The following is a 144,179-nucleotide window of genomic DNA, read 5'->3' on the forward strand; positions in this document are numbered from 1 at the left end:
ACCTTATCAGTATCTCAAAGCTTCCTCTCTGGCATCCGTGACCCTCACCTCAGTCTGGATGGAGTCCCAGCATAGGGTCCCAGAGAAACGCTTGCAGAGTCTCAGCACAGGGAAATGTCTGTTCCGTTTCCTACCCCCTGAGCCTCAGGAAACTTAATGGGGTTCTTAAAAAAAAACCCACATGACAGCTCATATTACAGGAGGGTAAAGTGCCCAGAGAACTATGATCCAAGCAAGTAAACAAACTGTTCTGAATTATTTTAATAATTTCCCACAGAGAAGTCGACACATAATAGCTAATGAGCAGCCACGTCACTCTCGCAGGACCGAAAGCAATTGTACGTCTGGAGGGCTCTGAAATTCGGAGCAATCAAATCTCTTACCAGTGTCTCTTCTGAGGCGGGAAGATCTTGTGAGTCACGGGAACAGAATTCAAATACTGTGGGATGACAACACCAATACCTTAGGCTTGAATGTGGAAGCGTCAAGTATTTTGTGTTTGAGCTACTTTCCAAAATTCTCTGTACTTGTGAATACGTCAGCTTTGCATACACAACCATCCCATAGTGCTGTTTTGCAACCACAATATCTTTCCACATTAACAGAAGCTGGCTTTTGAGTGTCTGTTAGCATTCTATGAATTTATATACATCAAGGTCTGTGAAAATACGATCAAAGATTGATATGTATAACTTACAACACAGTAGAATGTACATCTCGGTAATTTCTTCCCAAATATTACTTTCAAAAATGTTGGAACAGTTATAGACATTTTCATCTCTTCTCCAAATTGTTCCACCACCCATCCAATACTCTACCTAATCCTATGAGTAACCACCATTTGAACCTCTGTTGCCATAAATTACTTTTGGGTGCATATGGTGATTTGAAAGAAAATGGCCTCCATAAGGAGTGGCACTATTAGAAGATGTGGCTTTGTTGGAGTAGGTGTGGCCTTGTTGGAGAAAGTGTGGCCCTCTAGGGGGTGGGCTCTGAGGTCTCCTATGCTCAAGCTACACTCAGTGGGGGCATATAGTTTACTTCCTGTTGCCTATGGATCAAGTTGTAGAACTCTCAGTGAGCTCCAGCATCATGTCAGCCTGTACACTAGCCTGCTTCCTACCATGATGATAACCTCTGAAATTGTAATCCACTCAATTAAATATTTTACTTTATAAGAGTAGCTGTGGTCATTGTGTGTCTTCATAGCAATAGAAACCCTAACTAAGACACTGTCCTTAGACTTTGTACAAAAGGATACATATAGTATGTACTCTGTTGTCCTCACTAAGACAGTGTCCTTGGACTTTGTACAAAAGGATACATATAGTATGTACTCCATTGTCCTCACTTCTTCTACACTGTTTACTGTTATCCATACAACACGAATTAAGCAGTTCAAACTTCTTTTTTTAACACTGTGTAATAAGTTAATTATATTTAGCAGTTCTCTTGCTGCTATGGGACAATGATCTTTTATCCTGTCACTTGTATTATTTTTAATAAAATGCTACTTGGCCAGTAGCCAGGCAGGAAGTATAGGCAGGGAGACCAGGCAGGAAGTAGAGGTGGGGCGATGAGAACAGGAGAATTCTGGAAAGAGGATAGATTCAGTCAGCAGTCGTCACCCAGCCACAGAGGAAGCAAGATGAGAATGACTCGCTGACAAAGGTGCCAAGCCATGTGGCTGACACAGACAAGAATAATGGGTTAATGTAAGATGTAAGAATTAGTTAACAAGAAGCCTAAGCTACTAGGCCAACCAGTTTATGATTAATGTAGTAGACCTCTATGTAGTTCTTTGGGACCAAACGGCTGCAGGACTGGACGGGACAGAAACCCCTGTCTACATCTTACTGGTGAAAATGTGTTGTTTCTAACTAGGACTCAGAATACAACAGCTACCAGTATTCTATCACAAATCTCTGTGAGCATGGGAACTCCCTTGACTTCATGCTTATGGATATAATGGTTGGATCCTAGTCAAAGATACTATCTTTACTGAAAACTGTAGAAATGTTTCTTTGCCCCTACAAGCTGTCAGTCCTTCTAGTGTTAGCTGCTCTGAGATGTATGCACTGCTATCTCACTGTGATTTAACCTGCCTTTCCTGGATGAATGGTAATACTGTCCAGAACCTTTTCTGAAAAATTTGCTTTGGGAGTGTGGATATATTATTTCATGGTGTAGCTGTTATTTTTCCTCATTTTTAATTCAAGATTTTGACTTTTTACCACTTCAAAGGTGTACATGACATAAAATAGCAGCCCTTTGTCAGATACGCCCCAGTACTGTTTTTTTTAAGGATTTAATTTTATTTTATGTGTATAGGTGTTTTGCGTACATGTGTGTCTGTGCACCACATGAGTGCAGTACTCAAGGAGATCAGCAGGGGGCATTCCATCCTGTAGATCTAGAGTTTCAGATGGCGGTGAGACACCATGTGGGTGTTAAGAACTGAACTTTGAGTCTTGTGGAAAAGCTGTCAATGCCTTTAACTACTGAGCCATCTCAATGGTGTCTTTTGATGAGACACTTGTTCAAATCCATTTATCTGTATTTTCTTTTAGAGTTAGTGCTTCCTGCCTGCCTCAGAAGCCAGGAGGTCTTTATACTCACTGCCAAATGCCTTCTAAGCTCGGCATTTGTGTTTAGGCCAAAGTGTCCTTCAGTTGTGTGTGGTGTGAAGACTCGAGCACAGATATTTACCCACACAAGTAACCATTCAGAATATACTTTGCAATAGAATAACTCTCATAATTCTCTTTAAGCACTTTTATTTCTTAGAACAGCTTAATTCCTTTATATCTAAATCTAAGTGGCAGCTTCTTAAATGCTACTTAGTCAGAATATTTTATTGTCTTAAGACTATGAGGCCAGACATATAGCTCAGCTGTAAAGGTGCTTGCTGCCGAGCCTAACAACCTGCGTGTCATCTCCAGGACACACAGGTGGAAGAAGAGAACCTATACTTAGAGACTTTCCTCTGACTGCTACATATGCACCATGACACACTCACATGCATGCATACAATAAATAAATAAATAAACACAGGAAAACTTTTCAAGAAAATTGTTAAGGGCTAGATAGGAAGTATTTCATTCTGGACAAATATATCGTGCTTCTAATTTCACCAAAAAGTAGTTAATTCATTAATTGATTTTTTTTTACAAAATTAATGTCTGGTGATTACAGAGAATTTATAAAAATTGTCTTTGAGATAGGGTATCACAATGTTGTCCAGGATGGCCTTGAACTCTTGATTTTCCTGCCTCAGTCCCCTAAGTCCTAGGGTTAAAAGCATTTTTCTACCACACCCAGCTTGGACATTTTTGCTATAATTTTAAAACAGTTTTACTGCAGTTGGGAAGTCTTTCATATGTACAACATATGACATTATAAAGGTAGAGTAAGTACATAATAAACATTTTGATTGGATAAATTTAGCACAAACCAATAATCACAATTAATACAGCAATTAATTTAGACAAAGCAGGGAAGGACGATGAAGCCAAAAGAGAAAATGATTTAGAAGAAGTTAATTCTTGTATTCTTAAAGAGGGACTCGGATCCCAATGGCTTGTTTAAATTCATGGTTTTGTGGATCCAAAATATCATAGAAAACTTGAGTTTTATTAAAATAGTCTCGAATATAAAGTAAATCTTCAGTGGAATAATTGTCATCTTTTCCAGTCCAAACAGTCAGGCTGTACCTGTATTAAAACAGAAGTGTACAGATAAAGTGGAAGATAAGAAACGGGTGAAAAATTTCCCCAGGTCTCCAACAGTCGAATCCCTGCCCAGCTTCATTCCCTCATCAGCATCAGAGCAGCCAGAGGCGGACAGACCCCCACTGCTCCGCATACATTATGCAGCTTCTGTGTTTCAATCACAAGACTGCACCGCCGTGGCTCAGAAACCACACAGCAGCACTGGAAATGAGCCACATTCTGTAAAAGGAGCTGATGAAAGACTCTGCTGCTGATCAAAGACTCTGCTTCTCAAACGAAATTACAACTGGATACCTGGGTCTGCTCAGCTGTCTGGCCATGAAATAGACAGCCCGATGGAAGAGACTGTGAAGTGATGAGTGTCACTGTCACCCCAACACTCAGCCACTAATGAGTGCCTCGGAGGTGACAGAATGCGGAGAGACGCTGTTAACAGAGCAAACAGGTGTGGGGAAGGCTCATGGGGGAAAGGCCTACTGCCAGCCGCTGACCTGAGCTCAACCCTGCAGACCCAGCTGGTGGAAGGCGAGGACTAGGTCCTGCAAATTGTCCCCTGACCTCCACATGCACACTGTGAGACACCTGTGTCCCTCATCACACATTAAATACATAAATAAAGTGAAAAAAAGAAATAACAATAATTTTTAAAATAAGAGCATATGTAAAATTATATATATGCAGGACATGTCAGAGTCTGGGTATTCTTTGCTCTGTTTTCCTTTTCTATTGATGCGGCTGCTGCGCCATGCCTTGGGACACCACACTTTTCAGTAGCCACATTCTCCTCCCCCCATCAAACTCATCGGAATCCATAGAGACCTCCAAAAGGCTCCTGCTACTACCAAAGACACAAGGTTAGTGAGGAGCACGCTTTTGCTAGGCTGCTGTCCTGATGAGAAATGACGGTAAAGAAACATAACAGCGGGAAACAGCTCAGATTCAGTTCCTAGAAGTGATATGTGCCACACTGAAAAGAATTCTGAACTTCAGTATAGGCCACAAAAAAGACAACAGTGAACATTAGCTTTTAACTCTATATATTCTTTCTGAGATGGAATCTATTAATTTATCTGAGAATCATGGCAACGGACCTTACAAGGAGACACAGATACGATCGTTTAGGTTAAGAAAAGAACTTTCTGCCTCATTAAATAGCTCTGCATTTTATTAAAACGGAAATGGGATAAATAAGACTGTTAAAGGGTATCTTAAATGGATTCACTTAAACCAATTCTCAGGATACATTTTTAAAAACATTCTTCTTGTGAAAAACCTTAAGATGGTATATAAATCACGAATGTACTTTAAACCAATCATTATGAAGCGAATGTCAGTGTAACCAGCACAAAGCAAGACACCGGGTGGGCGGTACCTCGGGGCCACCTGTGCATCCCTGCTCCATCACCTGTCCTCAGACCCTCCTCCCACCCAGATACACAAGGCAGACGCTCTGAGAGGAGGGAGAGGAAGAATGCATATTTATCTTTACTCATGTTTCCACACAGAAGCTGATAGCTGGCTAGTGAGACATTAGTGGTTGTGGTTAGGGAGGACTGTGTAGATGGGGGAGACATTAGGGAGGACTGTGAAGACGGGGAGACGTTGGTGATTATGGTTAGGGAGGATTGTGTAGATGGGTGGACTTTTCACAGTCACCCTTTGGTTCTGTCTAGTTTTTGAACTTATGCATTAATGATTGAGAAATTAAATTTAAAATCACCCAAGGGAAAACAGAAAGCAGGAGTTAAACACTACACGAGACTGCATGACAGACGGCGCTGGCTCTGTTTAACTTCCTATTTTTCTTATGTAACAAACCTCTTCATTCTGTCTACACAGTTACACAAACAAGAGCCACACTTCCCGGACTTCCCTGCTGCTGGGAGCAGGCGCAGACTGCCACAGTAGGTGACCACAAGGAAGACATGTGACTGCGACTCTGCCCAACAGTCCCCAGCCTTACCTGCCCATGGAAACCAAACCTCACCAAAGCAGATGGAGAAGACTTCTACATATCCACAAAGGAACAACTCACCGAGAGGGAGAAAATGATCGGAAGTGTCTATGCACTGAATTTAGGACTCCCAGTTTTATGTAACAAACACTAAAGGGCATGCAAGATCAGATCCACCCTGACCATTTTAGTGGGGGGGACTTCAGATCAGTGACAGCTGCAGAATATCTCAGCCAACTGGCAGGGAACAAATACTTCTTAGTGACAGATAAAATCTCTAAAATCAATTAAATTGCAGGCCACAAAACAAGCCTTAATAAAACTGAAATACTTCCTAATAATGTATCATATTACCTACACTGAACTAAAACTATAAGTCAACAGCAAGAGAAACCACAGAATTAAGCCAATATTCAGAGACTGAATGATGCACTTCTGTTACTTAATTGATTTATTTACTTCTGAGGAAGAAACCCAGGGTTTTGTGTGTAATAGTCCAGCACTCTACCAACATCCACAGCCCCTGATGAGCCACTGAATAAGGCAGAGAGGGGATTTTTAAAATTCTGGGAGTCAAATGCAAAGACAGAGTGAACACATAGCCCACGGGATGTGAGGAAGTCTGAGCCACCTGCATTTCAAAGCTAACATTTAAAATACAGAAAGAACCGCAAAAATAAATAAATAAACACCCAAGTCCTAAATCTTCCGATCAATAAATGGGCTAATGAATTCAATAGAGATTTCTCAAAAGACCATAAACAGCCAATACTATTTTTAAAACACTTCAACATTTTTAGTCACCAAAGAAATGCACATAAAATTTTTGAGGTTCCATCTTACCACAGAAAACAAATAACAAATTCTGAAGAGGATGTAAGAAAACATAAATCATTGGTGGGAATGTAAAACTGCACAGCCACTAAGGAAGCTAGTGTAGAGGCTGCTCACATGACTGAAGATAAAATTACCAGAACACCTAGTTATGATACTCCCGGGCATATGCCCAAAGAATTCCACGTCCTATCAGACAGATACCCGCACAAGCATGTTTACTACCACAATAGCAAGGCGTGGAATCATCCTAAATACATATTAACAGATGGCTAAAGAAAATGCGGTAATATACACAATGGGATTTTTTTATTCAGGCATAAACAAAAATAAAATCATACTAGTAGGAAAAAGGAGCTGAAAATTATTATAATAAATTATCTCATGGTCAGAAACATAATTTTCTCCGAATTGAAGCATTCCGTCTCCAAGGACAGCTTCTTAAGACCTAGGAAGTGACCAACAAAAGAATGCACAAAACATTATAACAAAATAAATCTATAACAATATATGCTAATTTAAACAAATAAAACAGTCAAAGCTTGCATTTCTTGAGCTTGGTTTTGTCTATGCAAATTATGTTTGCTCCCTCCTGAAGGAAAAAGGTTCTTTATTTTTTGATATTACAAGAGCACATAGTTGAGAGATTTTAAACTTTCTTAAGAGAAAATTTTGTAGATTTACAAAAAATTTTTAAAAACTAGATTTTTAAAAAAAAGAACAGCTTTGAAAATGTTTAAATTTATAAGGCTATGGGACATTTTAAGTTCACAAAATGTTTTATATTATTAATATGTAATCTTAAAAAAATAAATAAAAGGCTAAAGAGCTAGGGCCACAGCAATGAGTACCAAACGTGAAACACAAGAAACTGGGGTATTCCTATCTTATGACGTAGCAAGACAAAGACTTAAAGCAGACCAGCACACAGCTTGGTTGGAGCAGTGGTTCTCAACAATCAACAAGGCTGCAATCCTTTGGGGGTCAAAGACCCTTTCACAGGGGTAACCTAGGGCTGTCTGCAAGTAGATGTTTGTGTTACAATTCATAACAGTGACCAAATTACAGTTATGAAGTAGCAATGAAAGAATTTTATGGTTGGGGATCACCACAACCTGGGGAACTGTGATGAAGGACCACACAGCATTAGGAAGGTTGAGAACCACTGGCTTAGAGAATGTCTCCCCTCACCTAAAGTCTATTCAGGCTGAAGAATGCATGTCTAGCCTCCTTCTCTTGTGGTCACTGAGTCGAACAAGCAACTGTGATATTCTGTAGTGATGCATCGTGAACGGGGAAGGAAAGTAAAGCTGCCAGACTCTCTGTGGACTGTATTAATTATTTGAAGTTTTATCTTGATACTAAAAGCTTCAGTTCAGAAATTGTTACTTTTTGAGGACCAAACTTAACAGAGATAAAGCTGCAAATCCTAATCTTATAAAAACTACTAACGTTGCAAACTGGTAAAGATAATTAAGACAAGCAAGTTAATGGTCAGTCACCTCATACAGGATCAAATTCTTCAACAACTCAGAACTATACTTGTAGTTACGCTAAGCACGAACGTAATTAATGATAAAAGCATGAAGCTTCCTGGGGCTCCTTTTCTCTCGGAGCAGGACATCTGCATTCCCTTTGCCCCTTGCTCTTTTCACTGTACACTTGCAGAAGTGTTGTCAATAATAACCAAACCATAAATTCGACATTAGATAGTCTTGAAATTTCTTCCACTAAAGAAATTACTCCTTTATTTTTTAATTTAGCCTCAAGTAAGTTCTTACAGTGACAAAAGGCAACCGGAGTCTTTGCTAAAATATCCCAGGAATGATCTCAGTCCAAGCTGCTGTTAAAGTCCCTGCTTTCCTCTAAAACCTCTTGAACCAGGCACCCTTCACAGCCGCCCAGCTCCAGCATTGCTGGCTTTCAGGACCCTGCCAGGCTGGCCCGTCAGGCTCTGCTCTCAGCATTCAAACACTTTTCTAGTCCTAAATTCCAGAGTCTTCCATACTCCTTAGGGGAGGGAATGGTCAGGTTCTTCAGAGCAACAGTCCAGTTTGAGTACCTACTCATGAATTAGTTACTTTTATGATACTGTGATAAAATACCATGGCCAACAGTAATTTATGGAAAGTATGTTTATTTTGGCTTACAGTTCCAGAGGGACAAAAGTCCATGATGGGGAGGCATGGCAGCAAGGGGCAGGCATGGTGATAGAAACAGGAAGCTGAGAGTACTATCAATGCCCACCTCCAGAGACATACTCCCAGCAAGGCTGCACCACCTAAACCTCACCAAACAGCACCACCAACGGAAACCAAGTGTTCTAATACCTGAGCCTATGAGGGACATTCTCATTCAAACCACCATAACAAGAATGGGATTTTTTAAAATAGAAATCATATCCTGAAGTTGATATGGAACTACAGAAAATTTAAATATCTAAAGACTCTCGAGGAAGAAGAAAAATAATGGAAGTATCACATTTGTAAAGTCAAATTACAAAACCATAGTAATAAAAAACCACATGGTATTGGCTTAAAAACAGACACACAGAACCATGAAACAGAAAAGATCACCTAGAAATAAGTCAACAGATTTACCATCAAATGTTTTTCATTTATAAACCCACAAAGTAGAAATACAGTCATTATCCACTTACATATCAGTGAAGGCTGAAAATATTATTAAAGTCAAACTGGTTAAAAAAAACCCACCACTTGGATGGCTAACAGCTGCAGACTAGTTCAGATCAGCAGTGTCAGAAGCTCTGGAAGACTGACATACATTTCAAGCACAGGGCAGAGAAAAGGGGCAGTCTCCAACATCTATATTAATATAAGTAATTAATATAATTATATTATACTAATATATTATATTATCTATAATAATATAATTAATAAATTATACTAATTAATATAATATATTAATATAAGTAATTCAAAGCTATCTTAACAAATGCAAAGGTGAAAACCAGCAGTGAAGAATCCAACCAGAGCAATAAAAGGAAATCAATATTCTAAGGAAGAAAGGGAAGGAATCACTAAGTCATAATGTAGAAAAATAAATCCAACCCAAGAGCTTACTAAAGAATTATCATCTAGTCTAGAAGCAGGGAGATGGGCCTGTGGGTAATACTTTTTTTGTTTTGTTTTGTTTTGTTTTGTTTTTTGAGACAGGGTTTGTCTGTGTAATGGCTGTCCTGGAACTCAGACCTGAGTAGGGATGCCCAGGGCTCACATAGAAGGGTGTGATGGCATGAGCACACATCTGTACCCTCCACATGGGGTGGGGGGATAAAAACTATGGTGGCGTGAGCTGTGGGATAATACTTGCTTGCTTATTTATTACTTATTTATTTATTATGTATACAATATTTTGTCTGCATGCCAGAAGAGGGAACCCAATCAAATTATAGATGGTTGTGACCCACCATATAGTTGCTGGAAATTGAACTCAGGACCCCTGGAAGAGCAGCCAGTGCTCTTAACCTCTGAGCCATCTCTACAGCCCGGATAATGCTCTTATACTCTGTAAAGATTTGTCACTTTCATTTGTCTTATAAAACTATAATTGGCCAGTAGCCAGGCAGGAAGTATAGGTGGGGTGATCAGACTGGAAGAATTCTTGGAAGAGGAAAGGCTCAGTCTGTAGTTAGCAGTTAGATGCAGGGGAAGCAAGATGAGAATGCCTCAGTGATAAAAGGTACCAAACCACGTGGCTAAACATAGATAAGAATTATGGGTTAACTAAAGTTGTAAGAACTAGATAATAATAAGTCTGAGCTAATAGGCCAACAGTTTATAATTAATATAAGCCTATATGTATTTTATTGGGACTGAAGAGCTGTGGGGCTGGGCAGGATAGAAACTTCCATCGAAATGGTGCCCAAATTTGACATGAATTTTCACATAAAATCTAAGAAAGTTTTTTTTTTTAAAGAGGATTCTAGACAAAGAAAAGAACAGAGTCAAACGCAGCTTCTTGGTAGCAGCATTATCTCAGGTGGGCTCTGTTTGCTGGCAGCAAGCAGAGGCATAGTTCCTTTAAGAGAAGCTTCCTGATTTAGCATTAGCAGGAAAAACCATGTAGCTTTTTAAAAAAGAAATTATTTATTTATTATGTATACAGTATTCTTAGTACAGAAGAGGGCACCAGATCTCATTACAGATGGTTGTGAGCCACCATGTGGTTGCTGGGAATTAAACTCGGGACCTTTGGAAGTGCAGGCAATGCTCTTAACCGCTGAGCCATCTCTCCAGCCCCCATGCAGCTCTTTTAAGAGGCCCTGTCACTGAACACTTAAATGGTGTTTATGAGCAGTTAGCAGCATGCTTCTTGGTGGTGGCGTGGATCTAGAAACCCCACTGAATTGTGATAAAAAGCGTGGCTCACACCAGCACCTCCATCATGAAGCTAGACTCTCAGGAAGTCAAGGAGTGGCGTGGATCTAGAAACACCACTGAATTGTGATAAAAAGCGTGGCTCACACCAGCACCTCCATCATGAAGCTAGACTCTCAGGAAGTCAAGGAGTGGCGTGGATCTAGAAACACCACTGAATTGTGATAAAAAGCGTGGCTCACACCAGCACCTCCATCATGAAGCTAGACTCTCAGGAAGTCAAGGAGTGGCGTGGATGTAGCCACCAAAGCCACAGCTTTAATCCTAGCCATATCACTTAGCAAATTAAAGAATCGCGTGGTCAGAAAAAGAGAGAGATACAGTAAGACTGATTCAGATGGGAAAAAAAACCTATAAATGGTTTACAATGCTAAAAATATACATAGGTTAGGAGAGAAAAGAAAATAAATAGAGAATGTCCGAATATATATACACACACACAATCAGGTGTGGAGGCAGATGCCTTTAATTCCAGCACTTGGGAGACAGAGGCAGGTGAATCTCTCAGTTTCAGGCCAGCCTGGTCTACAGAGTGAGATCCAGGATAGCCAAAGAAAAGAGAAAAACCCTGTCTCAACAAACTGAAAATTAAAAATAAAAGAAATAGTTTTTTTTAAAAAAAAACATAAAGATAGAAAATACACAGAATCTGGATACTGTATGTTACTGTGTTGTCTTTGAATTGTTTGACTGCTGAGGAAGGAGCAACAGCTGCTAAAGGACATTTGATTATGAATGCTGCTGAATTAGTTCAACATATATATTTTAAAAATGTCTTGACTTCAAAATTTAAGTCAAAAGATATGTTACTTTGGAGAAGAGGTTTTGCTTTTGTTTCCACAAGAAACAAGAGGTTGTGGATTCATTCTGGGTTAAGAAAAATAAGGTTTGTTAGAGGAAGACCCCCCCCCCCCAAAAAAAATCTCTGATAGGAATGGATGGTCTTGATGATTCAATGTTTCAGAGACCTCTGTTGCAGTTTCCTCTGAGTTCCACATCCAGAACAGCTTTAAGACTGCTGGCTGAGATGATCCAGCTTCAATGAATACTTTTGTCAAAACTTGGCATAATCCTAAATTTTCTTTGGGTCCCCATAAGATTATTAGCACCTACAACCAGCAGGAAGTAGACTAAAAAACTACACTCACATTCTCCAAAAATGGACTATGAATGTCTTTGTTTAGAATGTTATTACAAGTTGTTATGGACAATGGTTAAGAAAAAAGCTAAACAAAAGGAGATCAGATTCAGAGTTCCTGTTTTAAAAAGAAATAAAGGAAAGTGCTGTGTGATAATGCTCTTGTACCCTGTAAAGATTTGTGACTTCTAATGGTTTAATAAAACACTGATTGTCCAGTAGCCAGGCAGGAAGTATAGGTGGGGTGATCAGACTAGAAGAATTCTTGGGAGAGGAAAGGCTCAGTCTGTAGTTAGCACCTAGACTCAGAGAAAGCAAGATGAGAATGTCTCAGTGATAAAAGGTATCAAGCCACATGGTTAAACATAGATAAGAATTATGGGTTAACTTAAGTTGTAAGAACTAGTTAATAATAAGCCTGAGTTAATAGGCCAACGGTTTATAATTAATATAAGCCTTTATGTATTTTGTTGGGTCTGAACAGTTCTGGGACCAGGTAGGACAGAAACTTATGTCCACAGAAGAGTGATTGAGGAACACACCTGACACCAGTCTCTGGGTTGTGAGTGCATCTGCATGCACATGTATGCACATATGAACATGTACACATCCATACACCACACATACAAAATATTTAGTCAAAAATTAATGGAAAAGGTAATAAAGGAACTAAAGGCTTGTAAGAAGCTAAGAAAGTAATAAACTACTTTAGTCAGCTATATCTAAATAAATTTAAAAACATGGAATGAACAATTTTCTAAGAAAATATAATTTATGAGACTTGGCTTCTAAGGCCATTAAAAAAGCAATAAATCACTTGTTAAATCATAAACAGAAAGGTTGTTCAAGTTCAGCTTTCCCCAAAGCCTCCGCTTTAGAAGGTTTCACATGTAGGCCACTGAAATGTCATTTCTGACCTCCTCGAGTACATAGAAAGTGCAGGTCATTGTATGAAATGCTCAGACCTCAAACTGAGAAGAAAAATCTGCAGATTGACACAGAACCATAACAAGACAAATACGATAAAGAAATGATGGGGGTGGGGGGGTGAAAGGCTGACCTGGACAGAACTCGCAATATAGACCAGGCTGATCTCACAGAGATTCGCCTGCCTTTTGCTGGCCTGCTGGGATTAAACGTGTGCCCACCACACCCAGCCAAGATTGCTTTCATGGGAACAGAAAAAGCATAGGAATTTAAATGCTTGTTTATACTGGCATTTTTGCAAGCTCTGAAAAGCTTTCACACTGACAATGCCCATAATCACCAACAATTGGACACTTTTCTAGAATTCTCTATAAGGACATTATGACATCCGTGTGAGAGAATTCTTCCCCGGTGGGGAGTGAGGTGGTGTCCTAGAACATACTCATGGATCCTGGCACAAGAGGCCACTAGGATCCCTGCCACACACAGAAGGTCCAAGAACCAAAATGTCCTCAGGCATTATCTGCTGGAGAGCCAGCTTCCTCTAGCTGTGAACCCTTGTTCTGAACACTAACCAACAAACCTGAAAAAGAAAAAAGTGGTGAAAGCTATCAAATTTAAAAAGATAAAAATAAAATTGTTTAAAAAATTTTTACTTCAAAGACTCAAAAATCAAATGAAAACCATTTAAAATGATAAAATTATTAGAAGATTCGAGTATAATGTAAGTGAGTAAAATAAGTGACCTTCATACACATAGCATGTGAACATTACATGTGCATATTATATATAGACATATGCATATCAACAAATTCAGGGTATAAAGAACTAATTCACAACAGTAACTCAAGCAGCTGAAGGGACACGTGTGTGCTCCCACGTGCATCTGCATGAACTAACACACATGCGCGCACTTAAAACTTTTAAAAAAAACCTTTAAAAATAGCAATACATCATAAATACAGTGTAGCCACATAGACCATGAGCAATGTGCATCAAACTAGAGATGGGGTTTGTTGTCATCATTTGTTTGGTGCTGGCCAGTACGCTAAGGGTCCCGCATGCTGGCCAGTGCGCTAAGGGCCCCGCATGCTGACCAGTGCGCTAAGGGCCCCGCATGCTGACCAGTGCGCTAAGGGCCCCGCATGCTGACCAGTGCGCTAAGGGCCCCGCATGCTGGCCAACCCTTCCCACTGACTACATTCCCAGTCCAACTTTTAGTCTTCCAAGGTAGAATCTTGATCAGATTTGTTGGTGTCAGTCAACTTGGATAAACACCTAAGGGCTTTTGCTTTAATTTAAAATACATAATAAACCCCCGACTTCTTCCCACCTCAAGCAGTGTAAGGCCATTAGAGCTGTAAGGACAATGGAGTTTTTAAGGGTGTTTTTTTTCTACAGAAGAATTTAAAAAAAAAAAACCTCTTAAGTTTTGTAACAGTTCTATTAGCCGGTACAATGACAGCCCTGCCTGTATCTAAAGCAGGGATCTCAACCTGTGGTGGCCTATCAGATATTTATCACAGCAGCAGCAAAGTCACAGTGACAAGTGACAACGAAATTATCTCATGGTAGGGCCACCACAGTATGAGGAACTGCATTGAAAGGCCATAGTGTTAGGAAGGTTGAGAACCACTGCTCCAAAGTTTAACTGTACTTATTTTGGGTCTAATACAATGACAGTTGCTACATATATCTAAAGTCGGATTAAACTTATTTTGTGTTAGACTTTCATTATGGTTACTGAAGTAAATATGCCCTTCCATAACTATTCATTTTTCAAAACAGAAAACTTTAGGGCCTGAGAATACAGTTCATTGGAGAAGTGCTTTGCCTGGCATTGATGAAATACCCAGGGCTCCCCTTTCATACAAACACATACGTGTGTGTGTGTACATATATATACTTAACCTTAAGTATCTGCTACTATTGTGAGGCTGAAGTATATATTTTAATACCAACTTAAGAGATAAAGTATTAAAATGAAAACATATTTGTCTTTATACATTAATAAAATGATACTGAAATGAATTCTAAATTGTCTTTTTATTGGGAACGATTAGTGTCCATTTAGCTACTCATTTTCAACTACTTCCTTTGACATGTATTTAGGAGATAAATTGAAGGAGAAGAAAAACTGTTTGTATCAGATCAATAAAAAGAGGTTTAGCTCCCAATCTTTTAAGCCTCAGGCAACTTCATACACAGCACTGGCATTCAGAAAAGGGTTTCCCACACACATGTGTGCATTGCACACACATACACATGCAAAAGTCAAGACAATGTCTTAATAAAAATGTCATAATGAAAACAGCATTTAGTTCATAAACACGAACAAAAATGAAATCCAGTGTGATACATGAGGCACGGTGTCACAGCAACTGGTATCTCTAAGGACAGCCTAAGGTGTAACGCGGTCCCCACACTTCCCCACCTCTCTAGAGGAGTGTGTGTTTACATGCGTATTTACATTTGAGTTGAGAGCACTATTTTAAATGGTGGTAATTTATACTGTTTATGACACTAGAACTCATTGCTTTAAAAAATATTTCTCAAACATTGTCCTTCTTGTGAAAAAAATGACTCATGGATTAATTAGCTACTAATAATTCACTAACAGTTATACAAATTCAGAACAAAGGGTAAAAATAATCAGTCATTTCTCTATATTTTGTGAGACTGCTTACTAAGGAAAAGAGAGCAAAGCTATAAAAGATTACTGTTAACTTCCTGCACAGAACGGTCACTGAAATAGCTTCCTGTCGTGATCGCCCTTCACGTGTAAAACCACAGAAAAATCATTAGGCACAGTCCACCACTTTCAGTCTGAAAGGCCTACAGCAGATATCTAAAGTGTGCAATTTCTGCTCAACAAACCCTTCTAAAAGCTCCTAGACTTGATCACAACCCACAGCCCAGCAATGTCTGTTGGCGGTTGCCTTCTGCATTTTACGAAGCCCATCAGGATTGTGTTTGAAAGAATTGTTTCTGATTAAGGGCTCTTAGACTAGCAGGTGCCTCTGTGAGCTGCAAAATTTTCAGGATCAGACATGACCTTTCAAAATCATCGTGACCGTTTAGCGGAAGTGCTGCACACGGCACACGAGTGGAGTGCAGCCTTTGCCGGGGGCTTACACACATGACCACTAAGTACTCTGTATCCATGAAAATAATCTCTTTATCCTGGGAAGATTTTTCAAACAGGACTATGCAGAGACATGTTCAAAGACATTAGAGTTCTGTAGGAGAATCTAATTTTTATAATTTAATTTAGCACCATAATTTAAATAGTAATCTTTAAAAATTAATATAGTATGCCAGCTGACTTTCGAGTAATTATCCAACACCAATAAAAACAAACTAAACTAGAAGCAGAGTTAATAATAATAAGAGTTAATAAATGGCATGTTTGTCCTAAGAATGTCTAAAGCATTGCAGACTATTAAAATAACAAACTTCTCATTAGCTCAATACATCTCTCTTCAACTACTTAGTCAGACTTGGTTCCAGTTGTTTGCAATGAAGACCCTGGTTAGTCTATTGTCTGGTACCATCTAATGTTTCTCTTCCACGATAATGCTGCCTACCACTGCTCAGACAATTTGAACTTTAAGTCATCTATAAATACTTTATAATTCAGTTTTCCTATGCAAGTGGACTCATAATACCCAGGTCATTCTGAACTTTAATGTTTTTCACTTAACAGAATTATCTTAGAGATTTATTCATAGTAAAACAGGAGCCTACAGCATGGCCTATAGCTAGTATTTCCTACTCCATCATGAGAGCCCACCACAGCACACTCAGCCAGTTTCTGGCTGGAGGGCAGTTGGAATGTTTCACGTCCTTTGTAATTACAAGCAACGCTTTAATATGTGTTAGTACCTCCTCTGTATGTGTACAAACTTCTAGGAAGATACGCCCTTATTGATGAAATCCACAGCACATGCCCAATTATTCTTCAAAGAAATCAATCAGTTTGCATCTATGATAGATGTATGCCTGATTCCTCTACTCTCTTTGACATGGTGAGCTATTAAATTGACCCTTTTGCTAGATGGTTGTAATTTTTATGTGTTAGAATTCTTTACATCTCTCTGACCGACATGTATTACAATACCATTTTTTTCAGAGTTTCTTATTTTTATGTGTTCAAAATTTTATTTCATGGTTTCTGGACTTGTTCCTTTAACACCAGGAAAAGCCTTCTATCTATAACTACACTAGAAGCTGACCTTGGGGCTAGAGGAGAGATGGCCCAGTGGTAAAGAATACTTGCTGCTCTTGCAAAGAACCCGAGTTTAGTTCCCAGCACCTACAGGTAACGGCCATGTAACTCCAGTTACAGGGGACCTGATGCCCTTTAATGGCTTCTGTAAGCATCAGGCAGGCACACAGTACACATACAAATACACAAGTGAAACACACATACACATAAAATAAAATAAGTAAATCTTTTTTTTAAAAAAGCCATCCTTGTTTATTCTTCATACACTGTCAATTTAATATTCAAGTGTTAATTCAATGGGGACATATTTGGCAAAAAATTTAAGGAAGCCGGTAAACATAGCTTTTTCTGGTACTATCCTAATTATTAGACCTTTGCTTTGATTGGCTGCACTGCCATCAAATAACCCACACTAAGTTCTGGAACAGCTTTGAGTTGACTTCTGAGCTTCTACTGACCTAAAAAAGTAGGACCCACGCTGTTTTAATATTTGTACCTTTAGAGTATACTTTAACATTTAATAGATGGTACAATTAAGTTAAATTTATTTCTTTATTACATTTCTTTAAGAGTTTATTTTTAATTATGAATACATATTCATGTCTGCGGGTAAGTTTGTACAGGTGACCGCAGGTGCCCTTTGGAGGCGGGATCTCACTAGAGCTGGGGCCACAGGCAGCTGAGAGTCATCTGACGCAGGGGCTGGGACTGCACTCGGTCTGCAAGAGCAGCACTGGCTCCTAACCCCTGAGCCATCCCTCAAAATGTATATTTATATCATCATTATTATTGTTGTATTTTATTATTATCATTATTATTATTATTATTATTATTATTGCATGTGTACACGCATGAATGTGCTCATGAATGACCACACTGTGGAGTCAGATCCCTTTCTACATTACATGGGTCCCAGGGAATGAAATCAGGTCAACAAGTCTTTGTGGCAAATGGGTACTTGCTGAGCCATATTGCCATTCCCAACTAATTTTTTTTAATTGTATAACAAAACACTAAAGTTTTATGTGAAAAATATTTATGTAATGGTAATATTCAAAGACAAACCACATTTTTAGCTTCTAACTAAAAGATGACAAATTTACCTGCAAGTGCTATGTGCAGAAACAGTGGAGGACGGGGTGAAGCCTGCTCTCAGGTCTGCTGAGAAGGGAAGTTGTGCTGAGCGCATCAGTTTTTACCCCTTCTCTTTCTTACACGCTGTCCTTTCATATTTATTATGTCATGGTTTTTTTCCTTTTAGAAAGAGTCTCTATAGCCCAGGCTAGCCTCCAATTCCCTTTGTAGTTGAAAATTACCTTGAATTCCTAATCCTTCTGCGTCCACTGCCCAAGGGCTGGGATTGCAGCATACACTAGCACACCCTCCTAGCTTTAGTATCTGCACACCCACACCTCGGGCTGGTATGATGAAAATTCATACCTGTTTGACTTCTTCAACAGCCACAGCAACTGACAACAAGACTGCCTGACCAAAGCTGCCCTGACAGGAAACGTGACAGGCTGGGTCAGCCCACCGCATATGTAGGCCATCTCTTTCACCATTGTCCAGCTGTAGCCTGTGAGAAGGAAGGAAAGGTAAGTTTTGGATTGGAATCTTGGAAGTCAATTAACTAAAAGACCAAATTACCCAGAAAAAGACAACTCTGTCACTAATTTATAGATGAGATCCTAGAAAATTCACGAAGTCTCCACTGACTTCACAGTAAATTAAAACATAGCAATGCAAGGAAAAGATTGCTTTTATTTATGCTTCTAATGCTGGGTGAAGCCCTGTCTCTTGCTAATTAAGTCCTCCATCATTAAGCCACCCAACAACAGTGAAATGCTCAGGGCCAGAGCGGTGTCCTCAGCCACACTCACTCTTCTGGCCCCGGCTGCCTGGAAAGCAGCATGTATGAACTTCAGCCGACACACTGAGTTTGCTGTAGACTGCGTGGGAAAATGAGCGCAGAGGCCATTACCCATCTGCACAGACCGACCTGGGCTATGCTCACAGCAGGTGAAGACCTTTGTTCTGCTACAGCTCGCAAATCCATGGGAAGCGTGTGGACAGACATCATCAGGACCTATGAGGGGTAACCTAAGGGGGGGTACCCCCCTTCTGCCCCTTCCCCAGGGTCACATCTTTCCTTTAGGCCCCCAGGCTGTGTGGGGTGGACTTTTTAGCTCTGTATTAAAGTGCGTGCTGCTTTGACAACTGGAGGATCCTTTAACTCAACCAACAGTAAGCACCTGATTAGAATTACCACCTTCATTGACTTTCTCAGGATGCCAGCCTGTTGTCCAACCCAAGGAGAAGGTCACATCTGGAAAGGAAGCCGTCACGGTGTCTAGAAAGGCTTTGGCATCCACGACTTTGCTGCTTCCGTTTGGCCCAGGAAGAATATCCGCATTGATCCACACGGGACGCTGAAGGAGCGGCTTCACATTCTCCAGGAACCGCATGGAAGCTCTAACGGCTGCCAGACTGACGAAGAGAGTTGGGGACCAGTGAATTGCCCTGCTCTGAGAATCTCTAATGCTCTCAGGCTCAAAATACAAATGTAAAATGTCCTATGGGACAAGAGAGGAAGAGTAACCCACACAACTTACCTCAAAATACTTATGCTTCTATTTCATGACAGTGACTTATAGATTTTACCACTATATGGCTGATACCAGTACCTATGACCCAAACGGGGGCTTCAAAACTCCTATTCGGGTCACTAAATGTGAAATGATATAAGAAAAGAGAGACATATTCACTTTCCAATATGGCGGGTACAGTTGGGCATGTTCTGAGAGGTGGTCCTCACCACATCTCAGTCTCTGGTAAGAGCGACTCTTGACACCTGACATCCTGCGGGAGACAAGGTCTCTCCGTCATGCACGACTGGGTGAGTCTGGACACATGAACACATTTTATAAAATGCCTGGAAAGCACTTCCTGAAGCTAATACAAAGCCGGCTCTTCTGCGCTCTGAGCACCTTCTGAGGAAGGAGGGAGGAGGTTTCAGTGCCAGGTCTATGGAGTCTGTCTTCTCCCCTTCCACGGCTATGCTCACAGACTTCACAACAGCTCTTGATGTTGTTTTGACTTCTTTATCTGTTGGTTTTTGAGACAAGGTCTCACTACTTAGCTCTGGCTGGCCTGGAACTCACCCTGTAGACCAGGCTGGCCTCAAACTCAGAGATCGCCTACCTCTGCTTCTAAGTCCTGGAATTAAAGGTGTGTGCCACCACACCCAGCTTACAAAATGGTCCGGTTAGTTTATCATATTTACTTTACTTTGTGTGTGTATGTGTGTCTAACTGTTCTCAAATCCACACACATACCAACTTAACTGGAAAACCTCACTACTTCTAAAGGTTCTTCCAACCTTAAAGATGACCCTTCTGAGCCTTTAGAAAGGTTCACCAGGAGAAACAGCTACTGTGCTACTGTGGTAAAGGCTGAGACCCTGTGGATGGAGAGACAGCCTCTCTTCCCGAGGACGGGCATGTCCATCTGTGTTTCCTTTCCTCCAGTCTCCTGTACCTTTCATAGTCTCCCCACTGTCTTTGAAATGGACACCCTAGATTTTAGTGGATTAATAAAGTAAGTCTTAGACAGGACCTTGTAGGTCCTAATTTCGATGCTTTTATTTATCTGTAATGCTTCCTGACTTTCTATTACATTGATGTCTGTTAAAACCCAAATTCTAAAATTCACATGGAACTACAGAAGACCCCAAATCAGCAGAAAATCCAACGAAAAAATCGGCAAAACTAGCTGGACATGGTTGCACACACCTTTAATCCCATACTTGGGAGGCAGAGGCAGCTGGATCTCTGAGTTCAAGGCCAGTATGACCTACAGAGTGAGTTCCAGGACAGCCAGGGCTACACAGAGAAACCCTGTCCCAAAAAACAAAACAAAATAACAAAGCTAGGTGCACCAGAGGCTGAGGTGGCGGGGGTGGGGGGTGGGGGGGGGGGGGGAGAAGTGCCGCAACTATGAAGAGAGTTCAAAGTTCAAGTTCAAGAACTTAACTCCAGAAACAAAACCAACCAACCAACCAAACAACAAGATGCAGCAAAGCTATAGCATAAAGTTACACTCGGACTCTGAACTGCTTCCGAGACGGGCTGAGCACTCAGCTCCCAGCCTGTGGTACTATTTTACAGGCCGCGTAAGGCTTTCTTTAGGATGCTGGAATCGACCTCAAGGGGCAGGCCTGGGAGGGCTCTCCCTGCACCTGGTCTCAGCTTACTTCTTGGTCTGCTGCCACGGGAACTGATTCCTCTCACAAGAGCCTTGCCCCAGATGGCATCTGTCCTCTCCAGGGAAGTGGACGGACCGAAACTCCTCTGAAGCCCTGAGCCAAGATTCTACAGCTGCCTCTGCCAAACAGTTCGGTCACAGTGATGTGAAAGTAAACTGATAACGCCAAGCGTCTTACCTTATCTGGCCTGCTTACAAATCCAAGGCAACAGAATAAAAACCATCCCTAATTTATAAGAAGTAACTTAACATTGTATTTTAGATGAAAATCTTTTAAAACCCCACAGCCAGCTAAAACTCCAGATGAAATTTAAACATTACCATATATTACTACATGACAATCATAATGCCATGTTGTAATCATGTATTATTATTTGTATGCTATACAAAATAACCTAGAAGCATAATGCAAGATCCACTAAAATACCATTCAGCTCCATTTACAGAGGTAGTTCAGAGGTTTGCTTTAAAACTCAGGCTGGCTGCAGGGTTCATCTGGTAAAGGTGCTTGCTGCTAAGTCTAATGACCTGATTGTGGAAGGAGGGACCTGACTCCCGCAAGTGTCCTCTGACTCCCACGAGCCTGCTGTGGAGTTTACACACACACACACACACACACACACACACACACGAAAAGAAGAACGTGTACTCTGAGGCTGGGAATGTAGCTCAGTGGTGGAGCAGGCACTTGGCATGCACAAGGCCCTGTATTTGGTCCCAAGCACCACAGACGGAACAGAGAAGTGAGCTCTCCATGCCCAGATAGGCTGATGCTCTCCACTACCAAGCATCTAAGCAGAAGCAGGGTCTCTATTCTCTCGAGAACAGAAGCTCTTGGGATTTTTATGGGGACCGTATATAAAACACACACAGCTTTCAGAACTGTGTAACACATGTTTCTTCTCTTACTCTGCAGAGCAGTGCATACTCAGAGTTGCTGAGCCACCTCTGCAGCCCCGATCAGCATGCTGTATGCTGCTCTTGCAGAGGACCCAAGTTTGGTTCCCAGCACCCATGCTGGGGGCTCACAGTCACATATAATCGAAGTCCAGGGAGTGTGATGTCCTCAAATCGCCTCTGAAGGAGCTGCGATGCATGTACACACATACACAGATATACACACTTAATTAAAAATAAAATAAAGCTTACAAGATACATTTTTTAAATTTAATTAATTTATTTTTAGTGGCTTGGCCCTTCTGCGGGTCACTAAAATAGCAGCTAAACCCCACAAACGCACAAGCTAATCTACGGGCGCCAAAGATGGCCTCACAGACAACAGCAAACACTTGAAACACTGCACACGTGGAAGAGGAGCGGGCTAAGTGTTTAAACTGCCCAGTGCTACTGACTGGCCCTGGGATCTGAGGCTGGTTCAGCGCTCGTCCTCTGGTGACACCCTCAGTGATGCCCGCCGGGACCAAGACTGCCCATAAAGCTGATGGGCCCAAACCACCCACAAATCTCTCTGGTTCTCAGAATTTCTTTAACTCACCCATCCCCATCAATCCGGACTCGTATACATCTGGGTTATATAGCTACTCGCTACAGCAGAGGGACAAGGCTTGCTGGGCATTCACTCACAAACGGTGATGGCCATCTTAACAACCCAACAAGCTTTTCAAATCCTTACTCACTTCCTGAGATAATTTGATTTTACAGATTTTTAATTTTTTTAATTTATGAGTGTGTCACATGGGTGCCACATGGGTGCAGGTGCCTGCAGAAGTCAGAAGAGGGTGTTGGATCCCCCGGCTGGAGGTAGAGGCTGCTCTGAGCTGCCAGACATGGATGCTGGGAGACCTATTTGGGTCCCCTGAAAGATCAGCAAGGGCTCCTAACCACTGAGCTGCCTCTCCAGCCAGAAATATCTTGAGGTATGTATGATTCAGAGACAGGTCGGGTTGCCATGTTTCTGTGTTTGGATGGCAGTGGCTGCTGGGGGCTTGTGGGAAGCCACTGCCTCCCAGCAACTCCAGCATTAAAGTTTCTGTATTGCCAAAAACAATAGAAGGCAAATCTCCTGCGATGGCCATTGGGGGCGAAATGAGAACCTGAGAACCGTTCCTACACACATGGTCAATTCCTGAAAAGTATTGTGAAGAACACTGCAATTACTGAAGACTTCAGAAAAGCCTTTCTACTAATGCAAAGCAGTCAAACTGAGTCTGCATGGACGGCTCTGTTATGTTCTCTCCTTCAGAGCACTGGTGGAGAAAAGCACTTTGTTTTCCATTTACAGAGGAAAGTAAGACATTCCTCTATAAAAGCTGCCTTCAGTCTTAAAGGAACAATCTTACCTATCAGCATGATACCATTTTTAAGTCTATTCTGGGAACACATAAAGGCCTAAAATTTCATTTTCAGTTGACTAAGGTGTAAAAATAGGTAATCAAAGACAGAGATGCACATGTTAATGCTTTTCCTGCGAGTGAATTCTGCAACAGTAAGAAGCATGTTTGTACAAATACCTCTTGAAATCCAGCTTGATGCCCTTGTTGCTCTTGATGACCTCAGCCAGCCACTCCTGCAGAGAGTTATCGCTGTATGTCTCAGGAGGATGGGCCATGATTGGCTGGCCATGCTCTGATCCATCACTAGGAAGAAGGACATCAGCCTCTATCATGTGGGCAGCACCTGCCCAAGTAAGAGAGCTATGTTACTGCTGAACAAGGATGGAACTACAGAAGCCCATGGGAGGAAGAGGGAAGGAATCACCCTACCTACAAATCCTTTCCGGTAAAGGGAGGAAGAGGGAAGGAATCATCCTACTTATAAATTCTTTCTGGTAAAGGTAGTACAGAAAGGGAAGGGAAGCCTGTTAAGTACTGTTGGAATTTTCTGGTAGCAAAGATAGTTTATTTGAGCTGAGAGTGTCCCTCAAAGGTGCTGCTTGCCTAATAGTATGAGCAAGACTTTGGTTCTACCTCTGGTATCACACAGAAATATACAAACCTGCACACCACACAAATACAGAGACACACACACACACACACACAAATATGCAGACACATGCATGCACACATACTTGCACATACAGAGATATATAGACACACACATACACACCCTCACATACATATGCACATGCACACATATGCACACATATAGACACAGACATATACATACATATTTATGCACAGAGATATATAGATGCATGCATATACATACATGCATGCACACACACAAATACACAGACACACATATACACACAGATACATAGACAGCTGCATGTATTATCTTCTTGATATTCAAATTAGAATCCAAAGATTTCATGCCTGAAATGTTACACAAAAATTACTGTCTTTGATTTAAAACTTAGCTACTTTTAAAAAGTGGCTTGTTTGGTGGGACAGACTACCACCACATAGTCCAAACTGGCCTCAAACCTGTAGCTGTGCTCTCCATCCTCCCAAATGCTGGGATTACTGGCATTCGCCACCACCCTCGCTCTGGATGCCTGCTACCAGGAGATCTGAAACAGACTTCTGAAAGTGGCTGCTGTCCTAAGGAAACCCTGACATAAAGTACCAGCCCTGGGACCTGGGGAAGCCTTAGCAGGTAAAGAAGGAACGGTTCATGGAAACTGACTTAAGAACAGACATCTGTCTTAATTTTTAGAATTATTTCTTTATTTTGTGAATATATGTGTCTGTGTGCATGCCACAGTGTACACGCATGTGCATGTCACGGTATGCACATGGAAGTCAGAAGACAATGTACGAGAGCTGGTTTTCTCTTTCTATCCTGAGGGTTTGGGTATTAAACTGAAGTTGACAGGCCTGGTAGCGAGCACCTTTACCTACTGAGCAATCTGTTTTAGACAACAGTAAACTTGGCAACACGGTCATTTGTAGTCACGGCAGAAGATGGAGAGGAGAGGAACCAGAGAATTTGTGGAGTTGATGTACGTGGTTTCCAGGAGACGCTTCAAGTGTCAACTGGTTTCTTTGAACAATTTGCATTAATAATGAGAAGAAAGTAGATAAATAGTTAATTGTTGGGATTTTTAGTAGTATACTAAGGAAGTATTTCCAACTTAGCCCCAAATATCGTTCTAGAGACTTCCATCTTCCATACAATTCCACTGGCAATTAAATTTAGATGAGTTTGGAGAAAAAGCTTCAAATCAGAGCACTACAATACAATATAATTCCAGTGCCAACACAGCCAACAGGGCAGCTGCAAGGCCTTTATAAACCTCAGGCCAGCACCCACTCCCACACAACGGAAGAGAATTTAGAACACTAAGAGTATGTGTCCATAGTAACCACACCTGCAGACCAACCAAGACAGAGTGAGGACCACCACAAAGCAATCTGGGTATGTGGCTTTTGACTAGACGAGTGTAATAGACCCACAAACTGGGGCTAGAGAGATGGCTCAGTGGTTGCCACCCTAGCTACTCTTGCAGAGGACCTGGGTTCAGTTCCCAGCATCTACATAATAGCTCCCAACTGTCTGTAACTCCAGTTCCAGGGATCCAGTGCCATCTCCTGGCCTCTACAGACAATATTCATGCATGGTAGACAGACAGACATGCAGACAAAACACTCAGACACAGAAAATTATTAAATAAATCTTAAAAATAAAGCTAACATGTTTATGGGAGATATATGCAATTGAATCAAAATGAACGGAGGTAGTTCAAATAGAGATTAGAATGAAAGTTTGTGGGTCCCCAAAGTTCACAATTAGGTCTGAGCAGTCAGTAGCAGATGGGACCACTTCCCCAAAGACACCACCAGAGGCTCCAGGGTATTTCTCTTTTTAAAAAATTATTACATATTTTGAACCAGGTGGTGGTGGTGCACGCCTTTAATCCCAGCACTTGGGAGGCAGAAGCAGGCAGATCTCTGTGAGTTCGGGGCCAGCCTGGAGCTAGTTCCAGGACAGGCTCCAAAGCTACAGAGAAACCCTGTCTCAATAAACAAAACAAAACAAAAAATTATTACATATTGCATTTGTTTATGGGGTCACACGCATGCCATGCTGTGGTGTGGAGGGCAGAGAACAGCGCGTGAGAGCTGGTTCCCTCCTGCCGTCGCGTGTGTGGCCCTGGGATTCCACTTGTGCCGTCAGGACTGGGGCCACCGCCTTTGCCAGCCCACCAAGGGTATTTAAGCTTTTAGGAAACACAAATCTAAATTGCAGTGACATATACCAATCTGTACAGACTGGGGTGCTGGCCAAAGATGTGAAGATTTAGGACCCTCTCCTCACTATTGGTAGGAAGAGAAAAGAGGTACAATCATTGAAGTCATGAGCACCTGTAGCCTGGCTTCTAGTAGCCCATGTCTAAGGTCCCAGGAACCTTCCACAGATGGTCAGCCTGGAGAAAACCAACTTACATAGCAAAATTAACTCCTTAACAAGATTATGGGAGACTGTGCCATCAAACCTGTTGGGTATCCCACAGTGAGACCATCTCCAGGTCTCTTTTGCAAGGACTTTTATCCCCTCCCTTCCGGGAGTACCATCCCATTTCTGGGAATTCATCACTGCTTTTCTTCAGTGTATTTTAACACCATTTCTCTGTGTCTGTTCATGTTTGCTGACTTCTTTTTAGCATGTGTCCTGCTGGCCTCCTGTATATGGTACACAGGGTAGACAGTAACAGGGTTTGTAGCAAACAACAGTTTGCATTTTAATTGTGAAGTGGATAAAACATGCTCTGTGGATACAATGTATTCCTTCGTGTGCAAAAAGGAATCCTCAGAAACCCATGCCAGGACCTCAGCAAACCTCAGAAACACATTCACTAAGGAGCAACAAGGAAGGTACAAGGCAAGGAGATGGGGAGGAACCTTAGTGGGGAGGGAGTGTTCAAGTCAGGGTTCAGGAACAGGCCCAGCGGAGTGATACAGTTCTGTAATTCCCACTGCTGGTGAGATAGAGTTCAATCAAGCCCTGCCTAGACTACAGAGAAAGTTCAATGAAAAATAAAAGGAGCAGCTGGAGAGATGACTCAGCAGCTGGAGAGACCGCTCAGCAGTTGAGGAGTCTCTTCCAGAAGACTTGAGTTCAATTCCAAGCACCCACAAGGTGGCTCATGATCATCTGTAGCTCCAGTATCAGGGAGTTTGATGCAGTGTTCTGGCTTTTGGGCACCAGGTACACTCACGGTGCACTGACATACATGCAAGCAAAACACCCAGATACATAAAACAAATAAACTGAAAAACATAGACAAGCAAGAAAAGGAAAAAGAATGCTAGGGCAGAGATTAGTGGCAGTGCTTGCCTAGGGTGTTCCAGGGCCTGGGGTCAATATCAATATCACAAAGCACACGTTCCTGGAAAGAAAGCAGCCGGTGTGAGGACAGCAGGGGCTCAGCCATGCGAGGAGCTGGAAGGCCAGCAAAGAAGGAATAGCGGCCCCACAGCAGGCAGATCTGAAGAATTAGGCTAGCTTGTGCAGGGTGTTCAGGTCACTGTGATGGTCTGGAACGCCAGTAAACAGAACGCATCCTCTACACGGATGGTTGCAGACAAAGCAGCAGGTTAGCAGATGGGTGTCAAGCTGTTACTTGTATCACGGTGAAGCTAGGACAAACGGCTAGGACAACTTAGTTAAGGGGGGAATGAGCCTGATGACGTCTAACTGTAGCAATCCACCTGCACTCAAATTCTGGAAGGGAGTCTGTCTCCAGAGCCAAGTCCAGCTGCGTTCACACAGCTGCTGCCCACTCTCCAGGGAAGCCGCGCACTCTCTTGCCCCACTGCCTGGCACATGGCTGCTGTCCACTGTCCAAGGGAAACTGTGCACTCTCTTGTCCACTGACTCTGGCAGACTGGCTCCCAATCCAGCGAACTCATAGACATTTCACTTGGATTTCAAAAAACGTACTGAGTTCCTAAATTACCCAACGTAACCTGAAGTAGTCAGGTGTGGCAGCTCATATCTGGAATCCCAGGACTTGGAATGCTGAGGCAGGAGGATCACAAGTTTAAGGCCAGCCTGAGTTGCATACCAAAGACTGCTTCAAAAAAATATGAATAAGAAAATATTTTTTAGCAGAAATAGCAGAAGCCACTTACTCCTCAATGCCTCACGCATCTGGGACTTGTGGTTGGCCGCGTGATACCAGACGATCTCAGCGCCATCTTTTGTCGTGATCTGATTGTTTCTGAGAAAATAATCCAGTATATTTTCACTCCAGAATCCTGAAATAACAACATTTACATGACAAAGAATATTGTTTTTGATGGGGAACATGTTTAAGGTGGACAATACGATGTTGTGAGATGCACGTGGCAAGTAAAATAGTTTTTATCCTGAGGCGAATAAGCATGCCCATCATCTCCCAGCGACTGTGTTTAAATTTTGTTATTGGTATGTGTGTACACATGTGTGTATGTGTATATGTGCACACATGTAGGTGTGCACATGCATGCACATGCATGGAGAGCAGCTAAAACCTCACTAGCATAAGTCTCATAAACAGAACATTTTCATTACCTATATTCCTCATGGTGCACACTAGATCCCCAGACTCACTCGCTCATTCTGCATATCTGCCCTTTATCTTTTGGTCAACACTTCCTCATCTCTCCCAGGAATAGCCAATATTGTGTTCTCTATTTCTATGTCTTTTATAAAAGAGATCATGCAATAAATTTTCTTCCTGTGGCTGGTTTATTTCACTAAGCACAATAGTATCTCCCAGACTCACATGTGTGGCTACTAGAAAGGGCTTTGTTAGCGTGAAATGCTATTCTACCGGTAGCAGGTACCATATCTTCTTTACCCATTAGCCTGTCGCTGTAGACTTGGCTGTCGTGAAGAATGTCCACACACATTTCTTTACAGGGTAGCGCTCTCCTCCCCATGGGCATGTGCCCACAGTGGGGGACTGCTGGGTTTCAGGGTTAAAAATGTTTTTATATATAAAAAAAATATATTGAGAGAGAGACACCAAGCAATTAGGCTAGGAAAAATAGATTCACAATACAGAATATGCATTGTGACATGTGGGTCTGCGGTACATGTAACATAGACCATGCTGCAATCAGTAGCCATGCGCTGTGGTCTGCAGACTGGAGATGTAAAAAGCATGCAGGAAGACACAAAATGCTAAGAAGCAGACACTGAAAAGCAGAAACTCTACATTGTGTCCTCCAAAAACCCGGGTCCTCTGCATAGAGACAAAGCTACATTAAAAAACTGAGGGAGGTTCTGTGTGTCTGTCCCCGCCAAGAAAACCCAAAAGTCCTGAAGGTATGTCCACGAGCCCCTTTAACAGCCTGAGTCCAAGTGTTGCTGCAAATCTGCCTTCAGACCATGACCCTCTGGGCAGCAATCACAGGCTGTCAGCATGGACAGATACAAGGAGCGCACATGTTGCAAGTACTCACAGCATACCAGGTTGTCCTTAATCTCCTCCCTAAGCACTGCTATCCAGTGCAGCGCCTACGCACATTGCCAACTGTTGGTTATTTAACTCTGCCTGCCAGTAAGATACCAGGAAAGTCGAGGCTGGAGAGATGGCTCGGTGGTTAATAGTGCTGCCACTCTTTCAGAGGACCCAGGTTTGATTCCCGACACCAACATGAACGCCCTTCTGTTATCAATCTGTTAACTCCAATTCCTGCAGACAAACGCCCCCTTCTAGCCTTCGTGGGCACTGCATGCATGTAAAGTACAGACTCACATGCAAGCAAACACTCATATACATAACATAGAAGTAAAAGGTAAATCTTTAATATCTATTAAATCTTTGGTCAGAAAACAGGACTTCTTTAACTACCTTTGTTCATTTTGATCCAAGTGCATGTATCTCCCATAAACATGTGGGCTTCATTTTTGAGATTTATTTTCTGTGTCTGAGTATTTTGCCTATGTATGTCTACTATGTGTGTGCTTATTGTCTGCAGAGGCCAGAAGACAGCACTGGATTCTGGGACTGGAGTCACAGAGAGTTGAAAGCTGACATGTGGGTGATGGGAACTGAACCCAGGTCCTCCACAACTGCAGCCAGTGGTTTTCTCCCCAGCTCCAGCATGCGGGATTTTTACAAACCAAATTACAAACTGCTCCTTTAGTCATAAAACTGAGGAGTTGGAAAGATAGCACCTGCCAGCCTGTGGTTTAGCAAGCACTCTGAAAAAAATAAGGGAGTCTCCAGTGCCCCCCACTGCCCCCAGAGTTCCCCACTGCCCCAGAGTTCCACCCACTGCCCCCAGAGTTACCCCACTGCCCCCAAATCCCTCCACTACCCCCAGAATCCCCCCACTGCCCCAAAATCCCCCCACTGCCTCCAGAGTCCTCCCACTGCCCCCAGAATCCCTCCACTGCCTCCAAAAACCCCCCACTGCCTCCAGAATCCCCCACTGCCTCCAGAGTCCTCCCACTACCTCCAGAATCCTCCCACTGCCCCCAGAGTCCTCCCACTGTCTCCAGAATCCCCCACTGCCTCCAGAATCCTCCCACTGCCTCCAGAAACCTCCCAGTGCCCCCAGAGGCCCCCTACTGCCCAAAGAGTTCCCCCACTGCCCCTAGAATACCCCACTGCCCCAGAACCCCCCACTGCTTCTAGAGTTCCCCCACTGCCCCCAGAATCCTCCCACCACTCCTAGAGTTCCCCCACTGCCCACAGTATACCCCACTGCCTCAACAGCTCCCCCAACTACCTCCAGCAGCCTGTACTGCTCCCAGCAGGCCCCTGAAACACAGGGCCCTGTTCACAAATGCAAGTGTATTCATGATCATCGCTTTTTAAATATCTGAGTTAGTTATTTTAGAAAGCACATTAATTCTTAGTTATGACAAATACCAACAAATAAGATAACAATTACATCACAGTATATATTCATGATAGAAACATAATAGGTGTGGCTTTGGACACTTGAATCCCACAGCTCAGAAGCCTAAGACAGAAAGATTATGAGTTCAAAGCCAGCCTAGACTACACAATAGGACTGCCTAAAATGAGGTGAGGAGGGACAGACAGACAGAGATCAATTGACTGAGAAAACTGGTCATTCTTTCCTGGAACACAGGTTGCCAGAACAAACCTAGGCATTAGGCTTTGCTATGGCGCCTTTCAGCCATTTATAGTGCATTTGGAGTTTTTATAAAGGCACCTTACAAATCAATAACAAGACACAATGATGCAGGACTTTTAAATCGAATACATTTTCTTTGGGTAGATTGCTGCTCTGTACTTAGGGACTTATGATGGGGTGATATCCAGATAAACTAATTGCTGGGTTAGAATATCCTAACTCAAAATACATTCAACACACCTACTGAGCATACAGCTCAGATCAGTCTATTTTAAAATGTTTGAAACATGTAAATTTGGTCTCTTAGAAGTGACCAAGGTAACTTTAGAAACCATTTAGTTGGGGGCTTGCTAACAGTTTGAGAGGGTGAGTCCACGACCCTCGCAGCACGGCAGCTGACAGGCAGGCATGGTGCTGGAGCCATAGCTAAGAGCTTATATTATTTGAAAGTTGAAGGCAAGGTGGGGGTTGAGCCTTCATGGGGGTTTTTTAAACAAAGCCCACCCCCAGTGACACACCTCCCCCAACAGACCACACCTCTTGATCCTTCCCCAAACATTTCCACCAACTAGGGACCGAGCACCAAAACACAGGACTCCATGGCTGGGGGGCATTCTTATATCTGAGAAATTCTACTCTGGATTTATTCCATAGACAGATAAATTCATTTGGGAGAATGCATTTCGTTCAGGAAACTTAATGAACTGTTCATAATAGCAAAAGAGTGAAACGTCAAATGTCTGTCGGCACTAAATTTGGACCATTCTGCAGCCCTTCAAATGAACAAGGCAACTATCTATGTACAAAAGCATTTCCAGGACAGTAGTAAGGAAAGCATTAGGAGCAATGGTGCAGGAGGAATAATGGGTATCAGCCAATATGTTACACAGCAAAGAAGGAGTTAAGGCTGCCAGTCAGGTGCCTATGTGAATTCAGGTTTTGTGTTTTATTTTGTGTGAGGGCATGAGACATTTTAGTTCCAAATGGCACTGGGTTGCTATTCAGATGACTCTGAAATGGGAGGATGTTTATTTGAGTGTATAAACGTCAACAACAGGATCCTCTTAAGTCTAGAGGGAGGAAGGCAGTGAAAGCTGAGGAGATGTAGCGAGGGAAAGCCCGCCAGTCCTTTCTGGCTTGAGAGATGCAGGAAGAGCTCCTATGAGCCAAGGAGCCAGAGAAAGGCAAGAACACTGCCACCCACACCTCCTGGAGAAGAGCACTCTTGTTAACAGCGTGCTTTTAGCCCTTCGAAATCTGGCTCAGACTTCCGATACCACTTGGGCAAAACGTTGGACACAGTGAACTGGGCAACTGCAGCCGGGTGGTGGGAGCTGTGTCTCTTATCAGAATGCCCCTCTGTGGTTAAAGGTCCTTATGTCACGGTTAAGCTGTTCCCTTTGGATCAGAAACTAAGGCATCAGGGTCTTCTCCACACTGTGCTCTAAGGATCTGCAGGCTCAACAGACACGTTGTCATTACGTTGTAAAGCGGTGTGCGTGTGTGTGCACGTCACATGCTCCTGAAGAATAGACAACTATCTCAGGTGCCATTCTTTGGAAGCCTCCACTTTGTGTTTTGAGAAAAGGAGGCTTGCTTGCCTGGGGCGCACCAAATAGACAAGTCTGCCTGGCTTCTAGCTACCCCTGGGGAGCTGTTTCCACCTTTCCAGAGTGACTTGTACCGGGGTAGCTGGTTTTCACAAGTGTTCTGTAGTTTATCAAATGAGCTCTCTCTCTCCAGCACCTCCACTAGGATTTCGATACCCCTCTCTCTTAGGTGTGTTGTCTCATGGTCCCCACAAGAGAGAGGGCCAGATAGACAACTATCTCAGGTGCCATTCTTTGGAAGCCTCCACTTTGTGTTTGAGAAAAGGAGGCTTGCTTGCCTGGGGCGCACCAAATAGACAAGTCTGCCTGGCTTCTAGGGTTTGGAAGGCAAAAAGGGTCACCTTAACTAATACATATGTATCATAAACAGCCACAAAGACTTCCTTAAAATCCACAGCCCCAAACCAGAGGGAGGCCTCCAACCTGGGGAAAACCAAGTCTTATTTTCTCTTCCGAGTTTGACAAATAGAGAAACAGACAAAAAGGAAACGAAGTTGGAGGGAGGTTTGATTGGCTGAGAGGAGATTTGGGAAGGGCAAGGGTGAACAGGATCAAAATACATTGTATAAAGATCCTCAAAGGGTTAATATAAAATACTAACATGTATATGCAATTTAAAATGTGTTAAGTAAGCTGTCTCCGGAAGGATCCACCAAGGAACCAAGGTGGATTGAAACCTGAGGGGGAAACGGGTTGAAAGTCAGGGAGTATAGCCCTTCCGGGACCATTCTGAACTTTTTGTATTAAGAATGAATTTTCAGTTTGTATTTGAAACAACTGAGTTATCCTAAATTGTTTCTAAAGCCCCCTTGTGACATGGAGACACTCACTCCGGTCTCTGTAAAATCCGCCACCAGGCCTCCTTCACGCTTTTAGCATTCTCGAATCTTCCACACCCAGCAGACACTGGCGTTTAAGACCGGAATACAGGGAAAGGAGTAGGCGGCGCCCGCCCAGCTTTCTGCGCTTACCTGGGCCCCCAGTGCATGCTGCCATGGTGATGGACGGACGCCGCTGTCCGCGCAGGCGCTAAGGCTTGGTACATATGGGCGTGGTCTCGGGTGGCGGAAGCCAGATGACCGGAACCTCGGCACCCTGCGGAATTGGTGCGCACGCGCATTGTAGCAGCTGGGTTGGCAGGGGCGCTATGTCCAGTTGTATCGCTGAACTACTTGTCCCAGGGGCCTGCGGCTGCAAAGCTAGACCTCACGTGACAGCACGAGTGGACTCGGTTCTGGCCCAGCCCTTCAGAGGGTAAAGATTTGAAAGTCGCTTTGACTAAAGTGGCAATTATTTTTAGCCTCGACCAGACCTCCGTAGTGTCTTTCCAGCCCAGCCAGAATTTTTTGTTGGATCCAGGAGGGTCGTGTAAAGATGAGAACACCACCAAGTCTAATAAACCAGAAGCAAACTTTATTCCAGAAACCAGATCTTAGGAAAACCAGAAGCAAACTTAAAAATAAAAAATAAAAATAAAACATCGTGGGGCACAGAAGCTTATCAGCTAGCTGAGACCACTGCCAGAGATGGTGTTTGTTAGGCTGTGGCAAAAGGTCGGTTTCTGAACCCACTTTTTATAGTAGGGGCACCAGGCATTATCTCTGAACAAAAGAAGTTTTACAACCTTGCCCTGACCCTTGGGTTGGTCAGCGGAGACCCTAAAGAGGGGAGTGAGTGCTAATGTCAATGTAATTAGGCAGCCATCATGAAATATGTTTCAGGGGAGATTACAACGAAAGTCCCTAATTGCGAGAAAACAGATATCTTTAGCAATTAGTCAGAAAATGGGCAGCTTGTAATACTAGAAGGTTAATAAATTAGGATTAACTGGTTCTTAGGCTGAGAACTTAGAAGATAGCAGAAAGCTTTTCACACTATCTCAAGGTAAAACTCAGGTACTGACCGCCATACTTTACAACCTCCATTATCAGAGCTCATTAATTAAACCACTGTATTTGTCCACTGTCTCCTGGTACCTCCAGGTGTAAACTGGAGTCTTATGCCTCTCCTCTGGTGGCACGTTTCCCATAACGGAGACAGTGCCTAACCCAGAGGTCACATATCTCTGTCTCCTAAAGGTTAACTCAGTTCACATCTGTCGTTTATCAGGGATGGCCAGGACACTGCTCTCAATTTGTAGAGAGATATTCTGGCCTTGTAAATAAAACAGCCAGTTAGTTGTAAAATGACCTACGCTTCCCAAGCATCTGAGAAAATAGCTCACTGTGAATGACTGGTCCTTGATCTGCTGAGAAAGCTGCTGACAGTCTGTTCTCATTCTCCTAGACTTATAACTTTATATTTCTTTATTTCTACATTCTTATTTTTGGAATCTACATTTTTATTTTCTTATTCCTGGACTCTTCATTTTCCATCTCAGAAAACAAATTAGTCCTATCGCTTTATAGTTTTTTGTTTTCTGCCAGGGGGTGTCAGCATGCGGAACCGTAGTAAAGGGTCACAGCATTAGGACGGTTGAGAACCCTGAGAGATGAGCAGAGAGGGTAAGAGAGGAGGGAGATTTGTGTTGGTGGTGAAGAGTCTCTTGGGTTCTCCCTTCTGGCACAGTCTGTTGTCATCAGTGGATAGCAGGGAACTATAGAAGGGAGGGAAGGTGGTGGGAACCGCTCTAAGTCTCTCTAAAGCAGTGCTGTGGCCCCCAACACAGTTCCTCACAACTGAGCTGACCCCAACCGTAAAATTAGTTCATTGCTACTTCATAACTGTAATGTTGCTATTGTCATGAATCGCAATGTAAATGTCTGTGTTTTCCAATGGTCTTAGGCAACTCCTGTGAAAGAATGGTTCGACCCCAAAGAAGTCATGACCCCCAGGTTAAGAACAGATACTTAAGCTTATTTTTAATGTTATGATTAAAAATTAATAGAGGCTTAACACTATTTTTAAAAGGACCTTTATTGGAGCACTTGAACTTACCTGTATAAGTATGGAAATAAAGTTGAATTTTGTTTCTACAGATGCAAAATAAAAATACTTGCCCAAAGGCATTCGTATGAAATGGCATACCATTCTAAGCTAAAATAGAATATTAAGAATACAATTTTAAACTACCAAAAATTCTGGAGTGCAAAAAGTAAGAGAGAGTAATGGGGATGAATATTTCCAAAGTACCTTATATGCACCCATGAAAATGTCACAATGAAATCTAGTCTTTTTCTGGGTCTGGTCATACACACCTGTAATTCCAGCACTTGGGAGGCTGAGATGGAGGCCAGCCTAAGCCACACAGCTAGACCTTGTCTTAAAACGAAGCCAACCATTAGTTTTTACAGTTAATATACATTAACAATAATGTGGAAGACTAATGTATCAATTAAGTGTTTAGAAAAAGATAAATTTAGATGGTAAGGCTTAGTGCCTAGCAGAAAAAAATGCAAATAAAAATCTGCATGCAGGTGTGTAATAAAATTGTTATGATGAGAATACTAAGAACACAGGCTAGATTTCTAAAGGATTTTTTTGTTCCGTTCTGCAATTAAGATGCGTTTAACCGTCACAGAGGAAAAAGTGTTCTGACAGAAGCAACAAAACCTTTATGGCCCTAAGTCTAAAGCTACATAGCCCAGGGAGCTGAGGTGGGAAAACTTAATGTGCTACACTTTATGTAAGAAAAGTCACTATGAAAAATAGTGTGCACGGCTCTGGTAAATTAAAAACTGTGAGTCACTAATCTACTACTGGGTGTGTGTGTAAAGGAAGCCCCTGCCAAACAAGCAGCTGGACTGTGTGCACAATGCAGTTTTATTAACAAAAGCAAGACACAAAACCAACGTAAGGTCCACCAAAAGATGAACGGATAAAGAAAATGTGGCGTAGGCACGCAATGAAGTCAGGGTCCACACAGGAGATACCATCACTTTAACAAGGGTGAAGACAGGCCGGCACAGGAAGACCAATGCTGCAGGACTTCACTTCTCTGTGGAAACGAGGAATGCCGCACTCAGACAAAAAGCACAGATGGTGAGTGCTGGAGCTGAACGGGCAGCGTTGGCAGAGGAAAGGAAGATGCTGGGAGGATGTTGGTCAGGACACAAAACTTCAGGTAGGTAAAATAAATTCAAGTGTTCTCTTGTACAACCACAATAACTACAAAAATCCCAATATATCGTGCACTTGAAGAAACAGAAAATAAGGTCATTACTGTTATGACTTCTGCACCTTGAAATGGTACATAAGAAAAAATGACTGTCTGTTGAAAGGATGTGGTAGAAGAATGGGGAAACGTGCAGGTGGGAGGCAAAATTAACACTGTTAAGTTTTCATGTTTCTTTTTGCTGAGTTGTGCATATTGTATATATTGTCAAACATTATAAAGTCACTCAACAAAATATATAAAACTTAGAACGAGTCAGAAGTTTCTGTTTTATTTCAAGACAGTCTTTTGAAACTTGAATCACATTATCAAAATTATTCTTCCTATTAAAAAACTTCTGTGCTTTATTTTATGAAACAATACAGAAAGCTAAGCTGTCAGGAACCTACATAATCATCTGAGTAAGACTTCTTAGTCAATTATAAGGTGCAATATTCAGTCTCTACAGCAATCTGGATGTTTCCGACTTCTAGCTCAAACACCCAGTATGCTGCAAGCTCCTCTTGAGGTAGACATGGCATCCTCTGGTTTGTTCCCTGCACCCACTCAAGAGTCACTTCTTCACTGCAGCAATGAAAACCTTCCTATATGTTAATTACCTGTTCCATATGTCTAGTTCCAAAAAAGAAATAACTTATTTTTCAACTGATGAAATCCGATATGGTGTATTTTTATATGTAGCACACACAGGCACACAGCTTGTTCAATAGATGCATAAAGCAAGATATTTTACTTCATGTTTCAAAATGCAGAGAAACAGCGTTGCACTAAGTCTTAAGACCATAAACAAATGCTGTGGACTGACTATAAGGAGCCGTCTGATCTAAGTGCCAATGTGAAGACTATGACCAAGCAGGTGGCAAATGCAGTTAGAAAAAAATCTATTTCCAAATGCTGTAAAATGTACCCCTAACATTTAGGTTAGAATTCCTATTTTCAATAGTTGTAGACAGTTTGAAAACAAATTCAAAGTTACTTCATCATAGAAGAGCCTTCCACTATTTGGTAAATTCAATATTCATAAATTGTGCAGTTACACTACAAAGTAAGTATATAATATACCGAAAAATAAACGCATTATGTAAAGAAAACAAAATGAACTTGATCAGCAGTCACCTTTATACTATCTTTATATCACATTATTTTAATAAATGTTGAGAGTTTTATGTTGACATTTTATTTACTATTTGTAACACTTCACATTGTTTGTGGATATTATCCTCAAATAAGTCTTTGGCTGGTCCAAGTGTGATTCAGCTGAAAGCTCTGGTCCTAAGACCTTCGCTCCTGAGTTACAGACATGACTGGATCTCTAAATTGCAAGGCTTTATAAATATTCTTCTTAAAACAGGGTTATTTAGTGTGATTTCTTTTTCTTTATATATACAGTGAGTGTTTTTGATACAAAAAATATATTCCACATAATAAAAAAGCATCAAAACAATGATTACATTTTATATAAGTTAAATGACACACTTTTCTTTCTCCTGCTATTTGAATTAAACAAGAAAGCTCTATCACAACCTTTAACTGTAAGTTAAATATCCCATTATAAAAATAACTGCAATAGAAAGAATTAAAAATATGCAAAAGTAACAAGTTTGTTAAAATTTATACTTCATACATTGGGGCCAATCAAGAAATACTTAAGGATTAACATGGAATAATAGAAACCTGTTTCAGGCTTCAGTTATTGCTACACAATGACTACCTCATGGGTCATCTGGCCTGTTGTCCTCTGAAGAGTGTCAAAAACAGTGGTGTAATTTTGTAAAGAAGGAGAAAGCGAACACACTGTGATACAAAAATATTACCTATGTATATTAGCAAAGATTTATAAAACACATTTCAAATCATATGTTGCTATGGAAACAACAGACTTAAATAGAGAAGCACAAAGTCCTGAAGCACCCACAATAATTTTAATCAGGAAAAATGATATATATACATAATTTATGTGTGTGTATGTATATATATAATAATTTGGGAAGAAATAAAGGCAAAATTCTAGTTTAATCAGTTTATCTAATCATGGAGGTAGGGCTCCATTCCATTTATACAAGTAAGTTATCGGCTTTATTCAAAGAACTAGAAGTCTAGAGTCTTACTGGTCTTCACTACTGAAATCCATTTGAAAGACTCCAAACCATGTTCTCACTAGTGTACACACAAAACAGGTGCCCCTTCATAAGTCATCCTTGGCAGAAAGAGGTATAACTAAGCGCAGATACTTTGGCTTAACATTTAAGTCACACAGTAAATACTATACATTTTATGTTAGAAGATCTATTTTTCTTCTTAGTTCTTATACTAAACATAAAGCTATAAAAATGGTGGATTCCTTAAACTTTTAGACATTTAAATATTGTGCTAATGATTTTGAAAAATCATTCCTGCCTAAAAAGCAAAATTACATATTTCAATCATCAAACATTTAGTGTTTGTAACATTGCAATTTTAGTGCTGGGATTCATTTCAACAGGTCAGTTTGCAACATATAACATAGCACATTCTTTCACTCAAAAAGGTTCTCTAAAATGAAAAATGCTAACTCTATTTCTAGGGGCACACTAGAGTTGGAGGTCCCGCCGTGGATCACAGGTATCAGAGCACTATCGAGGTCGTTCAGGTAGTGCTGAGGCAGAAGTTGGCCTTCACAGCCTGCCTGAAATTCAACCTGGAAAAAAGAAATCTTGATAAGGTAATCCTAGAAAATTAGCCCTCTTGTGTTGCTCAGTAGATGAATATACAGAATATTTGAATACTCAGCTTAAGGATGTTAATAAAATGTTAGTTTCAAAAGTATATTCTCCCATTTCTTTCATCTCTTTACTAAATAAACTATAACATGTATTATAAATATTTTCACTGCTTTATACTTCAGATTCTTTCAATTGAATAAGTAAAAAAGTATGAAGCTTTAATACTTAGCAATGTAACTTAAAATAAAAATTAATTGAAAAATCAATTTACCATGTTTCAAGTTGTTGCAATACTATGTTTTGTGTGAGATGTATGTGCACTGTGTCTATGCGTACACGCGTGTGAATGCAGTTGTGCAGCTGCATTCATCTGTGTGTACAAGTCAAGTTCATTGGCTGACTTGGGTATCTCCCACGACGGTGCTCCCCCTCACATATACAGGTCTCTCTCTGTCCCAGCTAGACTGACTAAACAGCAAGCCTCAGGAGCTTCCTGTTTCTGTCCCCACAGCACTAGGGCTATAGGCCTGTGCCATCACACCCAGATTTGATGCAGGTGCTGGGGGTCTGAACTTAGGTTGTCATGTTTGTACAGCATGTACTTTACCCATTGAGCCATCTCTCAGGCCCTGCAATTCTACTTAAGATTTAATATTATTGATGAAATTTATGTTATATATATTTAACTATAAAAGGAAACAGTGCTTTCTCACCCAATACTCATCAGGAGCTTCCTTGAAAAGGGATCTTACTATAAAATAATGAAAACAAAACTCCTCTTCCCAGTAGGAAGCATGAAATAACACATCTTGCGGGAGAAGCAAACTAACCTACGAATGCTGTTTAGAAAGCCAGATTCTAGTGAAGAATCTGCCTTGAAATACTCTACTGAATGTTTTGGCAAGAGTTACAAAATAAATATATACAACAGATATACACTAGACATTCTGGGGAAAAATAAATGACTTTTCCCATGTAAGAAGAGCACTATTCATTGCCAGTAAAAATGTATATTAAGGCAACGCTGGGCTTCATACTGCACCTATCAAACTGTCAAAGTTCAAATGTTCGATTGGGCTTGTGGGACGGCAGACTAGTAGAGCACTTGCCAAGAATGCACAGCTTGGATTTGGTTACACACTAAAGTACAAGGGTGTGAATAATAAACTGTGTCAGAAATGGTTGACAGTAACCAGGCCTGGTGGAAACAGGCCTGTAATCCAGTTACTCAGGCGGAGACAAGAGGATCATAACTGCAAGGTTCATCTGGGCTACAGGGAGAGGTCAAGGTCAACTCTGCCTTCAAATAGAAAACAATGGGCCTTGCATATATGGGACTTGGGTTCATGTTCTCAGTGCATATTAGGAGCAATATGTTGATATCCATTGAATGTGTACTTGGATATGACCACTATATCTAGGAACTCATTTTATATATATTTACCCAAAAGCAAAATACTGTCAAACTAAATTTCTATCAAAATATACCAAATAGTATCTAATTAATTGTCATCCACTTATTTAATCAAATATGACTAATATACAACAATTAAAAAGAATATGTACTAGGGCTAGAGAGATGTCTTAGTAGTTAAGAGCACTGGCTGCTCTTCCAGGGGTCCTGAGTTCAATTCCTAGCAACCACATGGTGGCTCACAACCATCTTTAGTGGGATCTTCTGTCACAATGGCATAAATGTAGACAGAGCACTCATATACAAAAAATAAATAAGTCTTAAAAAGAATATGTACTAATATATAATCTCTAATATATTAAAAAAGCATGTCACAACATTTTGAAGAGGAGTAATAAAGGTTTTCTTACACACACACTTGCTTGTACACGCATACAATCACAAGAAATACAGACTACTAATTGCCTGATGAGGGGAACGATAATTAAGGAGAATCTGGATGAAGTAGTGCTTGGAAGGGAAGGATAAGAGGACATCTTTCTGGGGCAATGGCCCTAGCTCTGCTGAGAAACATTAACTCTGCAGTCTAGAGTTGACATCTCCAAGGCCCAACAATTCCATATTATACAGCATGACAGCTGCTCCTTGAAAACATTTAATGAAATGGTGTATGTGTGTGTGTGCGTGCGTGCGTGCGTGCGTGCGTGTGTGTGTGTGTGTGTGTGTGTGTGCGTGTGCGCACACGCGTGCATACACTTTTAGATTTTTTTAATTTTTGAGTCATGTAAATCTAACTAGACGAAATTTCAAAGCCTATCCCACGGGACAACTAGGGATCGGCAGACTCTGGCTGCAGACCACCATGTTCACTGGATTAGATCCACCTCTTTCAGTCACACTCGCAGCTTCGCACTGACAGGTGAATTGTGGGAGGAGCCCTACAGACCACCCTCTGACCTTTTACACGGAAGCCTGACTTCGGCTAGAGCGTATAGAGGTGCGGCAGGTGAAGTGTGCAGCGGTTTCTGGCTCAGGGCAGGGAGGCTAGCTCAGTGGTGGAACACTCGTCTAGGGAGGAGGCCTTGAGGTCCATTACCAGCACTAAAACCAACGACAACAGCAACAAAAAAGCAATAACAAAAACCAACAAACAGAAGATTTTCTTAAAAAACTAGATAAAAATCTTGATATTTTAAGTATAAATTCTATCAATTTCAGGACCAGCAAGTTGGCTCAGTGAGTAGAAGTGCTTGTGGACAAGCCTGAAAATCTGAGCTTAGTCCCAAGGCCTCACATGTTAGGAGAGAGAACTGACTCCCATGAGTTATTTTTAACTTCTACATATACACCCTGGCATACGTGCCCCACACATAGATATCACACAGATGTGTCTCACCATGTCAGTGTCTATGGAAACTCGGAGGCCAATTTTGTTCATCCTTTGACTCTTCAGCGTCCTCAGGTGAGGGCACAGGGCCGCACTACAAGCCATGGCTATTTCTTTTGCAAACTGGTAACTAGTTGGTAAAACAGATATATCTTGGTTCTTTAGGAAGTAGAACACCTGAAAAATAAGTTAAATCAAAAAGAAATCATGATTATGATTACAAAGGCAACAATTACTGCTTTCAAATCAACTTTAATAAAATTCCAACATTAGATCTTTGAAATCACTGGTTGAGAGCATTCTGTATCAATAGCCTAAATTTGTTTGTTTTTTAAAAAAGATTTATTTATTTATTATGTATACAACATTCCTTTCATGTATGCCAGCATGCCAGAAGAGGGCACCAGATCTCATTATAGATGGCTGAGAGCCACCATGTGGTTGCTGGGAATTGAACTCAGGATCTCTGGAAGAGCAGTCAGTGCTCTTAACCTCTGAACCATCTCTCCAGCCCCTCAATAGTCTTAATTTGTATGATAAAATAAACCAAAATTTAAAACCAAAGATCAGATTATGGGAATGGCTCAGCTATGTTTGCACTATTTTTGCATTGTATCAATGAATTCCTTGTTAACTCAGTTCAGAGCCCATACTACAGGACCATCTGTATGGAATTAGCTCAGACAAAGAACAGTGCTCTGTGGTTGCTACATCATCTACAATCTGCTCATTCTTCACAAGCGAGATGATCCAAGATGACATAGACCTTCCTAACTGACTGAAAAAAGGACACGGGACTGCTGGGCTGGGACACTGTGGCTCTGCAGCTTCACAGTCTCTTATTTTAAAAAGCGTACATGTGCAAAAATGGTTTCCACATGGGTGATGATTATAAGTTGGTGTTAATAAATTCTTTTATTGTAACATAAAACAATATAATAAAATAATAGTATAAAAGGGCAATTTTTCAAAATGTAACTATTAGCTGTCAGGAAGTACTATCAAGATGAGGGCTTAAAATAAGTATATGCAAATTCAAATCTGGGGTGTGAGAGATTCTGGATGGGAATCTGTTTCAGTGTGGAAAGTGGAAGGCATAGTAAGCTATACCTAAATATTCATGGGCTAAGTATTCAGTATTACCAAGTACACAGACACGCATACGTGCACACACACACAGACTATCCAAACACAGCATGTGCAGGAAAAAGACCTTTCTCCATACCTCAGTGCACTTCAAGGTCTTCTCTTCAGTTTCAAAGTCTGCTTCCAGTTTTATTTTTTCACTTGGAAATTCTTCTAATGACATTCCATCTACTGAACTGATAACACTACACAATAAAGTAGAATACAAAACATTAGTATCACAGTGCTTTCTATAATTACTGAATTTGGAAAATGAGATGAGAAAACTCAAAGTTTTATATTTAAAGCAGCAACAAATATCATTTGTATATAAATAATCATTTATCATGATTCCTTGATTTTGCAACAAACTTTTGTTTAATAAATTATATCTCCTTTTTCATATATACAATTCAGACACAGGTTTCAAATACTTTAGTTTCTTAACAGAGGAGTTTATCACAAATTAAAAGAACTATTTTCTGGGGTTGGGGATGTAACTCATTTGATGGAGAGCCTGCCTAACATGCAGGCAGCTCTGAGTCTGATCCCCAGCACTACAGGCCTTTAACCTTAGCACTCAGGAAGCCAAAACAGGAGGATTTCAAGTCTAAAGCGATCCTGGGTCACATACTAAGTTCAAGTCCAGCCTAGTCTATATGGCAAGACCTTATTTCAAAAGTCTGTTTTGGAATCCTTTCTTCTTTCTTCCTTCTAGACTGCTTACCCCATTCTCCAGAAAAGAGAGGGGCCGGACAACTGAAAAGAATGGCTAGCAGTGGTCACTGCTGGGGCCTCTAACATATACATCATTAAGTTTAGCTTATACTAACAGAATTAATAGAATTCAATAATGAAAAGAAAACCCTTATTGACTTAACAAAAAATGTATACCATATATCAGAAATGGCATTTTGCCTTTTCTATTTTCTTTTCTTTTCTTTTCTTTTTTCCGAGACAGGGTTTCTCTGTAGCTTTGGTGCCTGTCCTGGAACTCGCTCTTGTAGACCAGGCTGGCCTCGGACTCATAGAGATCCGCCTGCCTTTGCCTCCCGAGTGCTAGGACTAAAGGCGTGCACCACCACCGCACAGCCTCATTTTGCCTTTTCTTAGCCCTGGCAGAAAGCTAGCTAATTTATGTTTTATAATTAGCACCTCCCCAGCTGACTATTCATTATAGCTTCTTGCTCAAGAAAACTTATGGTTCGGTTAGCTATATGTTTGAGAAAAATACTGTATTAATTGGGATAGGAACATTTAAATTATTGGCATAATTCTGTATTCAAAAATATTTCATTGTACTAAAGGGATGTTTTTATACTACCCCTCCCACCATCAAATCAAATGCACTTTAGTAACACGAAATACCCACCCTTTATTCTTCTTTTCTTCCGAATCCACCCAACAGATGTCCACGTACTCTCTCAGGTCTACTGCATCAGCTTTCCCACAAGGAATCTTAAAGTCCTTTTGCTCTCGTAAAGCCAGTCGTAAGCCATCCATGGTCTCTGGAGTTATTTGTACCATTAACCCATCTAGAAATCAGAGTTATACTTCATACTGAGTTTGTCAAATTTCAGCATGTGTGCCAAGTAACAGAATTTATTATTAAAATATGTTTGGTGTAAGATACAAGTTTTAAATATTCTCCTGTTAAAGGTTTGGTTTTCACTAGGAAAATCAAACCATTTTGTAAAGTTAAGAATTATTTTTAAGGTTATGTAAAGACAATAAGTTATGCTTCTTACTGACAGCACAACAAAAATATCATGCACCATAGTTAAGTAGGATTCATCCTAGGATGCAAAGATGATTTGACATATGCAAATCAATAAACATCACACCAACTGAAGTACAAAAATTATGTATCAATCATCTTGCAGAAGAAAACACTGGAAAAAATTCAACATCCGTTCATGAAAAAAACCTCAATAAATTAAGTTTGAAAGGAAGATGCCTTAAAATAAAAAAGGAAATACAGGACAAACCAATGGCTAATATCACAATAAAAGGGGAAAAGTTGAGACCATTGCCTTTAAGACCAGAACAAGACAAGGAACAAGCCTACTCTGAACACACTATTATAGCTACCCAGACACTGAGTAGGACAGAAGCAAGAATGGGCATTCAAGCAGGGAAAAGGGAAGTAAAACTGCTCTTGTTTACAATTGTATGAGTCTGGAAGAAATCAGCTAAAACTGAATACAAATCAAGATATAAAATAAGGAACATGCGTAGATAACAAACATGCTAACAAAGAAATCAAGACAGCAATCTCTCTCATAACAACAACAAAAAGGAATAGAGTTAATGGAGGAAACCAGATGATTTCTACAGTGAACATGACAAAACACCAATCAAAGATGCCATGTTCATGAATTAGAAGGACTAATATGGTCAAAACATTGATGCTATCCAGAGCAATTACATATTCTAAATAGTCTCAATCTAGATACCAAGGGCATTCTTCACAAAGGGAAACAAGCAAATTCCCAATCCTAAAACTCCCAGGAAAGCACAAAAAACATCACCCTGGAGGAGGGAGGCTGAGGCATCTTACTACCTCATTACCCCCTACACACTACTGAACAGCACAATATGAACATTAACCACCACACACACATACACACACACACACATTGACATACCACATCCCCCCCCACATACCACATATACATACCACACCACACACACCACACACACCCAACAACCAAGAGCAGAAGAGAAAACCCAAAAATAAATTCACCTTTAGGCCACTTGATTTTCAACAAAGGGGTCAAAATATTAACTGTAGAAAAAAAATACTCAATAAATGGTACTAGAAAATGATTATCCAGTCAGCACAAAGAAAAATAAACACTACATCCCTATCTCTTACCATGAACAAAATCTCCTCAAAATGAAACAAAGGCCAAATGCATGACCTGAATATATGGGTTGCAGAGATGGCTCAGAGGTTAAGAGCACTTACTGTCCCTCCAGAGGTCCTGAGTTCAATTCCCAGCAACCACATAGTGGCTCACAACTATCTGTAATACGATCTGGTGCCCTCTTCTGGTCTGCAGGGATACATGCAGGCAGAACACTGTATACATAATTAATAATTAATCTTAAAAGAAGACCTGAAAATATAAGCCTACTAAGAAAAAAATGCAGGAAAAGTATTTAAAACTTAGGCATAGATAGATCTTTCTCTCTTTTTGTATTTCTTATAAGAAATGAAAGCACAGCTGGGTGTGGCCACTTATGGCTGTAATCCTAGGGACAGAAAGGGAAAATAAATGTAAAAAGATGAACCCAAAGCATCTTTGGTTCAAAATGTACATCAAATTAAGCCTCTCCTATATAACAAAGGAAAGAAGAGTGCAGACTGAAACATGAAGAACAGGAGAAAACATTTTGTAAATAAATATTTTCTGACAAGGAGCAGATGGAAACTGAGAAATTTCAACAGTTTGAGACTGGGTTAGTTTGTTTAAAAACAAAAGTGAAAACAGTAACAACAACAAATCCAGCCCCCAATTACAGAAGCAATTAATCCCAGCATTCTGGGGAAAATGTGGGAGAAATAACAAGTTTTAGGCTAGCCTGGACTACAGACTGAGACTTTGTCTCACAAAATCAAAATCTGGCTAATAAATTCACAGAAGTTCTCAAGACATTTCTTCAAAGAGGTTTTACAAATGTCCAAGAAATATATGAGAAAAAATATTTAGTATCACAACAGTGAAATGCAAATCTAAACCACCATATTTTTCTCATTCTAGTCAGAATGGTTGTAATAATAAAAAACACAGGGACCAAAGAGACATTTAGAGTACTGGCTGGTCTTTGGGAAAACCCAGGCTCAAGTCCCAATACCCACACAGCTGTTCACAACCCTCTGTAACTCCAGTTCCAGGGAATCCTATACCCTCTTCTGGCCTCCACAGACACTGCATGCCTGTGGTGAACATCAATATATATAAAAGTAAATAAATATTAACTGTATATTAAAATAAATGATATTAAGGAGGCAGAGAAATGGGAATTTGTCCTTTACTTTGTAACCACTCTATTTATTTACGTTGTGCTGCTGGGAATGGGCCAGGGCTGCAGCACAAGCCAAGCCAGTGCTCTAGCACTGAGCTCCATTCCCAAGCAGAGACAGGGAGACTGCTGTACACGGGTGACAGAAGAATAACTTAGTGCAGTCATGATGGAAAACAGTACAGGAACTTTATGATCGAACTATTCACCTACTGGGTGTGCCTCAAATGAAATTAAATAATTAATCAGAGATAAGCTAGGCAGGATAGTTAAGGTCTGTGACCCAAGCACGCAGGAGGCACAGGCAGGAGAGTTGAGAATTTAAATTCAGTCAGAGCTATACAATGAGCCCAAGGTAGCCTAAGATAGCAAGATTATCTGAATGCCCTCTGATGTTCCTCAGCAAAAGAAATAATAAAAATAAAGAGAGAGACTTCCACATCCTCTTATTGTAGCACTATCGTTAACAGCCACAATATTAAATCAAAAGGTGTTTATCAACAGAGGACTGAATTAAAACGTGGCATAAAGACATAATGGAATATTACTCAGCCAGATGAAAAACTGAAATCCTGTCTTTTACAGCAACATGGATGGAACTGGAGGTCAGACATTGGATTACATGCACAATCACAGAAAGTTGAACACCCCTTTGTTTCAGTCATATAAAAAAATAAAATAGCAGTTCCTGCAAGTTAGGGAGCATAGATGTAGGACTGAAAAAGAGACTGTATGATGGTTTCCATAATGCAGCTACATATCAAGAACACTGCACATTCAGAAAGGCAACTAAAACTCACAATTTACACTTCATAAAGAACATGCAGAGGAATTTGGAATTTGTCAACACAAAGAAATAACAAGGGTTTAAACAGAGGGAAATAGTAATTACCCTGATTTGATCACTATACATTCTAAACAATTATTATTTGCTAAACACGAAGAAGGGGGAAATCTATAATATGCAACATAAAAACTACAATGCAGTTTAAAATAAGACAACCAATAGAAAATAGGCAAAAATAAGTATATCACAAATAAAATAACTTGTTCTATAAATATGAAATAGGATATTCTATTTGCTAATAAATAAGAAATATACTTATAACAATGACCATATTCAGAAACAACTGAAAGATTAACAAAGATAAGTACACTAATAACACCATGTGTAGAGAATATGTAGACTAGAGAGGAACTTAACTAGTAATAAGGATTGGTACAATCACTTTGCAAACCAATTTGGGAATATTCTGGCAAATAGACATTTACTAATCTAATTGATTCAGGAATTCCAATCTTAGATATATATTAGCACTACTGGTTGTCACAATAGAAATAAACAATCTAGAAGTTCATAAATTATTACATAGTCACAAAGTATTTAATAGCACTGAAGCTGAGCAAATTATAGTTGCCAATATGCATAAACCAGAAGCAATGTGCATATGTATATATTATTCTTTTGCTTTGTTTTCAAGACAGAGTTTCTCTGTAGCTTTGGAACCTGTCCTGAAAATCTCTTTAGACCAGGCTGGCCTCGAACTCAAAGAGATCCACCTGCCTCTGCCTCCCGAGTGCTGGGATTAAATATGTGCGCCACCACCGCCTAGCTGTAACTCTATTCTTAATAGCATAACTTTGTAATATATTGTGTAACTATTCTCACGCAAAACAATACTACAGCAGTCAGTCTACTAGCTAGCTCTTGAGGAGAGGAGAAAGAAGACTTAAGTAGACCCAATATTGTCATGCTCTAGTGCTTGGCTGGGGATTACTTTACGTAAGTTTGTGGTAGACTGTTCTTAACAACTTACACTACTCTTTTGTAAGAATCAAATATATTGTTTGGTTGTTTGTCGTTTTTGGTTGGTGGTTTCTGTTTTGTTTTTTTGATGTCTCACTATATAGACCATGTTGCCCTCTAACTCATAGAAATCCGCCCACCTTTGCCTCCCAGGTGCCTAACAAATATATTTCTTAAAGGCAAAGGAAAAATAACTTTACATTAAAGCAATCAAAGATAAAGTCATACCTTCAACTATGCTGGACTTGGCAAGAAATCCTGAAGATGTTTTCAGAGCCCCGTTAAATACCACAAAACTTGCTCCTGTCACTGATAATGAAAATATAATGAATTATATTTATATTATATTTATTTATAAATAATATATTAATTTATATTATATTTTAATCTGTTTATCTTATGCTATATTTATTACTCAAAATGTTGAGGTTGCACATTTTAAGTATTCAATAAATTTTATGCTCATAACACATCAGAAATATGATAAAAAAACAAAACAAGATTAAAATATTGTATAAAATAGTATTTATAACTAATGATGTTTGTGCTTTTGCTAATGAGGGTGCCATGAATCAAACTCACTGAAGGTGAACACACAGTGTGAAAGTTTCTGTGGAACCCCCACTTGACAAAGTTAAAGTCACCTGTAATCTTAGGGGCCGGGGGAGTGTGATGTGCTTTCCATACAATACCAGAACCAATGCTAAAATTCCTAGGGCACATGTAAATCCTGGATGCGTGTGTGGTGGCCTGCCTGGATTCCAGTCTTTGCAGGCATGAAGAGATGGACTCTTCAGATCAAGCTGGCTGGCAAGATTAGCCATATCAACAAGATCTGAGTTTTACTGAGACCCTGACTCAGAGAGTAGAGTGGAAGAGCAATGAAGCATGATTCCCAAAATCAAACTTAGGTCTCCACAAGCACATGTGCACCTAAAGACATGTAAAAACATATATGCACATAAACATCAACACCACACACAAATGGGAAGAAAAAATGAAAAAAATAAATATAACCTTTGACATTAATTTCACCTCTAAGAATAAAAACATGTGTATATAAGGTTATTCATAACAGCATTTTTATAAATATCTGAAGAATAGAAGTCATTTATGACAAGAAGAGACAGTTAAATGATGAACAATTACAAAACTCTTTACTAATATAGAATAATCTCCAAAGAGTGTTAAAAACAAGGTGCACAATGAAACATATTACAAGCTGGATCTAAAAAAGTGGGAGAAAGACGTGTCTTGAGTGTATGCATACCCATTCATTTGCTTGATTACATACATTAAAACTAGTATCTGGAGAGATACACAAGAAAGTAAACTGGTTTGTTGCTCTGTAAGAGGATGGCTAGATGGTTAAGAGAATACCTTTCACCACAAAATAAATACAAATAGTCTCAATCTTACCACATATATATGTCCCGATTAACAAATAAATACTTAAAAAATACTTAAAACTCCATAATTTTAGGGATCATGAAGATAGTTTAGCCAGTGAAGTTCTTGCTGTACAGGAATGGGAACATGAGTTCAGGTTCCACCGCCTTCAAGTAAAAGATGGAAAGTGGTGGCCGCGACTGTAATCGCAGCATTGTGGAGGTGGAGAAAGGAGGATCCTGGGGGCTTGCTAGTCAGTAAGTGTTGTGAGATATTTGTACACTGTGTGAAGGTGCATTGCTGTGACTGATATAATAAAAAGCTGAATGGCCAACAGCTAGGCAGGAGATAAAGGCAAGATTTCTGGGGAGAAAAGGGGGAAGGGAAGGAATCTAGGCACACAAAGAATGCCAGGAGACATGAGAGGAAACATGCAAGACGGAAGAGAGGTAGCCAATGAGAATCTAATGCTATATGTAGTATCCAACATAAAGGTTTGAATATCCAAACATAGGGCCTTAGGAAGCTAAGAAAAGTTCTGGACAAGGAGCTGGATGTGACTTCCTGGTCCCACAGTCTCTTAGGTGGACTGACGCTTGAGGCTTACAGAGGAGCAGTTACTGGTTTCTGCCTGTGTGCTTGAGCCAGTAGTCAGCTGCCATTGCCATGTGGACATTGCTGAGGACAGAAAGACTACAGAACGGGTGATGGATATGCTGAGCCCTCTGCTTGGGAACAGCTGAGTCCAGATGAGACGTGATGCCTCGTTATTACATGCCATCCTTTCACATGGCATGAATAGAGATTTACATTACAGTTTGGTTAGGTAGTACAAATGGACTTATAAAGCTGGCAGGTGCCTTTTACTTGCTCAAACATAAAACAAAATATCATCTTCAGCTGACTTGGACACACCTCACATCCAATACTTGAGTTAATACTGACATGTTAACTTTAAAAGCCGGCGTGTTTTCAGAAAAAAAAAAGGACACCAATAAAGTACCCCAAGCGATCCAGCCTCTCCAAGTGCCTCTGCTGCAGTTTCCTCAAAATTCTGCATCCAGAACAACTTCAAAGACGCTAGCTGAGATGGCCCAGTTTAACATACTACTCCAGCCAAGACTTCAGATAAGCTCTACACTTTACCATCACACAGAGACAAAATAAACAAACAAAAATACAGCGGGCTCTCTCAAGACACGACCATTATCCCAATTTTCTTAGGGTTCCCTAAGGATGCCATCACCTCCAAACAACAAGAAGCAGTTTATAGAATACAACACCTATAGAGGCAGGGTGGGTGGGTTTTGGTCATTCAGTGGGTTATGGATGTTTGTCATCATTTAGGGGGGTTGGTTACAAGTTATTACTGGTTACAGGAAGGGAAAAAAGAAGATATAGGAATAATAGGATAAAAGGGTAGATTATTGAATCTACTTTTAAACTAAAAAAAAACCCAACTACTAGTTTTAAATATTTAACATTGGTATAGATTTTTGTATACTGATACAAATTTAAGGTTATTTTTGTTATACTGTATATATGTTCTACTTTTGTTTAAAGTGTTTATTGTACCTAAACAGCTCATTTCAAATTATACTGTAAAGTTTTAGTCCTTAAAGGCTATTATTACAAACTGTTTAGGATAATTACGAAATGTAGTTTAGTAGTTAAGTCATGTAACAATCAAACTTGTAGTCATGCTAGGTATGTTTTCAAGATCAAACTGAGATATATTTTAAATAGATTGACGACCTTCAAACACTTCAAAGATCTACAGAATGGCATTAAAATGTTTTAATAACAGAAGGCTTTTCATGACAGTGAGATATGTCTGCTCATGGCATCACCAGTCTACTTCAATAAAGATGATGGGCATCGAAGAACTTCCAGTATGGAGTTTGCTTTCTTTATGGCAAAAGCTAGTCATCTGGGCAAGAAACTGCCCTGGGCTCGACTGCTGACATATATTGTCCAAACTGGGCAAGCAGAACACACAAAAAAAGTAAGTGTCAAACTTTGTCAAGACAAGATAGGACAGTCTTTCAAAATTCCTGCTTCACAGAAAAACCTGTCAGATGTTCTACTCATGCACACAGAAGACGGATGCCCCACAATTACAGAGGAATCTTGGGTGACTGTCCAGGTAGCCAGTTGTCTCTGTCATTTCTACAGTCTCAGAAGTTGTTTGCTCTGCTCTTCCTGTTTAATCAGGTAATATTATATGCTCCTCATATTCTTAATGGGGTTAAAGACTAGATAGTTATAGTTCTCCTTGATACCAAATTCAAATAAGAAATGTACATGAGAGATGTGAGGTTTATTAACCCTTTAAGACATAAAAACTTAAGTTGTTTATCTAAGAAGACACTTTAGGATCTAAAATGATATTTTTATGATGGTAATACAAGTTATGATAAAAGAGGTTTAGGTATAAAACTACGGACTCACTAAGATAGGACAGATAATAAAGTACTTTCTCCAAAATTGCCAAATACAAATGGACTGGACATTGTGAATGTAATTCTTACCTGATAATTGTTCTTACAATAGATAGTTTTAGTATGTTAAATTCTACTATATAGAATTAAAACCTTTCCTTTTTATTTAGACAAAAGAGGGAAATGTTATGGGGTATTTGCACACTGTGTGAAGGTGTATTGCTGTGATTGGTGTAATAAAAAGCTGGACAGCAATTAGCTAGGCAGGGTGCAGAGGCACGATTTCCTGGGAAAGAAAGGAAGAGGAGGAGGAACTAGGAGCACAGGAACACGAGGAGACACAAAGAGGAAACAGGAGGTACAAGAGAGGCTGGTGGCCAGTGAGAAACTACTGCTATTACAGGTAAGTATAAGTGGCTCAGGCTCAGCGAAACGCTAGCTAGAAAACTAAGGTGGTGAGAGTTGAAAACATCTATGTCAATCTCTGTCCTCCACATGCATACATGTGTATGGTATGTGTGTTTATACATGTGTATGTATGTGTGAGCATGTGTTCGTATACACACACACACACACACACAGTTCTTAAATTGCAATGACAAAAATTTCAGTTAATGGTAAGTAAAAAAGCAAAGTATAAAAGTATAAACATTAAGTATAAAACTATCTATTCAACCTATGTATTAAGAAACAAAAAAATACAGTAAAATGTCAACGATGGCCTTATTTTGGGCTCTCTCTGTTTGAATGTGTGTTTTTGCATGTGCATGTGTGTGTTTATATGTGTGATGCAGATACACTCAGAGTCCAGAAGAGGGCATCACATAACCTGAAGCTGGAGTGATAGGCAGTTACAAGTGGTCTGACATAGGTACTGGTAACCAAACTGGGTCCTCCGCAAGAACAGTGCACATTCTTAACTGATAAAGTCCCTTTCTAGCCCTAAAAGATTTATTCATATCTACTTAGGTATATATATATATTCATGTGCATATATATATATATATATATATATATATATATATATATATATGCACATGAATGTAGTTGCCCACAGAAGAAAAAGAAAGCATCAGATCCCCTGGCTGTAGTTACACGTGATTATAAGCATGTGGATGCTGAGAACCAAACTCAGTCCTCTATAAGAGCAATGCACAATCTTAACTACAAGCCATCCCTCTAGCCCCCACTTTTTCACTGCTTGTCAAAGCATTATCTTTACAACTGAAAGAAAAAAACATGAGTAGTGAAAGCATCAGGCTATTTCAAGGCTACCCTGCGACAGCGTGTTAATCTCAAGAACCACTTCACTTGCCTGGACCTTCAGTCTGTCGCCCTGTCACTGCAAGTCTAGAAATGGCAGCAGTCAGAGCTGAGGATGCCACAGAGGCTGCCCACCCCACCATCTTCATTTGTCCATTATCCTTCACCCTTGCCTACCATGTGCCCTCCTAAATAACAGGAGCTGAGCAGAGACTGAACAAATGTAAAAACATCCCATTCAAATAAAAAATACGGAAAAGAAGTTTCTCACACTATGGGATACACTAAAGAATAGACTTCCAAATCTTTACATCTAATGTAGCCAGAAATAAAAACACAAAATAAAGCAATATTTTCTATCTATTCTTTATAAAACAGAAATTTTAAGCATACCACTCCATCATTAATTCAGGAAATATGTTAAGGTATTTCTTTCTTTCTGAAAGGCTCTCTTAAGTGGGGTTTCATAGATTACCTTTTCTGGGCTGACCAGTGGCACTATTGGCCTGAGTTTGATAAACTCCATCACTTTGTACACACACCAGATGAGAATCTGCTTCTGTACTAAAGCTAGCTCCAATGCTGATGACATGCTCGTTAGAAGAATTTATTACCTTCATTACCTGAGGGAAAAAACCCATCATACTTGTTAAGAAACATTTTCAACATCTGTATCTAGTCTAGAAGTCATATTATTGATCAGCTTCATAATTACCAAGCTTTGGTCTGAACAACTTCGTGGGAATGTGACAAACAATAAAAAAAAAATATCAGTTAATAGATAAAACAATAAAGGGTTGAAAAAACTGGATCAAGCAAATTCTCTATTGACAAACCAATTTTAAAAATGTAAAAACATTGTTATTATAAAATAGATGTCTTCATTCAAAACAACAACAAAAAGTCTAGTCTCAGGAACTCCGCTCTTCTACTATCTTTAGATTGGACAGAGCGAGTATACTTACATCACTGTACTTTTTCCGAGGTATTTTTATACAGCTTTTCCCCATTTCCATATGAATCAACAGCTGATCGATGTTATGCAATGTATACTGGTAATTTCGAAGGTCCTACGTAGAATGATCACAGTTCCATCAACATTTGCTCATCCACTAGACATTTTCATCCGTAACTGTAGTTTAAGCCTTCTGACACACTTCTATCAAAATGCTACCCAGAAACAGTCCCACCTTGAAAAACAAAACACCCACCCATAAAAAAACACAACTCAAAAGCAATAAAGACTATTCTCAGAAAGAGGGGCTACAGTGTTTGAAGACCACTCTCCTTTCCTTTTACAGTTCTTCCCAAACAGCAAAAGTCATTTTTATAAGTGTTCTCAAAGGCTCATATGTTTAAAGGTTTGTTCATATCTCGTGGTGCTACTGGGATGGGGTGGAATGGCTAGAAGGTGAGGCCTAGGGTTCTGGAGGCATGCCTCTGCAGAGAGTAGTAAGATTTAAGTCCCTTCTATTTCTTCCTTTGCTGCCCAGGCACTATAAGACAAATGGCTTCCGCCACCAAGTACCCCTCGTGATGCTGCCACATGCCCAAAACAACAGAGCCAAGTGACCCTGGACAAATCTTCTGAAGTCATAAGCAACAGCAAACTACTCTCTTCACAAAGATTATCTCCCATATTTTGAAAACATAACAGAAAACTGAGAGTCTTCAAGCTAGAGATAGGAAATTTAAAGTAGGTTTGCTAAATACTTCAGCAAATATAAAATGACAAAGTTCTGGGTAGAAGGGAGCCTCAGATATTACCTTATCCAGGCTTTCCTACTACAAATGAAGATGCTAAGGTCTTAATTTGTTCACACTCACAAAGCTGATTTACTTTTCTAACACTTCCCCTAAAGCTCCATCAATTTCAGAGGTGTGTAAAGTTTTCCTCTGCCCCTAGTACATAAGAACAACAGCAGAGCTAAGCAAAGAGCACTCAGAATTAGGGACGCATAGATCATGAGACAGTGTATTCTAAAAGGAAGCAGAGCACATTTCTATTATGTGGACTTATTATAGTAAGTCTTCAAATACCAAATGCTCCAAATTAAAATGAACAAATAAAACTAGGTGAAATATACTAAATAAAAGTTTAAAGAAACAGTATTTAAAAACAACACAATAGTTCAGTTACTTACAACAAGTAAGTTCATAATAGTGTGTCCTATTTCTCCAAAAAGAGGCTTCCTGCTTCTGACACTTGTTAGAGGAGCAGGATATGCTGCACATAAAAGAGAATAATTGGTCATTATGAACATTAACAGAAAGTCCTCCATTTATTTTATTTATTTTTAATTTCAAACAAACAATACATATAAATACCACTCAGTCAGTTATCAGAGAAAAGTAAAAGATGCCTGTGCATCTCCTAGATGCTACACTTACTGGTAATCTTTCACGGACCACCTGACTCAATTTCTACAACAAGGGTGTTGACACCTACTTACAGATAAGAAAATTGAGACAAAGAAATATGCTCATTTAACTGTGGAAAAAGATTTGAAAGTATGCTTTTCTGATTCTGATGCATTTAATGCTTTATTTTCATAAACTTTTCAATGGAAAAAAGTACAATAATTGCTTTGACCTCTATAAAGTTTTTCTAATTTAATGAGAAATTGAAAAAAACTTGGCATTTTGATGTTTTCTTCTGTAGTGTTGGGGATTGGATCCTGAGTCTTATACACACTAGGTCAGCACTACACCACTCAATTATAATCCTAGTGTCCAAATAAGAGACTTTAAAGATATTTACAGTCAATATTATTTTGTGGTAATTCAAAAATGATCATATATTTTTATAGTTCTTAGGTCATGATGATAAAAGGAACATAAAGAGTCAAAGGATCCAGGGCAGAAGAAGGGCGCAAACAAGGGCCTTGTTGAATGTCTACTCTCTTGTTAGGGTGTACATTATAAACATAGAACACTAAAAAGAAGACACCTTGCAGCCAACACAGAAGGACTCTGATGCTGAAAAAGTGGGTAGACTTTTTCTATGATGACAAAGAACTGACACATTTTTAATATTAAGCTCTCAGCTTTTGAGATAAGCAATCTAATATTTCTGATATCTACTATACAAACATTCTTCCTTCAACTTCTAAGAAACACTACATGTCTGGCACTATTTTATAACCTTGAGTCAGAGCACCACATCCTTGCTAGTACAAATATATTTTTTAATCTTAAAAAAAAAAACTCCAAAGTTATTTGGACATTAGAAGGTCTAGACTGGTAAAAACATGATTAGTGTTAAAAGACAAGAAAACTATAAAAGACAATACTAATAGAAATGCTTGGTTTTCACCTCATCTTTTCATGAGTGAGGTGCATCCCTATAATGATTAGAGGTCATTTTACTTGACACACTGAATAGCTTATGGCTTAGAATGACATGTTATCAGTGTTACAGTCTTACAACTAATGTTTAAACAGGTAGTCACTGATCAGAGAGAGCGATTTTCATCCTTAATCTTGGGACTTTAAATTTTGTTACTGAATTTCGCACATATATATTCCATTGAAAAATTCCAAGTCATATGTAAACAGGCATGAGTACCATTAACTTCAGTGTCAGTCTACCTAAGGTCTAGTACAACAGAACACACGCAGGGCATTGTTGAGGCTAGTTAATCTCCACCGGCGACTCTTCCCATCACTATCACACAGCTTTGAGTTTCAACGCTGTGATCTTTTGAGAAGTTCCTCATGTTACTACACAATAAACATCACTGTAGGGAAACTAGTCTTACCATTTTTAGGTGCTACTGTTCAAGCTACTGGCCAAGCCTACAGACTGATGATTAACTAGTATATTGCCCTAATCTTCAAAAAAGACAGCATTCAAATGCTTTTATCAGTGACAAAACATTGAACTGGATGAAGAAAATGCTGGCTCAGTAAAATGCTGCAAATTCTCGGAATTACACACAAAACCTGAGATTAAAGCTAACTTTCTTCATTAACAGTGGTACGGGAGAATTGTCTGTAGTCTGTCAATCATAATTTAAATAAACGCTGATTGGCCAGGCAGGAAGTATAGGTGGGTCAGCCATACAGGAAGTAGAGGTGGGGCGATGAGAACAGGAGAATGCTGGGAAGGAGGAAGCCCATTCCTCCCACTCCTGTCCAGACCCTCAAAGAAGCAGGATGTAACCTGACCTGCTGAAAAAGGTACTGAGCCATGTGGCTAACATAGATAAGAACAATGGGTTAATATAAGTTACAAGAGTTAACAAGAAGCCTGAGCTAATGGGCCAATCAGTTTATAATTAATGCAGACTCTATGTGATTTTCTTTGGGGCTTACCAGCTGTGGAAACTGGACAAGACAGAAACCCCAACTAGCAAGCCTCATGTTACATAACAGAATCAAATGCTTAACTCTTAAATAAATAATAAGAAACACCTATCATCAAAGTCAGAATTTAACAATTTGTCAAACAGAGGATTAAAACAATTATCTTTCAGAACTGCCCATTCTGAAATAGAAATAAGTTTTATTTTTCCCAAAACAAAATTGTCTCCAATATAATACCTGCTAAATTATTTAAATCACATGCCTCGTAGTTAGATATATGTTGCAGATTAACAAAAATTACTTCTTTAGAAAATCCAGAAATAAAGAAACAAAGGAATGTTTAAAGTTTAACATTAGAAACAATTTGGAAATTACACAAATAACTATATACAAGTCTGTAGTTATTTCAAAAGCAGGCATGTAAATACATACACAAGCATGTATCTAAGTGATATATTCTATAGCACTTTTGAGTAATTAGCTAACCATTTGGAATATAAAAATCAAGAGAGGAATGTAAAACTTAGGGAAAAGGCAACCACTATCTCTAAAACCTTTGACTACATCAGCAAGTATACAATAGTACTTCATCTAAGAAACACTACTTGAATTGATGATGCAAGCATGGAGGGGTGGCACGGACAGACAACAACACACACACTAATTTGCCTAATGCATAGATAAACTCTCAACAATATATGAGTTTAAGAAAACTTCAACAAAGGTAATAATGTAAAGAACTTTGCCTTCTTTTGAAATAGAAAAGTGTAATCAAGCATGCCGGTGTAGCCCTGTGGCCTCAGCACTTATGAAGAGAAGCAGGAGGATCAGGAGTTCAAGGGCATTATCAGCTTCAAGTGATCTGAGGGTCTAGAGTGGCCTCATTTAAATGAGACTGTCTCAAAAAAAATTAGATCTAAATTGTGAGCTAGGTTACATATAATTTATGAGCATCCTGAAAGCTCACGGCACACCGGCTTTATCGCACTAACTTGATACAGCCAGACTGTCTTGGAAATTTAAAAATCCACCAAGTCAAAGTAGGTCTAGTAATTTAGTAAAAATTACTTAAATAATTTCCCTGAATCTATCGTTTCATCATCAGTATATCTGAAGATATGATATCTTATTATTCTCAAACTTACCTTTGTATTCTGCTCCCAGTCTCAACATTAAGCGCATAGGAAAAACCTTTGCCCAAGGAATCTCCAGTTTCTGGATGAGAATGCCACAGAGAAAAGGACTCCTTGGTACTGGGAGATCATCAAGTTTCTGAAAGGTAGGTGTAATAAACAGGAACCCTCCGTGATCCTTACTATTGAGAAAACTCTCAGTAAAGGTCAGATTGTCCAAGTTTTCTATGTACTTTCCTGGAAATAATATTATTAATAAAAATATTTTAAGTTGTTAAATTATTATTTTAATGAAACATTCTGAGACTGAATGTCCTAATATAAATCTTCTTAAGTAAAAGCAATATGCTTTTGTTTTGTTTGTAGTTTTACTCATAAAGCCTGTATTTGGATTTTGGGTACAGCTCTTTGGTAGAACGACTTATCTCAAGGCCCTAGAGATTTAATACATGGCACCACGAAAACATTAAAAAGGAGTGAGAGGAAGAGAAGAACCTGCTGAACACTATGCACAGAGTTGAGCCACTCCTGGAGATTGGATTGGGGACTGTAATTAAAAATTTGAAAATGTTGGGGTTGGAGAGATGGCTCAGTGGTTAAGAGCATTGTCTGCTCTTCCAAAGGTCCTGAGTTCAATTCCCGGCAACCACATGATGGCTCACAACCATCTGTAATGAGGTCTGGTGCCCTCTTCTGGTCTGCAGACATATATACAGACAGAATACTGTATACATAATAAATAAATAAATATTTTTTAAAAATTTTGAAAATTTTCCATTCCTAATTGTTTTTCTCCTTTGTGCATAGCAATAAGAAAAAATCATCCCCTACATCTAGTACAGATAAGAATATAGATACATTAAAAAAAAATCAAGGAGGCAAAAGTATTTCCATTTTTAAAATGAAAAAAATCTATGTGGAGACAGTAATCACATAAAAGTCTAGATTTAGAGAAATTAATGGGGATTAAGCTCTTTAATTCTTCAAAAAATAAATCTTTAGTACAATTAGCATAGCTGAAATATAAATGCCTCTAACTACTTTCTCCATCCCCTAGTCTCAGAAGTTCAAAATAAAATAGTGGACCTTTTAAAGCATCCTTGTATATGGTGATGAACAGTCTAAAGATGTCCTTAGGAACTGCATCCTCGTTTGGCAAACACAGCAACAGGATAATAATCTCTGCCTGTCCCAAGCCGTGCAATCCATTGGTTGAGAAGTACCAATATTTATCTGAGGCATCTTGAGGAAAAATGACATATGATTATAAACGTCATATTTAAATTTAAAAATTAAAGTTTTTGAAAAAATTACAATTTACCAAATTTTAAAAATTCTCTTGATAAAAACTTTAAGTGTTTAGGATCCATGTAAGAAAAGACCAAAGATTATTTTAGGAGTCAAGTAATAACAGTAAGAAACTATAACATAAACGATGCACTAAAATGCCAGAAGAATTGTATTTGTTTCAGAGGGAAAAATAGATTAATGTATTATTGAGTAGTAAAAATTATTTATTATTGAGGATAATTTATTTCCTTAACTTATTTTAATTAAGTCACATCATTGACTTTAAAAATGCCTTAAATGTGGTGGCCCAGCATTTGAGAGACAAGGAAAGAAGACTGCTGTTAAGTCTAAGGCCTGCCTGATCAATACAGTGAGTTCCAGGCCAGTCAGGGATATGTAGAGAGTCTGTGTCGAGAAGAAAAGAGGAGAAAGTCTTTATTGCTACCAAGCCAAGATTTCATTTACCACAGTTGAATTTATCTAAAAGGATAACAGCTAACGGGAAGTTATACAGTAAACACCCAAATGCCCTTCAGCTGGACTGCAGAGGCAACAGAGCAGCAGAATGCTTAGCTCCCATACACGATGCCCTAGGTTGACTAACCATGGAAGATGGGGAGAGAGGGGAAGGGAGAGAGGTATGAAAGGGGAAAGGAGGAGAAGGAAAATGAACAAAACAAAACACCTCGACTAAGATGAGCATGTCTGTAATCCCAGCACTCCAGAGGTAGAGTCAGAAAAGCCTCAAGTTGGAGGCCAAACACCGTTAGCTAAAATTAAATATAGTCACATTTGGCTGGAAAAAAATTAAATATATATTTATTTTTCATTATTGTCAATGAAAATGTAACAAGAAAATATAATTACTTTAGATATCTTTACTGAAAAATAATCAGAAAACTGAACTTCTACTTACAAAATACTAACTTGACATTCACAAGTAGGTTAGCATTGAGAACAAACGTGGCAGGAGGAAATCCTTCACCTTCAAGAAGCAAAATGATCTGCTCATGAGATGGGTGTTCTTGTATCACAGGCACTAAACAGCAGACATATATTAATCAGGATAATTATCCTCTCAAATATGTGTATGATGAAAAGTGTACAAATCTACAATAGACTGATTAAATTTAAGCAAAACAAACATGTTTCTTAAAACCAATTACCACTCTGTTCCATAATTATATACTCATTTTACCTTCCTAACATATAACAAATAGCTATAACTCAGATATATATGTATATACTTTTTGTGTACTTTTCAAGATAAAAAAAAACACTTTTATCAAAACTGGATTCTAGGGCCTGTGAAAGTGCATTGTAGGTTAAATTTCTTGGCTATGCAAGTTTGATTCCCTAGAACCTTCGGTGGAAGGACAGCCTCACCCCAGCAAGTGGTCCTCAGCCCTCCACACACATGCTCTGGCATGCACTGGCACTCACACACATCTATATTACAGTGGATTCTAATTTCTGAAGAGTCCACGCCCGTGTTTCATGTGCTGCTTGCTGCCATATGTATGAGATCAGTGACAGGGAGCCATAGCAAAACAAATGACAGCCAACCAGAAAACAAGCACATATTCCAAGAACAGAGCTTAAAACACTCTTGTCTCTGCAGAGCTCACAGATGTCTCTTACAGCAGCACAACACTAGCAAGCTTCATTTCTCTACATTAGCGTGTGAACAACAACCCACAAGCTTATGCTTCAGATGTCATATAAAGCTTGCGGCAACAGGCGTCTCCCTAGGGAGTGACTCTGAGGTGGGAGTTAACCACAGTATCCTCAGCTCAGTTCATTTCTCCTCTTACAAGAAAAATGGAGACCGAATGAAACTAAATAACATGCTTAAAGTCATGCATGAAATAGGTAGCAAATGATGGCCTAAAATTTCTAATTTGAATTTAATGCTATATCTTTGGAAACCATGCTTCTTAACATACACACACACACACACACACACACACACACACACACACATACACACACACACAAGCTAGAATTAAAACTCCAAATAGAAACATTTCTGATGAGTTTACCCATTGTATTAGATTTTAATTCATCCTAAGTCATATGCAATAAATGATTCAAAAGTTCAAAAAGTTTTCTATTTGTTTTGTATGAATAAGACTTTCTAAAAACTAAAGTTATCACCCCTTTTATATATCACAACAAAAATGTTTTAAAATGCATTTCTTGTACTAGAGACAAAACTAGTATGTTCTCTGAGAAAGGTCATTCCCCCTAGGAAGGATATGGTAGCTCACTGTCCTCTCACAGGCCTGGGCTACACAGCAAATTTCACAGCAGCCACAGCTATGTCGACCTTTTCCTCGACAAACCAAAACCAAGGATTCCTGCTCAGTTTTAAGCAGCCACTATCCTACCTGATCCCTCTTCTCCAGATGTGGTCAGAAGGGGTGGCAGACCAACCTCGTCTTCAGGTAGAAGACTAATCTTGGTGCGGACGTGTGTGGCAATGCCACACAGTAACCTGTAATCTGAGACACTAGCCACAGGCGAACTGGGGTGAGCAGGCACAGCAGCAGGAGTAGATGGCTCCTCGCTGTCCACAAAAACATCATCTTCTAGTGTGAAAGGGCCAGGCATGGGCAAGCCTTCAGTGCCTGCTCTCAGAGGCAGCTTTTCCACAGGTACAACATGAGAAACAGGACTCTGGGTTATCTCAGTTCTCATGAGATCTCCTACTTCATTGCTCGGCTTTTCCACCGCAGAATGGGTATGATCCACCTGTAAAGTAGGGGAAAAAGATATCAGTCCATATTCTCTCTATAGAGGTCCATATTGACCTCTATAACCAAACATATTTTAATAAAAATAAAAGAAACCAATATAGGCTCCCAAATTCTTCTAAAGTTAAATTTCCATTTGACTTCCTTGATTGAGTTCAGGGGTATACCACATTAAGGAGCACAAGGGTTTAGTTAATGGCTGTACCCCTTTACATAGTGACTAACTTAGCTCAGCTCAAGGCTTCCTCCCTCTTGTAACAGTTAAAACAGCCTGCAAGGATAGGGGGGAACAGAAGGAAGGCCACAGAGGAATGGCTGGGAAGCAGAGTGATAGAGAGTCCACGCTAGCAACCACCCAGAAAAAGCTGTCGGTCATCTTCACCAGAACCTCTTCCTCTTTTAAACCTTGCAGAGTAAGTATTAAGAGGTCAGAGACTTGAGTGATATTTATAGTCTGTTTCAAACTTCCCTTCTGTTGGAACAAGACTGAGAGTGGCACTAGCGAAGGAATACACCAGCTTTGGAAACTAGTCCTGTCTGCTGAAGAACTTTACATCTGGTGCAGCGTGTGAATGGAAGGAGCATATCACCAACAAATACTTTCTTGTATGCATGGAAACCATTAAATTAGTATCAATCTAAAATAAATGATGATTCTCAAAGTGCGATCCAGGGACTGCTGAAGCCCATAACATCCTTCAAGGTCCTAGATTTTCTTCACAGAACCCAAAAGAGTTCTGTGGGTACGCTGAACTACACATGGAAACAAAACTGAAACAATGCCACTCCCTACTGAAGGGATCTGGCTTTTAAAATATTCTTTTTCTTAAAATACTATCTCCTATTGGCTTATATAGTATATAATTTATAAATAGGTTTATTATGTTTAATTAATATTTTAGTTTTCTCCACCTTAGTTTTAAAAACAATAATTATAAACATATATAACCTATATCTTTATAATCTTAGAGGTTCTCTGTAACATCTAAAGCTTACAAAGAGGTTCTGTGATTTTTGTTTAAAAATTGAGAATCACTGCCAAAACAATATTAAAAAGGGTAAAACCGGGGCTAGAGAAATGGCTAGCAGTTAAGAGAGCTTGCTGTTCTTGAGGAGGACCAGAGTTTGATTACCAGCACCCACACTGGGTGGTTCAAAACCACATGTAGCTCCAGCTCCAGGAAATATGATACCCTCTTCTGGTTTCTGTGGGTGCTTGCACATACATGTACATACCCACACAGACAGAGACACATACACATAAATTAAAGCTAAAATAAATATTTCAAAGGGTAAAAAACTCTATTAACAACATTAATCCAAGCATATCTCAGATTTAGGGAATCCAGGTTCCATTGTAAAGCAAGTCTGAGTACATAAAAGTTATGTTTACACTGTAGCATAGTTTACTAGGTATGCAATAACACAATATGTAAAGAAAAGCATTAAAAACACTTTACTACTAAAAAATGCTAATGACCATTTTGAGCTGTTGGATAAGTGAGGCTGACAGGCCTGCTCCATCAACACTGCCCACAGTCCTCAACTCATAAATAATGCCGCTTGCAAAGTGCTATGAGGGAAACACAATACAGCAAAACATGCACACGCATATCTCCAGGCAGATTCAAAGCATCCAGAGGATAAGAACTAATAATCACACGAGGAAACATCTATAAAAAAATTTATGTGGCATAAGCTATTTAGATCCTTACTGTGGGTACATCAGGTGAGACAGGACTACGGTCATCAGGACATCTTTTACTTCCAGATGATAGTTTGGTTGTATCGGCAACCTCACCATTAGGCAGGATGCCATCTGCGAACCACACTCGCTTCTGTTCTTTGGAACATGGTCCTAAAATGAGTTGAAAAGATGAACTGTTTTAGTTTGGCAATACTGCAGTGATACATTTCCAAACAGGTCAGTTAATGTTTTCAGAATGCTTCTGCTATTCATAGCAAGTCCTATATTCTCAGGGTTGCAGAATCCTACAAAAAATAGATTCCATAATTCAAGGACCCTGAGCAAAGTCCATGCCTATCTAATTCACTCCAAGAAAGAGCCTAGAATGGGAGTCACCTGCTCTGAAAGGAAAGGAGAAGTATTATACTTTATGGACAGCAGGGCCTCTATTATTTAAGGGATGCATGCGTAGCATGCTAACTCAGCTTTCCACTGACAAAAGAAACCACTGAGAAAATGACTTAAGGGGAGTTTTTTGACTCATAGTTTCAAAGTTTTAGTCCAAGGTGGTTCAGCTCTGCTTCCATGTGCCTTTGACAAGGTAGGACACCATGGTGGAAAAGATGCAACAGAGTAGAGCTGTTCCCCTCATGGTGGCCAGGAAGCAGAGAAAGACAAAAAACAAGGAAAGGACAAGATGCGGACTTCCCAGAGGTACCCCCAGTGTCTGCTTCCTCCAGCGAAGCCCCACCTTCTAGTCCCACTCACTGATTAGCTCGGAACCCTAGAACCCAATCATTTCCCTAATGCCTGACATCTGAACAACGTACTGGGGAACCAAGCCGTCAACACATCATCTTTGGGGACACGTCACATCCATACCATAGCAAGCAGTGACTGAAGACAACTTAAGGGCTGAGGAAGGTGCAGGGATGAAAAGCGGGTATCAGAGCACAACAGATAAGCAAGGAAAATCATACAGATAACAAAAAAAGGTCTGAAAAAAGGAGTGAAAGAAGGAAAGTGGACCACTTAGGTATTCAAGAGACTTTTTTGTATTTCACTTAATATGCAAACAGTAACACTGTAGTTCTTAGAATATAGGCCATAAGCCTTCCTAACACTCATTACTGCTTCTTCTCAAATCTGGGAGAAATGTCTATTATAAAAGCAGGAATACTTGTTTTTGTTGCTGTTAGAAAATATCCAGACAAAAAGGTTAAGAGAATTAAAGTCAGATGGTTTTAGAACAATATAAAAACACAAGTAGTTTTATGTCTACTTTTAAAAATGAAGAAAACATGGAAAAAGTTGGAATTAAGTATATGTATTTGCAACATGAGTGGATGTATTAAACAAGATACCTTTCTTACATTTACAAAAGTTTGATAATTTAGGTTGTTGATTTGAGAACAGACAAATCATTTTTATTACTTTTAGGGTTAAAATACACAATTTCATAACTACATCTCTGCTCAGATATGATTATAAATAGAAAATAGCGATTGAGTAATAATCTAACCTCCCCCCAACACACACAATGTCAAAAGAATCAAATTTATCTTTAACTGATATTTCAGGTACTTTATAAAATGTCACAACATTTGCTTCCAAAACAAATGTCTGCAAATATATATTGGCCCTATATGAGACTGAAAATAGACACAACTAGAACAATGGCAGATAATTCTAAGAGTTTAAATATATTTTTGTGGTAGTGCATGTCTGTAACCAATGACTCATGGAAGGTTACTTGAGTTCAGAACCTTGACACTAGTTTGAGTCTTAAAAACTAAAGACAATAAATAAATAATAGCTTGCTATTGCCATAAGATATATAATTAAAGGGAAGTTTTTAAAGACCTATTTATTTGTTATCCCTAGACCCCAAGTCCCCCACACTACACTAAGCTCTTGGGTGCTATGCTTGGAAGTGTGGAAAGTACAAATCCTAGCCTCCTTGGTCTGCTTGCTAACTGGCTGGGATCACTGCCAGGGGTAGGGAGTGGTGGGAGCGGGAGAGCAAATGTGGGAAGGGAAAGGAAGAGATTCTTTCTGTCCTGTTCCCTTGTTGCAGTGTCCTCATAGCAGCAGCAGGAGGAGAAAAAGAAGGAATGTTGCATATCCTGTAACTTTATCACTCTGAACATCAAATCTAGACTCTGCTCCCAGAGAATCAGTCATAAGAGACCTCCTTGATGCTTCCAGTATTTATCATATGGCATTTTCCCAAAGATCACAGCTTGTCACATGGTGCCTTAACCCCCAACCCCCAGGTCTGAGAGCTAAGCACCACTAGGCACCCCTTCTCTAAGAGCTACTACTGCCTTCTCCCCTTTTGTCCCCCCAGTTCTAGTGGTGGCAGCTGCCTCCTGTAGTTACTTGTCAGTTAGACTCCTGAGCAAGTTTCCAGCCTCCACCGGTACATGTTTAACCATCCCTTGTATAAATCCCTCCTGATGCTAAGCTGGTTTCTCTTTCCTGTCTAGACCCTGACTGCTAGAGCATTTCCATTTGAATAACTTATCTTAGGTGTAAAGTACAGCAGTTTGCTCTGGTTACCTTCAACATTTGGCTGTTTCAGTGCTGAGGCGGGCACAGTTGTAGGTGAAGGAATACTGGATGTGTGGGTCTCCTGAAGTGGCTGGGTGGTGGCACAATCATTAGAATGATTAGACTTAAGACAAGAACCAACTGGGCTCATCATCCTTTCAAATGCCTGAGCTATAAAGGGGAAAGAATAGTATTAAAAACTCATGTTTTTAAATTTCCAGGTAAGCTATAATAAATATTTGATTTTTTAAGTTGTAAGGAGAAAGAAATAAATGGCCAATCAAGAGAAAGTGTACTTGGCAAAAATGTCCGAGTGACTAGCACAGGCTCCTTTAGGTAACAGCACTCCACTTTGATAGGTAACAGACAAGGCATTTCAATGTTTTTAATTAGTGTATACTTGATATCTACTACAGAAAAATCGTCTTAACTGAGTATGAGTGTCTCTGTTTTGCCCTTTTGCTCCTAGGCTCTACTAGCAACATACTCCAGAGTTATTCTTTAAGTCCTCAGTAATTATTTCCTTAATACTCAGTTTAAATCCTTTATGGCTTTCTAATTGGAATAAAACTTTAAGTTATCTGAATGACAGACCATGTGGGCTCTACATCCCTAGCCTCATCTCTCAGTACAACCCTCTGACTCATCATGACCTGCGCCTCCTTGTTCTTCAGGCTAAGCAAGTCTATGCTGTCCTCTGCCTAGACTGTTCTCTCTACAGGTTCTCACACAGATCCAGTCTATTTCCTTCAAGTTCCCACTGAAGTCCCTATCATATTATCATAAAGCATTATTATGGCCACTGTCCTGTTTCTGTCTGTCTTGGTACATTTTAACTTTAAGTTTAGGGTATTATTACCATCTGATGCCTTCTCTGTTTACTATCCCTTTATCTCCACATTCAAAAATTCCACATCAACAGAACATCTATTTTGTTCTCTGCTGGAGCTCCAGAATACAGAATGGTGTCTGACTATCACTGAACACTTTTTCAGGCAATGATATCTTCATCACCTCTGCAAACTGCATGCCCATAAGTGGTATCACTGCTACAGTCTTCTTAATATCACCAAATGACAGCACTCTTGGAAACTGCTTCAGCTAACCAGGAAAATCAAGACGGGCTTACTACATCCTAGATTCCAAATCTACCTGACAGCATTCACACACTGCTGAAACTCACACAATCTCAGCAGCTTTCTAACAGTCTCTAGTCAACCTATTCTTCCAGTCCTTCACTAAATTTATCTCACAGTCTTTGAGCCATCTTTTTATTTGATAACATTGCTTAAATGATTACTTCCACCATTTTCTAGCCTATAGCTGACATTTTCTTGTAATATATATATAAAACCATTCATAGCTCCCTAAACAAAACTATGTAAGATACTGAAACAGAACAAAAACAGGCATCTAAATAAATTCATCCCACAACACATATGTGTGTGTGTTGATGAGAATTAAACTCGGGGTCTTGTACATGTGACGCAAGCACTCTAGCACTGAGCTACATTCATTTCTATCCCTCTACATTTTATCTTTGATAGACCAAAATTTTATCTCAGTATTCTATTAAGTCTCTTTAATGAGCATATCTTTCTTTCTCTACCATCTTTCCAAAATCCAAAGTCTACAAAAATTTTCATGGCTTTTTAATTAGGAGCTTTTATGTGGGGAACTTGCTCTAAATTTGAATTCTAGCAAACTGCTTGGGCTAATAGCCTGGGCAGTTGTCTTCTAGGCTACATATACACTGCAAGAAAAAAAAACAATTATAAGCTTCTTCATAAACAATGGCGATAACATAAAAATATTTTTTAAATTTATATTCTATTATCTTCCAGAGTATAGGTCAACAGCAGGGAGTAGAACAGCTTACCTCAGGCTAACAGACTCACATCAGAGCTTTTTGAAGAATTGCTGAAAAAATTTATCTTCATTCAAAAGAGAAAAACAAATTATTATCAGGTATTTATTCTCCTGGCTAATAGGAGCTAGTTCATTGGCCTGGTCAAAAAAGGGTTGAGTATTTTTGTTAGGAATGAAATGGTCAACAAATCTTTGATAATGAAGAACCATTCAAAAGAACAGACATGTATCTAGGGGTGAAAGCATAGCATAACACACACACACACATGCACACACATACACACACACATGCACACACATACATACACACACACAAAACCTGTGGGAATTCAAAGAAGACCACCAAGACCATTGCTGAAAATGGAAACTAGCTAGTGAGTCAAGAAACAATGGGAAACACACACACATGTAACATTCTAAAACCAAGAATGGAAAAAGATGAAACCAAAATGTGCAAACAGAATGGGGGTCCTATGAGTTTATAAAACCATATATAATATCTTATCTTTCACTCTCATTTCAAGCAATTGTCTAAAGAATAAGAACTACTACCTTGCCTTATGACATTCATTTGAGCACTACTTGTATGAACGTTTCAGCTAAGGGGATGAGGATGATGGTGACGACGAGGCAGCAGGCGGGTGAATGCGGCACTAAGGACTTGGCACCTATTAAAAGGTCATGAACTGCCACTCCAGAACCTGAACGCTTCCTGTCCAGACTGGTAGTGCTAATTGTGAGAGTGGAACAAAAAGAGAAACCAAGCCTTGGGACGTCCCACCTAAGCCTGATAAGTCAACACTAGGTCCTTGCCTTAAGAAAATAAAGATGTTTATCTTTGTCACAATCCAGTTACTCTTAATAATAATTCATTTAGTGGAAGACAACATGCCAGGTCAATACTCACCTTTATTGATAGTCTCATAGCAGATTACACACACTCTTGCTTCCTTTTCTAGATACTGAAGCTTACATTTCCTGTTACAACAGACACCACAAAATACCTATAAAATACAAAATACTAAATTTGTTTTTGTCTCAAGTATATTTATTAGAAGCAGAGGGATAGGAGCTCAAAACCTAATAAGCCAACACTTACTTTCTTTATTATATGATTCATTTTCCTAATCCCCATAATCATAAATAGAATTATTTAATGTTCTTTAACTTCAATGATAGTTCATCTTGACTGTCGCTACTAGGTGGAGTGAGAGACGTCTAGGAGCTGTGGGTACGCCTGTGAAGGTGTTTCCAGACAGGACTGACAAGTAGAATGATAACTCAGAGGGACAGACAAACTCTGGGCGTGAGCAGCACTGCCCACTAGACTTGAAGCCTGGCAAACGTAAGCATGGAAGGGCAAAGCAGCAGGGAGGACAAGCTGCATTCCTCCTGAGTCTACGCTGCTGCCGTCATTCATGGACAACAGACTCCACTTCTTCAGCCACACTGATGGCTCTCCAGAGACCCCAGGCCTTCACACTGCTTTTCTCAGGGGCTTCTGGTGTCTTGAATGAGGCAGTAACTGTACTATCTGCCTCTATCCAACAGATAACCACTGTTGGACTAATGAGCCTCCTATCATCAAATCTAATAAATCCTTTTATAATTACACACATGTATACATATTTATTCATATATATATAAATTTAATTGTTTTTCTAAAGAACTCTGATACAAGGAATATTTTATAATTTATAATCAAATTTCTGATAAGATATTTTTGAATCCATTATGTTAACTAAAAGGCAATAAAAACTTTAATAAATGTCTATGATTTAAAAAGCTTCCTGTAGCAGTTAAATATATATCCTAGTGATAATGAGCTTGCCTACAATTTACACAGACCTGATTTTTATAACTAGGAAATTATTTTGCTAAGATATAGTAGTTTGATCTGAACCCAACATATTACTGGAAAGTGCTAAATAAAAAGCACACTAGCGTTTAAAGACAGTTTCCTTGGAATGTGCAGACAGTACCTTTATCGTCAATAAGAACACAAACAAGGTCAGGTATGGCATTCTATACAAGTCAACTGGCTTTCTGGTGTTCTCCTAGGCAGTGATCAGGAAACTGGCTACATAATGGTCTCAAAATTAAGTATCTGAGGACAAAGGAGGGTCCAATAAGCTTAGAGCACCTGATCTATGACTATCAGAGAGCATAAACACTTGGAGCAGCAGTTCTCAACTGTAGGTTGTGAACCTGTGGGGTCACATATCAGACAACCTGCATATCAGATAGCTACATTACAGTCATAACAGTATAAAATTACAGCTACGAAGTAGCAAGAAAATAATTTAGTGATTGAGGAACTGTATTAAAGGATCACAGCACTATGAATCAGAGATTTAATAGGGCAGAGAAATAACTTGGAATCTGCCTTTTGTGAGAGGACCTAGTTTTAATCCACAGGACCATGGAAGAATAATAAAAAGCCAACATTTTTACAACTTACTTTTCCACATGCTCGGCAGTGGTGTCGCCGTTTTGTGAAAGTGAATTTGACTTGGCAGTTCATACAGTTTGGAGCTTCTGAATCAGGAACCCAAGTAGGTTGTTTCTGGCCCAAAATCAAGCCTTCTTTACAAATGTTTTCAGGCAGAGAATTCTTGTTTGCAGTTACAAAGCTGGATCCACCTTCAAAATTACTTTCTATGTCAATATAATTGGAATTGAAGCTAACCTGAGAATCAGGCATATGATCGGCAGAGCAAACAGAGGCAGCAATAGCATTTGCTATGCTTGCCTCACTTTCTGGAACATCTGGAATATCTGGAACATCTGGCTTATTCAGTTCCTTTGAACTCCTTGGTCCTGGTGGAAGGCTAAGCAGCTGCTTAGGTCTGGCCCCTCCAACAGCTTGAGTGTTAATACTGGGCACTGGCAATTCATTCACTACATCAGACTTAATGGTAGATATCCCTCTTTCAGTTGGAACTGTGCTTTCTCCTACAGAAAGACCACCGTTTACTTCGGTGTTTTCTTTATCAATTGTTTCACAAATCACAACACCTCCATTTTCGCCAGCAGCTCCTGCTTCAGCATTGAAATATGTATTGCCGGCATTTTCATCCTTTAATCCTTCCACATCTATCTGATTCATCTGAGACTGTGAATCACTTACGCTTTCTTCAAAAGACGTTGTGTTAGAGTTCTGAAGACATTGTTCATTCAGGAAAGCATCAAGTTCAGCATCACTAACTAGTGCGCCACTTCTCATGTTTCCATCGATATTAAAGTAATCCAACTCCTGCCCATCCACGTCACTGCTGGCAAAGGTGAGACCTTCACATCCATCAGGAGACTCTGGAGCATTCGAAGCATAGAGTGCCATTTGAGACTCTGCAGCTGAGGAAGAGCTGGTATCCTCAGGGTATTCCAACGATTCACCACTGATTACCATCTGCTCAGGTTCAAACTTTCCATCCACTTTCTTTTCAGTTACTGACTGAAGAAATATGCTCTTACACTTTTCCTTTTTCAAAAGATCTGTCTCCCTAAAGAGTTCCCCATCTAAAACAGCACTCTTCTGTATTTCTTCATGTGCAGTCATTACATCATCTTTCTGCTCTTCAGACTCATCAGGAGGTAAACAACCACCATGCACATCATTGTCAATTAACGGTCCACACACAAACCCAGATGATGAGAGACAGGACAGGGAAGAGGGTGCACCTTCCACTGAAACATGTGAAGATGGAGAGGAAACCTGGACTATATCATTATTATCTTTAAGGTCTACATTTCTTGAGTCTTCTTTTATAGACTGTTTCATGAATACAGCAGTCTTGTTTTCCGGAAAGGAAGGGCCAGGTAACTTGAAATTTTCATCTTTTAAATCTGTGTCACTTAGACATATTCCTTCATTTTTTGGAAGATTACAAGGCAAAGCAACTGTCTCACCTCCTTCTTCTGAACACTCTGTATTGATGACTGCCACACCTACTCCCTCTTCTGCTAAAGAGCCGTCACCTTTTAACGACTCACATGGTAGCCTCTTATACTGTGACTTATCTTTGGCATTAGATGTTTCAGAATTTTGTTCAGTCAAAGCAAATGACATGTCAAAATCAATTGTTTCTAACTCATTAGGGATCTTTTCATCCTTTAAATTTTCTGTTCCACTATATTTACAAGAATCAGAAAGTGCTGTGTCTTCTTTCACACCCATTTCTTTAATCCTACTAAAATCTCTGCTTTGTGGGCTGGAGTCATTCTGTTTTTCTTCAACAGCATCACTACCATGGTCGACTGAAGAAACAGTGAGAATATCTGAAACTGAAGACAAATCCACTGCGATTAAAGCATCTACACTAGACTTAGAATCATCTGGCAATAACTTTTTAATGTCTTCTTCACTACTGGTGGCATGTACTAAGTTCCCCATGTCACTGATCAGGTCACAGACAGGCTTACTACATCTTCTCATACATGAAGGCTGGATTTCATCTGAAGCACTAGCATCTACAGAAGAGAGAAGATCAAGTCCCGTTACATTTTTTTCATTCTGTCTAGAAGTTAACCCCTCACGTGCTTTCTCGTTGAGGAAAGTCTCATTTGTTTCACAGCACATTTCTGATGAGATACAACTACCAATGCATCTTTGGTCCTTTGGCAAGAGGAAAGCTAACTGTGGAGAGGCCAACTCTGAAGAAACTGAACAGTGGTTAGAAACATATACATTCTGTGCATCTTGGAGATAATCTTGTTTATCTAGTGAAAAATAGAAACACAAAGTTATTCAAAATACCCAAATCAAGTAAAGATTACAAAGATATGCTTGCTAGAACTTTCAATCAACTTTTTATTTGCCCTGAACTATTCTGGTTTTTACTTAATACAGTCGTAAGATGACAGAAATGTGCTGGGTGGTGGTGGTGCACGCCTTTAATCCCAGCACTTGAGAGGCAGAGGCAGGCGGATCTCTGTGAGATCAAGGCCAGCCTGGTCTATAGAGTGAGTTCCAGGACAGACTCTAAAGCTACACAGAAAAACCCTGTCTCGGGGGGAAAAAAAAATAGACAGAAATGCTGTCTATTACATGCTGTCAGCTACATTATAAACCAAACCAAAAGGGCTGATGAGCTATCTTATCTTTAGCTACTCTTGTTCTGTCATTGTTCTGATTGGCTTTTTGTAAACTTGGCACCAGCCAGAGTCATCTGGGAAAAGGAACCTCAATTAAGAAAATCCCTCCACCATATGGCCTGTAGGCCAGTCTGTGGAGCATTACCTTGGTTAATGGGCAGATGTGAGAGGGTCCAGCCCACTGTGGTGGAGCAAGGCAGAGCCCTAAGGAACAAGTCATTAGGCGGCACTCCTCCATGGGCTCTGCTTCAGTCCTGCCTCGAGTTCCTGCCCTGACTTCCCTTCATGGTGGACTATACACTGCAAGGTGAAACAAACCCTTTCCTCCTCCAGTCACTTTTGGTCATGATATTTAGCAAAGCAACAGAAATCTGGTTAGGACAGCTCTCCCGTTTCCTAACTTCATTCTGAGGAAATATCTCTTACAGTAATGACATCACAACTTACAGAGTTCTACAGATCTTCCTTACAGAGATTTTCTTCTAAGTTTGTATCTACACAATAACTTTTATTTCTGGCTATTAATCCTACTGGTATAAGAATAAACTAATATGTTATCATGAAATAGACAAACTTTTTAAAGAATACAACAATGTGACCAAGATTGAAATCAAATTTTATTAAAGGGACACTTTAGATTCTAGTGGCAAAGTAGAAAAACCAACAAACCTGGGTTCTGCTCAAAATCATCAAGAAGTTTGTCCAGGTCACTGACAGCTGCTTTAAAGTAACTGTCCATTCTACCTGTAGGCTTACTCAGAATTTAATTCTTGTATGTCTAGAAAATAAAAAGTACAATATTATATTTAATTTTCTACCAGGCAAATATGCTATCTATTCTGTGCCAATACAACTGTCCAAGTAGAAACAAAAAATAAAAATAAAGCTTGGTGCTGTGGCTCACACCTTTAATCCTGGCACTCAGAAGATGCAGGCAGGCAGATCTCTGTTGAGTTTGAAGCCAGCCTGGTCTACAAAGTGTGTTCCAGGACAACCAGGACTGTTATATAGAGAAACCCTGCCTTGAAAAACCTAATTAATTAATTAATTAAAAATAAGTAAAATTAAATTACTTTAATTTTAGAATAATTAACTAAAATTAAATGAAATTAAATTACTTCTTTTCCATAACACAGGTAGGAAATGCTCTCTTCATGAAAATGACAAGAAAGCCAACTTCTACACACAACCTCTGCACACAAGCTACTGCATGGCGGAGGGGGCAGTGAGAGTGTCCTGCATGCACATAAGTATGCAAGTGGAGACCAGAGGGGACAGTGCACATCTTCCTCCATCACGCTCTAGTCACTGACTTAAGACAGGGTTTCTCGCTGACTGGAAGTCCATCATTTCAGCCAAGTGGGCTGGCCAGCGAGCTCTGAGGAGTTACCTGTCCCACAATGTTGGGGTCACAGGTATACATAGCCATGTCTGGCTTTACCATGGCTTCAATAACTTCAAACTCATGTCCTAACCCTGCATGACATGCAGTCTTCCTCATTGACTGGACTTCTCTCCAATCCAGCATTATGAATTTTAAAACACTTATCTAAATAATTCACAAGTCAAAGAATAATTAGCAGTGAAATGGTACAAATACTTAAATGTTAAAAGTCAAGTAATATATACTATATTCAAACAAAAACATAGCACAGAAAACTAAAATTAGCTTTATGAAAAGATCTGTGAGTAGCTGACGCAGAAACCAAATGAGCTTAAGACATGACAAGACTCTACCAGTGACCAACAACAGAAGGAAAGAACCCAAGCTAAGGGGTTCTTTCTCACGTAAATGGGATAAGTGAACATCAAAACAATGAAGAACACACAGAACTGAAAACAGATCAAATAAAACTTAAAAACCAAGCAATCACAACATTACATTAAGCTCAAAACCAAAGAACCCCACCTATGGGAGGGTTGCTAGGGTACTAGTAATCTGAAAATCAATGAATTAAGGAAAATTGGCAGAGAATTAATCCTTAACTTATTTACAGAATACACTTCCAGGTAATACAGTAGTTACCAAGAGAACGCTCTTTATGTAAGAATTCCAGTAAAAATGTGCAGAAGGATTTAAACTTTTAAAAAAATCTTTTCATAGCTCCTAGCACAGTAAGTGGACTAAGCAATTGTTACCAACGAAATGTTAAAACTTTAGAGGATGATGGGAACTCAGGATGCTAGGACTGGGTCAGTAACTGAATCCAGTCATCAGTTTTACTATGAATCATGTGGAGGAACACCAGCACACAGAACATCAGCCTGAATCCAATCAAACCTGAAAACTGTCTGCAGGAAATCCAAACGTCTAAAGACAGCTAAATGACATTTTTAAAACGTGACGATGGAAATCAACCCAGAAAGTAGAAGACTGTTCTGCAAGCTGTCTATCGTGCATGACTAGCTTGTTTTTTTTTTTTAAAAAAAAAAAAACTTCCAAAGTGTTGCCAACTATCATTTTTGTAAAGCAAAATAAAGCTATGCAAATTTTGTAAGAATACATATAAACAAAGGTATAGGATAATTTAAAAATTCTAATGTTGCCTGGAATAAAGAATGAACAGGAGTGAGATAAGGTTTTTTTTTTTTTTGAGAACTGGTTATGATTGAAAGACATAAACTAAGGCTCAGATGATTCAGAAGTGGAGAGCGCAATGAGCGATATCGCCTAAACAAAGCACAGAGAAATGAAGAACAGATGAACATAAAACAGAAGCTTAGAAATCCAACAGCAGAATGAGAATAGAGTTCCACCGGGGAAAGCAGTATGGGAACATTTCCTTTGAAGGCAAATGCCAGGAATTTTTTCCAGAGTTCATGAAAAATTGAGCAGATAAAAAAATACATCATATCGCAATAAAACAGAAATTTACACTTTTAAGTACATTACAGGGAAACAACAAAATTCCAAACAGAAAAGGTCATTTCAGAGTTACAAGTATCCTCACAACAAGCTTAAACCAAGGTACACTTCAGAAGTATTTTCAATAACAACATAAGACATCCTAATTCAGTGAAGACTGTTAGTTCTTGTTTCCAGTATACACAGAAATGTACACTAAAACAGATATTAAGCCAATGAGAGGGGGTAGGGGGAAGAAACAATGCAGGAACTAAGAAAACAGCAAAGCATATTCTGAGAGAAAGAAGCATCTACACAACTGTGAAACAGGAACACAAAACCATAAGGAAGGAACACAGGGAAACAACAGCTGATCATAAGAAACGGCAGAAATCTCAGGGGCTGGAGGGACCCAGTAAAAACAGTTCTTTCATCAGACACAGTAACAGGATTAATTGAATTTATTAAAAAGCAAAACTTGAAATCAACAGTTTAAACTTCCAATTTGGGAAACTATATTGGAAAACCAGCTTACCCTAAATGAGAAGAAAAATGAAAACTAAAGAGTACTGGGACTATAGGTATAGACCACCTTACCAGCACTCATGTGTGCACTGTGGTGTACTCACAAGTGGTTTGCTCTTCTTAAAAATTGTTTATTTTTTTAGATTTTTGACAGGGTCTCATCTAGCCCAGCATGCCTTTAACACTCTCGATAGATAGACAGACAGACAGACAGACAGACAGACAGAGATATATACCAAGGTCATATATATATTTATATATATATATGTATATTCCCAAGGATTATTCCCAAGGATGACCTTGAACTCCTGACCCTCTGGCCACTACTTCTCCAGTGCTCCTGCTACAGGTGTACATTTCCATTTGGAAGAGAAAGCATGTGAGTGACTTCATTCACAACTACCAAAAGGTGGAAGCAACCACAACCACATGTCTTTGATTGCCACATGAATAATATTAAAGAAATGTGCTAACCAAGCCACAAAAGCATAGGAATAATCTCCAAACACATACTGATAAATAGAAGAATCTATACTTTATGATCCCATCACGTATCATTCTGGGAAAGTATGATTATAGAGATAATGAACATGCCAGGGATTGCCAATGGTCTGGAGGGCTAGAGAGGGCTGGATCCAGTAGATGTTTCACGGGAATAAAGCTATTGTGTGATACTGCAATGGCTAACCCAGAGAAAAGGCACTGGACATACCCATAGAACTTTACACCACAAAAAACACACCACAATGTACACAATGACAACATTTACTAGCCAGGAATGGTGGCTCACGCCTATAATCCTAGCACTAGGGACTGAATTATGGTAGGAGGATGCAGCATATTCAAGGTCTGGCTAGGCTGCACAGTAAGTTCTAGGCCAGGGCTACAGAGTAAGACCTGACAAAAACCAAAAGATCTTTAAGGTAAGAGATCCCAGAATGAAATGCTGATGTCATTACAGGGAACAGAGGGAAAGGGGAAAGGTACTGACTTTTGGAAGTGTTTAACAGCAAAAGGAACACAAGTACAGGACTCTTCCATTTCCTATAGCAACTACTCACTTTATGTCCCTGTAGGGCATTATAGAAGTTACGACATTTATTGCTACCATCTGGAGTAACTTTCCCCTGGAACTTAAACATCCAAAGGATAGGGCCTGGTAGTTTGTTCACTCGTATATTCACTGTCTTTTTTCCCAATTTTTTTTCTTATTTTACATGTATACATGATTTGCCTACGAGTATGTCTGTGTACCACATGAATAACTGAAGCGGCATCAGATCCCCTGGAATTGGAGTTATAGGCAGTAGTGAGCCACACGGGTGCTGGGAATGGAACCCAGGTCCTCTTAAAGAGTATCCAGTGCTCTGAACTGATGAATCATCTCTCTAGCCTGATATTCAGTGTTTTTATCAGTACCCATCATATAAAGTGTGTTGTTGAGTAAATATAAGAGTTTCTAGAGAGAAGTAACAGAATTGGTTATCATTCCGGCATTATACTTCTCAACAGTAACAACAGAACAAAGAAACACTGGAGTCATGCCTCTAAAATTCTAGAAGTAACAACTGACGCTATCAACCAAGTGTGATGGTTGGAATATCGACTAGATATACCTAAACATGTGGTCTACAATATGATGGAGACTCCAAGGAAGACAGAAACTTGAGTCTAGGAAACAAGCTATTCCATACGAGAGAGAGACAAATGGAATTCATACAAGATATAAGACAGTAGCCTAGGAAAACTGCTATATTGCAGGACCAGAAACAGAAGCTAGGCACCACACATTTGATGAGAGGTACTGTAAAGTAAAGACATTATTCTTGTCTGAGGGGTTAAAAATCCCAAAGAATATAAGCTACACATTAAAAAAATATAATGCATGGTGGCACACACTTTTAGTTCCAGCACGCAGGAAGCAGAGGCAGGTAGAGCTCTGAATTCAAAGCCAGACTGATCAACAGAGTTCCAGATCCAGGACAGTCAGGGTTACACAAGGGTTAAAGTGCATGTATATGTGTGTGTGTGTGTGTGTGTGTGTGTAATATGTGTGTGTATGTGTGTGTAAAATACATTCATAAAGATGTATGAGAGGATGAAAGGTAGATACAAAAAATAAGGTCACTTGTAACTCTAGGAAAGGAGTAATTACATAATGATATAAACACAAAGTAGCTCAAAGTTAACAAGTAACTAGCTGGAGAACACCAGGGAAAGAATGTGCACTGCAGTGTGCAAAAAGTGGAAGCAGCAAATCTAACTCCTATAAACTATGACACAAAATGCTTCCCAAACTAGACTACGGTGCGAGTGAGGAAGAGAGATAACTAGATAGCTAAATATGCTACTTAAACATCTGGCAGCTAAAAAAAAATCTGAAGTCACTGGCACTCAAGCAGCCTGTCTCGGTTTTGTGAGAGAATTGGTCTTTACTGCCTAAGGTATCTAGTAACAAACTAACTTCATTCATGGGCATGTAAAGTATTATTATTATTTGTACTATCCATGGAAGGATTGGGAAATAGTTGCTGAAACGATTTTCTATGTTCTATGATTCACAGAGGAAGCCTAGACTAAGATGGTCTGTCTGGAGAGTAGAATTCTGGGTAAGAAGAACAAGAAAGGGTAACTGGGCTTGTCATTATATATCTTTAGTATCATTTAAATCTTTATGTAGGGTATGGTTATCCTACTCCCTTTCTGAGACAGGATCTCACTATGTAGCTCTGTCTGGCCTTGCTATGTAGACCAGGCTAGCCTTGACTTGTAGAGAATTGCCTGCCTCTGCCTCTTGAGTATTAAGATTAAAGGTAAATGCATCATGTCAATTATCCCTTTAACAAAAATTTAAAAATTAAAATTAAACATAGTGGTTAAAGAAAAAAAAACAGGCCAGGAGTGATGACATATGCTTGTAATGCCAGCACTTGGGAAGTAGAGACAGGATGATCGTCATAAATTTGAGACCAGCCAATCTAATCTACATAGTAAATTCTAGGCCAGCCAGCACTGCAGAGTTATATACTGTGTCACAAACCAAAGTGAATAAGTAAAGGAACTCTGAATACAGAATGTATTAAAAATACAAACAAACAAACAAACAAACAAACTACTACCAGCTGGGTGGTGGTGGCACACACCTAGCACTTGAGAGGCAGAGGCAGTGAATCTGAGTTTGAGGCCAGCCTGGTCTACAGCGTGAGTCCAGGACAGCCAGAGCTACACGGAGAAATCCTGTCTCAAAAATCAAAACCAAACAAACAAAAACTATGACCAAAAGTTCTAAAACCAGTTTCTCCCTAGTAAAATCCAGAAGGTTTTTCTTAAACAAACAAACAAACCAAAGACTCCATTAAAGAACATCTATTTACAGAGCATCTCAACATAGTAACACACTGCTAAGCATTATATTATTTGAAGTGAAAAAGTACAGAAAACCATATAATTCAACAATTTGTAAAAGGTATGACAATGCAAATACTTTACACTGATACTTTTTAACACGAAGTATTACTAAGGTGTGGATTTACTCATTTCAACCAAACAGAAAGTACTTTTGGTCTAGCAATCTACTATAAATAGAAGAAACAAACAAAATGTACAATATACTCTATATTTTAAAGTTTATGTGTAGAAGCACTGACAAGACTGTTTTTAAATCTCCTGTACATGAGAATGAGCTTCTTGTTTACTTTTATTCATCTATTTGTGTGGGTGTGGAGGTCAGATGAAAACTTTCAGAAGCAGAATAATCCTGTCCTTCCATCATGTGTCCTGGAAGCAAACGCCTCAGGTTGTCAGGCTGTGGCTGCACGAACCTTTACCCACTAGGCCATTTTGCCCGTCCAACGATGACTTGAGATATTTTTATTAACTTAGCCATTTATATACTCTCAGATTTCAAAAAAAATTATAATGCTCACTTTTAAAAATGGTTTCAAAAGTCTCTTCATGGTTTTAAAAAATTGGTAGTAACAGGGAAGAGTAGTAAGAAAAAAGTAATACTAAAATTGCTAAAGTGAGATACGATGGGGACATGAGCAGAGATGGGTGAAGATGAAAAGAAACAGAAAAACAGCTAAAGGATCGGAACTTTGGAGACTGAAGCAAAGGAGAAGGCTGGAACTAACAACAGGCGCCCGCTGTGGGTGACTGGGTAGACCAATGGAGATACACTGACTATCACAGGTAATTCAAGACAGCAGGAAGAAGAGGGAGACACTTTGAACTACCGTGTCAAGTACCTTGAGAACATCCTGGGAGAGATGTCCAAGAGGCTGTTGAATGTAAGGACCTGGAACGCAGAGAAGAATCTGAGACAGAGATTAGAAAACTGGCAAATACAACTGTTAAAGGAAGTGACCTAGGAGAAGAATACAAGAGTACAGGAATCTGATGTTAGACAACTAATGATCCCCCAAACCTACTTAGATAAAACTATGCCCCGGGTTGCACATGCTTCTGTAGAAAATATCCAATATGCAGTGCTGAGGAAAGAAAATTACAAAACTCTGTACAATATAAATCTATTCTCTACAAATAAGTTGTTAAGATATTATTAGCAAAGGGGAAATATGGAGAAATAAACACCAAACAAAATCTAGCACAGATATTTATGTGAGTCAGCGATAAAGAGTTTTTAGAAAGAAAAAGGCATACACTTTTGTAAACAAGGTAGAAAAAGATAAAATTTATTTTCCTTAGAAGTGATATAATGCAGCCTTACAACATAAAACATCCATTAGAAGGCACTTGGACACTAGACTGTAAGTGGGTAAAACAAGTTATATGGAAAAACAATAATATGATCATAAAAAGTTTAATGTACATTAAATAATTAAGATTTAAAAACACCATTGGTTGCTTACTAAGTTGAAACAACATTTCTTTAATATAATAAAGCACTTGATGTTGGTGAAGTGTGAGCTTTAAGAAAGAATCTCAAAGGCTACGGACAGAAAGTGATATTGCCTCTCAGGCAAAAGATGCAGTTATGTAGAAACAGTCTGGGAGGAGAATCCCAAGTCTCTCTTTAAATTCAAGAAAATAACTCAAAACTATTGAAAAATATGCAGATATTTTGTCAATCATTAGGTGAAATAATTCAAATAAATGACATGGGAACACAACGGAAAATTATGGAAATCATCCAAATTAATTACTATGTCTATCACAATACAAAGGGGCGGGGGGGGGGTGATGTAAAAATCTATGACCTAGCCATTCAACCTGCAGAAAAACACCAGCACCTGTGCCCAGGGAGCACAAGAAACTCTGAATGCTGCAAAGTTTGCAAGTGAGAAGCACAAGAGAATAGGCTATTTAATAGAAGAAATCTCAAATCAGTTTTCTCAGGCTTCCAGGTCGTCTCTTTTCTAACCAGTAACTACACAAAGACAGATCTTCTTCCTGTACCTTAATCTAAACAAGTCAGCGCACCAGGACAAACTAAGAAATACAAGAAGTCAGCTGTATTCTATGACGCCAGATATTAAAGTAACTTGCCTCCAGGTAAAACGATACCACCTGGCCCCTAAACTTAGTTTTGTAAAGAGAGTTGATTTTTAATCGAGCCAGTACAATAATGTTTTTAATTTTATCTAGCTTTATTTTTGAGACAGTACACCAGGATAGTTTGTAGCTCCTGACTCTCTACAATTACTTGCTGGGATTACAGTCATGACCCACCATGCTTCATTATAATACTATTTTTAAGTGATTACGTGAAAATATGAATTTTCTGAGTTTTAATTGCCGAAACGGTAAATATACTGCATTAACAATTATTTTTTCCTCAACGTTTTTCAATTGTCATTACCCTCAATCATAGGGGTATTATGTGTAACAGTTTATGACTGGGGATAAAAGAAGTTTAGTTTTATCTGCGAGGTAGCAACTTCAAAAGATGCTTTTGCTTATATGTGTATAGTAAAAGGATGATCAGTATATGTGTAATGCTTTTAAAAACATGGGAAGGCCAAGCAACCTGATTCTTAAGTTTAAAATGCAACGAGGGCAAAAAGGACAAAGAAAAATGTTCAGCGGCTGGTTACTTTTGCATGGTAGAACGCTATCATTCCTTATTCCTTGCTGTAATTTTAAAATAGTTTCCCACTAAATGTGTAGTTTAATATCCAAGAGAGAGAAAAAGAAGTTACGTGAAAAATCAAAGCTCTGCTGAATCAAACCACTAAACTTTTGCCAACTCAAGAAACGCGAACTCAGATAAGTCAATGACTGAACCGGATGACATGACATCACTAAATTATTCATTGAACAAAAAAAAAATGAATGTAATGTTAAATTAACGGGCCGGCTTTCTGACCTGTCCAACCAAGAACGTGGGTCTAAAATGTAGTCATTTGCCATCACGGTCGTACGAACAGGCTAACGGCTAAAAGTCAGGCCATCTCTTCAGAGGCACTAAAGAAAAGACTGCGGGAGCGGACACTGGTGCATCCCTGCGACGGAAGCCACGGAGGCGGCGGCGGACTCGCAGGGGCCAGTGCACTCCGGGCTGGGCCTGCGGTGGGGTCAGGTATCCCGGCTGTACAGCGCTCAGGGCGGCCGGCGGGTCCCCGAGGAAGGCAAGGCCCGGCCGTCGGAGCCCGGCGAGCCCGCGGCCACCCCGCCCCTCCGCCCGCAGGACGCTGAGGAGAGGCCGGCGGCGGCTCCGGGGCGCTTACCTCCCCGCACCCCGCTGAGCTCTCGGGGACTCGTCGCGACGCCGCAGTGAGGCGTGAAGAGAGACCAGATCACTACACCCGGGGCTGCGCAACGCCGACCCGGTGCCTGCCCCCTGCCGACCCAGCAGAGCGGCGCGCAGGCGCGGAGAAGGTTCCCAGCTGCCACGCCCCCTCCGGGAGGCTAGACGTTTGCGCAGGCGCGCTGCTCGGGTCCGAGCTGGCGCGCCGGAAGTGGCTGAGTAGCTCTGCTGCAGGCTGGTATTTCGTCGCTGCGTCGTGGTCCACAGGACTGTGAGCCCCTGGGCTCGGGGGCGACTCGAGTCGTAGCGTAGCTCCGGTTTACACTGCCACACCAGCGGCTCACACCGTGTCTCACCCCCGGCAGCTCTCAGAAGTCGTCCCCGCGACAGAGTGGACCTGGCTGGCGCCTCCTACCGCGCCCTGCCCTTTGGCTGTACTTCTGCATTGCCATCCGGTTGTGGCCTTTAAAGCAACTGCTGTCTAAAAAACAGAAACCAGCTGACATCTCCGAAGGAGAAGCTGACACTACTGCCTGCTTCGGCCTTCGTTATTCTCACCCGAAGTTTTCTAAAGTTCAAAGCGGAAGAAGAGAAAACTGGGTTCCGGACCTTCTGGGGGACGGCTGGCGCGCCTCTGCTTTCAAGATTGCGTTTTCGCTGCGATTTGCTCTTAGAAACTTTACATCCTCAATCAGCAATTTGCAGCTATAGTCTATGATCCTTCAGAGATTTTGATTCTCCAGTTTTTGTTTTCCTAAACTCTTGAGATGGAATTGTGTGATTTTAGCTCGAGTAAATTTTTTGGTTGTGTTATATGATTTATATGTTCTATGACTGATAATGCATAAGAGATGTTTTGCTTACATTACCTAATTAATTTAAAGAATAATACCACAAATAGTGTGTAATGATCTGTTCTGTTTCTTTAAGAGACATGCCACGCCCACTCCCCCCCCCCCTCGGCTGAGGCAGGCAGATCTTCCTTCCTACTTGCAGCCTGAATTTCATTCTCTTTTACGTCTCCCTCCTTTCCTCCCTCCCTCCTTCCCCAGCACGGTCTACCTATTCCCCACTGCCTGCCACCACTCGGAGACCTGCAGCATTTGTGCAGCTGCAGCCGCCGGGGATCCACAGTATTTTAATTAATTTATTTCAGTATGACTTTTCTCTAATTCTCTACTTTGAACACTGTTCACGAATTAAATTGGTCCCTCGCCTTTTCAGAACCTCAATTCAGAATCAGGAACCCATGTATACAAATTCATATTAGGGGCAAAGTATCTATATAGTATAGTGTAAAGACCAATAAGAAACATTTAAAAATAAAACATCAGCACTTAATAGTGTATGTACATCAATACATTTGTGTATGTTCACAAATTGCATAAATTACTACCACATTTTATTCATATTCAAACTCAATAATAACAAAGACAGAAGTAGTGTATTCTCTAAAAATCCGATTTACCAATTTGCTTAACTTATGGATGAATTCCATTCGTGAAAATGATGCAGATGCCGTCATACGCTGGTGTGGAGATAAGTTAAGAAAAATTTCAGATATAAAGTAGATCTTTTGAAAGTTGCAAAGTCCTATCAAGGACCTTACAAATTTCATACGATCTAATTAAATGATTTCCCATTTGAAAATATCTAAAGATGTGCTTTAGAACAAAAATATTTGTATGCAGAAATACTTAGCATAGCTTTTTAATTGACAAAAGGACTAATGAGATGGCGCAATGGATTTAAGTGTTTGCCATGCAAGTCTGAGACCTAAATTTGAATCCTCAGAAGCTGCTTAGTGGCCAGGTGCAGTGGCACAGGTTTAATCCTTAACCTGTAAGGAGAAGGGAGGTGAAGGACAAGAGAACTTGAGACACCCATAGGCCAGGATGCTTTCCTATCTTTTTCTCCTGCCTCACTCTCATGAGTAGGAGTGTGTTCTTGATCACGGGAAACTAAGAATCCAGTCCCCTATTCCCTCCTCCCCTTTTCACTGCCTGAGTTTGAATTCTAGTCTTATCACTTACTTGCTGTATGACAGAAATTGCTAGGCTTAAACACTCTCTTAGACTGTGATAGAAATAATGCATAGCATGAACTATCCACATAGCACAATTTAAATGGATCATCACTGTTCCTGGTGGCTTTATTCTTTCTGTGAGTTGTTGGATTCTAGTCATGCCTTAAGATTATGGCACATCAATGGTCTTCAAACGTATTTCAAAACTGACTTTCTGGGGCTGGAGAGATGGCTCATCATCTGACAGTTAGCAGCACTGTCAGCTCTTTCAGAGGACCCAAATCCAATGTTCAGCACTCATGTGGCAGCCCATACCAGTTCTGCGGGGGGGGGGGCAGCACCTTGGGCACACGAGTGGTTCACAGACATATATACAGGCAACATACACATTAAAAAAAATGAATGCTTAAAACGCCAACTCTCTTAATCAAGAACAAGTCTTAAGAGTGGATATATGTGACTGCCATCTCAGAAAGACCTGGGTTTCTTGTTTTGTTTTGATTCTTCTTATTCTTACCATTTTTCAAGGCCTTATCTAAAATGTCTATAGTGCCAGGGTTGATTCAACCAGCTGGTTTAAAACCAGTATTTCCAATTTCTGCTCAATAGTCCCTTTTTCTTTGGTGACTACAAGCACAGATCTGAGTTCATAGAGTTTCTTCACCAAGGCAGACTAAACTTTGTACCAAGCAGCGATATGCAAACAATTAAGGAGAGAGGTCTACAGCAGCTGTTTACAGAGCACACAAAGGGACTTTCATACTTATGACTTCATCCCAGTAGGCAGCCCACAGTCACTTATCAAGAACGCTTTACAAATAGGCATCATTTATTGACCCCTACTGCTCTTTAGTCCTTACCTATTGAATGAGACAAGCATTCCCTAGGATAAACAGTTTGGCTCGTCTGTGAAATAGCCTAGAGTTCTAGAATCCTCCCTGATGTTGGAAATGCTCAGCTACGCACAGCAGACTCACCTGCAGACTCACCTGCAGAGGCCTTTATCTTTGCAGCTCACTGAAGCCCCACCCCCCCCCCGTCCTGATAACAATCTGTCTTTCTTTACACAAGTGCATTAACTATTGGGAAAATAGCTTTTCAATTCTTGAAGGGAAGCTATAATTATTACACCGACAAGACAATTCAAACATCCAAAATTTCTTTTGCATGTGCTTTGAAATCAATGACAAAGAAAGAATAACATGAAGATTGGAAGGTTTTGGGATGTAGTAGTTTGTAATGTGTGTACGTATCTCCTGACAGCCTTTCTCCTGGTAGAGTTCTTTGAATGGTGTCATCTAATAACCAGTTTTGAGGCCAAATAAAGTTTCTTCCTTAAGACAAAAAAAAAAGAATAACATGAAGATTTGCTGATAAACAAAAACATCTGTACTTTTGACATCAACACAAATACTTGCTTGTATGCCATAATTACACTGTATTTCCTATCAATGGCAGACTCATTAGAAAATCCTTCAGTGCTGTTATTATCTATTTATTGACTGAACGATTTGTTTATGTTTTGACAAGGTCAGCACTATGTAGACTGACTATACTTCTGCCTCAGCTTCCCAAGTGCTGTGGAATATTAGTTGAAGGTGTACTACATTTTGTTTCTCCTACAGAATATTTAATGATGCGAAAATGTGCTGCATTCTTTATGTTGCATTTGTTTAACTCTGTGAAGCTGTGTTACGGTGCCTGTCTAAAACACCTGATGGTCTAGTAAAGAGCTGGACGGCTAGTAGCTAGGTGTCGCGCCCGCCTTATCAGCAATGAAGACGCAACCCCGGACTCTTCTTAACTGCGGTTTATTCAGGCCCTTAAAATAATCTTACCATCCTTTCGCTATCTCTTGCAACCTCTCGCCCCAGGCAGAGCCAGCCTGCAGCTTAAATAACCTCTGGGTAGCCAACCCCAGCAAGCCACGTGGGAAACGCAGATAGGTTCAGAAACGCGGAAGCAAGCCAGATCTTAGAATTAGCCATATATGGAGTTGTTACACATCTGAGAGCATTCACCATTGGAAAGGTGGAAGGTGGGAATCAGCGCCACCTGTAAGGCATGGCATCACGCGGCTCTCTACAGCTAGGCAGGAAAAAGTTTAGGCAGGACTGGCATACAGAGAGAATAAAATAGAGGAGAAGTGATCAAAGGGGGTGGGATATCCAGAATCAGTCACCCAGCTACACAGCAAGCCACGGAGTAAGAAGTAAAGAAAGGTACATAGAAAGGCAAAAGACCAAAGGCAAAAGATAGATGGGATAATTTAAGAAAAGGTGGCTAGAAATAAGCCAAGCTAAGACCAGGCATTCATAAATGAGAATAAGACTCTGTGTATTTATTTGGGAGCTGGGCGGCAGGCCAACACAGAGCAAAGAGTAAAAAAGAAGCAACAACATGCAAGTGGTAGGGTTACTGGTATGTACCACTACACCCAACTTTTGTAGTGCTTTTTAAATGACAAAGGAAGAGAAACTTGTATGGGTTTCTTCATAATCTATTGTGTTATGTTATACTACAGTGGTTTCTTTAACTAGTTTATTAAATGGCAATTTGTTTAGATATCCTACTCTCCTCAGTTCCTACATAAGTACTAAGTAAACTAAAGCAAATGATTAGACATATACCTTAGATTTTTTTTTAAGTAGTGATTTTGGGCCCAGAACGACTTACTTAAATAAAACAAAGATATTTTATAATAGATTGTCTTACTTTATTAACGCCCAAGTTCTAAAAAAGACCATAGCAATGTTGCTTTGTGGCTTCAGTTGTTATGTAACATGTGGCTGTGTTTGTTTGCCCAGTCATAGTGTTCTAAAGCATTAAGGTCAAAATTGACTGCTGTGTTAACTTGTGACTTCCAGAATAATAAGGAAAACACACAAGCTATGAAAAAGGCCCTTCCCCTTCAAGTGCAGTTGCACTTTGTATCGCTTTCTGCTCTTAGGTGTTTTCTCTGTGCAGCACATTATTATAGGAGTTACAAGAATTACAAACATGACTGATCATGGCTTTAACACGGAAGAAGTTCACAATCCACTGTGCCATTCTTTTACTTACCAGCATAGTCATTTGGGAGACAAAGAGAAACTCTGTAATGGAATAGAGCAGGGAGAGCAAAATTTTACATTGATATTACTGCTAATGCCATTTCTTTTTTTTTTCCTGAGACAGGATTTCTCTCTGTAGTCCTGACTGTCCTGAACTCAAGATGTAGATCAGGCTGGTTTCGAATTCAGAGATCAGCCTGCCTCTGCCTCTCAAGTGCTGGGATTAAAGGTGCGTCCCACCAACGCCCATCATATTTTTTTTCTTTTATAATGAACCTTAGAAACCTAGTATTTTATTTGTTAGTTTTAGAATGCCTTATGAACAGTTCCTAATTTTTTGTGATATTAATTTTTCTTTATTGTTGAGAATCTCATACGTGTATACAATGAAACATGATCAAATCCATCCCCAATTTTCTCTAATCAACTCTTCTCAACCCAGCCTCCTACATGGCCCTCCCAACTCCATATTCTCTTTCAGAAAATAATACTCTGGGCAGGAGTGATGCACACCTTTAATCCCAGCACTCAAGAGGCAGAGGCAGGCAAACTCTATGAGTTTGAGGTGAGCCTGGTCTACAAAGTGAATTCCAGAACAGCCAGAGCTGTTACACAGAGAACCTTGCCTCAAAATAAGAACGAAAAAATAAAGGAAGGAAGGAAGGAAGGAAGGAAGGAAGGAAGGAAGGAAGGAAGGAAGGAAGGAAGGAAAAACAAACAAAACCAACCACATTAAGTTCAATTAGTGTTGCCAGGATGAATATGGGTGCAGGGCCACCCACTGGAATTGGGAAATCTACCCAGGGTCACGCTTTCAAACATGCATGATTCTTCCTCCCCAAGCAGTTCCCAGCCACCAACAGCTCCTTGGTATGATATGGGTCTGGGCATCACCTCCGCAGTTCATGCTGGAAGTCTGGTTGGATTGATCTTCTGTTGGTCTTGCACAGGTAGTCTCAGCTGGTGTGAGATCACAAGCACAACATCCATGTTGTGCCGAAAGTTTGCGTTTGACAACATCCCTCTTCCTCACCTAGCTCTTCCATTCTTCCTACCTCCTCTCCTTCCGTGTTCCCTGAACCTTGGTGGTGGTGGTAGAGAGTGAGAAAAATACCTCATTTAGAGCTGAGCGCTCAGCCTCTCGTTCTCTGCCCTTCAGCCACTTGTGCATTTGTCATTGACTGTCACCTGCCGCGAAAGGAACTTTTCTGACCAAAGCTGAGCACAGCCTAGGTCTATGTGTATCAACATAAAGATTTAGAGGGCAGTTTGACGGCATGGCCATTTAGCAAAATTATAACAGCAGGCTCTATGCTAGGGCCTGTGACCCCTAAGTCACAGACTTTCCAGCAGGATTACAGCAACAGATATGAAATTCCCTCCTCCAGAGTAGGTCTCACATCCAATCAGAGAGCAGCTAGTGCCCTGTGACTGTGTGTCGCTACCGTCAGCATCCCATTCACTTCTGTTAGCTTATGTTAGCTGTAGCACAAGTTTCAGCCAACACACGTCATGGACAATAATGTTTCATTTAAGATGGGTATAATTCATGTATACACGCATGTGAATAATTCATGTATACTGCATGTGTATAATTCGTTTTTATTATATTTATTTCCCAACTGCCTTCTCTTATCCACCTTCTCACCCCTTCCCATTGGCTCCATTCCTCTCACCAAACAGTCCCTTCTATTTTGATTTTTTAACCTAGACATTGAACACAATTTTAACCTTTTTGTCATGATATTAGTGACCACATAGAGTTCTAATTAATTCCAGAAAAAAAATTCATCTAGCTTCCTGTACATGATTTTGGGGTTGAGTCTCTATCAGGTAACTAGGAATTAAGTTTTTGTACTCTGGATGTACATCATGAATTGTAGTCCTTTAACGTCTTTGAAATTTGCTGCCTATGACATTTAAAATATTTAAGTATTCTAGGGCAGCAGTGACACACGCCTTTAATTCCAGCACTTGGGGGAGGCAGAGGCAGGTGAATCTCTGTGAATTTGAGGACAGCCTGGTCTACAAGAGCTAGTTCCAGGACAGGCACCAAAGCTACAGAGAAACCTTGCCTCAATATATATATATATATATATATATATATATATATATATATATATATATATATATATATATTCTATAGTGAACCATGACTGTGCCTAGCAGTGACCTTTGAAGTTTCCAAAAGATGGGGCCCCATAATGATGATTCCACCAGGACTATGGTAACATCACTAAACTGTCAAACACCGCCCAAAGATTGAATTTAGACTACTAATTGCTCAGGACAGTTTCAAGGTGGCCAGCTGAGATGAACCAGCCTCACAGACTACTCTAGCCAGAACTTGAAATAAGTCCTGCATTTTCCCATTACACAGAGACTGGACAACAAATGATGCAGTTAGTTCTTCCAGGACTTGACACTTACCCCAGTTTTTTCAGGGTCCCCTAAAGATACTGTCACCTCCAGACAGCAAGAAGTAATTTTAAGAACATGACGTCCATATTCCCAAGAGGTGGAGTGGGTGATTTTTGGTTATTCAATAGGTTGTGAATGTTTGTCATCTTTTGGAGGGTTGGTTATAGGTTGTTATTAGTAATGGTCAGAAAAAAGTGATCAAAGGAGATTAGATTCAGGGATCTTATTCTGAAAAGAAAAAAAGGGGTAATAGAAATTATAGCATAAAAGAGTAGATTATTGAATCTATTTTTAAACCAAAAAAAGCAACTACCACTCTTAAGCATTTTATATTGTTATGGATTTTTGTATATTGTTTCATATTTGAGGTTATTTTGGTTATACTGGACATGTTTCTACTCTTGTTTAAGATATTTTTGTATATTGAAATGAGAAGTTATTTTTGTTAGAACATACTGTACAAACATTTCTATTCTTGTTCAAGGTATTGTAACTATACAGTTCATTTAACACGTAAAGCAAATTTCTAGTCCTTGAAAGTTATTATTACAAACTATTTAGGACAATAAAGAAATATAGATTAGTCAGTCACCTATTACAATCAAACTTGTAGTTAGGTATGTTTTCAAGGTCAAACAGACATATATTAGGTAGACAGGCAGTCTTCAGACACTTAAGAAATCTACAGAATATGGCATTAAAGATGTTTTAATAACATAGGGTTTTTCTTATGACAATGAGACATGTCTGCTCCTGTAGCAGCATCAAGCTACTTTAGAGATGATGGGAACCAAATAAACTTCATATAAAATTTTCTTTCTTTGTGGCGAAAGTTAGACACTAGGCAAGAAAATGTCCTTGTGTTGACTGTTGACAGTATGCTGTCCAAACTGAACACAAAAGAAAGTGACTGCTGAATTTTGCCAAGACAAGAAGGACGGTCCTTCAAAAATTCTGCTTCACAAAAGGTCTATTAGCTATTCAAGGCCTGTGGGCTGAAAATGGATGCCCTAATGTTACAGAGGAACCTTGAGTGACTGTATAGGCAGCCGGCTGTTTCTGTTATTTCTTAGTTTTGGAAGTTGTTTGCGTGGCTTTTTTTTTGTTTACTTGGGTAATATTATAACCTCCTCAGGTCTCTGATGGAGTCAAAGACTAGATAGTTATTGTTTTCCTTGTCAGAACATTCAGAAAAGCAACTCACAAAATAGGTGTATAGTGTATAAGGTTAAGAGACAAAAAAGATAATTTTGTCTTGGTAATTAAGTTCGGATAAAGAATGAATTAGGTACAACACTTTGGACTCACCAAGATAAAATAGATAATGGAGTATTTTCTCTGCATTTGTCAAATTCAAATGAACTGGGCATTGTTAAAGTAATTCTTGCCTGCATATATTTGTATGTACGTATTGTACTCATTGTATATAGGTTTTCTATGTTAGTTAAGCCTTCGCTTTTTATTTAGACCAAAAGGGGGAAACATTGTGTGATATTTTGTTTGTGTTGTGAAATAAAGCTTGTTTGAAGTCAGAGGGCAGAACAAGCCACTAGCTAACCATAAAGGTCTGGAGGTCTGTACAGAGAGGAGACAGGAAGTGACAAAGTGGGGCAGAGACAGGATCTTGCCGTTTCAGATGGAGGAATGGAAGAGGTAGGCAGTTACTGGTGACTGCTCTGCTGCTTCTCTGATTCTTCAGGTTTTTACCCTGATATCTGACTCCTGATTTTATTGATAAAGATTAATTAGATTCACACTTCAATATGTAATATTTCTCTTTCTGAGTCTGACTTTTTTGAGTTTAATATGTTAATTTTTAGTTCCATGAATTTTTCTGAAAGTGGCATAATTTTGTTCTTTCTTCACAACTGACTAATATTCCCACCTTGTCAAGGTACCACATTTTCTACGTTTTCCTTTAAAATTTTATTACGTTTATTTCTTTTGTATATTTTTGTGTATGTGTAATCATGTGTGACATGGCAGGCATGTTAGAGGACATGCATGTCAGAGGACAGCTTGTGCACTCAGCTGTCTGCTTCTCCCATGTGGATTTCATGGATTGAATTCAAGTTATCAGCTTGGTGGAAGATGCTTTCATTTTCTGAACTATCTCTATGTATCCATTTTTTTATATATCCATTCATCTGTTGATAGGTACTGTGTACATTAGTATGGCAAAAGTATGTGTGTGTTATAATTTAGTAATAACATTAAAAAGTAGGAGTGTCACAATATGATTAAATCATGAAGATAGATATCTCATGGGTAAAGTTAGCTTGTACACACACACCGCTTTAATGCTTGAGTTCATTCTCGTCTTCCTTCTGCCATGTAAGTACATCAAGATAGTGTCGTTTCTGAGAAGAAGGCCTTCACCAAAAAACTGAATCTGCTAGCATCTTGTCTTTAGACAGCCTCTCACTGCGGTCAATCAAAATTTTTGTGACTTTATTAATTAAAATGAAAAAGAAACCTAACACATGAAATGCAGTATTAAAGAAAGCATCATTGGAAAAGAATTTATGGTAAGTTTGGGTTCGAACTAGGTTTGTGAAACTGGTTCTCACTGTGGGATCGAGGCATGCCTTGAACTTGTGATCCTCCTGCCTCAACCTCCCACATGTTGGGATTACAGGTATGTACTACTGCACTCGACTGAGAAAATAAATTTCTGTTATTTATAAGTTATCCAGTCTCTAGGCATTCTGTCATAATAGCGCCAAAGGAGTGAGATGGTGTTATAACCTGGAAGACATTTTCCAAAGTCAAGGCCTCAGAAGAAACTTTCTGTCTGACTTTCTCCTTCCTTGTGTCTCTCACATCTCCTCTTCCCCAGGAGGGAATCCTTGTGTTGCTTTGAATGGAAATGCCCCCCAGAGTCTGCTGGAGGAAAGGTCACTTGGTCGTTCCCAGCTGCTCGGCCCGAAATAATCACACAGAAACCATATGATTTAAATCACTGCTTGTGATTTAAATTAGCTCTAGCTTCTTATTGGCCAACTCTTACATATTAATTTAACCCATTTCCATTAATCTGTGTATTGCCACATGGTTGTGACTTACCGGCTAAAGTTCTGGTGTCTGTCTCCGGTGGGGTTGCACGGCTTCTCCTCTGACTCCACCTTTTCTCTCCCAACATTCAGTTTAGCTTTTCCCACCTACCTAAGTTCTGCCCTATCAACAGGTCAAAGCAGTTTCTTTATTCACCAATGGTGTTCATAACATACAGAGGGGAATCCCGCATTACTTCCCCTTTTCTGTTTAAATGAAAAGGAAGATTTATTGAAGTTACATATAAAAAGACAGGTATCAAGCAAGAATTATGGTTACAACCTACTTTATCTTTTTATCATAACTAAGGAAAACTATAACTATCAATTCTTCAACTCCATCAAAGACCGCAGAAGAATATAATATTACCTACGTAAACAGAAAGTGCATTGTAAACAACTTCCAAAACTCTAGAATTGACAGAGACATTTCACTGCCTGGACAGTCACCCAAAGTTCTGTATCACTGGGGCATCTGTCTTCAGCCTACAGGTCCACAGTATCCCGGCAGACTTTTCTATGAAGCAGAAAACTTTAAAGACAGTTCCATCTATATTGGCAGTTTGTCAGTCACTTTCTTCTGTGTCTTCCAGAATGTCTGGCAAACTCTTTCATAAAGCAGGAACCCTGAAGGATCATCTCACCTTTAGGCAAGTTCAGCAATCATTTCTCTGTGGGACCTGCATGTCCAGTTGCACACAGTCCCCTTTCTTAGGCACATAATGGGTCTATGCAAGTTGTAACACTCTGCTCACAAATCCCACTTAAATGCTTGGCCTCCTGAAAGAGACAGAGTTTGTGCCAGCAGCACAGCCCATGGGTGACAAGCGGCTGTTTCAAAGCTACGTGGCTGTTTTTCTGCTACTGCTGAATCAGAAAGACCTCTTTTAAAGGAGCTACAGCATGGCATGCCGCCAGCAAGCAAAGCTCATTGCGGGGGTGGGGGGGATGCAGCTAAGCTTTGTTTTTTAGTGTCTAGAATTCCTTTCCAAGCTTTCTTAGGTTTTACGTGAATTTAGTCAACCATGTTGGTGCCAATTTGTTAAAGGAAAGGCTGCTTGGTCATTCCCATCTGCTCATCCCTGAAATAATCACAGAGAAATCATATTATTTAAATCACTGCTTAGCCCATTAGTTCTAGCTTTTTATTGGCTAACTCTTACATTTTAATTTAACCCATTTCTAGTAAGCTGTGTATTGCCACGTGGCTGCGGTGTACCGGGTAAAGTTCCAACGTCTGTCTCCAGTCCCAAGACAGTTTCTTTATTAATCAATGGTATTCACAGCATACAGAGGGGAATCCCACATCAAGTGCCTTTGCATGGTCCCCAGTTTTTTTTGGTGGTGCTATTTGAGGAGATAGTGAAGGTATGGCCTTGCTGGAAAATTTCCTGCAAGTAATGTGTCACTGGGATGAGCTTTGAGGTTTCTACTCTTGTCTAGAAACCATTTCTAGTCTTGTTCTCTCTGCTTCGTGTTTGTAGTTTAAGATGTGAGCTCTCAGCTTGCTGCTCCAATTGCCATGCTTGCTTCCATTCTGTCCCCACCCCTGAGGACTTTAAGTTTCTGCAACCATAAGCCCAAATAAGCTTTTCTTCCATAAGTTGTCTTGGTCATGTTGTTTTATCACAGTAATAGAAAGGTAACTAATACAACCATAAAAGTCAACAGTAAAGATGAGAATTGAAACTCTAACTTTCTCTGACTTTCTATCTAGGAGCTGACTGTAAAGAAATTAAGACCTTTAACCAGGTATAGTGGTACACACTTGCTAACTGTCTGCCTTTTGTTACAAGGTGTCCATCACGGACCTTCTGATGGCCAAGAAAGGAATCGTAACTGTTCGTCTCCTTCCACAGTTATTAATGCAAAAGTATTTATCATTTTGGCAACCATGAGGGTTAAGTTTTAAAGATGTATAGAAAGATTTAAAAGGAAATTCACTGACATATGAAATGTGTTTGTCTTTGCATGATGAATTCTTGAGTAATTACTTCCCAATTTTTTCTAGTTTTCCATATGTCTAATTTCCTTTTCAATGGGGGCCTAATATTTTAACAATGGAATGCTGTCTTCTTTTAATTAAACAAAGGCTGTATGTATGTGTGTGTGTGTGTATGTTCAAATGTGTTTGGGTGCACGTGTGTGCAGGTGCGTCTGCACAAGTCAGGGAATGTGTAGAGAGGCCCTAAGTTTATGTTGGATAACTTCCTCAATTGCTCTCCATTTCATTGTTGAGGCAGGCTCTCCCACTGAACCTAAGCTCACTAATTCTGGCACAGCTAGCCAGCTTGCCTTGGAAATCTACTGCCTTGGTCTCCCAAGAGCTGGGATTAAACACAGCTACCATACCTGCAAGGCTTTAATATGGGTTCTGAGGATCTGAACTCCTCATTTGTGTGGTGAGAACATTATCCACTAAACCATCTTTCAGCCTTCAACATTGACTTCTAAAAAGTATTGCTAAGAACTAAGGATGACGCTCATGCAAGCAGCCCTGGATTTAGTCCCCAGGAACAGAGAAATTCAAAGAACTTTATTGAATTCATAATTAAGTTACCAGAAGCCTCACTTTTGTTTTGCAATCTCTGCCCATGGTGTGTTGCATGACTGTGAGTCAGAGGACATGGCCCGACAGGATGGACGAGCACTCATGACTATCTTAGGGGTAGCAACAAGGCATAGTCACCCCCAAGGCTTAAGACACAGCTCCAACACCAGAACACATGGCTTCTTAGTAAGGAAATCACTGGAGTTCTTTGTCAAATGTTTTTGATTGACCTGTCTTCTAGGTGTGCAATGACAGCACACTTCCTGCCCCGTTGTGACTATGTAGGACACACAAGACTGATCCAGACAAGTCAACTGTGAGCAGGAATTCTGGGTGCCTTTTCTAGGCTATATTGTTAACTCATCAAAGTGAGGGCATTAAGAACCAACTTTCCCTCTAGCCTCACAGCTGCTGAGAGCCACTGTGGCTGCCTCCTCAGGAGCCTAATATGAACAGAGCATCTCTGCCACAAGAAACAAGCCTGTTGTCCTGTGCCACGGGGACTGTGAGAAACACTGAATGCAGACATTTAGCTTTGTCACTCCCAGAGGAACGGCTAAACCTTTGAGGCATCCCCTGAGACTTGTGGGTGGCTATTCAGAAGGCTGTGCTGAGATAGTATCTATCTGAGAGCGTGTGAACACTGTTTACTGGTGTGATACAGAGTGCCTACCTGAGAGCGTGTGAACACTGTTTACTGGTGTGATACACTCTGTGAGAGCGTGTAAACACTGTTTACTGGTGTGATACAGAGTGCCTACCTGAGAGCGTGTGAACACTGTTTACTGGTGTGATACACTCTGTGAGAGCGTGTAAACACTGTTTACTGGTGTGATACAGAGTGCCTACCTGAGAGCGTGTGAACACTGTTTACTGGTGTGATACACTCTGTGAGAGCGTGTAAACACTGTTTACTGGTGTGATACAGAGTGCCTACCTGAGAGCGTGTGAACACTGTTTACTGGTGTGATACATAGTGTCTCCATGAGAGCTTGTGAACGCTGTTTACTGGTGTGATTTTTTTTCCCACTGCTAGTAAATTATTCCATACTTTAATAGTTATGATTTGTCAAATATATTTCATCATAAAGAAACGTCTCAGGGAGACAGGTAAATTATTTTATTATAAAAAATGTTAATCATATGTAGAAACATGTGGAAAATGTCAAAATATGCTATGTTCTAAATGTTTGGATCCCCTCAAAATTCATATGTTGAAGTACTACTTCCCAGACTGATGGTACGAGGAAATGAAGGCTTTGGGGCATTGTGAGATCAGAAGGGCTTTTGCCTTCACAAAAAAGTCAGACCCTTCCATCATGGGAACACCCAGTGAGGATTCTCTTTGAAGGAAAGAGGCCTTGCCAGACACCAGATCTGCCAACTCCTTGATCTTGAATTTCCTAGCGTCTAGAACTGTGAGAGATTTTTTTGTTTTGTTTTGTTTTTGTTGTTGACTTTTGTTTTTGAGACAGGGTTTCTCTGTGTAGCCCTGACTGTCCTGGAACTCATTCTGTAAGACCAGGCCAGTCTTGAACTCACAGAGATCTGCTTGGCTCTGCATCCTAAGTACTGGGATTACATGCATATACCACCATAAGAGATAAAATTTTAATTTGTGTTATTTTTATAGTTATTTTAATGAACTAGGATAACAATGTATTTGCCACTCAGTGCCAACAACAAATAGCTCATGGTCATAGATCTCATTTTTGTACCTATCCCATAGCTAGACTCTCTCTCTCTCTCTCTCTCTCTCTCTCTCTCTCTCTCTCTCTCTCTTTCTCTCTCTCTCTCTCTCTCTGAGTGTTGTTGGGAATCTAGAACATGGCTCACATAAGCATTGACAAATCTCATTCCTTGTATCTTTTCATTGCTAAATTTTTAAATGTAGATTTAAAAGGTAGACAACTTTCAGAGTAGAAATAACAGTGCAAAAACAACTGTGCACAACACCATCACTCACTTTTCCTCCCTCAATACTTGCTTGGATTTCTAGAAATGGAGTTCATATGGGAAGGGGAAGAAAAGCCTAACCGCTGACCAAGAGTTCCAGAAGAGGAAGGGTCTTCTCTTTTGTCCTCTGAAAGGGACCCATGCTGGGGATACGGATCCATGAGCTGAGAGTCCCAAAACCACATAAACCAAGCAGGGTATAACTTAACAGCAGCACTTGAGAGGTGGAGGCAAAATGATTGGAAGTTCAAGGTCATAGCTACATAGACTTTAAGGTCTTTAATCCTGGACTAAAAAAATTAATTAATTTAAAAGTAAAAGACCAATGATGTAGTAATTAGTTTAAATATGTATGTATTCATATTTATATGTACACACTTTCTTACATTAAAAAAATGGGCTGGGAGATGACTCAGTATTTAAGAACACTTACAGTTCTTATGGAGGACCCAGGTTCAGTTCCCAGCACACACTTCAAGGTGGCTCACAACCTTCTGGAACCTCCAGTTCCAGAGGATCAGATGCTCTCTGACCTCTACAGGTACCTTACGCAGGTACACATACATAATAAATAAATAAATAAATATTAAATGTGTATCTAATCTATAATGCTAAATTGTTTATCAATATTTTGTACTTTTGCAAACATATCTAAAAATTTTCACCATACTTTTTACCATTCTGAATGCTTAATACTATAAAAAAACTATCATATCCTTTGCTACAAATTTTGGAAATTATTAAAATGTTCAAAAGAATCATACTTAAATTTAAATAATTTTTTACCACTACTACTTTCTTTTTTATTTTTTCCTTTTTAAAAAAATTTTATTGCTTTATAAATAGTACCATTCAAAATTTCCACTTCCTCCCCACCTCCCATTTCCCTCCCTCTCCTCCACTCACTCTTCCCCCTCCCCCTCTATCCTGCCCTGTGAGAAGTCCAAGGCCCTCCACCCTCCATCCAGGCCTAGGAAGGTGAGCATCCAAACAGTCTACGATCACAAAATGCCAGTACATGCAGTAGAGACAAATCCCAGTGCCATTATCATTGGCTTCTCAGTCAGCCCCCATTGTCAGCCACATTCAGAGAGTCCAGTTTGATCACATGCTTCATCAGTCCCAGTCCAGCTGGCCTTGGTGAGCTCCCATTAGAACAGGCACACTGTCTCAGTGGGTGGACCAACCCTTCACGGTCCTGACTTCCTTGCTCATCTTCTCCCTCCTTCTGTTCTTCAACTGGACCTTGGGAGCTCAGTCCAGTGCTGTGATGTGGGTCTCTGTCTCTATCTTCATCCATCGCCAGACGAAGGTTCCGTCACGGTCCTGACTTCTTTGCTCATGTTCTTCCTCCTTCTGCTCTTCATCTGGACCTTGGGAGATCAGTCCAGGGATCCATTGTTGGTGGGAATGCAAACTTGTGCAACTACTTTGGAAATCAGTGTGGCGGTTTCTCAGGAAACTGGGAGTCAACCTACCTCAGGATCCAGCAATTCCACTCTTGGGAATATACCCAAGAGATGCCCAATCATACTACAAAAGCATTTGTTCAAGTATGTTCTTAGCAGCACTATTTGTAATAGCCAGAACCTGGAAACAACCTAGGTGCCCCTCAATAGAAGAATGGTTAAAGAAGGTGTGGAACATATATACATTAGAGTTCTACTCAGCGGTAAAAACCAATGACATCTTGAATTTTGCATGCAAATGGATGGAAATAGAAAACGCTTTACTGAGTGAGGTAACCCAGACCCAAAAAGAGGAATATGGTATGTACTCACTCATTAGTGGATTCTAGCCATAAACAAAGAACATTGAGCCTATACTTCATGATCCTAAAGAAGCTAAATAACAAGGTGAACCCAAAGAAAAACATATATTTATCCTCCTGGATATTGGAAGTAGACAAGATCGCCGGGCAAAAGTTGGGAGCACAAGGGTTGGGGTGGGGTGGTGGGGAGGGGAGATGGGGAGAGAGAAGGGATAAGGGGAGGATTGGGGAGACTTTGGGGGAATGGGATGGTTGAGATAGAGGAAGGGTGGATATGGGAGCAGGGAAGAAGATATCTTAATTAAGGGAACCATTTTAGGGTTGGCAAGAGACTTGACTCTAAAGGGGTTCCCAAGTGTCCAAGGAGATGTCCCCAGCTAGGTCCTTGGGCAGCAGAGGAGAGGGTGCCTGAACTGGCCTTATCCCATAGCCATACTGGATGAATATCTTGCATATCACCATAGAACCTTCACCTGGTAATGGATGGCGATATAGACAAATTTAAATAAATTTATAAGTTAGTTATAACTCTAATGTTAAGTTTCTGCTTTCTTATTTTCCTAGAATTCAGAAAGCCGTTTGAATGAGGATCCTTTTCAAAGCTGCTGAGTGTATGTGTTGGGAGGGGGGAGTTTGGATGATCTAGAACTTGCTATATAGACCAGGCTGGCCTCTAACTTACAGAGCTCCAACTGCCTCTTCTCCCAAGGGTTGGGATTAAAGGCTTCAGTCACCATACTCAGCCCCCATTGATTATTTTTATATTATTTTATATTTAAGGACCATCATAATTTCTCTACATAGTTGGAAAGATATAGACACAATATATTGGTGCACATACATGTAAGCCTTGTTCAGAAGCTACCACAAGGAAACTCACCAGAGCTCAAATGCTAGATGGGACTGGTATCACCAGGCTTTCAATCAGAGAAGAGCCAACATTTGGCCACCTAATTCTACTGCCAGTAGCATGCAAACAGGAGCTAGAGTGAGAAGTAAAACTTAAACCAGAGGAACGAGAGCAAATGCTCTACTTGCTAGTCACAGCCATAATGGTATCCGATGAGCCCAAGCTCAAACAGTTGCTAACCGGCTGTGCAGATGCCAGCAATGACGAACTCGAGCTGCCGTCGCTCTCCTTACCTCTACACAGGAAAGCCATGCCTAACGGTTTAACACCTTAAAGAAAAGCACAGACTAAATATGGAAAAGAAGCATCGCCTGCCTCTGCTAACATCTGGAATGGGCTTTGCCAGAGGGTCTGCTGTGATGGGCTACTGGTGGACAACGGGACTGGATGATGTGGGACCAAACTGCGCCTTTCATCAGGGTCCGTTTCTTCCAGCTAAGGTCCCTTCCATGCCTATTTTCTTCCTTCTACAAGGACACGTTGCAGGATCTCTAGCCTTTGACTGTGGACTGTTCATAAGTCAAATTTTCTCCTAACTTTGAATGAGCTTTTATTTCAAGGTTGGTTTCTTGTTTCTGTCCCAGGGTAGGTTTATTTTGGATGTTTTTCTTTTTCTGTATTTTTAAAGGTTAGATTTTGTGGAAAACCTCAGTAAATCAAAAAGTGTGAGTTTTAAACAATGCTTGTTCTCCTTCAAAGTGGCATCATGGCAAAGAGGAAGTGGTGGTAAATGGTGGGAGAAGTGTGGGGCATCGGGTCACTGTACCAGTCGGCAATCAGAGAGCGTGGAGCATCGGGTCACTGTGCCTGCCAGTCGGCAATCAGAGAGAGGGGGCATCGGGTCACTGTGCCAGTCGGCAATCAGAGAGAGGGGGCATCGGGTCACTGTGCCAGTCGGCAATCAGAGAGCGTGGGGTATCTGGTCACTGTGCCAGTCAGCAATCAGAAGGAATGGAGTATCTGGTCACTGTGCCAGTTGGCAATCAGAAGGAATGGGGTATCTGGTCACTGTGCCAGTTGGCAATCAGAGATCACGGGCCATTGGGTCACTGTGCCAGTCGGCAATCAGAGATTGTGGAGCATCGGGTCACTGTGTCAGTTAACTGTCATACTTTGGAATTGTATTTATTTTAGGAGGACCTCCGCCTAGTTAAAAAATTTCTGGTAGGAAAAAAAAATAGGTTACCAGGAGGAAATAATGGCTCTCACACGCTTTTTTTGAATCCCTGAACCACAGTGCCGCAGGGAGCTCTCGTGTAAAAAAAAAAAAAAAAAAAAAAAAACAGAAATATTTTACCAAAAAGCTTGACCCGAGAGTAATAGTTACAAATCTCAAATAAGGATGCTGCTTCAGTCTCCCAGAATTAAGAATTAATGTACGACCGGTGTACATTCATCTATGAAGTCAAGTGAGAATGCCCTTGCCCCACCCACAATGTCTCCTCACCAAGTCCATTTTCATGAAACATGTCTACTCTCCTGAACCCCATTGGCTCACCTATTCATCTCCAATCTTCTACCAAACAGCTTCTGCCTCTTCTACCCTGCTTTCCTGCTAAGACCAACAGTGACTCCAAGAAGCCGAAGAAATCTGTGTTCTTCTGTCATCTTCCTTGACTTCTCAGCGCCTGACGGAAAGGGAATTTGAAACTCTTTGTCCCTTGGGGTTTCACGAGGTTGAGTGTACTTTAAGAATCTCTTTATGACCCGTTGGGAGCTGCTCCTCCACTGGGACACAGAAGGACGGACCTCCTCACGGGTCAGTCCTCAGTCACTCTCTCCCTCACGTCTGCACACAGATGACTTCATCCACTCCAGGTTTCCATTACCACCAGATGCTGATGTTTCCGGATCCCTCTCCTAAGTCCCAGTCCAGTGAATCATTCTTTTCCCTGGAGCTCTCGTGATAACAGCGTATGGGAGTTAGCATGGAATCTGCTGCAAAATAGAAACTCAGTGACTATGAACTAACAGACAAACATAATCCTACTTTAAACATAAATGTACAGAATTTACCTTCCTTCATTAAAAGTTAATAAGGAATCTAACAATATTTCTCCCTGTGTGTAACATGAGGTGCTGGCTTGTTGGGGTTTCTGTCCCGCCCAGTACCCCACAGCCCGCAAATCACAAAGAAAATTACACACAGGACTCCATAAGATTATAAACTGATTGGCCCATTAGGTTAGGCTTCTTATTAGTCCTTGTAACTTATATTAATCCATTATCATTATCTATGTTAGCCACAAGGCTCAGTACCTTTCTCAGTGTGACAGCTCACATGTTGCCTCTTTGGTGGTCTGGGCAGGAATGGCGGAGGGAGCTTCCTGCTTCCCAGAATATTCCTGTTCTCATCGCCCCGCCTCTACTTCCTGTCTGGTTGACCCACCTATACTTCCTGCCTGGCCAATCAGCGTTTTATTAAAATACATGATTGACAGAATACAGATAATTCTCCTGCAACACCTGTGGGAGAAACAACGGCATTAGAGAAACCCCATATCACAAATTCAGTATATTATGTTTTGGATTGAGGGTTATGCTGCCTCTCCCAAAACTGTGACCCCCATGCCAACCTACACACACGGAGACGATGAAGGTTTTCTTGATCTTGTTAACCCTCCAGCCCTAACCCTCACATTATGACGCCCACTCACTGTGACGCCAGAGTGATGACTTGCTGGGCGAGCTTTCACCATGACTCCCCTAGGATGAGTTACTAGGTGTTACATAATCTGCTCCCTTAGCCCTCCTCCTCTGAGTGCAATGCCCGGCCTGTCTCTAGATGAGCCTGCCTCAAGCCAGGAGGCTCCCGGTGCTTCACTGGCTCTGTCCTCTGCTTCAAATATGGTACTCCACCTTTTCCACTTTCTCCAGGTGTTTTATCCCAGCGTCCCTTTCTCCATGAGACTTCCCAGCACACCTTATATAAATGTGTCACATCTTGTCTACCAACCCTGGCGCTACATAATAGTAAAAGAAATTAGAAGCATCAAACCAGAAAGTTTAGTTGCTATGACAACCTTATCCCAATTTTGTACTCAGGCTGGCAGAAGTCCAAAGAAAAATGAAATTCCATGGATTTATGCTATAAATAATTTTTTAAAATGTACTTTGGAATCCAACAATTTGTTTTGATCCTAGCTGTGGTACATGACCTTCAAAGTTAACTCCTCAGTTCGGACCTCTTCCTTTGCTATTCTCGGAGTAAGACATGTAGGAATGACATGTAACCAAGAGTAAGTGCCAAGCAGTCTTAGAAGATGCTGTCACTGTACAGAGGTAGTTGGGGGCAACCACACAGGAAGATTAAATGATCTGATGCAGGGAAGGGGCCTGGCAGGGATCTGGGCTCACAGGCAGTCTAAGGAAAGCACACTGTAGCTTTAAATGTGTCCTCCTCACACTGATGGAGGCCAGGATCAGCCTTTGAGAACTGGAATGTCACTCAGTGTCAAAGCTGATCCCTGAACAGCCCACAGCTAAACTGAGGCATTAACCAATCAGGGTTTTTTTTTTATATTAGTTAATTAATTATTTTTTTAAAAAAAACAATCTTTTCTCATTTTACATACCAATTCCAATTCCTACTCCCTCCGCTTCTTCCACTCCCCCACCTTCCCCCACCCGCCATACTCAGAGAGGGTAAGACGTCCCATGGTAAATCAACAAAGTCTGGCATATCACTTTGAAGCAAGACCAAGGTCTCCCCCTATACTTAAGCTGAGCCAGGAGTCCCCCAAAAAAGAATGGGCTCCCAAAAAGCCAGCTTAAGCGCTAGGGATAAATAAGTCCTGGTCCTACTGCCAGTGGCTCCACAGACTACCTCAGTCACACATCTGTCACCCACATTCAGAGGGCCTAGTTTGGTCCTATGCTGGTTCCCCTGCCATCAGTCCAGAGTCAGTGAGCTCTCACTAGTTCAGGTCAGCTGTTTCTGTGGGTATCACCATCATGGTCTTGACCCCTTTGTTCATATTATTGCTCCCCCCTCTCTTTGAATGGCCTCTGGGAGCTCAGCCCAGGGCTTAGCTGTGAATCTCTGCATTTGTTTCCATCAGTTGCTGGATGACGTTTCTACGATGACAATTTAGTCATCAGTCTGATTACAGGGGAAGGCCATTTCAGGTAGCTTCCCCATTATTGCTTAGGGTTTTAGCTAAGGTCATCTTTGTGGGTTCCTGGAATTTCCCTAGTGTTAGGTTTCTTGCTAGCCCCATAATGGCTCCCTCAATCAAATAATCTCTTTCCTTGTTCTCTCTCTGTGTCCTTCCCCCATCTTGGCCATCCCAGCCATCCTGTTAACTCATGTTCTCCTTCCTCCTTCCCTTCTCCCCTTTCCTTCCCCCACCCCAGCCATGCTCCCAATTTTCTCAAGAGGTCTTCTCTATTTTCCCTTCCCAGGGGGGTTCATGTATTTCTCTCCTAGGGTTTTCCTTGTTATCTAGCTTCTCTGGGGTCATGGATTATAGACTGGTAACCCTTTACTTTATGTCTAATATCCACTTATGAGTGAGTATATACCCTGTTTGGCTTTCTTTCTGGGTCTGGGTTACCTCACTCAGGATGGTTTTTTCCTAGTTCCATCCATTTTGCCTGCAAATTTCAGGATGTCATTTTTTTTAACCACTGAGTAGTACTCCATTGTGTAAATGTACCACATTTTCTTTATCCACTCTTCGATCGAAGGGTATCTAGGTTGTTTCCAGGTTCTGGAAATTATGAATAATGCTTCTATGAACACAATTGAGCAAATGTCCTTGTGGTATGAGTGTGCCTCCTTTGAGCATATGCTCAAGAGTGGTATTGCTGGGTCTTGAGGTAGATTGATTTCTAATTTTCTGAGAAACCACCATACTGATTTCCAAAGCAGTTGTACATGTTTGTACTTTTACCAGCAATGGAGGAGTGTTCCCTTTACTCTGCAACCTCTCCAGCGTTTTTTTATCTTAGTCATTTTAACTGGTATAAGACAGTATCTCAGAGTCGTTTTGACTTGCATTTCCCTGATGACTAAGGATAGTGAGCAATTCTGATGTGGAATTCCCCTCTGCATGCTATGAATATGTTTTATTACCCTTGCTTAATAAAGAAGCTGCTTTGGCCTATGGCAGGGCAGAATGTAGCTAGGCAGGAAAACTAAACTGAATGCAGGGAGAAAAAAGGCAGAGTCAGGCAGACACCTGTCCAAGAAGCAAGAGGTGAGGTAACAAACCATGAGCCTCATGGCAAAATATAAAATAATAGAAATGGGTTAATTTAAGACACAAGGGCTAGCTATCAATATACCTGAGCCGTTGGCCAGTGTTGTAATTAGTGTAGTTTTGTGTGATTATTCGGGTTTAGGTGGCCGGGAAACAAAAGTACAGTCTCTATTTACACAATTTCTTAAGTGTCTTTCAGCCATTTGAGATTCTTCTGTTAAGAATCCTCTGTTTAGATCTGTATCCCATTTTTAATTGGATTATTTTGTATTTTGATGTCTAGTTTCTTCAGTTCAAGGCTACTTCCCACTGTCTCTCCTATGAGGTTCAGTAGCTGGATTTATGTTGAGTTCTTTAATCCATTTGGACTTGAGTTTTGTGTATGGGATAGATATGGATCTATTTGTATTCTTCTATATGTTGACATTCAGTTATGCCAGCACCATTTATTAAAGATGTTTTCCATTTTCCATTGTATAATTTTAGCTTCTTTGTCAAAAATCAGGTGTGCATAGGTGTGTGGATTAATATCAGGGTTCTTCAATTCCATTAATCCACCATAAATGTTTTTATGCCAATACCAAGCTGTTTTCATTACTGTAACTCTAATAGAGCTTAATGTCTGTGTTGGGATTTTGATGGGGATTGCATTGAATCTGTAGATTGCTTTTGGTAAGATTGCCGTTTTTATTACGTTGTTCCTACCAATGGGGACTGTTAGCAGGGATTTGTCCCAGACAACTTGTCCCTTTGCTCAGGGAGCCACTGGGCTTACAAACTTAATGTCAGAGGCATGTCACCCATGCATCTCCTAAAGAGACAGAGTCCCCACAACTGAAATTGTACAAAGTGAAAAATGAGACTCTGAGCTAAATGACAGGCCACCTGCTGATCCTAGAGACATCTACACAGCATTCACAAGACTGAATTCTAGATGTCCTCTTTCTTCCCATTCAGTCTGTTGTGATCTCCTGTCACCTCCCTGTTTCAGCTACTGTTGTGGGTTTATGGCAGTTTTCTTTTCCTGTTCTGTGGCCTCTCAACTGATCTCAAGTCTCTGCTCCTCTCTCTCTCTCTCTCTCTCTCTCTCTCTCTCTCTCTCTCTCTCTCTCTCTCCCTTCCAGAAGCCAGAGTCATTTTCTATAAAAACGAATAGGATCATCTGCCCACTGTCTGAAAGCTGACAAGGGCATGGCATAAATATCACAACCATTCCTGGAATTCTCAGAAAGGTTATCACACGTCCTACTGTCTGTTATTAAAAAGGTTGTTATTGAACACCTTGCCTTGAATGACAATGATACACATTTATTATGTATGTTAGTGAGTGCTTATAGGATATCTGTTTTAGTTTTGACTTACCATGCTATAGGAATTTTATATGACTTGTGTTTTCTACATTTTTAAGATCTATTTGATCTTATTTGTCATAACTCTATAGAGGATTTTTGTGCAGATTTTTCATTTGTAAGCTTCCAGGAGTATTTTTATAAGACTTATTTTTAACTGACTCATGTGTATGTGTGCATGTATGTGTGTGTGTGTGTGTGTGCATGTGTGTGTGTGTGTGTGTGTGTGTGTGTGTGTGTGTGTGTGTACAAGGGCTCAAGGAGGCAAGAATAGAGTATTAGATGCCCTGGAGCTGAAGCAACAGTTGTAACTGATCAACATGGGTGCCAAGACCAAAACTTGAGAATTCTGGAAGAGCAGTAAGTGCTTTTAAGTGCTGTGCTGCCCCCTGGTCCCATAAATATATTTATGTTCTTTTTCTAAGATGCAATGTCTACAGTTTTACAATGTTGGCCAACAAAAACATTATATAACCTTTAAGTGTAATTAAAGATTTTGATACCCACATCAGTATGCTTTATAGATTATATTCCTATAAGATCTGATTATTAGAATATTCCGGAAACTTAGAAATATCCCAAATCAGGCAGCTTGTCATGTTATCATACAATTAAATTTTTAAAAAGGATTCTTAATGTTGATATCTTTATATTCCAATGTGAGCTAACTCTTTGCAAAAACAATCAGCTCTTGATGACAACATGGTATACCTTTTTTGTCATAGTTGCTATTGCTGGATGTTTTTATTGTTGTTTTGTATGCGGCTTTGTTTTATTGAGTCAGAGTCTCACTGTGGAATCTGGCTATCTGGAGCATATGATAATCCCCAGGCTCTGCCTTTCAAGTGCTAGGATTACAGGTGTAAATCACCATGCTTGGCTCAAGATATGTCATTAATTATAACTATTCTGGCATATGTAACATAAACAGTGATCTGGATTGCATCAATGCAACCCTTGGAGTTAAAATGTGGCCATGTGTGGCTGTGGATAGTTCATTGGCAGAGCGCATGTCTGGGAGAGGAAGGCTCTGGGTTTGAGCACTGCAAAGGGGATGTAGAAGGCATAAACAGGGTCATGTATAAAACACAGCATTTGAGATGTGCTGAGGGTTTTTGGATGGAAGTTTTTCATTCTGCTGTTTGCTCTTTAATATGTTTTGCAGCCTCTTGGACTTTCAATGTCTAAGCAAGTGGCTAATTTGTCTTTCAGTAGCCAAGAAACGTTTGTTATGTATCAAAGTGCATGGGACAATTTTTTAAGATTTATAAAGTACTGGTGTCTTGCCTGCATGTATGTCTGTGCAAATGTGTCAGATTCTCTTAAACTGGAGTTATCAGACAGTCATGAGTTGCTGTTTGGGTGCTGGAAGAGTAGTCAGTGCTCTCAACCATTGAGCCACCTCTCCTACCCTGGAAAAATTTTAAATGCACAAGTATCTCAGTAAACTACAGACTGTATAACCACATTACGGTAAAAATAATATAGGCTGGGTGGTGCTGATTCACACCTTAAGTCCCAGCACTTGGGAGGCAGAAGCAAGGGGGGAATCTCTGAGACTGAGTGTCCCACACTATCGTCTCGCCAGCAAGAACCACGCGGGACACTAGGATTCTTCGGCAGAAAAGCTTTTAATGCGTCCTGAGAGAGAGAGCATCAGCTAACATGGCCGGGGACCCCTAAATGAGGGAACCCCTCCTTTATATAGAAAACAGTCCTTGCTTCGGACGTGTCACCCTTGGATTGGCCCGCTGCCCATTAGCCCAGGTGAAGCCTCGGGAGTAGGCGGGGACAGCAGTGGAAAGTTACCAAGCACATGTGCGTTCACCTGGCGATGAAACCGGATGCCAGCGCCATCTTGTAATGGAGCATGTGGATGCGGCCCTTCACATCTCCCCCTTTTTTTTTACTTCTTTGTAGAAAGGCAACTTCCTCAGAAGGTAAAGATAGAGGTCGCACTTCCCAAAGTGGAAACATTAAAATGGGCTTACATGGAATCTGCCCCTAGGTTCATGACACCTGGAACTTATCCGGCCTGCCCTCTGCCATTTTTCTGGGAAAGGGAATATGCGGCAGGAAACCCTTATGCAGGGCGACATATCGCTCAGAGAGGGCCATTCTCTGTGCGATGCTCTTTAGCTCGACAACCTTCAGGGCTAGTTAAGCCAAACATTCCATCCTGTGCCATGGACCACTGTCCTAGGGGTGCAGGAGCTGGTTGGCATAAACCTTACTGCTTCAACATAGATAACCACACATAAGCAGAGGCTCCCTGTTCCAGGGCAGCCAGCGCTGGTGCAATAACCACTTTGTCCCTACGACTTTGGGATTTGAGTCAGCAGACCATCCAGAGGGGAAACACTATTCCATAGCATAGGGCTGCTCCAAAACACTTCCATCCCCACCCATTCTTTGAAGTAGGGGATGAAGGACACGACCCAGGACTGGAATCCTACGGCCAAGCTTATAAATCATCTCTAGGAAGGTAGGGGAGCCCCAGAGTCTTATTGGTTGTAAAAAACCGAGGAAACATCGCCACTCTATGGCTGACTGGTATCGGCTTCGGGAAGGCTGAGAGTATCCCCCATCGGTGCTTCATCACAACCGCTGTCATCCATCCGCAAAATGGCAGGAGGAACAGCAGCCAAATCCTCAGGCGAGTCCGCTTGTTGTGGGTCACTCTTCACCGTTTGGGTCAGTCTCTCCGGCACCCAGAATGGGCTTTCTTGATCCTCTGGGAAAACAAAAACAACTCCCCTGGATCTCAATAGAATGGGATCCGGGCCTTTCCATTCATTAGAAAACACATCTTTTCATTTAAAAAATTTATAGTGAACAGAGCCATGGCAATAGCCATTCTTGGCATCGGGGGCAATTCCTTTATTATTCCCCCCCCTTTTTTCAATTTTAACAAGAACTGGTAAGTTCTCCAGTCCAATTACCTAGAAGATAACTAGACTATTGCTTAATCTACCAGAGGCGTGTTGGAAACTATGGGCTTTTTTTTTTTCTAGGCCGCACTTGGCAGGCGTAAACCTCGTAGGACATTGTCCCCTTTAGGGACGCGGCTTGCCAGCCTCCATTGAGACTCGGGCTCCAGAGCCCACCCCGCCATCTGAGGGCTGCACGCGGCCCTGGGCCTGCTCGCTGCGCGGCTCCGCGTGTCCCGAGCCAGGAAGTGGCGGCTCCATCCCCAGGCGCCCCTGCCTTCCCCGCGGGGCTAGCCTAGTTCTCAGCGACTGTGTTGGTGCCGGCAACATCTCAAGGTCCACGCTGGAGCCATTATAGCTCACGGGGCAGATGGGATAATTAGCAGACTCTCAACATCTGTGTCACAGTAAAAGCGGCTGTAAATTCTCACAGATTTAGCCAATGACCCAATCACCTTAAAATCCAAGGGCTTTTCGCATCCACCTCCCTGCAGATCCTGAAACATTAGATAAGCCAAGCGTATATACAGCAATCTTTCAGGAGGACTTGAGTTCTTAAAATGCTAAGCAGTTCTTAAAAACTTAAGTCGCACTATGTAGATGTAATATGGTAGTGCCTGTTTACTGCGTCTAAACCTTAATTGCGCTTTTATTATGATAATTACGATCAGTCCTGCCTGAAGTCAGCATAGTTTAGCATAGCCAAGTGGAACCAGAGCCATTTTAGCCTCAGAGTCACTCACAATTTCAGGCATATTGTAAGCCTTCTGGCCTGGCAGCTTGTGGCACCGCTCTCATTCTCGGTACTGCTATGACACCCTCCAGGCCAGGCATCGACTGAGCCGGCACAACATGCCCCCCACCATAGCCATCGAGCAAAGCTCCCCTCCAGCCGCCCTCCAGCCACAGCTGTGCCCTCCATTCCGAGCCCAAACCGGTGTACGGAGCAAAGCAGAACTCAGAGAAGCAGGCTTGCTGCTCTGCAACCATTGAAAGGACCTCATTTAATCTTTTAGGGAATTTGGGCGTTGTCAGTCTCTCTGGCTATTTCCTGCTGAATTGGGACGTTGTATTCTTAGGGGTATACACTACAACATTTCAGGAGGTCTCGGTGATTCAAGCCATATAAATCCCAAGTACACCTTTAGGCTCTCATTTTCTGTGGAGACGAAAACAGAACCTCTTTTCCAAAACATCATATCCTTAGGCAAATTCAAATATCTTTCTCCTGTCCGGTACACAAAAGACAACATACACAATATAACATAAAGCTTTTGACCTTGTAGATCAGTCTTCTCCCCCATTTTTAGAACCATCGGGGGGTCCTTTTTACTTATTTCCTTTTCTCGTGCGCGCGTCTAACCTCCCATTGCATCCAGTTTCTGATATGCCATCCTGAATCCAGGAATAATCATATCTCTCTGAACATGCAGACCTGCAGTTCTGAATCCTTCCTGAACTTCCAAGGTGAATCCAAGGTGAATCCAAGAGGTCCCCGTTGGTGTGAGTGGTGGTCAGAGTTTTTTCTCGGGTTTCGGCACCAAATGTCCCACGCTATCGTCTCGCCAGCAAGAACCACGCGGGACACTAGGATTCTTCTGTAGAAAAGCTTTTAATGCGTCCTGAGAGAGAGAGCATCAGCTAACATGGCCGGGGACCCCTAAATGAGGGAACCCCTCCTTTATATAGGAAACAGTCCTTGCTTCGGACGTGTCACCCTTGGATTGGCCCGCTGCCCATTAGCCCAGGTGAAGCCTCGGGAGTAGGCGGGGACAGCAGTGGAAAGTTACCGAGCCATGTGCGTTCACCTGGCGATGAAACCGGATGCCAGCGCCATCTTGTAATGGAGCATGTGGATGCGGCCCTTCACAACTGAGGCCAGCCTTGGCCAGAGTGAGTTTTTGGACAGTAAAAGGTCTATACAGAGAAACCCTGTCTCAAAAACAAAAACAAAAACAAAAACAAAAACAAAACAAGAGACAAACATAATATTATAGCTATGATTATAACTTTCAGCCTTCAAATTGTGAGTCAAAATAAATAATTAGGGGTTTACTGTTAGACAAATTCTCTGCATACCATTGAGAGATTGGGAGAAGATGCTTAGATATTATCTCTTTTACTGCTAATTTAAACATAGAGTTGATGAGAATAAATATATGCATTATGCATATAAATTTATACATGTATTCATAGCACACATAATTGTATTGCACAAACAGCTTTAATCTCTGCTAGGTAAAAGTATACGCTGATGTCATGAATTGTTCTGTGCTTAGATTAGTTATTAATCAAGTAAGGCTAGTGATACTTGCCTCACGGGACCACAGTAAAGATGAAATGAGTGGTGACTCAGTTATACTGGTTTCTATTGCTGTGAAGAGACACCATGACCACAGCAACTCTTATAAAGGAAACATTTAATTGGGGTGGCTTGCTTACAGTTTCAGAGGTTCAGTCCATTATCTTGCTAATAGGGAACATGGTGGCCTGCAGGTGCTGAGAGTCCTCCATCTTGCAGGCAACAGGAAGGAGACTGTGACACTGAAGTAAGCTTTAGCAAAAGACCTCAGAGCCCACTCCACAGTGACACACTTCCTCCAACAAAGCCACATTACCAATAGTGCCATTTCCTTTGGGGGCTGAGCGACCTCCAGGAACACTGAGTGACCAGAGGGGTAACTAGAACCGTGGCACTGACTGTACCACAAGGAACAACCATCTGAGCCTTGGATCCACTGGCACCTGGAAGATTAATCACCAGAGTCACAGACAGCCCCCCAAAACACCAATTAGAGGAAAAAATGAGTAGACAAGGTAAGAATACACACAACACCACAAAGAGAAACACGACACCAGTAAAATCTAGAGACCCTACAACAGCAAGACTTGAACAACCAAATATAGATGAAGCAGAAGAAAAAGACCTAAAAAATAACTTCAGGAGAATGGCTGAGATTCTTAAAGAGGAACTGAGAAATTCCTTCAAAAAATGGAGGAAAAGACAAACAAAAAATTGGAAGACATCAACAAATCCCTTAAAGAAATCCAAAAAAAAAAAACAACAATCAAACATATGAAAGAAGCTATTCAAGACTTGAAAACTGAAATAGAGACAATAAATATAACACAAGTCGAGGGAATTATAGAAACAGAAACCATGAGAAAACATTAATGTGAAGCTTCACAACTTCCATTTTGGATGCCAGCTCATTGAGTTAATCATAATCGAAGCAATCTTATTATAGTACTAAATATCCTAATTACTTTTTAAAAGTTTGTTTTTATCCTTATTTATGTGTATGTGTCTGTATAGTATATGCCAAGTGTGTGCAGGTCCCCAGAAAAGGGAGTAAGAGTTCCGGAAGCTGGAGTTATAGGCAGTTGAGCCTCCTGGGTGGAGCTGAGAACCATGCTCTAGCCCTTTAGAAAAGCAGCAAGTGCTCTTAATCACTGAGCCAGTGCTCCTCTCCCCAGATATGTTCATTGAAAACTCAAAGGAAAGCTAGCAAGATGGCTTAATGGGTAAAAGTGCTTTGCCACCAAACCTAATTGATCTGAGTTGAATCTCTGGTTCCCATATCACAGAAGGAGAAAACCAACTCCTGTCCCACAGACCTCCACACACACGCCATGGCACACATGTACTGCATATGTACATGCACAAGCAAAATAAATAAATATAGCAAAAATAAAATATAAATAAACTTAAGAGCAGAATATGGTGGTTCACTCCTATAATTTCAGTACTCAGGAGACTGAGGCAGAAGGATTGCTCTGAGCTCAGGACCACCCTGATCTATGTAATGATTTTCAGCACAGCTTGGTCTACAATGTGAGATCCCATTTTTAAAATCGTCATTATCAATAACTACTAAAGAAATTTCAAAGATATATTTTTTTCTTTGGACTAGCTGTATAAATTCTTTCCCCTCAGTTAGCTTAATCTGGAAACAATACAGTGCTTAAGACTATCTGCTTAGTCAAGTGTGGTTGGTAGCTCACACCTTTAAATCCAGAGTTCAAGAGGCAGAGGCAGCTGGATCTCCGTGAGTTCAAGGCCAGTCTAGTCTACACAGTGAGTTCCAGGACAACAGTCAGAGCTACATAATGAGAACCCGTTTTGAGAGAAGGAGAAGGGGGGCGGGGGAGGGAAGGAAAGAGAGAGAGAGAGAAAGAGAGAGAAAGAGAGAGAGAGAGAGAAGTTTGACTATGGCTTATTTCACTTCTACATGAGAAAGTTTGGTTCAAATCAGTAGTCAATAATAGTCATTTACATAACATTTTTCTGCCAGAACAAATGAAATATTTGTACCTATTTCTTCCATTTAAAAAAGAATTATTTATATATTTATTTTGAGTGTGTGTGTGTGTGTGTAGGGTTGGGGGGGAGCATGGGGCTCCCTGCAGAGGTGAAAGATACCAGATTTCCCCGGAGCTGGAATTACAGATGGCTGTGATCCACCTGCTGTGGATATTGGTACTCTGACCTGGATATATCAACTTGATGCAAGCTAGAGTCATCTGAGATAAGGGCACTTCAGTTGAAAAAAAAACAACAACAAACAAAAAGAACTGCTTCCCTAAGGTTGAACTGTAGGCAAACCTGTAGGGCATTTTCTTAATTAGTGATCAATGGGGGAGGGCCACCTGGACTGGTGGTCCCGGGTTCTATAAGAAATCAGGCTGAGCAAGCCAATAAGCAACACCCCTCCAAGGCCTCTGCATCAGCTCCTGCCTGCATATTCCTGCCCAGTTTGAATTCTTTCCTTGACGTCCTTCAAGGGACTGTGGTTCGGGATATATAAGCCAAATAAACTCTCTCCTCCTCAAGTTACTTTTGGTCGTGGTGTTTATCACAGCAGCAAACACGTGACTAAGACAGACTCGGGCTCAAGGTCTCTGTAGCGGCTTCAGTCAATGCTCATAACTCCTGAGCCATCTCTCTAGCCCAGGAATCTTTTTAAATAACATGCCTTGTAGCATTTAGCTGAACTTTATAACCAAAATCTCATCCCCAAGAAATGTGCTAAGAGGGTAAAAACTATTTGAATTGGGAAAAAGCAAATTTAGGTCTAGAGAAAAATTAAGCAGCATATAATTCCCATATACTCCTTCTCTTCCCAACCACAGTGCCTTTTCATTTCAATCGGAACTATTTGCTAACATGTTGGAGCCAAGCCTATTTCCTTTCCTCCTCAATTGTTCCCACTAAATCTCTCTCTCCCTTTCTCTCTCTTTCTCCTCTCTCCCTTCTTATCCCCACACACAGTGTTGACTAAGAAAATTAAGTAGAAAAATTCGGCTCAGAACACATCAGCACTCTTGACACTGCTTCTCTCTGAGATTTCCTTTAATAATCTACAACGTCCAACGTTTCTTTTCCCGTCCAGGAAGACTGGTACTGCTTATGTGGGGCCCTGGGGCAGAAGGAATCGATTCCGCTCTTAAGTAGGAAAGATTATATCATTATTACAACAGGCCATCTGTGGCTATGACCTGCAGTGACCTCCTCTGTGAAGAAGTAGGTCTCAGTCGAGAATGAAGTGCAGACTAGGGTGCTGGAACAGAGTATAACCAGGCATAAGTATACTGAGATTTAAAGACAAAAACTTTCAAAGTTTGGTTTGCTCATTATTAGACTAGGACTTTGGCGACCCCCTTTCAGTTCTCTCTTGTTTGTTCCGATTTTCTTTCCCTGTATTTTATCCATTTGTGCCAATTTGCGTACCGACTCAGATTCTTTTCCTTCATCGGTTTTTATTAAAGGCCATTGGAGTCGGTTTCCAGTTATGTAAAGATACACCTTACTCTTCTTTAGAAGGCCCAGTTGTTGCTGAAAGACTGCTTGCTCCATGACAGGGACAAAAATCCCCCAAAACAGTCTTAATTTTCAAATTACATTTTTGCTTGCTTTGTGTGTGTGTGTGTGTGTGCGTGTGTGTGTGTGTGTGTGTGTGTGTGTGTGTGTGTTGTGGCATATGTATCGAGGTCAGAGGGCAATTTGCAGGAGTTGGTTTTCTCCCCTGTGTAGGGTCATGGATCAGTCTCAGATTTTCAGTCTTGGCAGCAATTGCCAGTACCTGATGAGCCATTTCACCAGCAGCCCCCACCAACCCCCACCCAAACAATTCTTGACTAAATTCTCAGGATGGCGAAGGGTATGGTATCCTTGCTTGTTGTCTTTCTAGGGCAAAGTATTGTGTCATGTAGCAAATTCTGGTAACTGACTGTCCATTGGTACAGAGTTGGTGGGCCTGGGAGTGCACATGGGCAGAGCTTGTGGATGTGAGAGAAACTGCTTTGGAAGGCTGTGGACTCACATTTCTATGGCAAATCCCTAACTGTTGGTATCTGCAGGGATTACCTCTTGAGTTATTTGGTTTCTCCAAAAGGTATCTTGTGTTTGTGTTTGGGGCAAAGATTGTAGGCAAATTCTGGCTGTTGCCTTTCTCAGGATTGAAGGACAACCTGAGGAAAGAAGGGATTTCAGTCAGTTTGTGCAACTTTCCTCACTCATTCCCTTAGTCTCAGTGCTGTGGCTCCTGTATGAGCCACATAAACAAAAATGGCGGCTTTGAAAAGGACTTTAAGTACAAAAATGTTTAAGATAGGAATATCAAAAACCAAATCCTTGATTCTGAAATCACTTTTCTGCTCAGTTCCTTGCACACTCTGGTGAGTGGCTCTACCTTTCCAGTTGCTCAGAATAAACCTGGACATGGTCCTTATTCTTCTCTCCTTCCCTGATATTTCCTCAGAGACATGGGCAAGTCTTGGCTCTGACTATCAATAATGTATCTTCTTACTATCTGATGCAAACTACCGTTACTTTGCTCTATCGCAGACAGTTCCACTGTAGTTGCCTTTTTCTCTGCTGCCCGTGAAGAACGTAGTTTATCTGCTCACAGAGTAAACCATTACTTGCATCTGTGTTTTATTATTGTCACAACTTGGTTCTTGACTGATCATAGCTCTTCTGACATGGCGGACCTATGAGCTTTCTTCCCGTTTAACTGTGGCTTGGGATCTCAGTGTCTTATGTGCACTCACTGAACCCTAGGAGTTAGTTGGAGCGCTGATGCTAAAGAAAAGAACAAAAGCTATGGATCGCCTACTCTGTGACCTTGTCCGACACCACATAAACAGATCCACGGGGAATAATAGCTGTAGTGATGATGGCCATCGGCTGACTTGCTCTCAAACCCGTTCTCCGTTCCCCTTTGAGCAGCTCTGGAACACTGACCTCTTCTGTCATTGGTTAAGGGTCTTCTGTGTGCTAAAAGCTTGGTCCCTAGCTGAGGATGCTAAAGGCTAACAGATGGTCTTTCTGTTGTTGGAGCATGCACTCGAAAGGGTCCCTAACAGGACCCAACCCTTCCTTTTTCTCTTTCTGCATCTCGGCCATAAAGTGGACAGATATGTCATTGGTCCAAAAGCAATGAAGCCAGCCAATCAATCGTCCAAAATTTTGCACCAAACAACCTTTTTCTGCCCATAAGCTGATCGTCTAGGATATTTTGTTAAAGTAGTAGGAAGCTGACTCATACCCAGAAAACTGCATCCCATGGGAGATTTAGACTACTGGTTTCTAATAAAGATGTCAAGCTGTGGAGGAGCAATGCTTGGGGGTTTTCTTAGTTAAGGTTTCTATTGCTGTGAAGAGACACCATGACCACAGCGACTCTTATAAAGAAAAATATTCAACTGTGGTGACTTGCTTATAGTTGAGGGGCTTAGTTCATTGTTGTTATGATGGGAAGCAAGGCAGCCTGCAGGCAGACATGGTGCTAGAAAAGGAGCTGAGAGTTCTTACATTTTGACTCAGAGGCAGCAGGAAGTGGTCTCTCTCAATAGGGGTGGCTTGAGCATATATGAGACCCCAAAACCTGTCTCCACAGTGACACATTGCCTCCAGCAAGTCCACACCTACTCCACCAAGGCCACTCCCCCTAATAGTGCCACTCCCTTTGGAGGCCATTTTCCTTCACAGTCTCACACTCATTTGAAACCACCACAGAGGTCCACAGGATTTGTGCTCCTTTCTACCTTTGCTGTATGTGGCATCTCGGACAAAGTTTGAACCTTATGTATGGGCCCCACTGCCTTTCACTTCCCTTTGCTCTGGTTCTGCGTCCTCCCCGCCTTGTGCTCTGGCTGTGGGAAGAGCAGCAGATTCCTGCCCTTTGTCAGATCTCGTTCAGCACCTTTAGACAAGTTCCCCACACTGAGTTTCTTCCATCAGAGACCTCAGCTCCATTTCCTTGGCTGGACACTGATGGATATGGCTCTCTTTTAAATTCCTGTCATCTGCTGCTAATGACTGCGCTGCTTTCCTGATGCACTGAAGTCCTCCAGCCTGTGACTAGTTTTTGCTTCCTTACAAATCTGCCCTGGGGGGTTAACAGCAATCTCTGCCTCCTATGACTGTAGAATCATCTTAGAATCCTACTCTCTAAGTATTTCGTTTTCAAAACCAGAAATAACAGCTCCTGTTTTGAAAACGCTCTTCACCAAACATTGCCTCTTTGCCTACTGAATTAGATGGTTCTGAAACATTTTCTTGGCACTGCTATGACCTCACTATGACCCTACCTTTATCAGAAGAGAAAACCAAGGCCCCATGAAGTTAAATAGAAAAAGCTGGGCTTTCCATTGGCCTCTGTGTGCCTACAGGCTTTCCACCACCTCGGTCAAATGTGCGTGTGCATTTATGAATCATTTTAAAGCACCATGGCCAAATAGACTAGAGAGGAATTTAGGAACCCATGTAGGGTTGAGGCTAGCATAGTAAACAGGAATCAAAAACAGAAAAGAAGGGCAATTGCGTTCTCGCTCTTCCACAAGACCCAAGTTCAAATCCTGGAACCCACATCAAGGAACTCATAACCTCCAGTAACCCCAGCTCCTTTAAAGAGCCCTGGGGGCAGCTGCATACATGTGGCATATGTACACACAAACATAAACAATAATAAAATAACTATTTTTAAAAAGCAGAAGAGAAAACAATCAATTTTGTGGGAAGTACAAAGCACAGACACACTGCTTCCTTTGGTTTCCAAGTCTGAGTGCTAGCATTTATTGTCAAGTCGCATCCCTATTGCCAGTTCCTTTCAGGATGGGCTACCATTTTGGTGATTTTATCAGCTATTGAGCCAGAGAACTAAAAAATATTTTTTCAGAATGCATTTTAAGAAACAACAAGCACCGGGCAGTGGTGGCACCCACCTTTAAGCCCAGCACTCAGGAGGTAGAGGCAGGTGGATCTCTGTGAGTTCAAGGTCAGCCTGGTCTATAAGAGCTAGTTCCAGAATAGGCTCCAAAGTTACAGAGAAACCCTGTCTTGAAAAAAAAGAAAGAGAATAAAAGAAATAATAAACTATATTGTTGAGTTTAACCACAAACATTATGTAACCCCCCCTCAAAAAAAAAAACCACCACTCCACATTCATAGTCCATAATCTAAAAGCGGAGGCTGCACTTACATTGCCTGGCCACCCAGACCCAAATAGTCACACTAAAACTATATTAACTACAAGATTGCTTGGCCAATGGCTTAAACGTATCCCTAGCTAGCTCTTATATCCTAAATTAACCCATTTCTATTAAACTATGTATTATCATGAGGCTTAAACGTATCCCTAGCTAGCTCTTATATCCTAAATTAACCCATTTCTATTAAACTATGTATTATCATGAGGCTGTGGCCTACCGGTAAGTTTCTGGCATCTTTCTCCTTTGGCAGCCACATGGCCTCTCCCTGACTCTGACTTCTTTCTCCCTGCATTCAGTTTAGATCCCCCCCACACACACCCTGCCCTGCTGCCTGGTACTATTCTTCCCTGCCACAGGCCAAAGCAGCTGCTTTATTAGCATACAGAGGGGATCTCACATCATCTCCCCTTTTCTGACTAAATAAAAAGAAAGGTTTTAACTTTAACTAGTAAAATTACATATATCCAGCAAGAATTACAGTTACAATATATTTTGTGATTTCTGAAGCTTCATAGCTAATTTATCTTTTATTATAAGTAAGGAAAACTATAACTATTTGTCTTTAACTCCATCAAAGATCCCAGAAGGATATAATGTTATCTAAGTAAACAGGAAGTACATTGTAAGCAACTTCCAAAACTATAGAAATGACAGAGACATCTTGCTGCCTAGACAATCACCCAAAGTTCTTCTGTAACGTTGGGGCATCCATCTTCAACTTACAGGTCCATAGTATCTAGCAGATTTTTCTGTGAAGCAGGAAACTTGAAAGGTTGTTTTGCCTATATTGGCAGTTTGCCAGTCACTTTCTTCTGTGTCGTGCAGAATATCTGGCAGTTTCTTCTGTGAAGCAGGAACCCTGAAGTACTGTCTCACCTTCTTTAGGCAAGTTCAGCAGCCATTTTTTCTGTGAGCCCTGCACGTCCAGTTCATACAGCATACCATCAAGCAGTCCAGGCAAGAGCAGTCTCTTGCCCAAATGGCTAACCTTGTCATATTGAAGACAAATTCCATAATGAATTTCTTCAATGTTCATCAACCTCTCTGAAGTATTTGGTGCTGTCAGAAGCAGACATGTTTCACTGCTGAAAAAAGTCTAAGTTCTTAAACATTTTAAATGCCATATTCTGTAGATATTTGATAGGGTTGCAGAATACCTATCCATCTGAAATATAACTCTGTACATCTAGAGAACCTAACTAACATGACTAAAAATTTGACTATTACAGATGACTATATATTAATCAATAATTTTAATTATACATTACATATTTAAATGGGCTTGAGTTATATAAACATAATACCTTAAACAAAAGTAGAAATATACATATAAGAAAATTGACCTTAATATTATATCAATTAAAACAAAGTCCATACCAATATAAAGTGTTCATATCTGTATCATATCACCTTTTAAATGAAAATAAACATTTATAAACAATCATTTTGGGAATTTGGGCATATTTTTCTCCAAACTACTTCCGGCCATTTGTTGAGCAAAGTATTTTTAGGGTTCATGGAGATCTTTTGGGTGATCTTGTTCCATCAAACTACATTAGCCTAGAAGGAATCAATAGGGTCTCATGTTCTGTGGAAACAAAAGCAGAACCTCTTTTCCAAAGTAAGAGGTCCTTAGACTCAAATTTTGAAGTTAAGATACCTTTAAAAGATGGATGAGGTTTAGCTTAACAGCTCTCACAATCAACAACTCTCTACAATTGGCTCATTCACAGTCAAAAAATCCAAAGAAAACACAATAATACACATAATCCAGACTTTCTATGTATATTCCATCTTTATGGGGCTTATTTTTTTAATCCATTACTTGTTTTTGATATTTTGAGACAGGGTTGCTCTATAGCTTTGGTGCCTGTCCTGGAACTAGCTCTTGTAGACCAGGCTGGCCTCGAACTCACAGAGATCCGCCTGCCCCTGCCTATTTACTGAGTGCTGGGATTACAGGCGTGAGCCACCACCACACAGCTTAATCTATTACTTTTTAATATTTATTTTATTACCTTTACTCTTTTAATCTATGACTGTCTGTATTCTTTTATATTACTTTTACTGTCTCTTTAAAGACTTTGTTTTACTTTTAAAACTATTTTTTCTATAATTGCCTATATCCATTTTCTTTTTTTTTCTTAAGCCTGCATACATTTATAAAACGCATTATGAATTTGTCTTTATTGTATATCTGGAATTCTTTTGTTGTTGTTGTTGTTGTTGTTGTTTTGTTGTTTTTTTGTTTTGTTTTTTGTTTTTTGAGACAGGATTTCTCTGTAGCTTTGGATCCTGTCCTGGAACTAGCTCATGTAGACCAGGTTGGCCTTAAACTGCAATCCTTTTTTGATCACTACTTTAATCTGTGGGCATGGCTAGGACAAGAGCAGCCTCTTTTTCTACCCTGCTCAACCTTCCAACATGACAGAGGTCCATTTACTGCCAGCTCTGGGAGCCATGTTTACCATCCCAAGCCTGGGAAGCAGTTGGTCCATACCACCACCAAGTAACTTGGCAGCGTGCTGCCCACAAAGCCCATTCAAGTTCTCTGAAGCAAAGTGCTCCTTGGCAGAACCTTCAGAAAGAGCCAAAGCCAGTTGTGCCATCAGCATGAACCAGGAAGCTGTTTCTTAAAGGAGCTGCACTGTTTTTGCTGCTCACTGTCAGCACACAGAGCCAATCTGAAAATATGCAGCTACCCAGATTTGTATTTGGCTCCTGTTTTTTTGTGGGTCTAGAATTCCTCCTTTTTTTAAATTTGAGCTTTTTAGGTCTTATGTGGATCCATGCCAATGGCTCAAGCATTCCTAGCTAGCTCTTATATCTTAAATTAATTCATTTCTATTAAACTATGTATCACACAAGGCTGTGGCCTGCCGGTAAGGTTCCAGCATCTTTCTCCTTTGGCAGCTACATGGCGTCTCCCTGATTCTGCCTTCTTTCTCCATGCATTCAGTTTAGTTTTCCCCACCTAGTTCTATTCTGCCTTTCCATAGGCCAAAGCAGCTTCTTTATTAATATACAGAGAGGATCCCACATCAATGATCCTGTCCTTTTTTATGACACGGAGAGATTCCTTGGGTGAGCCATTGCTTTAAAGCCACCTTGCTCCTGATTCTTATATTAACCAAGCTGGTGCAAAATTACCCATATATCATTGTTTATTCCAATACAAAGCAAAATTACATGGAAACAAGTTCTGACTTGTGATAAAAATAAAGATCCTTTCACATAATAATTCTGAACAAATAATAATAAATTTCTACTTTTCAAACAAATTCTTATTCCTGTCATTTAATAACATTATATTTATCACAATAGGCTATGCATTTTAAGATTTTACACGTTTTCATGTGAAACTTACTATAAAATTATTTACTAGATTGCTATTGGCTATAAAGTGTAAAATTTATTTAAAGTGTATAAAGTGTATCAATTATAAAAACAATTGGATTTGTTTCATATCATTCTATTTTTACATATGTCTAAAATTTTTTTCTATAACTTCCTATAAATTGAATGCAGCCTCTATTTTTTGATATAACTATACGATTATTTTATTTCTAATGTCTGGAGTTTGTAATGCAAGGTGCACAGCTTTCTCCTGGGCTCTCAATACTTCTTGTCTAATTTGGTTTCTGGGAAGACTTCATTCAAATACTTCATGATCAGCTGATCAAAGGAATCATGCTTTGTTTTTTCTGAAGCTGTTGTCACATCCTTGCTCCCTATCTTCAAGAGAAATGCCAGCTTAGCATAATCCTTCCCGCCTTCTTTGTCCTCTGTGTCTACCTGCTAGGGCAGAAGGCACCAGAAAATGCAGTGTTGCTGTCAGCGTCCTAGGATGATGGCTGGGGACCAACCTGGACTAGATTCTTACTGGACAAATGGAAGGCTTCTTATTGGATAAACAGAAACCTAAACAGCTTGTAAGAGCCAGAGATGATGGAGGACACCAAGAAAACAGGGCCCTCTAAATCAACATGAGCAAAGATCGTATGAACTCACAAAAACCGAGGCAACATGTATATGGCCTGCTTGGGTCTGCACCAGGTCCTCCATGTATGACTTCATTATGACTTCCAGTTTAGTGTTTTTATGGGATTCCTGAATGTGGGAACGAGTGGGCCTCTGACTCTTATGCCTTCTCTTGAGCTCTTTTTATTTCTGTTGGTCTTGTCCAACTCCAATTTGGTAGCTTTTGTTTTATCTCATTGCATTTTCTTTTGTCCCTCAGACACCTATTCTTTTCTAATGAGAGACAGGAAGGGGGTGGATCCAGAGGGACGCAGAGGAGGGAAGGAACTAGGAGAAAAAGAGGGAGGGAAAACTGTAATCAGGATATTATATGAGAAATAAATCTATTTTCAATAAAAGGGGCAAAAAGAACTATGCAATGAGTGTTGAGGAGATGGCTCTGTTGGGAAAGTGCTTGCCACATAGGCATGAGGACCTGAGTTCAGATCCCCAAACCCACATAAGAAAACAGGTACAATGGTGTGTCCTCGTAACTCAGCAGTGGAGAGGCAGAAACACACAGACCCACCAGGACTTTCTCCAAAGACATGGGGGATGGATACTGGTAAGAGACCGATAGCTGCCACACTCTTGCTTGCTCACGTCTGACATATGTGCTTACACACGCATACAGATATGTATACACCCACACAGTTCTGCAGACTTCATCTTATTTCATTACTCTGTGTATAGCTATATCTGTAGCATAAATTCTCAGAAGAATACTGGCTTACAAAATAAAATGAATTGATAATTTTTTCTTTTCTAAGTTTACATTGATTTGCATGCCTTCCAATAATATAGAGAGAGCCTGCTTCCCCGCAGAATTCCCAGTGGAATATATTCTCTGTACATGGTAGATATAAAAAATAATTAAATAAAACATTTTAATTCTACCAGTACAACACAAAATATAATTGCTTAAACTTCAAAGAATCCTTGGGAAGAACAGGATGGTAAGTTGTTTTTGTAAAATAATTTCTTTTTATTTTGTGTGCAAGGGTGCTTTGCCTGCATGGATGTCCGTGTGGGGGTGTCAGATCCTCTGGAACTGGAGTTACAGACAGCTGTGAGCTGCCATGTGGGTGCTGGGAATTGAACCTGGGTTCCCTGGAAGAGCAGCCAGTGCTCTCAACCACTGACACAGCTCTCCAGCCCCAAAGATGGTAAGTTTGAAAGCTGGATTGTTCATCCTCCCAGGCTGGGGAGATGGCTCAGTGAGAACTGCTTGCTTCAAAAACTTGAGGATATGAGTTTGAATTTCGAACATCACCTAAGTTGGGTCTGATGGTGTGCATCTGTAATCCCAGAGCAGAGGGAGTGGAGGCAGGTACATCCTGGGGGCTCTCTGTTCAACTAGTCTAAGCTAAATGGAACTTCAGATCCGTGAAGAGACACTGTCTCAAAAACTAAGACAGCATAAAGACTTCTAAGGTCAACCTCTGGCCTCCACACAAGCACACACAGGTGAACACATCTCCACACCCACCATGCAATATAAAGAGATTGTTTATACTCTCATGAAATCTCATTCATTTATGTGCACACGTGTGTGTATGCAGGTGTGCAGGTACACATGTATGCCATGTGTGTACGGAGGTCAGAGGTCAATCTTGGCTTTCCCTTTTTGGGAGCCACTCACCTCCCTGTTGAGGCAGGGTCTCTCACTGGGTCCTGGGATTTGCTGATTAGATTAGGCTAGCTCACCAGCAAGCTGCAGGAATCCGACTGCCTCTGCCATCATGTCTAGATTTTTACGTGATATTAGGGATTGAACTCAGGTCCTCATGCTTATGACAGAGCACTTTACTGAGTTCCTCCCTCCTTTTGAAAAAAGGAAGAGTGTCAGAAATTATTAAACATTGTATTATCTATTCTCTTCCTGAGAATATCAGTTTCGTAACCAATATTTATGAGTTTAGGCTCAAAAAACATGTATACAAAGTCATATTAAAATGATCTGTGCAATTAGAAACATTTTTGAATGAAAAAACACAAATAACTAAACTCAAATTGCCTACATCAATGGCTCAAATATATACTTAAACTAAGAGAAAAGAGAAGATGGATTGTCATATGGATAAAACTAATGGTTAACTCTGAGTCACCAATAATGCATCAGTGTTACCTTAAGGGGGAAAATATAACTCATTTAACCAGGAATGAGTCCAGATTTGAATTCTCTACTTCATGGTCCCTGTGTCTTCTGTCTTCTGCTGCGTGAGTCCAAACCTGTGCCTGCCTGTGAGGCTGTCCTGTGAATCTGTCCTTGTGTCTGTGTCTTCTGTGTGTCTGTCCCTAACAAAAGGCTTTGTTCTGTCTTTATTGAACAGCACAGAAAGCATCACATGGGGAAGGAATGGTGTACTTTACAGAAATCTTTAACAGAGTTTTACAAGGGATTAAGTCACCAACTTCAACTGATTCCAGCTGACCCAGATAACAAACAGTACTCCAAACACGACTGTTTACTAACCAATATCCACAAATGGTGCATTCATCACATCTCGTAGATTTTAGAAGGTTGCTCTCAACCTCTATAGTTGCTGCTTTCCGCAAATGATACACACACATTACTCATGGGCCAGGGGCATGGAGAGTGCAGACTTTAAGATTATAGCTATGCATTAGCTTAGGTTGTAAAAACTGATTACATAGGAAATACAAAGCCACTAAGGTTGGCATTGCTCTCCTAAGATTGGTTAAGCACACAGGCTGAGTATAGCAGTACCAAGTCTTAAGTGATTTCAAGGTTTATTATTAACTCTGGCTGGGAAGTCCCAAAAGTTGTAGGAGTGCTACCCAGATCCCTTCTCTCTACAAACTAGTGAGTCCACAAATAGCCAGTCCCTTAGAATGTAAAAGATACTTTTGTAATATTTCATTGCCACAAACTACAGCTCCCCCACTGAAGTGTCTGCTTTAATAGAAAGACTTTTGAATAAACAATTTGATTGTTTAGGTATGTCTGTGTTTACCAATCAGGACTGGCCCTGGATCATCCCCAAAACAGTGGTTATTGCCATCATTGATTAACTTAAGGCTTTTCAATTCAGCGCACTATGTAAACTTAAAGCATTGGCTTCATACCAAAACATGTGACCGTTCGTACCTGCACCAGAACTTCATCTGGGTGCTACTCAGATCTGCTGTTAGCCCCATCTAATAGGGACTAACGCTGAAACTGGGAGAGGTTAAGCTTTTCAAGGTCAAAACCCAGGAAGTGCAGAGCCAGAATTTAATTCAAAGTCTCAGATGCTGCTAGGGATGATCCCCACACCCTCCTTTACACTTTCCACCCACAGCAGGGTGCTCTGGAGTCACGTGTGTTCTGTCACTCCTTCCTCCTTCAGAACCCCTCACCTGTTTAATAAGCTTCTCTTTCCAAACTACCTGCCCACACCTAGGCACATAAATCTCCAAGATTTAGATTTGAACACTATAAATTTCAGTCTAGTGTTTAGTGAAAGACGTTGACCTGGGCCTTTTGTTTTGGTGTTTAAGATGGTCTTACTCTGTAGACCAGGCTGGATTGGAACTAATTCTGTAGCCTAGATTGGCCTCCAACCTGTTACAACCCTCCTGTCCTGGAACTGAAGACCTTTATTGGAGCACCAAGGGGCAAATCTTTTATCTCTAGTGTAATAGCATAATATGCATCGGCAAGGATAACTTTGAGTTTTTGTTTCAAATGACTTTCCCAGTAATTAATTTTTCTCAGTTAGTCATAGGTCTTACTTTAGCTTATTGATGACTGTCTTCCAGGAAGTTAAAATTTAACTACATAGAACACAACTATCCTGAAGACAGAAATAAAATCTGAACAATATACATACATACATACATACATACATACACACATACACACACACACTGAAGAATCTTGCGCCATGTCTGATGGGATTGTATATTAACATTAAACATGCTTTACATCTATCAATGTCTATATGTATTTCAACTGGACCTGCATTATCTCTCTGTAACCTTTGTTAAATTCTAAATGGGATGCTTGAAGTACAGTTCAGTGATGGAGCGGCTGCCTAGTATGCACAAGACTTTGGGTTGAGTCTTCATTGTGTGTGTGCACGTACACACACACACACACACACACACACACCTACTTTTTCCAATCTTACAGACTCAAATATTCCTATTAGTGCTCATTTTCATAATTTTTTCACTCAACACACTTCTTTTCCAAATACCATAAATGTTCCTACATTTTGTCTAAAAGAAACATTTCCCATCTACCGATCTATCTATCCATCCATCATCCATCTATCTATCTATCTATCTATCTATCTATCTATCTATCTATCTATCATCTACCTATATAATTATTTTTGGAGTCAGGGGTCTTATTCTGTAGCCCAGAAGTTCAGGTGGCTGTAGTGAGGGGCTGCGGGCAGGCCTGCTTTTCGTCCTGCCCGGCTCCCACATGGCTAGCTTAGCCCCAGAAATAATAACACACAAATTGTATTCATTTAAGCACTGCTTGGTCCATTATCTCTAGAGAGTTAGTTGATGACTAACTCTCATATCTTGATATTAACCCATTTCTATTAATCTGTATCACACCACGAGGTGTGGCTTACCGGGAAAGATTCAGCATGTCTGACCTGGTGGCTGGCTCCATGGCGTCTGCCTCACTTCCCTTCTTCCCAGCATTCTATTCTGTTTACTCCGCCTACCTAATTTTCTGTCCTATCAAAGGGCCAAGGCAGTCTCTTTATTGACCAATGAAAATAACACAATAGACAGATAACCCTCCTCCATCATTTCCCCTTTTTCTGTTTAAACAAAAAAGAAAGGCTTTCATTTTAACATAGTAAAATTACACATAACAAAACAGTTATCAAGCAAGAATTACAGTCACAATATTTATAACTATATCTTTATCATAATAATGGAAAACTATAACTATGACTATCCATTCTTCAACTCCATCAAAGACTCCAGAAGGATATATTACCTAAGTAAACAAGAAGTAAGCAACTTCCAAAACTCTAGAAATGACAGAGACATCTCGCTGCCTGGACAGTCACCCAAAGTTCCTCTGTATCGTTGGGGCACCCATCTTTGACCTTCAGGCCCATAATATCCAGAGACATTACCATGAAGCAGGAAATTTCAAAGGCAGTTCAGTCACTATCTGCTGTGTCCTGCAGAATGTCTCGCAGACTCTTTCATGAATCAGGAACCCCGAAAGATCATCTCACCTTTAGGCAAGTTCAGCAGTCCTCTCTCTGCGGGTTCTCTGTGTCCAGTTTATATAACAGTCCAGGCAAGAGCAGTTTCTTGCCCAAATGGCTAACCAACTCCATAAGGAGCCTCTTCGATGCCCATCTTCCTCTTGAAGTAGATTGGTGCTGCCAGGAGCAGACGTGTCTCATTGTCATGAAAAGTCCTAAGTTATTAAAACATTATATGCCATGCTCTGTAGTCTTTGAAAGATATGAATGTCTATCTGAAATATATCTATGCACTTCTAGAAAATCAGACTAACATTACTACAAGCTTTACTATTATCGATGATTATCCATTAACAACCTATATTTTCTAATTATACATTACATTTTTAAAATGAACTACACAATCACAATACATCAGTCAAGATCAGAAATATATATATACATATAACAAAATTGACCTTAAAATCCATACCAATGAAATTACTCATATCTATATCATATCCCCCTTTAAATGTAAAAGAACATTTATAAACAATATTTGGGAATATGGACGTAGTTATTTCTCTCCAAACTTCTTCCTGCTGTATAGGGGTGTGGTTAATCAGGTCTTTCATGGTATAACCTGTCTGCCAGGTTCATCTCAGTTGGCAGTTGAGTGAAGAAATTTTTTGAGGGTGTTCACAGAAACCTTTCAGGAGGGCGTGGTCTATCATACCATATTGGGATAGAAGCAATCCACAAGGTCTCATCCTCTGTGTAAACAAAAGAAGAACCTCCTTTCCAAAGTATCATATCCTTAGATCCAAATTCAGAAGTCAAGGTATTTTCAACATATCTATCTTGGATTAGTTCAGCAGCATTTATAAACAAATATCTTTTAGCAGTTGTTGTTCCTTCCTCAGCATTCAAACAATTCAAAGAGAGCATAATAGCATACAGTATCAAGATTCTCTGTGTATTTTCCATCTCTATGCAGCTTTATTTTTAACCTCTATTTCTTTTATTTTTACTTTTACTTTTTGACACAGGTTTTCTGTATATCTTTGTCCTGGAATAAATCTGTAGACCAGGCTGTCCTTGAACTCACAGAGATCCCTCTGTCTCTACCTCCCCAGTGTTGGGATTAAAGGTGTGTGCTACAACAAACACCTTGAACTCACAGAGATCTGTCTGTCTCTGCCTCCCAGACATTGGGATTAAAGGTGTGTACTACCACACCTTGAGGTCACAGAGGTCAATCTACCTCTGCCTCCCTTGTGTTGGGATTAAAGGTGTATACCACCATACCCAACTACTTTCTTTCTTATTTTTTTACCCTAAGAACTTTAACCTTTAGCCTACATATATTTTTAATAAACTGTAAACTCTTTAGAGGTTTTGTTCATCTTTGAACCTCTCTTTACTGTATCTCTCTCCTTTTTTCTGACCACATGAGCCTTTAATTTACTAGCAATATGGAGAGCCGTGGCTTTGACAGCTAGATCCATCTCATTTTTTAACTTTTCAGCCTCATGGCTGAGATACCAGCCAGAGCTGTCTTCACTGTCACAACTGGACAGTATGAATCACTTTCTGCTTTATTCTTGTTTATTTTTTAATGATTTACTTATTTTTATTTTATGTGCACTCATGTTTTGCCTGCACGTGTTTTGTCTGAGTGAGGGTCCAGTCCCCTGGAACTGGAGTTACACACAATTGTGAACTGCCATATGGGTGCTGGGATTGAACCCTGGTCCTCTGGATGAGCAGCCGGCGTTCTTAACCGCTGAGCTTTCTCTCTGGCCCCAATTTTTTCATATTCTAAAGGGAACTGGTAGCTTGGCTTTCTGAATGTTCTTCGGTTAAGCAGATGGCAGAGGGTGCCTTCTTCTGTGGCTCGTACAAAGTGAACCGCTCTGCAGCACAAATACCAGTTTGGTAGGACGCACCAACACATCCTTATGGAACAGTGACGCATTTGAAAGTTCACATTGTTAAAAATCACAGTTCCTACTTGAAATTCTAAACGGACCTCTTTCTGATCTTAAGGCTCTACAGAATTCAATTTGAAAAAACCGGAGGCCTGAAGAACTACATTCCTGGGCGAAAGTCCCTTTTTGTGACTCAAGTCTCTAGCGCGCTTCACAGGCAGGAACTGTTCCACACTGTCGCTTTCCACCCCTAAACATGAAATACAATGTTTCTGAAGAAACTTCCGTCTTGCATTGAAGGTAAATCATGGACCCGGGAATGTAACTCATTGCATAGGATGTTTGCCTAACATGCACGAAGCCCACATAAGCTAAGTATGAAAACGCGCACACCATAATCTCAGTGCTCAGGCAGTGGAATCAGGAGGATTTGAAGTTCAAAGTCATCTTCAACTACATTGGGAGTTCAAAGCTAGCCTATGTTAGGGACTTTCTCTCAAAAAATAAAACATGGAGGATGCAGATGACTCCGCCCAACCCCAGACTTTGGTTGGGGGTTGCGGCGGGGCGGAACCCCAGACTTTGGTCGGGGGTTGCGGCGGGGCGGAACCCAATCAATCAGGAACCCATCATACCTAGCACCACACAAGGTTTCTAGGCCCCGGCACTCAAGAGAAAAAAAGCAACAGCTCTGTGCCGTGCACTGTGACTGGGACAGACAGGAATAAACCAAGATTTCTGGTGCAGGGCGATCAGGCACCATTATGGTAAATGCATACAGGGTGGGGAAATGTGGGATGGGGGGAGGCAGAAGGGTTTACAAATTGGGGAGAGAAGTGAGGGTCGGTGGGGAACAAGCTAACATGAATGGTTTGCTGGTCTCTTGAGACCAAGATGATGCTCTGGCCGATGGCCAGGTCTTACTCCAAGGCCCTGAAGCAGCTAAGAGGAGCTGTGTTGATGCTTGTGACTCCTGTCGCCACTGAGGGTCATGCAGAGGCCTGTAGTCTTGGCTACCACCTGCGGGCGGCCATGTTGGTGTCCGAGGACCGTGCTACTGCAGGGGCCATACTGACCTGCATGGCTGGCGCTGTTATGTGTGGTCATGGGGACATCCAGGCCAGGCTGGCCGCCTAGGACTATGTCTGGGTCCATGGCCCTGCTGCAACTGGGGTCTGTGACGATGTCGGTGGCCTGTGTTAGCACAAGGGGGTTGTTGGAACCATGCTATGCTGAGCCAGCTTCGCCCTTCACCGGCCCTGGGATCCTGTGCCTGGCTGGAAATTGCAGCAGGAGGACTGGCTCCACCTCACAGGGAAAAGCCATCCTGTCGTCCCTTCCCAAATCCACTCCTCTCCTCCCTCCCCCCATCCCTGTCACCCTTCCACCCCTACCCTCTCCTCCCTGTGCTGAGGAAAGATGACCCCACCCCTCTCCCTCATATGACCTCTACAGCAGTCGGGAGAGAGGACTCTGCTCCTTGCCTGGACAGAACAGTAGAGCTGGCCCTGCTGAAGTGGGTACGGGTGACCCCAGAGTGCAGGAGAACCGGCCCTGTTCCTTACTGCAGGCTACATTGCATGAACTAGCTGAAGCAATGCTGGAGGGCTTGCCCAGGTAGTGATGATGAGGGAAAGCTAGCAGACTGACCAAACCACCTACCCACCACCCAGGCCCAGAACCAGGGCTATGAGTTGGCCCACCCAGTATCCACTCCATCTATGATCCGTTGGAACATGTGAAGCAGACAAACCTACAGATCCTTTATGACACAGGACAGCTACAAGATATCCAAGATGAGCCCATTCTCCGTAGTATAGCAGAAACCAGAGGCCTCAAGTCAGACGATGACTGTGGCAAGGAGCGCTTACGAGTAAAGATGAATGGATTAAAGGGTAAACTGTGTGACTCAACAGCCACACTACAGCTCCCACGGCAAGATTATTCTCTTACTTTATATTACTTTATTTTGCTTTTTTTTTCTGTTGCGTTTGGTTTGATTTTTGGTTTTCTTTTAAATTTGGTTTTGTTTGAGGGGGAGGTTGCAAGAGCAGAGGGCAGATGTGAGGGGATCGGGAGATAAGTGGGATTGGAATGTACGATGTGAAGTCCACAAAGAATCAATAAAAGATAAAAAGGAAAGAAGGATGGAAGGAAAGAAAGATGATCTAATCTGTGTCATTTGGAGTTTGGAGCAGCCTACAGAATGAGAGGAGGAAGGAAAGGAGGAAAAAAGAAAGAGAGGAAGAGACAGAGGAAGGAAGAAAAAAAGGAAGAAATGTGGAACAGGCATGGTGATCCACATTTTTAGTCCCAGCACTCGGGTGACAAGGGCACACAGAGCTCTTCAAGTCTGAGGCCAGCCTAGCCTACTTAGTGAGACCCTGTCTAAAACAAGCAAACAGATCACAGGTAGCATTTGGATTTAACTAGACTGGCATTTGTTGAGGATGGAGAAATGGCTCAGAGGTTGAGTGCCTGTTGCCATTTCAGAGGACCTGAGTTTGAGTTTGAATCCCAGCACCCAGATTGGGTGGCTCACAACCATTGGTAACTCCAAGACTGGTCTGATACCCTCTCTTTGCCTTCATGAGCACTCAGACACATATGGCACACAGAAACATAAAGCACACATGCACACAAGCCTGTAAAACACTTCTTTAAAAACAAGAAAAAAACAAAAACCTAAAGAAGGTAAAACATAAACTATCAATTTTTAAAGGTCACAAATCGCTAGGTACATGTAAAAGCTCCAAACTCAGGGAGTATATTAAAGCACCTAGAAGACAGACCTTTATCTAAAAGGTCATTGATTAACATCCCAGGCTCAGTATTTGGTCAGCATGAAATGGGTTTGCGTCTTTGTAGACTTTTCCCCTCCTTTTTGCTTTGTTGGGGAATTTTTTTGTCTTATTAGATTTTATTTGTACATGCTGTGAGACAATGGTCTTTTATCCTGTCACCTGTATTATTTTTAATAAAATGCTGATTGGCCAATAGCCAGGCAGGAAGTATAAGCAGGACAATCAGGCAAGAAGTAGAGGCGGGGCAACGAAAACAGGAGAATTCTGGGAAGAGGAAGGACTCAGTCTGCAGTTGTCACCCAGACACAGAGGAAGCTAGACAAAGAGCAAGCAGGATAAGACTGCCTCACCAAAAAAGGTACCAAGCCATGCGGCTAACACAGACAAGAATTATGGGCTAATAGAAGTTTTAAGAGTTAATAAGCCTGAGCTAATAGGCCAACCAGTTTATGATTAATGTAGACCTCTGTGTGTTTGTTTATTTGGGACTAAACAGCTATGGAACCTCGTGAGACAGAAACCTCTGCCAACATGTACATTTTAGTTCCCATTTTTGTTCTTGTTTTGGGGATTTATTTATTTATTCCCATTTTGCTTATGTTTCTTGGATTTTTTTGTTTGTCTTTGAGAGAGAGAAAGAGAGAGCAAAAGGATGTAAAGGTGGGAGAATCTGGGAGGAGCTAGGAGAAGGTGAGATGAGATCAAAATATATTGTATGAAAAAATCTGTCAATCAAAAAAGAGAGTTTATATGAAATACTCAAAATTCAGCTGTGATAAACAAAACTACATAAAAATGTGCTCTAATTTTTTTTTTAACTGGCTGTCTAGTGGTCCTCCCTGAGGGGCTATTGCCAGAAATGGCTCCTGGTGGGGAAGGGGGTCATTTTCCTCAGTGGTGTAGCACTAGTAAGTTGTCCACACTACAGCAAACTCTCTACCCCTGCTCACACAAGAGAACTCTGGTTAAACTCAGTGCATCACAAAAGCAAAGCAAAACAGAGGACATGGAAGTGGAAGGGACTTAATGGAAAGAGGGTTCAGCATGTGTGGGAGCAGGTTAGAGAGGGCAATGGGGCGAAAATAACCAATTTATAACATGTATATGAAATTTCTAAAGAATGATAAAAATAAATAGAAAAGAACCATAACCAATCTCCCAAAGAGGCCAGTTTCAATTAGCAAGATAACATCTTCCCTCTGCTTTCATCCCTGGCAGAGAAAGCAGTCTCAAACTAACCAATAAACTCCATTTCCATTGTGCTGTTTCACAGACTTACAAGGAAAGCGACTATAAAACAGCCCGCCTTTGTTTCTACTTTATCCAGCCCTTCTCTGTGTACAAAACCTTTCTAGAACAACATCAGTCTCCCTAGCAACCAGATGAACCAAGTGTCTGCAGCTTGAAAACCCAGAACTGTCCCCCAGTCTCAGGTTTCACCCCAAACCAGGATGTAGACACACATCCCAATGAATGAATCTCTTTCATTCCCACTATGCATACTGTGCGCCTACCTTCTTGAGCTCCTTGGTCCTCCGAGATCTCTCCAGTTTTACGGACTCCACCCGATGGAGTCTGTCATGGGTCAAGGTTGCAGTCCAGGCTCCTCGCTCAGTATCTGCTGAAGTCACGGGAGGAACAGAGACATGGTATTTTCCGGCACTTCAGCTGGATTTGAACAGGTTTTGTCAGCAGTCTCTACTGAGCCACACTGTCCTTTTCCATGCTTTTTATCAAAAACAAACATGCTTTCTAGGGTTAGTTCCCACCCCCCACCCCCCGCTTTGTTTTGTTTGTTTGTTTGTCTTGTTGATAGCTTTTCCGGCACCAGTTTAGAATATACACAAACCCGGAAACTGGGGGTGGGGTTTGGGGGGAGCTGATCACACTACTGTCAGTATTGTTTGCTCTGCATGTGACTCTGGGTGGCCTTTGCTCTGTGAGAATAGAGAAGGTGCACCTGCTCTGTCTGTCCTGAAGCTTGGAGTCCTGTGCCTTAGAGGGCTTGTGTCCCCTAGCAGGGAGCCTACTGTCTCCACTTAGAAGTATGAGGGGAATTTTTTTGCACCCAAAATTAAGAATCTAGAATCACCTCTGTCCTCCTGAAGAAGCTGAGGCTTCTGGTGCCCAGTGTACTCTCGTGCAGACGGAGGGGCAGAAGGAACCCCAGGGAAAGTGGAGCCAGAGCTAGACTGACAAGGAGAGAGCTGCCTACGGTGGATTCATACTCTTGTTTTCCCATTTTCTCCCTTAACTCCAACATATTCCGTACAAACTCAATAGGAAAACTAAACGCTAATTTGAAAATGGGCTGAAAAATATCACAATTGATCTGGGTGGTGGTGGCGGCACACGGCCTTAACTCCAACACTCAGGAAGCAGAGGCAAGCAGGTCTCTGTGAGTTTGAGGCCAGCCTGGTCTACAGAGTGAGTTCCAGGACAGCCAGGGCTACACAGAGAAACCCTACTTTGGCAAAAACAAATCACTATTGGATCATTGAAGCTCTCCTCTCCCAGATATGGTTAAAGAAATAAAACAAGGGGGCTGGAGAGATGGCTCAGCGGTTAAGGGCTTTGCCTGTTCTTCCAAAGGTCCTGAGTTCAATTCCCGGCAACCACATGGTGGTTCACAACCATCTGTAATTAGGTCTGGTGCCCTCTTCTGACCTGAAGGCATACATGCAGACAGAATATTGTATATATAATAAATAAATTTTAAAAAATTTTAAAAAAGGAAATAAAACAATCAAACAAACGACGCATTTTTTATTGTTTTTATTGGAATCTTCACTTGGTTGGCATTCACACAATGGTTTTGAAGGTCCAAACTTCTCTAACTACTGAGGTAATATGTGCACCTCTTATTCTAGGCCTCTTTCTTGGTTGAAACAGAAGGTCTAACCTAGGTTGATGACAGTTACGACCAAAGTTGGCTCTGCTTCTGATGGCTTCTACCGGAAGCTGCTAATGGTTCTCCTTTTCCCCAACAGAGTTTTCCTTGCAACGCGGGTGTTGAAGCGGTTATTCCTAGCCTTCTTTGTTAGACAAGCGTCCGAGTGTCTGTGGATCTTTTCTTTCCTTGGAATCACGCCCTCCATTGCCCTCGCGGTCGGCTTGCTCGCTTCCATCCTGTCGGCCTCCCCTGACCTCTGACATTTCCCGTCCTGCACGAAGTACGCTTGCAAAGGCCCCTCGTTCGGGGTTCCCGCTTCATGGAGATGGAACTCGCTGAGAATGTCTACCCTCTGCTGGAGGATCTGACACTCGTTCTCCAGCAGGGCTGCGATCAAATGCAGGGAGTGTGTGTCATGGCTCAGCTTCTTCACCTGTGCCTCCAGCTCCTGTTGGGTTGCCGGTTCATTGTTGGGCTGGGTTTGGAAACAGACGTGATTGTTTTCAGAGGTTTCTCTCCTTTCCTTCTGACACTCCTGATAGGACTTCATTAGTCCGCTGAGCTCGGTGTGCTGTCTGCTCCAGTGATTTGCTTCCTCCAGTAACTGTTCCATGTTGTTTCTGAGGCTTCTGTATTTCCCATGAACGTGAAGGAATCCATACGGGCACCTTCCCCTGTTCAGCTCGGTGTCATCACAGTCTCTCTTTTCTTCTGAACTGTACAGATCCGGTGCATACGCTTGCACCATGTTCTTAGTACTCTGGTTATTCAATAGCATCTCCTGCGTCTTTGGGCTTTGTTCCTTCTCTGGGTCGAAATTAATGAGCATGTCTTTAAATCGTATTTTATTTCTCCTGCCAACACCCCCGATTTTAGGTGCTGACATATTCTCAGAAGTACTGGCATCGTCAAAAGACTCCCTCACTTCTGGAGTCGGCTCTTCAACCCCTGCTATACTTTTGAGAACATCTTTAGCGTCTTTTAAGAGATTGCTAAATTTCTGTACCATCCGTGGTCTTACTAGTGGACGAATACTATTGTTTGGTGGTGGGAGGGAACCCCAGCAGAAAGGGGGGAGTGATCCAATTTCAAGGAGGGAAATGGTGATCCCAGGGTTCGATGGTTCTGGTGATCCTTGTTTAGCACACGAAATAGGGTCAGGAGTTTGAGGAGGGGCCGGCATCTCAGCCGAGATGTCCGAGTTGGCCATCAGGGCCTAAGGAAAGTAGAAAACCTTTGCGATTCCAGGAAGGGTAGATGGCAGTCTTGTGTGAGTTGGTGAAGAAGATGGAACCAAGCAGAAGTTATGGACCAAAGTTAATGACTGAGACCAGAGAGATGGTGTTCAAGTAGAAGGTGACATCTCAGACAGCCTAGGGGGAGGGGGTGGGAAGGGGGACCAGGAGCTGGGGCTCCATCTCCAGTCTGCTAGGCTTCTGGTATTTATTCGGAGGCCCTAGCAACCAGGTCTTTATTCTGTCACTGCCCCTCTGGGACCAAGCCACACATTCTGTTTCCTTTGCATCACAAAGGAAGCCTCATAAATTCCTGCCCCCAACTCAGACGTCACAACCAACGAGACACGATCTCTACAGCCACCTTGGTCCTCTCTGCCAGGTGCTTCATTCTAAGGGCATCTCCTACCTCACTCTCCCACCCCCACCCTTTCCACACCACACTGTCCCGCCCAAGGGTGTGGCTGAGAGAAAGCTCACCAGGCCCCCACTCTTCCATGGAAGGAGGCTTGAATGCTCTCATTGTCAGAGAGATGCTGTCCTGAAGGAGTTAGGAATATCTGTGGTTTTGAATGGCCCCTATAGACTCAAAGATTTGAATATTTGGTCTCCAGGGAGTGACACTATTTGAAAGGATTAGGAAGCGTGGCCTTGTTGGAAGAAGTGACACTAGAGTGGGCTTTGAGGTTTCCAAAAGCTCCTTCCAGGTCCAGGGTCTCTCCCGCTTCCTGCTGATCCAAACGCAGAACTCCCAGCTACGTCTCCACTGCACGTCCGCCATCTGCCGATGTACCGCCATCCTCCCACTATGGTGACAATGAACTAAACCTCTGAAACTGTAAGCGAGCCCCCACTAAACGCTGTCCTTGATAAAAGTTGCCGAGGTCATGGTGTCTCTTCTTAGCAATAGAACCTTGACTAAGAGAGGATACAAAGCAGAACCCCCAAACTTTATCCTTAGTGATTTTAGGGAATTGATAAAAGAAATCTCTACATTCAAAAATATTCTACTGAATGCTGAGGTTATTGGAATGAGTCAACTACGCAGTTACAAATTAAGACACTTCTCTCTCCCTCCTACCCCCGCCCCGTGTGGTGTGCACGTGTGTGTGTGCGTGCATGTAAGCATGCACATGTGATACTCGGGAAGGAACCCAGGGCTTTCTATATAAATTAGGTAAATGTTCTTTCTACCTCTGAACTTCATCCCCAGGTCTCCAATTGGGACTTTTAAAAAAAAAAAAAGTACGGAACCTTTAAGACAGGCTTTCTAAACTTATTACTCTCCAGTTAGTGCTATAAACCTTGGCAACTTCTCACAGTATCTGATTAAAATGACAATTTGTCTAAAATATTTGAAACAACTCAACCCAAAAAGTTGCTGAAAAGGAAAGCTCCCACTCAACCCCACCAAGAAGCATCCTGAAATAAGAAAGTAGAATTATCAAAGCCAGCATCAGAGCAACATCACCACCAAAACCACTGAACGAAGTCAGCATCTTATTAATCCTCGATAGAGTTCTCTGAATTCTCCCGGGTGAGCCAGTCACGTTCCTGCTCCTGAGTCACCCTGCGATTCCTTGTCATGTCGAGTCTCTTCCAGGACTTCCCTGATAGTGACCAATAGGCACTTTGTGTGTGTCTAATTTCTAGTTGCTTTCGAGGAGTCTTTAGGTCAGAACGTCACAGAAGCGGCACGTCTTCAGCTTGTGTGCCGTAAATCTAGTTACTCCACTTACTTGGGTTCTTGACGTATCCACCGTACGTACGGTTACCGTCTTTCTCCTTGTGATGAACAAGTATTGGCTGACTTGTCTTGACATGTGAAGGTCCTGTTTCCCTCAAGTTTTTGGGCTTGCTTTAGTCCCACAAGAGAATCTAGTCTGTGTTCTTAGGGTGCTGTGCCAATGATGGATTTTATCCCTCCCTCAGTCCTTTTGTATTTATTAATAGGAAGCACCTAGTAAAGAATTCAATCAGTCATTCAATTGTGTATCTACACAAGCATGGATATGTGGATACTTAATAAAATTATCTGAGTTTAAAGACAATATTGTCAGGCTGGGGACAGTGGTTAGCTGTCCACTAACTAAGTGGTAGCTCAGTGGTTAGGTACGCTGACTGTGCCGGTAAGAGGACCTGAGCTGAAATCTCTTACACTCAGGTAAAAACAGACACTGCATGCGTTCCTGTGACCCTGGGATTTGGGGTAGGTACGGGTGGATCTTGGGTACTCTCTGGCCAGCATAGACAGTAAAATAAAACATATCTTTGTTTTATGTAGTTTAATAGTTTATTTGTTTTATGTGTGCCCATTTTTGTGTGCATGTATGTGTGTGCACCAAGTGTATGCTTGGTGCTCTCAGATCTCCTGGAACTGGAGTCGAGGGCTCCGTGAACCATCATGTGGATGCAGGGAAACAAGCCTGAACCTTCTACAAGAGGGACAAGTGCTTTTAGCCACAAGACCATCTCTCTAGCCTTCCTAATAACTTAAGAAAAAAACATTATCTGTTGGTGATGACTATTAAGGTTAGACTTTAAGGTTCATAAGGAATGCTGCACAAATGTTAGTTTTTATTTATTTTTAAGATGGATTTATTTTGAATACAGTGTTCTGCCTACATGTATGTCTGCGGGCCAGAAGAGAGCACCAGATTTTGTTGTAGATGGTTGTGGTTGCTGAGACTTGAACTCAGGACCTCTGAAAGAGCAGCCAGTGCTCTTAACCTCTGAGCCCTTTCTCCAGTCCAAAGTGTCAGTTTTTTAAAGTGCCTGGTGCGCATGGAGACCAGAATAGGGCATTGGATCCCCTGGAACTGGAGTTATAAGTGGTTATATGTTCCCCTTGGGTGCTGGGAACCAAACTTGGGTCTTCACAAGAGCAGCAAGCACTCTTAAGCCCCCACAAGACATCATTTTAGCATCTCGATTTATACTGTGCCTTTAAATGCAATCATTCACGTGTATATACCCACTTTACAGGAGAATTTGCCTGAAAATTGAAGTCTTTATTTAAAAACATGAAATAAAAAAATAGATGTAGTTGGACACTTGTCTGAACCTTTTTCTCAACGGGTTTTCTTCTCTTGACCACCAGGGGGTGCTATAGACCTAAAAAAATTATCAACTAAAAGAGAAGCAAAGAACAAATGTGTGAAACAGAGATGTGTGGACTTGCAGAAATGTTCTCATCCACCCTCGCAATTTTTTTTGTTCATTATTTTTTGTTTTCACATCCCAACCGAAGTTTTCCCTTCCTCCTCTCCGCTGAGTCCCCCCCCCCCCCAGCACTCCCTCTCCAATCCACTCCCATGGCTATCAGCCAGCCGTTCGATATCAAGTTGCAGTGAGACTAGACACCTTCCCTTCTATTAAGGCTGGATGAGGCGATCTGGTAGGGGGGAAGTGTCCCAACAGCAGGCAACAGAGTCAGAGACAGCCCCTGCGCCCACTGTCAGAAGCCCAACAGGAAGACACGCTGCACAGCTATCACACATGCAGAAGACCTGTCGGTCCCATGCAGACTTCCTGCCTATCCATACAGTCTCTGTGAGAGCCCCTCTGAGCCCAGATTAATTGGTTCTGTGGGTTTTCTTGTGGTGTCCTTGACCCCTCTGGCTTCTCAACCCCTCCTCCCCTCTTCCTCAGGATTCTCCAAGCTCCATCTAATATGTGGCTGTGGGTCCTTGGCCAATCATGTTTGTCTCTAGCCTGGTTCTCTGGAGTACTTTGCCTGGTGGTACGGGTCCTCAGCTGGGTCATGCACTAGTCGGCCACATCTTTACCCCAGCGCATCTTGTAGGTAGGACAAACTGTAGGTCCAAAGGTCTGTGCCTGGGCTGGTGTCCCAGTTCTCTCTGGAAATCTTGCCTAG

The 144,179-nt window shown here is 40.8% G+C and overlaps 3 protein-coding genes across 9 annotated transcripts; all 3 read right to left on the reverse strand.

Annotated features, from left to right (window-relative positions):
* Window positions 1–243: 243 nt before the first annotated feature.
* Window positions 244–34,224, reverse strand: Fam151b (family with sequence similarity 151 member B). Of its 5 annotated transcripts, none has more exons than XM_087896791.1 (6): window positions 34,061–34,224; window positions 28,513–28,601; window positions 23,947–24,112; window positions 19,482–19,699; window positions 18,653–18,788; window positions 244–439 (listed from the first exon to the last, which is right to left on the reverse strand). In XM_087896791.1, exons 1-6 carry the CDS (start codon window positions 34,207–34,209, stop codon window positions 433–435), a joined length of 765 nt encoding a protein of 254 aa, XP_087752917.1. In that variant the 5' UTR covers window positions 34,210–34,224; the 3' UTR covers window positions 244–432. The 5 variants fall into 5 exon arrangements, with proteins under 5 accessions (XP_087752917.1, XP_087752916.1, XP_048311865.3 ...); XM_087896790.1 differs by lacking the exon at window positions 244–439 and adding an exon at window positions 2,761–3,713; XM_048455908.3 differs by lacking the exon at window positions 244–439 and adding an exon at window positions 2,761–3,713 and having other exon boundaries at window positions 28,513–28,638; window positions 34,061–34,167.
* A 2,609-nt stretch (window positions 34,225–36,833) lies between these two features.
* Window positions 36,834–85,667, reverse strand: Zfyve16 (zinc finger FYVE-type containing 16). 3 transcript variants are annotated; one of them, XM_085676860.2, is made up of 18 exons: window positions 85,510–85,667; window positions 76,120–76,228; window positions 72,818–74,826; window positions 71,264–71,360; window positions 68,497–68,658; window positions 65,963–66,105; window positions 63,882–64,245; window positions 62,408–62,530; window positions 61,288–61,443; window positions 60,214–60,438; window positions 56,905–56,987; window positions 55,726–55,830; window positions 55,236–55,383; window positions 49,896–49,976; window positions 45,204–45,366; window positions 43,932–44,037; window positions 42,716–42,883; window positions 36,834–39,880 (listed from the first exon to the last, which is right to left on the reverse strand). In XM_085676860.2, exons 2-18 carry the CDS (start codon window positions 76,187–76,189, stop codon window positions 39,719–39,721), a joined length of 4,365 nt encoding a protein of 1,454 aa, XP_085532986.2. In that variant the 5' UTR covers window positions 76,190–76,228; window positions 85,510–85,667; the 3' UTR covers window positions 36,834–39,718. The 3 variants fall into 3 exon arrangements, with proteins under 3 accessions (XP_085532986.2, XP_085532985.2, XP_048311871.3); XM_085676859.2 differs by having other exon boundaries at window positions 72,818–75,075; XM_048455914.3 differs by lacking the exon at window positions 85,510–85,667 and adding an exon at window positions 85,149–85,333 and having other exon boundaries at window positions 72,818–75,075.
* A 53,257-nt stretch (window positions 85,668–138,924) lies between these two features.
* On the reverse strand, window positions 138,925–140,511 carry Spz1 (spermatogenic leucine zipper 1). The gene has a single exon (XM_048455835.3). It carries the CDS (start codon window positions 140,275–140,277, stop codon window positions 139,126–139,128), a length of 1,152 nt encoding a protein of 383 aa, XP_048311792.2. The 5' UTR covers window positions 140,278–140,511; the 3' UTR covers window positions 138,925–139,125.
* Between the last annotated feature and the right edge of the window lie 3,668 nt (window positions 140,512–144,179).

The sequence above is a fragment of the Myodes glareolus genome, chromosome 15 (assembly GCF_982192425.1).
Source record: "Myodes glareolus chromosome 15, mMyoGla1.1, whole genome shotgun sequence".
NCBI lineage: Eukaryota > Metazoa > Chordata > Mammalia > Rodentia > Cricetidae > Myodes > Myodes glareolus.

Bases quoted from the DNA above. Each gene is read 5' to 3' on its own strand.
- Fam151b (XM_087896790.1), bottom strand. From the start codon at position 34,209: ATGCGCGTGCGCACCAATTCCGCAGGGTGCCGAGGTTCCGGTCATCTG. The intron at 24,113-28,512 runs GTAAGTGGCTTC...TTACTTGGGCAG, and splicing joins GATGCGTGAGGCATTGAGGA to GTGCTGCCCACATGATAGAG. The intron at 19,700-23,946 runs GTATTTGTACAA...TCTCTTCGTCAG, and splicing joins ATCAAGCTGGATTTCAAGAG to TCTGGCAGCCGTTAGAGCTT.
- Zfyve16 (XM_085676859.2), bottom strand. From the start codon at position 76,189: ATGGACAGTTACTTTAAAGCAGCTGTCAGTGACCTGGACAAACTTCTT. The intron at 75,076-76,119 runs GTTTGTTGGTTT...ATTTTTCACTAG, and splicing joins TGATTTTGAGCAGAACCCAG to ATAAACAAGATTATCTCCAA. The intron at 66,106-68,496 runs GTAACCAGAGCA...AACTCATTTTAG, and splicing joins GAAACAGCCAAATGTTGAAG to GACCATGTTCCAAAGAACAG.
- Spz1 (XM_048455835.3), bottom strand. From the start codon at position 140,277: ATGGCCAACTCGGACATCTCGGCTGAGATGCCGGCCCCTCCTCAAACT.